The following is a 144,179-nucleotide window of genomic DNA, read 5'->3' on the forward strand; positions in this document are numbered from 1 at the left end:
CTAGCACAAGTTCTCTTCTCTCCCAAAGCACACCCCAGCACATATTCTCTTACGAGCCCCCCTACCCTAAATCGAAGAGATACCTCCTGCCACAGTGGGGGGCAATTACAGTGTCTGGGACCCCTGGCACCCGTATGTGATGTGGGGCAAGTGCCCCAGGTGCCCACTTTGGCATGGCCCTGTCAGGTAAGTTCCTCCTCCTCTAAACACAATTGAGTTGATGCCAAAGAGCTTGATTTTGGTCTCATCTGACCACAACACTTTCACCCAGTTCTTTTATTAATAGTTGAATGGAGCGCCCAAAAATATATAGTACAACAGAAAAGGTACCTTTGTCCTATCAATTTTGAGAGAAGTATTTTTAATGGTACTGTACAGACACTTGGGAAACAACTGATCGAATAAAATTCAACTTTTTTATTTGGTGTACTACAGCATGTTAAAACACATACACAATTTGTTTATACAAGACTCTGTATAATATCTCAACAATATCTCAATAATCTGTAACTACAGGGGCTGAGTGTACCGGTTCACCCAGTAGAGACTGTATTGGGCATACTTGACATGTTTCAAGGAACAATATACCGCTTCTTCAGGAGCTTATTTCATATATATGGAGTTTACAAAACAGAGTTGACAAATCATACTAGAAAATTGAAAAGAAAAAACACATATTACTCATAAACAAAAACATAAAATAAAAATATTTATGATATAACATGTGTTGTGTCACCCCATTATATAGATCACCTTACCCAGAGCGAAATCATGTGCAGAGGTCCATGAAGATGTGTCTGCCCCGGCAGGTGTGGGAGCCTCCACAGACAGAGGGGGGAAGGGAAAAGATGATAAACCTTGCAGGCTGGTAAAAGACTAGATATGGCCAACCAGGACAGAATTGGCTATAAATTCATCTTGGAAAAGGGGGGGAGGGGAAAGAGGGACAAGGGAAAAACTATTAACCCACCGTAACAATGGGTCTAAAGTAGATCTCTCACAGATAAGGCTCTATAAACATTTCACACGAAACTGTCATACACTGTAAGAAAAAAGGAAGAGAGAAAAGAAGGAAAGATAAAGAAAATCAGAAAAAAGAAAAGGGATCAGTTTGATCCACCAATAAAAGACTGTCAAGCTGAGACTAACATTGAACTTTTTACAGACCTTACATTAAAGAAAGGTGTAACGACACCCCGAGTATGAAAGGGGTTAAAGTCATTTAGGACATTTCAAACCCAAACACAAAAGCAGCTACCGAACACTCAAACACAAATAATCTACCCCAAAAACGAGGCACGGCTCTGTCTTCAGGTTTCAAGCAGGAATCAACTCCTTTATTATAACACATGGACACAACAGATAAAATAACTCAGAGACTCTTTCCCCCCACCCTTGGAAAAGAGGGCGGGTTAAACTGTCCAATGACAATGGACACACAGGTCAGGTGTGTTTAACGTCTCATCAGTACACAGTGTTAGCAGGGAGAGCTGTTGGAAGAATCCCCCCTCCCTCCAATGCAATACACATCCTTTGATCCAAGACAGACAAACACATTAGAACATTGGTTTGCAGGAGGCTGGCATTCTGTCCCCTCCAAAAGCCTCTTTTCCGGCTAGATTTGTCACATTTCTCCCCTTTCGGCAGGAGACTAACACAGGAGGAGACCCCAGATGGGTTGACTCTGAAGTTAGTCAGTAGTTCCAGTCCTCTAATGCTGGTATCCGCACCGTACCCCAAACAAAAATTGTTCCAAACAGATCATTACTTACCCAGCCGACCTCTGCCTCTCTCGGAGAACACGCCCGCCGCTGGGGAGAGGCCTGGACTGGCCCTTCTCCCTGTAGTCTTTTCAGCCACTGAAGAGAAGACAGGGTGACTGGGCTCACGCCATCATGCTGTTGGGGATCTGGGCACGGGTAGTCACTGGGTTGGCTTCAGTGGGGCCTATCGAGGCATAAGCAGAAATGAGGGGGGCCAAATCATTCCCCAGTATTACATCCGCTGGCAAATCCTTCATCACCCCCACATTCACGTGTCCCGAATCAACCCCCCAATCCAGGTGAACATGGGCAACGGGTAGCCGGAAAATGGTGCCTCCCACTACCCTTATGACTACATTGTCCCTGGTGTGTTGGCTCTCTGGGATGAGGTCCTTCCGTAGTAGGGTCATGGTGGCACCAGTATCACGTAGGCCATTGGCTACCTTTCCATTAACCCGGACGGTCTGCCTGTGTTGCTGCCGGTTGTCCTGGTTAGCTGCTTGTACTAGATCAGCCTCATGCAGGACGCCCCAACGTTCTTCCTCCTCAATGCAGTGAGCCGCAGGCATGGATGTGCGGGGATTCCCCCCTGCTGGCTTTCTCCACGAGTGGGACTGCCTGGCTGGCTGGACAGTCTGGCTTTTTGTGCCCTAGCTGTTTACACCCGAAACACCTGAGGGGTTGTGAGTAGTCCTGGGAGTTGAACCTGGGCTGCCGAGAATAAGTGGCCACTGGAGGTGGTGATGTAGGGCGGTACAACTGTGGTTTGTAGGCACCAGCTGGAGGGGGTGCCGCTGATCGATAATCCACCCGAGCTGTTGTCTTGACCACATGGTTATCCAGTTTGCGGGCGTCTGTGTATTCGTCCACCAGGCGAGCTGCTTCAGACAAGGTGCAAGGTTTTCGGTCCCAGACCCACTCTCTGACTTCTGGGAACAGCTTGTCAAAGAAGTGCTCCAGCAGGAACAGCTGCAGCACCTCCTCCCCAGATACTGCTTGGCATCCAGCGACCCAGTGGGATGCCGTGCGGTGTAGGCGGCATGCCCACTCGGTATATGAGTCTCCAGTTTGCTTGCTTGTCTCTCGAAACCGCCTCCGGTATGCCTCCGGTGTGACTGCATACCTGCCCAAAAGTGCTTCTTTTACCAGCCCATAGTTCATAATATCCTTGTCTGGGATGGCCCTGAACGCTTCACTGGCCCGGCCGGACAATTTCCCAGACAAAATGGTAACCCATTCCTCTGTGGGCACCCGGTGTAGGGCACATTGCCGTTCAAAATCGGCAAGGTACCCATCAATCTCCCCTTCTGTTTCAAGGAAATTTTTAAAAGCAGCAAAATGTACCTTTCTCCTTTCAGTAGGTGCTGTTGTGACTCCCGCTGCTGAAGCACCTCTTTGCTGTAGCCAATTTGCATCCACAGCCGCTATAACTCGGTCTATGATCTCCGCTGTAGGGTTAGGGCCATAATGTGCCAGTTTTATTTTAACAGCCCGATCAAAACTTGCCTCTTCGGGTGTCCTGTCTGTTATGCTGGGTCTTTCCACTCTATCCATTTCGACTAGTTCTTCGATAATGTCCCTCTTCTTACGGTTGTTGGCCGGTCTCCGGTTGTAGCTGTCCTTCTGGGCTGTGGGAATGATCCCGCTGCTTGCCACCAGTGTAAGGACACCCCGAGTATGAAAGGGGTTAAAGTCGTTTAGGACATTTCAAACCCAAACACAAAGGCAGCTACCGAACACTCCAATCAGCCAAACAAGGAACCCATACAAATAATCTACCCCAAAAACGAGGCACGGCTCTGTCTTCAGGTTTCAAGCAGGAATCAACTCCTTTATTATAACACATGGACACAACAGATAAAATAACTCAGAGACTCTTTCCCCCCCACCCTTGGAAAAGAGGGCGGGTTAAACTGTCCAATGACAATGGACACACAGGTCAGGTGTGTTTAACGTCTCATCAGTACACAGTGTTAACAGGGAGAGCTGTTGGAAGAATCCCCCCTCCCTCCAATGCAATACACATCCTGTGATCCAAGACAGACAAACACAATAGAACATTGGTTTGCAGGAGGCTGGCATTCTGTCCCCTCCAAAAGCCTCTTTTCCGGCTAGGTTTGTCACAAAAGGGTCTATATGAGTTGACGTCATTCAAACCCAGAGGGGTCACAGCATTGAGACGTTCGATCCATAAAGTCCCACATTGTAGTATGCGTTTGTCCCAGTTTCCTCCTCTAAGGTCTGGAGGCATAACTGCCAAAACAAAAAAGGAGACCATTTCTGTGTGGTATTTATGATGGAGATCAACATGCTGTGTAACAGACGTGATGATTTTCCCCCCACCAGAATAAGAAGTGTTGTCTCCAATCCTCTGACCAAACTAACATTTGGTTTTCCCAATGTAGAATGCTCCACACTGGCTGTTCATTAAATAAATGAGCCCTGCGCGGAGCAATTGGAAAAACTTGGATCTGTGCCATTGACCATTGGGCAAACAGATGCCCTTGCCTTCCCATACCCAGGGGCAACGAGAGCAACTGCCACATCAAAAGGTACCATGTGGCAATGAGCTGATATTCCTGTGGGGGGTATAGTGACTAGATGTTAGTTGGTCTTTAAGAGTAGTGGCACGCCTAAAGATCAGTTCTGGTGTCTGTTTGATATACTTGGAGATGGTATAATCTTCAGAAAGAAAATGACAATTCTTGGCGATCAATGATCGTAATTGCAATTAATTTGTGAAAAATCTTGTAACAAGACCTACAGTTGTTTCACACTGTTTCGGAGGAGGTCCATAAAGTAAGGAGGCCCTAGACCTAGCCTTGGCTCTACTGAAAGAATGTCTCAACAAGGTCCTGGTATAACCCCTTGCTAACAAAGCCCCTGAAGGACTCTCAGACCATGAGAAACAAAAATTCTTTGGTCTGATAAAACAAAGATTGAACTCTCTGGCCTGAATGGCAAGTGTCATGTCTGGAGGAAACCAGGCACCGCTCATCACCTGGCCAATACCATCCCTACAGTGAAGCATGGTGGTGGCAGCATCATGTTGTGGGGATGTTTTTCAGCGGCAGATACTGGAAGACTAGTCATGATTGAGGGAAAGATGAATGCAGCAATGTACAGAGACATCCTTGATGAAAACTTGCTCCAGAGCACTCTGGACCTCAGACTAGGATGAAGGTTTATCTTCCAACAGGACAACAACCCTAAGCACACAGCCAAGATAACAAAGGAGTGGCTACGGGACAACTCTGTGAATCTCCTTGAGTGGCCCAGTCAGAGCCCAGACTTGAACCTGATTGAACATCTCTGGAAAGATCTGAAAATGGCTGTGCACCGGCGCTCACCATCCAACCTGATCGAGCATGAGAGGTCCTGCAGAGGAGAATGGGAGAAACTGCCCAAAAATAGGTGTGTCAAGCTTGTAGCTTCATACTCAAAAAGACTTGAGGATGTAATTGGTACCAAAAGGATCTTCACCAAAGTATTGAACAATGGCTGTGATACTTATGTACATGGGATTTTTTTCATTTTTAATTTTTTATAAATTTGCAAATATTTCAAACAAACTTCTTTCACTTTGTCATTATGGAGGATTGTTTGTAAAATTTTGAGGAAAATAATAAATTTAATCTATTTTGGAATAAGGCTGTAACATAAAGAAATTTGGAAAAAGTGAAGCGCTGTGAATACTTTCCGGATACACGGTATATGGAAGCATTTACAACCACTTTATATTTTCTACAAAAAATGCTGATTTGAACATGTATGTTAGACATGTAAGAGGTAATGAACCTAAGTTGATTTAATATCAGCCCATTATTGTGATTTTAGTGAAAGGGTGGAATCGGTCACTTTATTATGTGCAGCTATTGGTGACATTGTATCTGCTGAAGCAGTGTGGGTGAGTGACATTCACCTTACTGGGTACGGTGGGAATGTTTTCAAAGGGATACTTTGTTGCTAAATATGTTACATAGTTACATAGTAGGTTACATAGTAGGTGAGGTTGAAAAAAGACACAAGTCCATCAAGTCCAACCTATGTGTGTGATTATGTGTCAGTATTACATTACATATCCCTGTATGTTGCGGTCATTCAGGTGATTATCTAATAGTTTCTTGAAGCTATCAATGCTCCCTGCTGAGACCACCACCTGTGGAAGGGAATTCCACATCCTTGCCGCTCTTACAGTAAAGAACCCTCTACGTAGTTTAAGGTTAAACCTCTTTTCTTCTAATTGTAATGAGTGGCCACGAGTCTTATTAAACTCTCTTCTGCGAAAAAGTTTTTATATCTATTGTGGGGTCACCAGTACAGTATTTGTAAATTGAAATCATATCCCCTCTCAAGCGTCTCTTCTCCAGAGAGAATAAGTTCAGTGCTCGCAACCTTTCCTCATAACTAAGATCCTCCAGACCCTTTATTAGCTTTGTTGCCCTTCTTTGTACTCGCTCCATTTCCAGTACATCCCTCCTGAGGACTGGTGCCCAGAACTGGACAGCGTACTCCAGGTGCGGCCGGACCAGAGTCTTATAGAGCGGGAGAATTATCGTTTTATCTCTGGAGTTGATCCCCCTTTTAATGCATGCCAATATTCTGTTTGCTTTATTAGCAGCAGCTTGGCATTGCATGCCATTGCTGAGCCTATCATCTACTAGGACCCCCAGGTCCTTTTCCATCCTAGATTCCCCCAGAGGTTCTCCCCCCAGTGTATAGATTGCATTCATATTTTTGCCACCCAAATGCATTATTTTACATTTTTCTACATTGAACCTCATTTGCCATGTAGTCGCCCACCCCATTAATTTGTTCAGGTCTTTTTGCAAGGTTTCCACAACCTGCGGAGAAGTTATTGCCCTGCTTAGCTTAGTATCGTCTGCAAATACAGAGATTGAACTGTTTATCCCATCCTCCAGGTCGTTTATAAACAAATTAAATAGGATTGGTCCCAGCACAGAACCCTGGGGAACCCCACTACCCACCCCTGACCTTTCTGAGTACTCCCCATTTATCACCACCCTCTGAACACGCCCTTGTAGCCAGTTTTCAATCCATGTACTCACCCTATGGTCCATGCCAACGGACCTTATTTTGTACACTAAACATTTATGGGGAACTGTGTCAAATGCTTTTGCAAAATCCAGATACACCACGTCTACGGGCCTTCCTTTATCTACATGGCAACTCACCTCCTCATAGAAGGTTGATAGATTGGTTTGGCAAGAACGATTCTTCATGAATCCATGCTGATTACTGCTAATGATATCGTTCTTATTACTAAAATCTTGTATATAGTCCCTTATCATCCCCTCCAAGAGTTTACATACTGTTGATGTTAGGCTAACTGGTCTGTAATTCCCAGGGATGTTTTTTGGGTCCTTTTTAAATATTGGTGCTACACTGGCTTTTCTCCAATCAGCTGGTACCATTCCAGTCAATAGACTGTCTGTAAAAATTAGGAACAACGGTCTGGCAATCACCTGACTGAGTTCCCAAAGTACCCTCGGATGCAAGCCATCTGGTCCCGGTGATTTATTAATGTTAAGTTTCTTAAGTCTAATTTTAATTCCGTCCTCTGTTAACCATGGAGGTGCTTCCTGTGTTGTGTCATGAGGATAAACACTGCAGTTTTGGTTACTGAAGCCCCCCGATTCACTCGTGAAGACTGAGGAGAAGAATACATTCAATACCTTTGCCATCTCCCCATCCTTTGTAACCAGATGTCCTTCCTCATTCTTTATGGGGCCAATATGGTCTGTCCTCCCTTTTTTACTGTTTACATACTTAAAGAATTTCTTGGGATTTTTTTTGCTCTCCTCCGCTATGTGTCTTTCATGTTCTATCTTAGCCGTCCTAATTGCACCCTTACATTTCTTATTGCATTCTTTATAAAGTCTGAATGCTGAGGATGATCCCTCAACCTAGTATTTTTTGAAGCCCTTCTCCTTTGCTTTTATATGCATTTTTACCTTGGAGTTAAGCCATCCAGGATTTTTGTTCGCTCTTTTAAATTTATAACCCAATGGGATACATTGGCTAATGCCCTTATTTAATATGCTCTTAAAGCAAACCCATCTCTCCTCCGTATTCTTTGTTCCTAATATTTTATCCCAATTTATGCCTTTTAGCAAGGTTTGTAGTTTAGGGAAGTTGGCTCTTTTGAAATTCAGTGTCTTTGTGTTCCCTTCATGTTTCCTATTTGTGTGATTTATACTGAAACTAATTGACCTGTGATCACTGTTACCTAAATTGCCCCGTATTTCCACATCTGTGATCAGGTCTGTATTGTTGGTAATCAGTAGATCCAGTAATGTTTTATTTCTAGTTGGTGCATCTACCATCTGACCCATAAAATTGTCCTGCAAGACATTAAGGAACTGGCGAGCCTTAAATGAATGTGCGGTTCCCTCTGCCCAGTCTATGTCTGGATAATTAAAATCCTCCATTATGATAACACTTCCCATCCTTGCTGCTAATCCAATTTGTGATAGGAGATCCGTCTCCACTTCCTCCCTCAGGTTAGGGGGCCTATAGCATACTCCCAGTATTATTTTCCCCTTAGCTTCATCCCTTTGGAGCTCTACCCATAAGGATTCCACCTCCTCTCTAGCTCCCTCAGTGATGTCATCTCTCACATTCGCTTGTACATTATTCTTGATATATAGGCATACCCCTCCCCCTTTTTTACCCTCTCTATCCTTGCGGTATAGGGTATACCCTTGAATGTTTGCCAGCCAATCATGAGAGCTGTTGAACCAGGTCTCTGAAATTCCCACAAAATCCAAATCCTCCTTGTACAACAGTATCTCTAGTTCACCCATCTTGTCCGCCATGCTCCTGCCATTGGTGAACATGCCACATAGTTTAGACCGGTCGCATATTGTCCTCGTATTGGGTGTTTCAAGATTGCAACTAGGACTTGCTACTATACTCACCTTGTGTTTTTGTGCTTTGGTTAACCTACCACTAATGCCCCCAATACTACCCTCTGGAATATCTTCCGCGCTGGCTATCAGTCTTTGGACCCTCCCCCCATCGCCTAGTTTAAAAACCCCTCTAACTTTTTGGCCATCTTCATTCCCAGCAGATCTGCACCTTCCTCATTTAGGTGCAGTCCGTCACTTCTATAGTACCGGTTACCAACTGAGAAGTCGGCCCAGTCCTCCAGGAACCCAAACCCCTCCTTACACCAGCTCTTCAGCCACTTGTTTACTTCCCTAATCTCCCTCTGCCTTTCTGGTGGGGCTCGATGTACCGGTAGTATTCCTGAGAACACTACCTTGGAGGTCCTTTTCCTCAATTTAGCACCTAAGTCCCTAAAATCGTTCTTTAGGACACTCCATCTGCCTCTGACTTTGTCATTTGTGCCAACATGCACTATGACAGCTGGGTCATCCCCAGCCACTCCCAGTAATCTGTCCACAAGATTCGTGATGTGCCAAACCCGAGCACCCTGTAGATAACATACTGTTCGGCGCTTCAGGTCTTGGTTACAGATTGCCCTCTCTGTCCTTCTAAGAATTGAGTCCCCTACCACCAGAATCTGTCTTTCCTTTCCCTTTGCTGCCCCCCCACTCTCACTGGAGGAGTTCTTCCCCTGGCAGCTAGGAGAGTCCCTCATCTCCAGCAGTGCTGGTCCCTGACTGGTTTCACCAATGTCACTCAATGGAGCGTACTTATTGGGATGCTCCAGTCCTGGATCGGCCTCTCTGGCACTTCCCCCTCTATCCCTCCTGACTGTCACCCATCTACTCTTTGCTAGTGCCTGCACCTCTTTGTCTCCACCCGCCTCTGTGCTGGCCCCTGCCGGCACCTGCCGTGTACGTTCCTGGCTCACCTTTAGTATGAAGGGACTTCTCAGTGCTGACAGTTGCTTCCCCAGATTCAGCACCTGGGCTTCCAGGGAAACAATGTGCTTACATTTTGCACAGCAGTATTTGCCCTCGATCGGATGATCAAGGAACGCATACATGCCACAAGATGTACAAATAGTCGCCTCTCCACACCCGCCGGGCATCGTACCTATTAAATTTATTGAGGATTTGGGGACTTTACCCTGTCCAAATTACCTAACAGCTAGCTTCCTGGCACTAATACTCAAGACAATACACAGGTACTCACAGACCTACGTGCAATCGCAGAACAGTCGCAGACCTACGTGCACTCGCAATACTCAAGTATACAGTACACAATACACAAGTACTAACGATCCACACACACTACTCAGACAACACTCAGATACTCACACTACACAGGCACTATGACCCCTGTTATAACCTCCTGTTTTAAACTCTGGTTTTTGACTCCCACTTAGGCTCGATTCACACCTATGCATGTTGCTTTTGAGCGTTTTTGGAGTTTTTTTTTTCATGCTTGCCACGTTTTTGAGCAGCGTTTTTGTAGCGTTTTTTGCGGCGTTTTGCGTTTTTTTTTTTTTTTTTTACCAGTTTTTTTATTACAGTCTAAAAAAAAAAATTTAAAAAAAATTCAAAAAAAAAAACAAAACGGCAAAAACGCATCAAAAACGCTGCAAAAACGCTGCAAAAACGGTGCACTTGCGTTTTTGATGCTTGTCCATTGACTTCCATTACATGCAAAACGCTGCATTTTGCATGAAAAAAAGTCCCTGACCCTTTCCAAAAATGCAGAGAAACAAAAAGGCATTGATGTGAACATGTTCCATAGGAACCCATATTAAAAAATTCCCGTGCATTTCTGCAAAATGCAAAATGCATCAAAAAACGCGCTAGTGTGAATGGAGCCTTATACCAGCTCCACTTACACAGAGTTCCACAGCCTCAGACTGAGCACGCTCAGACTGAGTCCTACACCCAGTTAAATAGGCACCTGTGAGCAATTAACCTCCCCCTTAATTGATAGACTGAAGGAACCAGAGAGAAAAAAAAAAAGCTATTTAAAAAGTGACAGAAAAAGGCAAATGAAAAACTAAAAGGAAAAGCCCCAAATATGCAACCCAGCAAACCCCAGCAAACAAAAAGCAAGACTTGTTCACTCTAACTCTGGTTTTTAACTCCCACTTATACCAGCTCCACTTACACCGAGTTCCACAGCCTCAGATGTGAGCTGTTTATTACAGATATTATCTAAGAAATCTACTAAGGCTTCCAATACTATGATGCAGAATTTGAACCATAAAATATATATTACATGCCAAAATATTTAGTCCAGTGGTCTCCAAACTGCGGCTCCAGGGCCAGATGTGGCCTTTTGCTTGCCTTTATCTGAGCTTGGGGTCCTATTTTTCCCACTTATACAAGAAACTATTCCTCCCACTGACACCAATAATGGGGCACTATTCCCCCCACTGACATCAATGATGGGGCACTATTGCTCCCACTGACACCAATGATGGGGCACTATTGCTCCCACTGACACCAATGATGGGGCACTATTGCTCCCACTGACACCAATGATGGGCACTATTCCTCCCAATGATACCAATGATGGGGCACTATTCCTCCCACCGACACCAATGATGGGGCACAATTCCTCCCACCGACACCAAAGATGGGGCACAATTCCTCCCACCGACACCAATGATGGGACACTATTTCTTCCACCGATACCAATGATAGGCTACTATTGCTCCCACCGACACCAATGATGAGATATAGTTTGCCCTCACACTAGGACATTTTCTACTCCCACTGGCCATTGTCTGCCTCCCCAATCCTGAAGGACAGTAAAATGGCCCTTTTTTTTAGAAAGTTTGGAGACCACTGATTTAGCCTATTAATAAAAACTGCAGCATGCCATCATTTCATAGAATTGTGTAATAGAGTAAAAGGACCAAAAGAGGGAGCCTGTGAGCCACCTACACCAGAAACATGCGCAATGTGATAGGTACATCTGTAATACAAACATCAGACACCAGAGGGAGCTCAGAGACCATATTTTCTGAGTCCTAACATACTGATATATTAGCTTAGTCCTTGTCTATCCTGGTCGGCCCAATATTTTGTGCACACAAAAACAGGGAGAACATACACACTATTACCAAAAGTATTGGAGCACCTGCCTTTACACGCACATGAACGTTGAACTTTAATAGCATCCCAGTCTTATAGGGCGTACACACGGTCGGACTTTGTTCGGACATTCCGACAACAAAATCCTAGGATTTTTTCCGACGGATGTTGGCTCAAACTTGTTTTGTCTACACACGGTCTCACAAAGTTGTCGGAAAATCCGATCGTTCTAAACACGGTGACGTAAAATACGTACGTCGGGACTATAAAATGGGGCAGTGGCCAATAGCTTTCATCTCTTTATTTATTCTGAGCATGCGTGGCACTTTGTCCGTCGGATTTGTGTACACACGGTCAGAATTTCCGACAACGGATTTTGTTGTCGGAAAATTTTATCTCCTGCTCTCCAACTTTGTGTGTCGGCAAATCCGATGGAAAATGTCCGATGGAGCCCACACACGGTCGGAATTTCTGACAACACGCTCCGATCGGACATTTTCCATCGGAAAATCCGACCGTGTGTACGGGGCATTAGTCTGTTGGGTTCATTATTGAGTTGGCCCACCCTTTGCAGCTATAAAAGCTTTAACTCTTCTGGGAAGGCTGTCCACAAGGTTTTGGAGTGTGTCTATGGGAACGTTTGACCATTTTTCCAGAAGCGCTTTTGTGAGGTCAGGCACTGATGTTGGACGAGAAGGCCTGGCTTGCAGTCTCTGCTCTAATTCATCCCAAAGGTGTTCTATTGGGTTGAGGTCAGGACTCTGTGCAGGTGAGTCATGTTCCTCCACCCCAAACTCGCTCATCCATGTCTTTATGGACCATGTAAAGGCAGGCGTCCTAATACTTTTGGTAATATAGTGTATCAACTCAATGAAGGGGTGTCTTCTGTGAAACTGAATCTGGGACCCCGGTGCTACAAGGCCAGAACACAAACAACTCAACCACTGTGATGAACAGTGCAGGGTACCAAATGAGGAAGAGCTGTCATGCTGTCATCTCAGAAATAGGCTGACTACTTCATCGGCTCAGTGTGTGGTGGATGACTCCAGCAGACATGGCAATAGTATATCAGCACTTAGGTTCAATTCACTGTACTTTCTGCATTTTTGTAACCGAGTTTTTAGCGTGATTTGTGTTTAGTTTTTTTTTACATTAACTGCATATAGCTGGTTGCTAAGGAGTGGGTCGGGAAGCAGGCCGCCACGTCTTTGGCAATGGATGAGTCATCAGCTGTCAGCGGGCTTCCCTGCTGACAGCTGAATGTAAAAAAAATAATTGCCGGCTAGAAAAAAACAATGTGGGGTCCCCCCATATATAGCAGATAGCAGGTCCTTCAGTCTGGTATGGATTTGGAGGGGACACCCCAACAGCTATTTTTTTTTAAATGGCGTGGGGTCCCCCCTAAAATCCATACCAGACCCTTATCCGAGCATGCAACCCGGCAGGTCAAGAAAGGGAGGGGACAAGTGAGCCATACCAGACCGCATGCCCTCAGCATGGGGGGATGGGTGCTTGATGGGGACAATGGCCTCTTCCCGACAACCCTAGCCGTTGGTTGTGGGGTTCTGCGGGCAGAGGGCTTCTCGGAATCTGGAAGCCCCCTTTAAAGTGGTGTTGCGGCCGAAATTATACTTTTTAAATAAAAATACTCCTATAATACACAAGCTTAATGTATTCTAGTAAAGTTAGTCTGTAAACTAAGGTCTGTTTTGTTAGTTTATAGCAGTAGTTTGTCATTTTATAAACTTACAGCAGGCCGTGGCCATCTTAAGTGTGGGCATCTGAAGCCAGACTGTATTTCTTCCTGGATCTCATCCTTGCAGATCTTGCACATGCTTAGTGCAGCACAAGCAGTGTAATAGGTTTCAGGTCAGGTTTCCATAGCAACAGCAGTGTCAGAGGAAGTTGCCGCCCCTTCCCAGAAGGCATTGCAAACAGGAAATGATGCGATGGGCCACGGCCAGGGAGGAGGAAGGGAAAAATGAATACAGCAGATATGCAGTAGGTGCTGAGAAATTTTTTTTTTAAATATCCAATTTGTTTACAGTGCACAGTTTAGTGAGGGATGCTGAAGAGTTGTCAAAGTGGGTGGAACTCCACTTTAACAAGGGGGCCCCCAGATCCCGGCCCCCCCTATGTGAATAGGTATCGGGTACATTGTACCTTCACATGGGGGACTGGGATCTGGGGGCTCCCTTGTTAAAGGTTGCTTCCAGATTCCGATAAGTCCCCCGCCGCAGACCCCAACAACCACAGGCCAGGGTTGTAGGGAAGAGGCCCTTGTCCCCATCAAGCACCCCCCATGTTGAGGGCATGCAGTCTGGTATGTCTCAGGAGGGGGTCAGGCGCTTGCTCGTCCCCTCCCTTTCCTGACCTGCCGGGCTGCATGCTCGGATAAGGGTCTGGTATGGATTTTGGGGGGGCCCAACGCCACTTTTTTTTTTCAATTTTGGCATGGAGGTGTCCCCTCGAAATCCATACCAGACCGAAGGGCCTGGTATGGACTGGGGGGAACCCCATGCTGTTTTTTAAATGAATTTTTTTAGCCAGCAATTGTTTTTTTCATTCAGCTATCAGCGGGGAAGCCCGCTGACATCTGATGACTCAGATTGCTAAGAACACAGCTTCCCAACCCGCTCCTTAGCAACCAGCTATATACAGTGAATGTAAAATAAAGACACAAATTGCAAAACTCAAATCCAGGCAAAATTGCGGTAAAAACGCAGTACTTGTGTTTTGGATGCGGGTCCATTGAAGTCTACTTAATGCAAAACGCTGCATTTTGCGGGGGAAAAAAGTCCCGACCCTTTCCAAAAACGCAGAGGCACAAAAATGCATTGATGTGAACGTGTTCCATAGGAACACATGTTAACCACTTGCCGACTGCCCGTTGTCACTGTACGGCTGCTGTTTGAAGAGGAATACTGTTGCTATGGCAGCAGCTAGCTGCCATAACCCCAGTGTCCTCTTCTTCAGCGGGCAGTTGACTTTCTGGTAAAAGTGGTCTTGGTAACGTATTCGCCACTAGATTACTTTTATCGGATGCGGGAGAGGGGCCCTGCCTCCTGCCGCGCTCCGGTCGTCTCCGTTGCTTACCAGAGCCCTCGGTAGCTGCGGAGATGATCGCGTCCTTTCCCCTCTGAGGCTGGAAGCCGAGTGATGGAAAGATGGCCCCCGCTCTGCTCTATAACATTAGATGGTGAAAGTGAGGTTAAAGGTCACTTCCGCCCAATGGTCTTAAAGGGGAATTTTTTTTTTTGAAAAAAAAAAAAAAAAAACATTTAAATTTTATTCATTTTATTGCATTTTACTGTAAATATGAGATCTGAGGTCTTTTTGACCCCAGATCTCACATTTAGGAGATTCTGTCATGCTTTTCTTCTATTACAAGGGATGTTTTTTCTTTAAAAAGACAGTGTAAAAATAAAAAATAAAAAGTAAATTAAATAAGAAATTTATTTTTTTTAAACAGCCCCATCCTGTCAAGATCGCGTGTAGATGTGAACGCATGCGTAAGTCGCACCCACATATGAAAACGGTGTTCAAACCACACATGTGCTGTATCGTCGCGATCCTTAGAGTGAGAGCAATACTTCTAAGTCCTCACCTGTAACTCAAAACTGGTAACCTGTAAAAATTTTCAAACGTATGGAGATTGTTAAGTATAAAAAAAATTGGGCTAACTTTACTGTTGTCTTATTTTTTAATTTAAAAAAGTGCATTTCCCCCCCAAAAAAAAGGTGTATTTTTTTATGCAAAAAGCAACAAAAAACACATTAGTGTGAATGGAGCCTTAGCACTAATCATTTGCTACAAACGAGTTTGAAGGACCGATAAGTGTTACTGAATAACAGCAGAGAAATCTCAGGTCCCCTCCCCCGCCAGACAGGCCTGTGCTCTGTGGCAAAGTGGTGTAAGCCCTGGTTCACATTGGTGCGATTTGGCATGCGATTTGACGCATGGCATCTGCGGCACCGCACCAATTTCCAAAAGTAGTTTCTGTACAACTTTTGTCAATTTCGTGGTGAGCTTTCCATTGACATCTGTGCAGGAACCCGCATAGATGTCTCTGAAATCACCCCCTGAAATCAGGACTGACATGCGGGAATGAAAGCTGAACTCACACGATTTCATTTCCGCAGTCATTGTGAACCTGGGCTGAATCTCAGGACTGGATGGATACAGAATCATGTTGGGACAGGTTACAGAACTGAAAGTGTTACTGACAGGGCTTTTTTTCAGGGGGAACTTGGTGGAACTCAGTTCCACCACCTCTGGCTCAGACCCTTGTGGGGGGGCTGTTCACCACAATTACTTGTAAACACAGAAGTCCGGTTCCTGTGTTTACAAGTGACAGCTCTGCACTCTGTGTGTAACCCCCCTGATCTCTGCACTCTGTATGTAATGCAATCTTGGTATTTAATGCCCCTTTAAGATCCTCCTAATGTTCATGAAATTTGACTGACCACACTATTTAATGTGATTCGGAGGGTGTGTGTGGACGGAGGGGTTTTGGGGGGGTCGTGGTTGAGTTCCAGCACCTATTGTTTGAGAAAAAAAGCCCTGGTTACTGACCTTTATGAACAGTTGGCTGCCGCTCAGCTTGCTCTTTGCAGAGTGATAAATACAGAAACTGAAAGCAAGTTCTTAGCGAAGGTGCATTAATACTAATAGACAATACAAAGCAGTAATATAGATCATAAGGCAGATCAATACAGATAAGCAGTCACAGACATTAAAGTCATTTCACATTCACAAACTCAGACAGTCACTGATCATATACACCTGTCCCCTACCAACCATCATAGAGAGAACTAGAGAGAAACCAATGTGGGGCCACCTTATCCATGACTATTCAGTATGGGGGCATCAGTGTATAGAAGATGGGGGTATATCACTATAGAAGATGGGGGTATATCACTATAAAAGATGGGGGTATATCACTATAAAAGATGGGGGTTTATCACTATAAAAGATGGGGATATTTCACTATAGAAGATGGGGATATTTCACTATAGAAGATGGGGATATTTCACTATAGAAGATGGGGATATTTCACTATAGAAGATGGGGGTATTTCACTATAGAAGATGGGGGTATTTCACTATAGAATATGGGGGCATATCACTATAGAAGATGGGGATATTTCACTATAGAAGATGGGGGTATTTAACTATAGAAGATGGGGGTATATCACTATAGAAGATGGGGATATTTCACTATAGAAGATGGGGGTATATCACTATAGAAGACGGGGGTATATCACTATAGAAGATGGGGGTATATCACTATAGAAGATGGGGGTATATCACTATAGAAGATGGGGGTATATCACTATAGATGATGGGGTATATCACTATAGAAGATGGGGGTATATCACTATATAAGATGGGGGTATATCACTATAGAAGATGGGGGTATTTCACTATAGAAGATGGGGGTATTTCACTATAGAAGATGGGGGTATTTCACTATAGAAGATGGGGGTATATCACTATAGAAGATGGGGGATATCACTATAGAAAATGGGGGTATTTCACTATAGAAGATGGGGGTATATCACTATAGAAGATGGGGCTATATCACTATAGAAGATGGGGCTATATCACTATAAAAGAAGGGGGTATGTCACTATACCCCCATCTTTTATATATGGGGGTTTTATCACTATAGAGAATGGGGGATGTCACTATAGGAGATGGGGTATATCACTAAAAAAGATGGGGTGATATCACTATAGAAGATGAGGGTGATATCATTATAGTAGATGGGGTATATCACTATAGAAGATGGAGATATATCACTATAGGAGATGGGGGTATATCACTATAGAAGATGGGGGTATATCACTATAGAACACAGGTGTCAAACACAAGGCCCGTGGGCTGAGTCCAGCCCTCCAGGCCATTTCATGTGGCCCTTGCACCTCTCCAGCAGCTGCAGGGTAGCTCCAGCCCTCCTCTGGTCCTCCTCCAGACCCCTACTTTCTGCTTCCAAGCAATGCATCCAGCTTCTTCCCAGCAGTAGATTAAGGAAAGGGGGTGTACTGTGATGTTAGGGAGAGTAGGGGACTCAACTTCTGATGGTGGGGTGGCTCCTGGCATCTAATGTAAGGGGAGGGGATGCGCTGGACATCTAATATTACAGATACAACCGGCCCTTTTGAGGACAGTCATAATGCTGATGCGGCCAACGATGAAATTGAGTTTGACACCCCTGCTATAGAAGATGGGGGTATTCCACTATAGAAGATGGGGGTATGTCACTATAAAAGATGGGTGTTTTATCACTATAGAAGATGGGGGGGATGTCACTTTAGGAGATGGGGTATATCACTAAAGAAGATGGGGGTATATCACTAAAGAAGATGGGGTGATATCACTATAGTAGATGGGGTATATCACTATAGAAGATGGAGATATATCACTATAGGAGATGGGGTATATCACTATAAGAGATGGGGTATATCACTATAGAAGATGGAGATATATCACTATAGGAGATGGGGTATATCACTATAAGAGATGGGGTATATCACTATAGAAGATGGAGATATATCACTATAGGAGATGGGGGTATATCACTATAGAAGATGGGGTATATCACTATAGAAGATGGGGGGATGTCACTATAGAAGATGGGGGGATGTCACTATAGAAGATGGGGGGATGTCACTATAGAAGATGGGGGTATATCACTATAGAAGATGGGGTGATATCAATAAAGAAGATGGGGTGATATCACTATAGAAGATGGGGTGATATCACTATAGTAGATGGGGTATATCACTATAGAAGATGGGGTGATATCACTATAGTAGATGGGGTATATCACTATAGAAGATGGGGTGATATCACTATAGTAGATGGGGTATATCACTATAGAAGATGGGGGTATATCACTATAGATGATGGGGTATATCACTATAGAAGATGGGGGTAAATTACTATAGAAGATGGGGTGATATCACTATAGAAGATGGGGCTATATCACTATAGAAGATGGGGGTATATCACTATAGATGATGGGGTATATCACTATAGAAGATGGGGGTATATCACTATAGAAGATGGGGGTATATCACTATAGATGATGGGGTATATCACTATAGAAGATGGGGGTATATCACTATAGAAGATGGGGTGATATCACTATAGTAGATGGGGTATATCACTATAGAAGATGGGGTGATATCACTATAGTAGATGGGGTATATCACTATAGAAGATGGGGGTATATCACTATAGATGATGGGGTATATCACTATAGAAGATGGGGGTAAATTACTATAGAAGATGGGGTATATCACTATATAAGATGGGGCTATATCACTATAGAAGATGGGGGTATATCACTATAGATGATGGGGTATATCACTATAGAAGATGGGGGTATATCACTATAGAAGATGGGGATATATCACTATAGGAGATGGGGATATATCACTATAGAAGATGGGGTTAGGGAATATTAGAGATTAGAGATACTAAGCTATTTGGGCTCCTGATATATATAATTCAGGATGAGCCAAACACCTCCGGTTCGGTTTACGGCAGAACACGCGAACAGACCAAAAATTTGTGCGAACGCGCAAACCCAGTTAAAGTCTGTGGGACTTGAACATGAAAAATCAAAAGTGCGAATTTTAAAGGCTTATATGCAAGTTATTTTCCTAAAAAGTGTTTGGGGACCTGGGTCCTGCCCCAGGGGACATGGATCAATGCAAAAAAAGTTTTAAAAACAGCCGTTTTTTCAGGAGCAGTGATTTTAATAATGCTTAAAATGAAAAAATAAAAGTGAAATATTCCTCTAAATATCGTACCTGGGGGGTGTCTATAGCAGGGATCCTCAAACTACGGCCCTCCAGCTGTTACGGAACTAGACATCCCATGAGGCATTGTAAAACTCTGACATTCACAGACATGACTAGGCATGATGGGAATTGTAGTTCCTGAACAACTGGTGGGCCGTAGTTTGAAGACCCCTGGTCTATAGTATGCCTGTAAAGTGGCGCGTGTTTCCCGTGTTTAGAAAAGTCCCTGCACAAAATTACATTTCTAAAGGAAAAAGTCATTTAACCTCCCTGATGGGATGATTATTTCAGATTTTTGATGCTGAAAGCGGTACAATTATTTTGCATGGAAATTTGGTGTTTTATATTGTAGGCCTGTAATTCTTAGGAATAACTCACTTAAATCTGTCCAAACAAGAGTCTAGTAGACATTCCGGGTATGATAGAGTTTGAAAAATGAAATCATGAAATTATAATATAATAAAAAAACTATAAATAATTATAACAAATAATAATATAATAAAAACTATTCAATAATGTAATCAAATCAAAAACACTGAAATTTGCTCAGTTACAGAATTGTCGCTGTCATTACTTTCAGTGTTTGATGACGGATTTCCCCACAAATCACTATCACTCAATTCTGCAAGTGATTCTAATTTAATATCGCTGTTTTCTAGCTGGTCTAAAACCACTTTTGATGTAAAGGAACGGTTTTGGTTGCTATGGACAATCTCCAGTTTCCAGGCAGAAAGAACAGTATATATAATATAAAACTGCATGCAGGGCATAGGACATACCACTAGGGACAAAAGGAAGTGAAATAAATTGATTCAGTGATGTAATCTGTAAGATTACAGTGTACTGTAAATGTATTGTGTGTTTTACTTTTTGAATTTGGCGCCGTTCTCCGTCCCCATGTGTCGCAGCGCTCGCAGGGAATGGAGCTAAGCTCTGTGATAGATCGAGCGCAGGACGGCTTGCTCACAGTGCAGGGAGACATCGCAGGATCCTGGGGACAAGGTAAGTAACATGTACATGGATCATGCGATGCTATCTCGAGTGTGGCTAGGGGTTACCGCTTTTGGTACTGAATATCCACCCCGAGCCACACTCAGGAATACCACCTGGGGGTTAAAGCTGCTTGCGGCTGTAATGTAATGTTGCCCCACCCCCAGCCCATTAATGGGCCCTTTGGGTCTGGTATGGATGTTAAGGGGAACCCTGCTCCCAAATAAAAAAAAAGACTTGGGGCCCCCAGGCTCTATATACTCTGAACAGCAGTATACAGGCAGTCCCCGGGTTACAAACAAGATAAGGACTGTAGGTTTGTTGTTAAGTTGAATCTGTTTGTAATTTGGAACAGATCCATTTTTTAAGTGTAGCTCCAGCCCCAAAATCTATGTTTAAGCTTTTTGGATAATATAGGGCAGGGTTATCACCCCTGTAACATTTTTTTTTGCTGTCTGTGCCCCTGTTTAGAAGATTTCACCTCACTTTCTGTCCCAATGCCAATTGGATTTTGAAAATTTGGGGTTATTAGGGAAAGAAGGATTGGTGATAAAGCATCAGTGGAGACACCTTTCCTCTCACTTCTTGTTGTCTCACTCCGTTTGCAAGTAGGAGTCGTTTGTAAGTCGGATGTTTGAAAATAGGGGACTACTATACGGCCTGCCCTATACACTCTGCATAAAATTGGGCCTTAGGTGTTGGTGGTACCAGAACACTGTAATTGTTGGGCGCAGGAACAGGCCCTGCTGTGAAATATTAGATCAAAAATTGTAATTACACGCCCCTGTTAAACAGGGGCAGAAAAATTGGGTCTTAGGCAGTGGTGGTGGCACAACACTGTAACCCCTCACAGATTCTCTTGTTGAGCGCAGGAACGAGCCCTACTGTAAAATATAAGATCAAAACTTGTAATTACAATACAGTGCAGCCATAATGCAGTTGCTACTACTTTTCTGGTGGTGTACACAGTACACAATACAGTGTAGTGTGGTGTTGCAAAACAAAATATACATCATGTCCAGAAGGCCACCAAGGAGAGGCAGATGCTCACAGCAGGCCACTAAAAGAGGGCAAGCAGGCTCTGTTTCTACAGTCAACAGTACTGGTCATGGACATGGTGCATCCTCTGCCGGTGGCCGTGGGGCACACTTGTCCTTTTTTTCTGCTGCTGGCCGTGTTATTGAGCCAGAACATGCAGAAAAGTTGGTGGAGTGGATAACAAAGCCATCCTCATCCTTCTCATCCTCTGTCACCCAGGTTCAGAGTAGTTTTCCTTCCTATGCAGCTGCCAAAGTGGCCTATTCCACCGGCTCCTTGTCCACAGTCACTCCTTCCATAGCCCAACCATCATGCATGGAGGAGTCCCCCGAACTATTCAACAGTGTCGGGGACATGCTGCTGCAGGATGCGCAGTGATTTGAAGGCTCCGATGTTGGTTCCCCGATTGAGGAAGGGAGTAACATGAGCCTAGAGAGAGGGGGTGCGCAAGAAGGCCAAGAAACTGGCAGTCATGTTCCCCCAGTCTGCAGCATAGTGCCAAGTTTGCTCCAGTGATGAGGAGGGAGGGGATGATGAGGTCACTGACTCTACTTGGGTGCCTGATAGAATAGAGGAGGAGGAGGAGGCACAACTCCAACGAGGCAGTATGTCCTCTAGGAGGCAGCTTACATAGTTACATAGTAGGTGAGGTTGAAAAAAGACACAAGTCCATCAAGTCCAACCTATGGGCGAGAATATATGTCAGTATTACATTGTATATATGTTGCAGTCGTTTAGGTGCTTATTTAATATTTTCTTGAAACTATCGATGCCCCCCGCTGAGAGTGACCACCGCCTGTGGAAGGGAAATCCACATCCTTGCCGCTATTACAGTAAAGAACCCTCTACGTAGTTTAAGGTTAAACCACTGCTTAGGGGACAGGAGCCACACTGGGGCAGAGATTCTGTCAGCTCTGCAGGGGCAGGCTCAGAGGTGGTTGTATGCGACAATGGCACCAACCTTCTCTCTGCCCTCCGACAGGGACACTTAACCCATGTTCCATGTTTGGCACACATCCTGAATTTGGTGGTGCAGCGGTTCTTGAGCAGGTACCCAGGCTTACAAGATCTCCTGAGGCAGGCCAGAAAAGTCTGTGGTCATTTCCAACGGTCATACAATGCCAGTGCTTGGCTGGCTGACATTGTATGACAGGCTGCAACCTACCCAGCAACCACCTCATTTGTGACATGTCCACCAGGTGGATGTCAATGTTGGCAATGCTGCAGCGGCTGTAGATGCAGCAGAGGGCCATCAATGAGTACCTGTGTGAGTATGACACCAGGACAGGGTCAGGGGAGCTTGGCTTCTTTTTGCCACGCCAGTGGATACTCATCAAGGATGCATACACTGTCCTGTCACCATTTGATGAGGCCACAAGGATGGTGAGCACACTGAGCAGCGACAATGCATGCATCAGTGATACTGTCCCTCTTGTCTTCCTGTTGGACACATGGACACGCTTCATGGAATAATGGACAGGGCACTTGAGGCAGAACAGCGGGAGGAAGAGAAGGACTTCCTTTCCTCTCAAGGCCCCCTTTATCCAGCTATTATTCCTGCAGGCACGCCAAACACACAGGAAGAAGAGGAGGAGGAAGAGGATTGTGTCAGCATGCACATGGAGGATAACACTCAGCAGCAGTCTTCAAGGGATGGTTTTCAGTCCCCAGAAACCCAAGGAGTTCTACGTGGCTGGGAGGAGGTTGTTAAGGATCATGTGATCCTTAGTGACCCAGAGGACTCAGAATCAAATGCCTCTAGAAACTTTTGCAGGCTTTGCAGAATCAGGGAGGCCATGCAGCGTAAGGACCCTAGGATTCGTGGTATCAAAGAGAAGCAATCATTACTGGCTGGCAACCCTTCTTGATCCATGTTCCATATAAGGGTAAGGTTGCAGAACTCATCCTGCCTTCACAGAGGGAGCAGAGGATGAAACATCTTCAGGAGGCCTTGAAGAAAAGTTTGTGCAATGCATTTCCAGACCCTGTGAGGTTACAATTTCTTGGTGCTGGACAACGTTGCTGAGGATTCTGTCAAGTCACCTGAGGCCAGGTGACAGATGCACACCGTTTGGGTCAGGAGTGTACCGCAAAGGTAGTGGACTCTATGGCTGACTGCTGTGGATGGGAGTCTAGGTGGTTAAGGAAGGCAGGTCCACTGGAACACCCACACGGATCCCACAGGGGCTAGAGAGTAAGATTCCCCAGGGCGTGGAGTCTAAGAGCCAGCAGGTGTTCACCAGAGCCTCTAGTGGTGAGGATGGACGGGGCTGCAACTGGCTCCAGGTTGCGACCCCCAGGGTCTCCCAGCTAACGCCCACAGACGTAAGCTGACAGACAAAGATTACTGCATAACCATGACAGCTTCGTTCAGTCAGAGAAAGAGCAATGGAGAAGGTGGCCGGCTGACCGATGCCTGTAGACAATTTTTCAGTCCTCTGCACAAGGTCTGATCAGTTTAAGCAACCATCGCCAGCGTCTGCATTAAATGGTTCAGGAATATCTAGGGGCAAGAGCAGACTTGGAGACCTTTCCAACAGAGCATCCACTGGGTTACTGGGTCTTGAGGATGGACCACTGGCCATAACTAGCTCAATATGCAATTGATCTACTGGCCTGTCCTGCATACAGTGTTCTTTCTGAATGCACATTCAGTGCTGCTGGAGAGTTTGTAATGGATCATAGAGTGTGCCAGTTCACAGACTCCCTTGATAGGCTCACATTCATAAAAATGAATCAGTCTTGGATCAGCAGCAGCTATCAAGCACCTGATGCTGATGTAACTGCCTGATTTTTCTATGGATGTGGGATCCCTTGAAGACTGCCTATGCTAAGTGACTATCCTATTCCTCCTCAATCTTGATGATGCTAGCTTCCAACAATATTTTTAAGTTTACATATGTTTTCTTTTTTGTACTTTGGTTTTTCCATCTCCTATGTGTTTCTGTAACAGCAGGCAGGTAAAATCACCTGGTTGCATCCAGAATGGAAAATATGTATGCCCTAGGTTCAGGCTTTATGCTGACCTATACCACTAGGGGGAGTGCTGGGAGTCCTGCAGGGGAAGAGTTAATGAGCCCAGCTGAAGTAAGTGGGCTCATTAAGACCTATACAAAAAAAATGCTTAGGGAGGTGCTCCGTCCTGGAATCAGTTCTGTGTTTGTGTAGACTCCTGTCCTGTCCTGTCCTGTCCTGTCCTGTCCTGTCCTGTCCTTTGATGCCTGTGTGGTAAACTTCTAAAACAGAGATAGGGACTGGGGCAGCACAAGGCTGCACCCAGTTGTTAGACAGGGAATCTATGTGTGTAGTAAGGGTTCAAACTGACCAGGATTTCTTTTCATGTTACTTTTTGTTTTGCTGTTATATTTTTCACTGCATATAACATAAATAAACCGCACCTTTGTTTTTTTTTCACCTACAACGCTCTCTGCTGTGCCTGATTTTGTGTGGTGAACCCATCTAGGGGGTCACACACACCTGCTGCCGAACTAACCCTCTCACAGTTTCCTTATGGCTGCATGTTCCATGGTTTCTTGGTTCCTTTTGTCCCAGGCTCTGCTTGGATATTTCACTGTCATCACGGCAGGATCACTTGTATTTTGGCTCCCCCACTCGGCGCACAGAGGCTGCTCGTGTCTTGCTAGCACGGGCGGCCTTTTGTTTACATGATGTCATGTGACCGGACTAGTTCCGGATCACGTGATGTTTGTGCGCTGCGGTAGAGTGACGCGCGGCGGCACAGCCTGCACACTGGCTCCAACTTTGCTGTCTGGGACTCTGGATGTGACATCAGTGCGCCTGCCCCTTGACGCAGGACGTCACTACCATCACCCACAGGTGTGTTGGGAGGCGCCGTCTGTGCACCGCTGTCTTGGGGGACACCCCGATAGGCCCTGCCCTTCTGAGTATGTATGCACTTTGATTGGTCCTCAGCCAATCATCCATGCACATTTAATCCCTCTGTCCTCCAGCTGATCTGTGTTGCTGTTGGGGTGCATCGAGCGAGTACCTGCCTTATTCCGTCCATACACACACCAGTTAGATACATCTATGCTATTATTCATTCGTTTTTACTGCATTTTGTTGGACTTTGGATGGCTCTGCACATGTAATTTACTTGTGCATTTCTATCTAATTAGCCACTAGGCTTGTTCAGTTTCACTCAATTTTACTTTGGTTTGATCTCTCCCTTTTCCTTTGTTTTTTGGCATCAGATTGCAGGCCGCTTTGTTTGACCTTTTTTTGGTCCCTGAAAACTGCCTGGTGTATCCTGTTGTTTGGATGGCCTTGGCAGGCCTCTGGTCCCAGATATCTTTTTCTCTCTCCGCCCTTACTTTGGCTCCTTCCTGACAAGCAGTGTTGCCAACCCCCTGAAGTGAAATTTACTGGCAGGATGACAAAATTTACAAACAGCACCACTTTTTTACTGGCAAAAATCATGAAAATTACTGGCAGATCTGCATTTTTTACTGGCACTGCAAAAAAGTACCTAAAATTACTATTTTCAGTGCTAAACAGTGCAAGGATACATATTTGAACTATAAACATATAGCTAGTGCTGTTAGCAATGTGTTTAAGCTAAACAAAAGTCAAAAAACATATTTCTCCATTGACATGAAGGTCAGGTTACTATAACCCAGCTAGCACTAGGTTCCCTCCTAACATCAGAGTCTGTAGGGATCCCCCTTACAGTGAAAGGGAACTCTTATGTAAAGGGGAACGCTGCAGATCATGATCTATGGGGGAACTCTGATGTAGAGGGGGGCTCTGGTGACCAGAGACCACCTTATATCAGAGTCCACTGTGTTCCCTTTACATCAGAGTTCCCAATTACATCAGGGTCCGCAGATTGAGTTCCCCTTTGCACTGTAAGGGGCAATCCTGCAGACTTTGATGTAAAGGGGAATGCCAGGAACTCTGATGTGGTGGGCACTCTGGTGACCAGAGACCACCTTCCGCAGAGTGAATACACTAAGGTAAGGGGAGTTACTAATTTAGGGGGAAACCTTTATATCAGTGCCCCTTACATTATTGTATTCACTCCCCCTTACATCAGCAACCCCCCTAGACTGACTTGCCAGTGCTGTCACTGACCTCCTCTCAGGTGCATCGTGCAGGGCTCAGTCAGATGGCTCCAGCTTGGTGGTTCTGGTTTTCCTATGGTCTCCTCTCCACAGTCCACACACGTCTGACTTCTCCCGTGACCCCATGATCCCGGCGGCGCTCCCACTCTTGACTCCTTTCCCGACTCTACCTCAGAGACTGCAGACATGATGTAGGAATAGGTCAGAGGCTGCGGGCAGGAGATGGTCAGAGGCTGCGGGCACTGGGCAGGAGATGGTCAGAGGCTGCGGACAGGAGATGGTCAGAGGCTGTGGGCACTGGGCAGGAGATGGTCAGAGGCTGCGGACAGGAGATGGTCAGAGGCTGCGGGCACTGGGCAGGAAATGGTCAGAGGCTGTGGGCACACGAGATGGTCAGAGGCTGCGGGCACACGAGATGGTCAGAGGCTGTGGGCACACGAGATGGTCAGAGGCTGTGGGCACATGAGATGGTCAGAGGCTGTGGGCACTGGGCAGGAGATGGTCAGAGGCTGCAGACAGGAGATGGTCAGAGGCTGCAGGCACTGGGCAGGAGATGGTCAGAGGCTGTGGGCACACGAGATGGTCAGAGGCTGCGGGCACACGAGATGGTCAGAGGCTGCGGGCACACGAGATGGTCAGAGGCTGCGGGCACACGAGATGGTCAGAGGCTGCGGGCACACGAGATGGTCAGAGGCTGCGGGCACACAAGATGGTCAGAGGCTGCGGGCACACAAGATGGTCAGAGGCTGAGGGCACACGAGATGGTCAGAGGCTGCGGGCACAGGAGATGGTCAGAGGCTGCGGGCACAGGAGATGGTCAGAGGCTGCGGGCACAGGAGATGGTCAGAGGCTGTCACTCACTGTGATATACACACAGACACATTATATATATACACACACACACACATCTCCATGCACAGTGACAGCCATGAGCACACACACAACGGATCCCGTTATCAGAGTAACTTCATCACAATGCACAGTGTGCTCTGCAGACATGAACACCGCACAGCCCCGGTCATCCCCGGCACACATCGGTCACCCCAGCCCCGGCCACCCAGTGGGGAACGCCGCACTGGTTCGGACTGCAGGCATGGCTGGCAGAACAAAAGGCAGCAGCAGACATGGGCAGTGCCAGGTGCCCACCTGATAGTGGGTAACCCCGCAGAGAGTGAGAGAGAGAGCGCCGGAGACAAAGCTGGCAGGCTGGGATGTACTCACCGGAGACGGAGAGTGGAATCCGGGTGATCGGGTGTATATGGAAGTTGGAACCAGCAGAAGAAGAGCTCCGGGCAGGGGGGAAGAAGGAGGGGAGAGCATCCAGGGAGAGGGGAGGAGAGAGTGACTGTTACCTGTCCTGCCGTGGCCGGGCCCGGTAACATGGCTCCTCCTGCTCCCCCCGCTGAACCGCCGAGAACTGAAGATCGAGCGGCGGCCGGCGGCTTCTGTTCAAAAATGGCGCCAGGCGGCGTCATTACATTACTGCGCATGCGCCGGCCTGCCGAGCTTGTACGATCTTTCCCGAGTCCTGCAGGCTTCGGAACGGCGCATGCGCAGTTGCATGGCCGGCCCGCAGCCATCTTTTTTACGGGCACCGGCTGCCCGTAACGGGCATTCACGGACGCCCTGAAAATGGGGTGATTTTTACGGGCTGCCCGTAAATTAACGGGCGGTTGGCAACACTGCTGACAAGGTAGATATACAGTGTTTATATTTAAATATATATTTTTCTACTGATATCCTTGCATATTTATGGATGCTTTTTTATAGGACAGTATCTATTTATATACATAGGGTCTATGGGTTAATTCATTTATTCCCCTTTTTGTGTATCCCCAGTAAGTTTTTCCCTCTTACCATCAAAAATGTGCATACTTTTTAAATATATATATCTATATCTCTCACACACACACACCTTCACATCTTCAGATAGGATTCTTTATATAATATATATGGTGTCCTTAGGTCTTTTGCTATCTAGCCATTTTAGTTTATATACCAGTTGGATAATTATCCTTCTTTTCTTTCTCTTTCTATGGGGTTGCATAGAGGGTATTTTCTCAGAGGGCCATACCGGGGTGTCCTTTTGTGAGGGACCATTCCCCCATCCTGCTTTGGGATCTGCCGTTTGTTTGGATGATGTGTGGATCTATCTCACTGAGCCGAGGGCCGATTGATCTAACAGCCACTGCACAAGTTAAATAATCTGGATACATGATAAATCAAACAGCTATACAGACCGTATGGTCAGTTTTTAAGCAATGTTATATAAGATAAGATGTAATGATATGCTTGATTTTTATTAAGCTGCATTCTCACTGTACACTCATCTATGTGTAGTGTATTTTTGTTTATTTTTTGTTTATTTATTTGCAGACGTATTCACGTTCTGCGATAAATCGCATATATACCCCTGATGAAGAGAAAGCAACCATTGCAAATCTTGAAACGCGTTGGGTACTTCTGTTGTACTCACCTTTAGTTCAACAGATCTTTTGTGTTTTTTTTGTACAATCTTATTGTATTGTCTGTTTACCAGCCTCCAGAGTATCATTGCAAGATTGTTTGTTTATATTTTGTATGTGCTCACTATTTTAAACAACCTTATTAAATAATTTATACTTTTTAATACTTGTTTCACACCTCATTAGCCAACTACCCTATTCAAAGTCTCATTCAGAGGAATCTTGCTTTTCTATTTTTAGTTTAGGGCACCACCACCACTGCCTTTGACCCAATTTTTCTGTCCCTGTTTAACAGGGGCATGTAATTACAATTTCTGATCTAATATTTCACAGCAGGGCCCGTTCCTGCGCCCACCAAGAATATCTGTGAGGGGTTAGTGTTGTGGCACCAGCACCACCAAAGGCCCAATTTTTCTGCCCCTGTCCCAGCAGCAGAAAAAAAGGACAAGCGTGCCCCACGGCCACCTGCAGAAGATGCACCATGTCCATGACCAGCACTGTGGACTGTAGACACAGAGCCTGCTTGCCCTCTTTTAGTGGCCTGTGAGTGTCTGCCTCTCCTTGGTGGCCTTCCGCACATTATGGGGATTTTATTTTGCAACACCACACTACATTGTAGAAAAGTAGTAGCAACTGCACTATGGGTGCACGGTATTTTGTACACCACCAGAAGTCTAATAGCAACTATGGGTGCACTGTATGTATTATGTACTGTGTACACCAGCAGAAAAGTAGTAGCAACTGCACTAGGAGTGCACGGTATTGTGTACGCCACCAGAAGTCTAATAGCAACTATGGGTGCACTGTATGTATTGTGTACACCAGCAGAAAAGTAGTAGCAACTGCACTAGGGGTGCACAGTACTGTGTACTGTGTACAACACCTGAAGTATATTAGAAACAGTACACCAGGAATGGCCTGCAGTGAGATATAGCTAAACTGTATGCAGTGGATATATATATATATTATATATATATATATTTATATATATTAGACCGACTGTATATATTGTGACAGTACAGTTGCCTGTCTTGGTAATTGTCACCCAGGGTTCTCAAATAGGCAGGTTGAGGGGCTCCAGGGGCATTTAATGTGGAGAAATATGCTTTATCAGTTTCCTCCAAAGTTTGTAAAATCCAGTTGGGGACCTGGAGCCCAGAGATTCCATAGCGTTATGGGTGGGACGGAATCTCCAATACTGGGACCGGGTTTTGGGAACAGCCAGGAGTGTGGCTGATTGATTGAGCAGGTGGACTTACAGCAGAGTCAGGACTAGGGTTCTGGGCTCCACCCTCCCGAGGAGTCCAGGCAAGCAAGGGAGAAGCATGCATGTCTGCATGGTATAGTCAGAGGGCCCAAAGCTGTGGGCTGAGCAGCAAGGAAGCAGAAAAGAGGTACAGTAGTTGTACAAGAACTCTGTTATATGGCCAAGAGGGCTGAAGAGTAAAGCCTAAGCGGCAGTACTGCTGAAGAGAGCCAGGTGGCTTGGTATTTTTCGTTTATTACTGCTGTGAAATTTGAAACCCCCTGCATGGGAATTCTCGATGGACATTTTCTTTCTTAAATAAAAGTGGGCCAACAAGCCCTTAAATGGCATGACTGGCGTGGACTCTGCTCACTGGTGTGCTCTACACAGAAGCTAAAGAACCCCCAATATCACAAGTGGTGCTCGGATGCAGGCATAACTGAAGATCCTTGCATATACCAGTGAGCTATTGACAAACTGCCTGTGCTCTGCAGCAGGTGGTATACCTGGAAGGGAGAGGCCCCTTAAAGAGACAGTGCTCCTGTTGCTCTGTGCAGTGGAGTGACTGCGAATATGGAGAGTCCACCAGTGTTTGAATCGGCTGTGGACCGATGCAAGTGGCACCTAGTAGTGCTGAACCAAGCTACAGAGGAAAGAAAACCAACCCTCAGTGCAAGGGAAGAGCGGCTGGATGTCCATAACTGGAAGAAGGGTGTTGTTGCCCCTGGCAACGCTGCTGCAGTTAAAACAGCTATTGTGAAAGATGTGAATGTGTCACAGCATGAGACAGGATCCAGCAGAGAGAAGTCCATGCTATATGCAAGGAGAGAGGCTGACCAAAAGCTAAGACTGGGAGTGGTTGCCCATAGCAACACAGAGGAAGCCAGTTGGGCTGTCGTTGTACCATGGGATATGTCTAACAAGAATTGTGGCAAGTTGCTTCGGGAGGAGCTGATACAGCATGTTGGAGAGCGCCAGCAAAGTTCTGCTGGGAGAATGTGGTCTCCCATTGAGATGAGAGTGAAAGTGGTGCCGGAAAGGAGGAGCTGCAGTGGGGATTTGGCTCAGCGTCCCTACAAAGAGGCCTGTGCATTCCAGCCAGCTGGGAATTACCAGGAGAGAAGCGCTTTGGGAAAAAGTCATCCAGTACCATACCTGGAATGTGACCAGCTGGGGCGTGGCATGTTTTCTTGTCCTAGATTCTGGAATTCAGCTGGAGATAATATTGCTGAGAAAAAGTCTTTATCTGCGGGCCCAGATTCCTGTGAATTTGTTTGCAGTCACCGTTAGCAACAAGGAGGAGTTTCCTGTTGTGTCGCAGAGGGTGCTAAACAGTGGGAGATACCTGCTGTAGTTTCATCCTGTGGCCACCAGGGGGAGTTGGCCAGTAAAAGTGCAGCAAAGGATTGGTTCATAAGACAACATACTCAAATGAAGATGGTGACCCCAACTACGGCAGTGGGTAAGACTGTCTTTAATGAAATGATGGCTGGAACTGCTGATTTCATGTATAAAAGGACTGGCTACGAGACTGTCCATGATGATGTGAGAGTGACCCAGTTAGTGGGGCCACTGAATGTGCGCTTGAGAATGACACTTCCCTACCCAGTGGGAATGCAGGGGTTAACGTTCAAACAGAACATGTGTTGATGACTAAAAGTGTTGTGTCTAATGTCTCAAGTTCGCAGTGGGCTAGGACAGCCTGCAAGAGCTAAAAATGCTATAAGTGTGACTGTTAATGAAAAGTCTGCTGCTATTGGAAAAACTCCAGGTTCTTTCAGAACAAAAGCTGTTATCACAAATGGGCCGTTGCCTGTAGCAACTGGTGGTAAGACAGTGCAGTTGTCCCCAGAAATCTCCAGGGAACTTCATGTATTTTGAGTCGGAGGTTGCCCTGGACAACTGCGATGTCACTCTGGTGGGACAGAGTGGAACTGTACCGTGGAACTGTACCGTGTAATGGTAATGGGTTAGTACAAGCTGCTAGTACTAAAAATGTGCAGGTAAATGGTGGGTTAACACAACCTGTGAAAAATGCAAAGGTGTGTGAGGCTTATGAAGCGCCGCCCGAGCAAGGTGGTGGTTTTGGTGTATTGCAACCTGTTGTGCTAAAACATGTGTTACCGAAGTCTGCCATGGTTCGTAATTTGGGTAATGAATCTGCAACTAAGCCTGTCTGTGTGTCTCCTTGGGTGGATGGATCAGTGCTGAGGAATGTCGGTGAAGGGAGCACGGCTACAATGGATTGGGATAGTTGGGGTAAAAATCTAATGTCCATGATAGATGAGGCTTTCATGCACAAAATTAAGGTGGGCAAAGTTTCTGCTGTGCCAGCAGGAGGGACGGCAGGACAGATTATTACCTGACAGCGCGGTGGCTGCTGCAGGGGTTAACCCTCATGAGAAATATGGACCATATAAGGGCGAGCACACAGCAGACACTTTGTCCGTAACCTACAAAAATGATGCTGACATGGCGTGTCAAAGTGGCGTTGTCACTGGTAATGTGAAGCAGTTAATTGGTGCTGAACCTGAGAAGTTGGGTATGAGTCAAGCACCTGGCAGCGCTCTGGTGGAGCACCAGGCTGTGGTTGTCTCCAGCCGAGAGAAGGGTCCACTATACCTTGCAACCTCTCATGTCTCAGCAGGTGAGTCTGTCTGCATTCCCAGTGTCAGGAGAGTCCCCAGGAAGGACTTGGGTCTGGAACCAAGGGTTTGGTTTCTAACAAAAGTTTTAAAGGAGATGCTTAAATTTTGGAATGTACAGCCAGTCTATACTGGGGTGTCTCCACCACAGTCAGACAGTCTGGTACTGTGGAGTACCACTAGGTGGATCATTGAGTTGCAGGTGGTACAGCACAAAGGAAATCAAGACAGAAATGGTTTATTTATGACTGTATTACTAGTGTTAAAAGTCTCCTCTAGGTATGCTGATGGGTTACTTCATGTACAAGAGGTATATGGAAAAGGCTTTGGCTAAAAAAAAAAAAGTGTCTGAGGTTTCACCACCTAACAGCCAGGTAGAAGGCATTTCTGCTGCTATGGTCCAAGGTACTGCTGGTCAGTTGTCGGTGAAGGGCATGTAAGCTGTACCAGTGGAAAAATCAAATGAGATGGAAGGGCCAAGTGTGGACCAGAAAGCAGCAGAGATCCTGACCGGGGCTCAAACGAAGGTGCTTAAAGAGACTTGGGTCACCAGTCCAATGTTTGGTTTAGGTGACAAGCCTATTAAGGTCCCTGAGACAGGGGAATGGATAAGAAGTGTGGTAAATATTGTATGTGGATCAGACAAGAGCTTGTCTGTTCAGGTGGATAAAAATACAGATGGCATCAAAACAGGTCAAGTGGTAGGACAGCTGCCTGCAGAGTGGGTGAACCCAGGGGAGGTGATGTCCTCTGCAGACTCTGCCCTAGCAAATGCTCGAAAAAAGGCATTGGTGACCTGGGCAACATTGAGAGGTGTAATGTTGGTTTGAATATGTCCGTCAATGATGAACCAAATAATTTGTCAAAGGTACATGACAGTGTGGTGTCCAAAGGAATTGGGAAACCTGGGAACCTGAAGCGTGGAGGCAGGAGGGTTGACAGAAAGACCAGGGGTACCCTGTTAAAATTTCAGGAGAGGAAGTCCTTATGGAAATGCACCTGGAAGAAGAGTTGGGAAGGTCTCAAAACCTATAGCAGATTGACAGGGGGTAAAAGAGAGAGACACCAATGGAAGTGGTGGGTTGAGTTCCCCTTTTAGGAGAAGTGAGGTTGGACAGGGTTTGACTTCCGTAAGCTGTAGTTGGCACATAGGTGCCAAAAGGAAACTGTGTTTCGCCCTCTGGTTCGCAACAAGGGGGGGATATGTGGCAGTACAACATATACATGTGAGCGCTAACATTCAACCAGTATGAAACAGCTGGAGCCCCCTAAAGATACATATATAGCTCTAATAGAAAGAAAATTAATGATTGAAGGGTGATTTCATAACTTAAAATAAATCATATAATAACAATAAAAATTATGAATTTGTGCTGATCAGCTGGGGACTGAAATGCTAAAGTCCAAAATGAAACTAAACTAAAATGAATTAGTCCATGATAAGCTACTGTAGAAGGCAGCCCTGTAGATCAGGATGAAGCAATCCTCTGGGTGCTGAAGAAGAGAAACAACAATGGCGCCACTCTAATGCCGCGTACACACGGTCGGACTTTTCGTCTACAAAAGTCCAACGGACGCTGACGGACTAAAGCTGGCTGGTAATCCGATCGTGTGTGGGCTTCTCCGGACTTTCAACGGACTTTTTTAGCCTCAAATCCGACGGACTTTAGATTTGAAGCATGCTTCAAATCTTTACGTCGTAACTACGACGGACCCCGAAGTCCGCTCGTCTGTGTGCTAGTCCGACGGACAAAAAAACGACGCATGCTCATAAGCAAAAACTAAACGGAAGCACTCGGTCTAGTAAAACTAGTGTTCGTATTGTAGGTAGCACATTCATCACGCTGCAAAATCTGTGATCGTTGAATGCAGCGCATTTTATTTCTTCTTTACGAAGGCTCTAAAGAACGAAGGTGTTTTGCTGTTCATAATCAGAGTTCTCCCAAACTGATTTCTGGATTCTTTTTCTCTTTTTGATCTCATGAATGATGTAGTATGCATTTTAAAAACAATGTTTCCATACTAATAATACTTTTTCCCCTTTTTTTTTTTTTTTTTTTTTTTTTAGGTTTGTAAAGTTACCACAAAGAACCCATTATTATTTTTTTTTTTTATAGTGATTATTTTTTAGTTTTTAGATAAAGTTAACCCAAAGCACCGTTTTTGGTTACGTAAATTTTTTGATTTTCAAGACTTACCACTTGAACATTATTAACATTAGTAATGTATTTTTGGTGTGTTTTTTTTCAAACTCAATGAGATTGTTGTCCCTTGTTAATTTAACATTGTGTGTAAAATCAATGATTTCAAAGAAAACACATAAAAAGTCTTTTGCTAAACTCAAAAAAGATCCATTTATTCATGGTCAAAATAAAATAAAGAGGAAGTCAACGCTGGAAAAAGTCGGTGTACCAGAAAATTGGGATCTTGCGGAGTCCATATAAGAGGGAGCACAATCTGGTCCAAGAATCCCAGAGATCAACAGCACCAGCAGATGATCTAGATGTCCCCAGACTGTGGTCCTACAACAGCCTGCGTCTTCTGTCAGACCAGACTGAACCCAGGTCATCATTTTCTTCTCTTCCCTGCAGCCTTTCCTCCACGCTGCCCTGCAGCCTTCCCTGTAGCCTTCTTTTGAGGCTGTGGCTCTGGTGTTTCAGTTGTGGCAGGAGGAGGAGGAGGAGGAGGAGGGGGGGCTGCCTCATGTAGTTGGGTGTTTTGTGTTAGCGTGCCCTGCAGCCCCTTATGGATTGTTTCCCCAAATAGGCGCTCACAAATGAGGCGCTGCTCCCAATCCATCTGAAGAAGCCTGCTGGCTAAGTAGCAGCCATAGGATTCTTCCGCTTCGGGGGGGCTCCTTAAAAAACGGGTGGCCTCTTGCATGAGGCGCAGGGATGCGTCCTGTGTGACCATCCCCTTCCTGGCCCTTTTTTTGGGAAGGTGGAGGGGAGGCACTTGGGATTCGGTCAGGCTCCTACTGGGCCCAGCCACCTCACTTGGCCCAGCCACCTCACTTGGCCCAGCCACCTCACTGGGAGCAGCCACCTCACTGGGAGCAGCCACCTCCTGCCTGACACTGGGCCCAGCCTCCTCCAGGATGATGGTGAATCCGGCCTCCTCCAGGCTGTCCATGGGCCTGGTCTCCTCCTGCCTGCCACTTTCCCCACATTCCTCCTGGATGGACTCATCCTGTGTATAAAAAAAGGACAATAGTTTGAGTATATTTTTTTGGGTTCATCAATGACACACAGTTTGCTTCTCATGAATAGCAAATTCAATGTGAATACTTCTCTTTAATAAAAGAGTCTAATCAGACACCCTAATTATTTCAAGCAGGTGCCAAACATATTTAGCCACTACTGTCAATTGATATGTATACACAATTTTGAGTGCCAAATTATTTTAGACAATTATAACATCCAGTTAACATCATTAATATTAGTACAGTAAATATTTGTTAAAATAATTTACCTGACTCCAGATGGTCATATCTGGTTCATCCAGGATGGAAGACCCAGCTTGCTCCTCATCAGCCTCTGCTGGGGTGGAGGGAAGGGTGGAGGGAAGGGTTGAAAGTGATGGCCTGGCTTCATTCTGGTCATCCAGAAAACGGAGTTGATTATAGTACCACAGCCTGGGTACATAAACATCATCTGCTGATGCTCCTGATCTCCTTGATTCCTGGATCTTCTTATGCTCCCTCTTATACATGTTCCTCAAGACCCCAATTTTCTTGAGCAATGTCTCCATTGTTGCTTCCGGGATGGTCGCCTGGACAAAGGCCAGAAGTCTCTCCAGCGTTGACTTCCTCACATGCTTAGCATAATACTGAGGATGTTTCACCTCCCACAAATTCCTCATCTCTCGATATTTGGAAATAAAAGATGTAAGGAACTCTGGATCCTTAAATAGGGGATTCATTATATCTGGAAAAGATGAAGTCACAAGACAAAAAACACTTTTATTATAGGTTTCGGCTAACCCCTCATCATCTTCTCCCTATGTAGGCCTCATCAATCTATCAAGCCATATAGGCCGCTTGCTACAAAGTCATGACCATAAAAACCAAAACAAAAAAATATATATCTAAAATTACCTTCGTTTTGTAACGTCCAGGTCCACTATCACCTACCACAGAACGTACGTACGACACGTGCGCAAGGCTCTTTATACACTACGCATGTGTGAAACTCCGCCTGCGTCGCCCGCCCCTGACGTTCGAAATTAACTCATGTTCTCCGCCCCCTAATTCGACGCACAGAACGTACGTACGACACGTGCGCAAGGCCCCTCTTTATACACTACGCATGTGTGAAACTCCGCCTGCGTCGCCCGCCCCTGACGTTCGATTTTAACTCATGTTCTCCGCCCATTTTTTGTTACGGCGCGTAGTGGAGTTAAAGAATGGCGGAGACACCTGAAATGTTGACGACCTCAGGTAGTGGAGACAGCCCGGAGGCTGGAACGTCAGCGAAATCTATGAGGCCTAGATTTAAGGCCTCTAATATGAGTTTTAAAGAGATGGTGGAGATGGTGGCCATTCTTCACAAAGACGACTATGATGGCAATTATGGGCCGTACGCACGGCCAAATTTGCGCAAGGCCAAAATAATGGCGAAGGTCGTGGAGACTTTGCAGGCATCTTTTGGGGTCCAGCGCTCCAAAGATCAACTGAGAAAAAGATGGTCTGACCTGAAACTCAGGGAGCCGGATCAATACCGACGTATCCGGAAAGTTCTTAAAAAAAGTAAGTACTTGTCGTGTTTTTCTCTTGTGTTTATTACCTTGTATACTGCTCCATGTGCTTTTCCTTCCTATCCGATTTTTTGTTCATCGTTTTAAACGATCTTTTAATAAACCTCGTTACATATCTATAGATAGATCGATATATATCTATCTATCTATCTATCTATCTATCTATCTATCTATCTATCTATCTATATATACACATACACACATACATATATACATATCTATATATCTATATATCTATATATCTATATATCTATATATATATATATATATATATATATATATATATATATATAACTATAGAGAGAGAGAGAGATATATATATATATATATATATATTGAGAGATATATATAGATATAGATATAGAGAGAGAGAGAGAGAGAAATATATAGAGAGAGAGAAATATAGAGATAGGTAGATAGATAGATATAGAAATGTAAAACATTCTTTTTGATAATTTGAAGTTATCTTAATTTTTTGGCTTTACATTTAGTTAGATATTTAGAGATTTTGTTCCAGATATAGAGAGAGATCAAAAGATTATTAACTATATTTTGAGATATTGATATCTATCTATCCGATATGTCTTTCTAATTTTAAATATTGAGGTAAAATAGGAACTCTACACAAACCACTTCATTACAAATGTAGGAAAATTACTATGTACTAAAATATCTGTGTGCTAATTAGATTAATAATTTTTTGTTTCACATAGAGGAAAAATCACTCAGCCAACAACCAGAAGACAGTCCACCCCAAGCAAAACATGATTGGGAAATAAGCCCAAGTCCCATTGAGGATGTGGAGGAAGGAGAGGTGGGCGACATGGGCACCCCACCAGGTGAGTGTCTGACACACCAGCTTACGTTAATCTATGCATGGCTGCCTTGTGTTTAATGTAATTTGTCTACTCTATTTTAGGGGATCTGGTTGTGCTTCATTCAAGCAATAGTGCCACCCCCGAGGATGTGGAGGAATTAGGCTACATGGGCACCCCACCAGGTCAGTGTCTGAGACAACAGCTTTATTTATGGTAAGGTAAACTATGTATGTGTGCATATTTCTAAAGACATTTTTTGGTTTCATTCCACTTTAGGTACAACAACAAGAAGTGACTATTTCACCTCTGAAAGTGCCCAACGGCTAATTGGTCAAATAATGGCCTGGAATAAGGACATCGATGAAATGCGGAATCGGCTGGATCGTATGCAGCAGGAAATGAAGGACATGATTGATGTTTTGGGTCGAATCTAAATGCCCTTTTTTAAACCCCAAAACATCAATCATGTCCTTCATTTCCTGTTTTGCTGACCCCATTCTGGGCCTTCTCTTTTTTTTTTTTTTGGCAGAACATAAATGGCTGTTTAACCTAATGTAAAAAAGGAGGGCTGTTTCTCGTAAATACCTCAAAAATCCACAAAAAAATAAAACTTGATTTTAAAAAACCAAAAAAAATTAAAAAACTTGATTTTAAAAAACCAAAAAAAAATAAAAAACTTGATTTTAAAAAAACCAAAAAAAAATAAAAAACTTGATTTTAAAAAACCAAAAAAAAAAAAAAAACTTGATTTTAAAAAACCAAAAAAAAAATATACAAACTTTATTAAAAAAAAATAATAAAAACAAAAATAACTTGATAAAAAAAAAAAAACATAAACAAAAAAATTGCTTTAAAAAAAAAAAAAAAAAAAACAAAACTTGATTTTCCCAAAACAAAAAAATAAGCCTGTTTGTGAAAATCAAAAAGCCAAAAATATTTTTTTGTGGATTAGGTATAAATATTTAGATATAATTATATTTTGCTACATTATTAAGATATCATTCTATTTTTGTCTATGAACATTTTATACTAAATGCAGAACTGAATGCATAACAACCATTAATAAAAACATCTCCTTATAGGAATTAAATAAATGTGTGGTTTGTTATTTCAAGGCTCAGTATCATTTTAGTTATAATTGTAAAAAAGTTGTTTACAGTGGCAATGGAGCTTATTTAGACATTTAAAATTACAATACAGTTGGCACTACAACTGCTCGACCATAACCTAGGAGACAGCCCAAAAGAAAGGCAAGCAATAAATATAATGCAAGATTTCATCAATAATTTTTTTATTGTCAAAAATTATATATCCTGGCCCATTGCAATGGCCCCCCTACCCATAAAATAATTAACATATTGCTGTCTAACTTGACGGGCACTTTGGGGGGCCAAGCCAGTACGGACAGTATCCAGGCCTGTAAGGTTGGCTTCTATTTGTCCCGCCTCAGGCCCAACTGTGCCTATATAATTTGGAGAATGCTTATTTAAAAAGTTGTGCAGAATGCAGCACGATAAAATGATAAAATTAAGTTTGTATTCCGCCAAATTAATGGCTGTTTGAAACAGGCGGAACCGGCTGGCCAGAATTCCAAACGCATTCTCAACCACTCTTCTAGCTCTGGCCAGCCGGTAATTAAAAACCCTCCTCTCCGGGGTGAGGGTTCTTTGGGGGAATGGCCTCATGAGGTGCTTGCTGAGAGCAAAGGCTTCATCGGCAATGAAGACAAAGGGGAGTCCTTCCACGTTATCCTCATCAGGTGGCAATCCCAGGCCACCACTCTGGAGACGCTGGCAGAACTCCGTCTGGGCAAATACTCCTCCATCTGACATCCGGCCATTCTTCCCCACGTCCACATATAAAAAATCATAGTGTGCCGACACCACCGCCATTAAAACAATACTGTGGAACCCCTTATAATTAAAATAATATGACCCCGAATGGGGTGGTGGCACAATGTGGACATGTTTCCCATCTATAGCCCCTCCACAATTGGGAAAGTCCCAACGGCTGGCAAAATGGGATGCCACAGTCTGCCATTCCTGTGGTGTTGAAGGAAACTGGGAAATCAAACAAGAAAACCAAAATCAATTAATTTGGAAGCTAACATTGCAAGAAAATTAGACAATTAAAAACATTATTCCCCAGCATCAGTATAACATTCAATAATTTATTTGTTCTGGAATAACTAATATGGAAAGGCACACTTATCAGATTGCTCACCCCCTCTGATGGAACATTGATTACATTTTAGGGGGTTGTGAAATCCCTAAAAAAAATTACTTTTAGGACACGCAGGAATTTAGGGACTAAAAAGGCTACAAGACTGCAGTTGTCGCACTCTGCAGGTGCAGTTGCTAACCAGCTTACAGTAAATGAGGTAATGTAAAAAGGCATTCATGTTGCAAGGAGTACACAATCACATGCAAGGGCAATTAATGAAAACACTTTGAGGCTTGCATATGATTTGATGATGGAAATCAGCAGAGCTTCTGCTCATTTACTAAAGCACTGGAACAAATGCACTTGTAGAGTGCACATGCATTTTGCAAAGTGCAACATATATTTGCTTTAGACAAATCTACACCACAGAACATTCCAGCAAATTTTAACGAGGGTGGGGGTGGGGGGGTTGTGAAATCTAGATAATTGCTCATTAGCAGCACACTATTTGGAGTGAGTTTAGGTGGGGGGGTGGGGGGGGGGTTGTGAAATCTAGATAATTGCTCATTAGCAGCACACTATTTGGAGTGAGTTTAGGTGGGGGGGGGGTGGGGGGGGTTGTGAAATCTAGATAATTGCTCATTAGCAGCACACTATTTGGAGTGAGTTTAGGTGGGGTGGGGGGGTTGTGAAATCTAGATAATTGCTCATTAGCAGCACACTAAATACACTCAAACAAAATACATTCCAAATGAGTAGACTAGGTGGATATGTTCCCATCACTTCATGCTGGGAAGGTTATTGAAGGAAAATATACATGCATGACAAAAAATAACAGGAAAAAATTCCAGCATGTGCGAGGATAAAAAGGGGACATTCACACTATATTGCAATGATGGTAAGTAGTGTTTGAAGCAAGAAATACATCACATTATCAAAGATTACATAAAAGAACATGTGATGCTAATAAAAGAAAAATATCTTACCTTAATATAGTCCTTCTGCAGGACCTGTATGATGGCAGAACAGGTCTCTGGGATAATGATCCCCAGAGCCTGGGGGGAGATGCCTGTCGAGAACTTAAGGTCCTGCAGGCTTCTCCCTGTGGCCAAATACCGCAAGGTAGCGACCAGCCTCTGCTCCGGAGTGATGGCTTGCCTCATGCAGGTATCCTGCCTGCTGATATAGGGGGTCAGCAAAGCCAACAAACGGTCAAAAACGGGGTCCGTCATCCGGAGAAAGTTCCTGAAATCCTCAGGATTATTCTCACGGATCTCACGGAGCAAAGGCATGTGACAGAACTGGTCACGCTGAAGCAACCAATTCTTGGTCCATGAACTCCTCCTCGCCCTGTTCATGGACTGGACTTGGGCTGAAGAATAAACTACAGCACCAAGCACATACAATGCACGAGCTCGACGACGAGTACGTACAGGTAACATGGCTTCAAAACGGTCGGCTGGTCAGAACGCACTAAACAGAACGCACTGAAGAACAGCAAGGCCTGTGAAGAACGACCTGAAAATCAGGAACGAGCGGCCAATAAAACAAAGATTTCTCAATGCCAACTGACCAAATGCACTGAAAAGCAGATACAAACCTCACAAGCACAGACTGAACAACAGTTAAAACGAACTGAAAAATACGAGTCTCACAAGCGCGAATCGTCTCTCACCAAACTTCTACTAACACGAGATAAACACGAGATTAGCAGAAGGAGCCCAAAGGGTGTCGTACGGGCTATTGAACTTCCGTTTTATAGTCTCGTCGGACTTGGTGTACGTCACCGCGTACTAGGCTGTCGTACTTTTGTGTGGTCGTGTGTGTGTAAGTCCGTTCGTAAGAAAGTCTGCCGCAAGTCCGCCGAAGGTACGTCGGAAGTATGTCGGACAGGCTGTCGGACTTTTGTAGACGAAAAGTCCGACCGTGTGTACGCGGCATAAGTGCAGTATTAAAAACAGATTTAATAAATCTTTAAAATCAAGTACTCACAAAGGTACAAGTAAAGCAGGCGTACAAAGGGTGAGAAAATCATGCCAGGTGTCCCAGTGGAGGTGTAGAGTCACATCATGCGGTGGCGTTCTATGCTGGCCTGAGGAAGGAGCGTAGCTCCGCAAACGCGTCGCCTATTCCAACACAGACCCGGAAGTGACTCTGGTTCCCGGATTACACACAGCGCGTTCCAGTGACAGGACACAGCGAGTATCCAACAGCGCATCCTGTCAGCAGCATAGAACGCCACCGCATGATGTGACTCTACACCTCCACTGGGACACCTGGCATGATTTTCTCACCCTTTGTACGCCTGCTTTACTTGTACCTTTGTGAGTACTTGATTTTAAAGATTTATTAAATCTGTTTTTAATACTGCACTTAGAGTGGCGCCATTGTTGTTTCTCTTCTATGTGGCAGTACAGTTCCCTGTCCTGGTAATTGCTGCCCAGGGTTCTCAAATAGGCATAAAAACAAGATAAACTGGCGCTCAGAGGCAGTGAAGCAATTAAAACAAAAAATATAATTACAAAGTCATAAAAAAGTCATATGCTGAATCAATACCGGTGTAGCATGAGAGATGTTAATCGACATTGACAGGTGCTGGGAAGCAGTCCATAGTTCAGGGAAAAAACCATAAGGAATAAACAGTATGTGGAAGACACCGGATATGAAATTTATCTTGTGGGACACTGTATCCAAAGTTCACGAAGGGCAGCTCTTCTCTGGAGTGAAGTCAGCTCAGATCCAAAGACAAAAAACAAAAAGGAGAGGAGCGCCGCTAAGTAGGTTGATTTATTAACAATTGACAAATAAAAGTATCCACTTACATGTAAATACGGTATGTGCAGCAAGAGGGTACATTCCAAAGTGGGAAGGTAAGAGGACAATCATCGATTCCCAGGGACGCCCCAAGCCTATGCCACAATCTGACGGGAAGCCAGGATGGAACACAGTCTGTCTGCGCAGAGGAGCGGAGCAGCAACCCAGGAAGCGGCTGGTGATGGATAGTGGTGGGGAAGAACACAACGCGTTTCTGAGCTTGCGCAAGGTCCGTACGGCACATGCGCGCTCCTTTTTCAAGTGTAAGGTAGGGGAGAAGCAAGGAGCTATTTATACCAGGCATTTGCCGACTGAGAAACACTCACAGCTGATGGATTAACCAGCGGTGGGTGTAACCTAGACCATAATGTGTAATCAGGAAACTCTAAGTATATAAAAGATATATGTATGTGACATACAAAAATTGTATTAAAATCTATATGTATGTGTGTATATATGTTCTCTAAAAATACGTGTTATATTAAAAATTCAGATAATTCTATGAAGGAAACCCTAAAGAGGCTACCAAAAACAAAAATGTAAATTATTTAAAATTAATGACTAAAAACATAAATTGTTACCATAAATTACACTATTATGATAGTATATTATAGAAAAGGGACGGTAAATGACCAACATAGCAAAATATAAGGATAATAATGATAATAATGAGATAGAATGACAAAATAACAAAAAAATTTAAAAAAATGCATATGCACGTAATTAAATAAAGGTCAAAAACGCTATACATAATGTGCACAATATACTAGATATCACGCACATAAATGGTATCGCTGGTAGTTAGTACGGGACGTATATGATATGTACTGATTCTGCAGAAAAGGCGACGTATGCATGCAACCATAATCGCATGCACACAAGTAGTATCACAAAGGTGCGTAAATAGGGATATTGATAAACATTACTAAATCACCAATTTTAACAGGCAACATAAACAAAGAATAAACACTGGAAAAATCATTCAGAGCATTTAGAGGATGGTATTAATTTCAAGTTCCTCGTTGAGTCCATTAGGGGCAAGCGTGTCAAGGGTATATATCTAGAATGTTTCGCGTTCGCATAATCACGAAAATCGCTCAGCTTCAGATAGACCCTCAGGTATGGATTCGATGACCCAAACTCGAAGGCCTATTGTGGAGTGAGCATGATACTTTAAAAAATGGCGTGGCACACTATGTTTATCGCAACCTAGTTCCACCAAACGGTGATGCTTGCCAAAATGCTGTCTTAATGGGCAGATGGTCCGGCCTACATATAAGAGCTTGCAGGGGCATATGAGGCAGTACAACACATAATCGCTAGAACAATTGTGGAATTTGTCAAAGGAGAAGAGTCTACCTTTATGGGTAAAACTCTTTTGTCCATGATTGACAAAACCACAAGTCAGGCACAGTGGTTTATTGCACCTGTACATTCCTACTAGAGGAATAAGACAGAGAGGATTATCTTTAGTTATCCACTTGACGACCGCCTCACGCCGATGTACGTCGGCAAGGCGGCACGGACAGGCAAAATCACGTACAGGGTACGTGATTTGCCTTCCGCGGGTGGGGGGTCCGATCGGACCCCCCCCCGCCGCCCGAGGCGGTCCCGTTCTGTCCCCCGGCGATCAGAGACGAGGGGGAGGCCATCCGTTCGTGGCCCCCCCCTCGCGATCGCCGCCGGCCAATGGGAACACTCCTTTGCTGCTGTATGCTAAACAGCAGCAAAGGAAGTGATGTAATCTCCCCTCGGGTCGGTATTTTCCGTTCCGGCCCGAGGAGAGACGGCATGTGAGTGACTGCACCAACACTACACACACAGTAGAACATGCCAGGCACACATTACACCCCGATCCCCCCCCGATCGCCCCCCGATCCCCCCCAATCACCCCCCCCCCCCCCTGTCACAAACTGACACCAGCAGTTTTTTTTTTTTTTTCTGATTACAGCTGTGTCAGTTTGTGACAGTTACTGTGTTAGCACAGTTACTGTTACCCCCCTGTAGGTCTAGGGTACCCCCCTAACCCCCCCTAATAAAGTTTTAACCCCTTGATCACCCCCTGTCACCAGTGTCGCTAAGCGATCATTTTTCTGATCGCTGTATTAGTGTCGCTGGTGACGCTAGTTAGTGAGGTAAATATTTAGGTTCGCCGTCAGCGTTTTATAGTGTCAGGGACCCCCATATACTATCTAATAAATGTTTTAACCCCTTGATTGCCCCCTAGTTAACCCTTTCACCACTGATCACTGTATAACCGTTACGGTTGACGCTGGTTAGTTTTTTTTTTTTTTTATAGTGTCAGGGCACCCGCCGTTTATTACCGAATAAAGGTTTAGCCCCCCGATCGCCCGGCGGTGATATGCGTCGCCCCAGGCAGCGTCAGATTAGCGCCAGTACCGCTAACACCCACGCACGCAGCATACACCTCCCTTAGTGGTATAGTATCTGAACGGATCAATATCTGATCCGATCAGATCTATACTAGCGTCCCCAGCAGTTTAGGGTTCCCAAAAACGCAGTGTTAGCGGGATCAGCCCAGATACCTGCTAGCACCTGCGTTTTGCCCCTCCGCCCAGCCCACCCAAGTGCAGTATCGATCGATCACTGTCACTTACAAGGCACTAAACGCATAACTGCAGCGTTCACAGAGTCAGGCCTGATCCCTGCGATCGCTAACAGTTTTTTTGGTAGCATTTTGGTGAACTGGCAAGCACCAGCCCCAGGCAGCGTCAGGTTAGCGCCAGTACCGCTAACACCCACGCACGCACCGTACACCTCCCTTAGTGGTATAGTATCTGAACGGATCAATATCTGATCCGATCAGATCTATACTAGCGTCACCAGCAGTTTAGGGTTCCCAAAAACGCAGTGTTAGCGGGATCAGCCCAGATACCTGCTAGCACCTGCGTTTTGCCCCTCCGCCCGGCCCAGCCCAGCGCACCCAAGTGCAGTATCGATCGATCACTGTCACTTACAGAACACTAAACGCATAACTGCAGCGTTTGCAGAGTCAGGCTTGATCCCTGCGATCGCTAACACTTTTTTTTGTAGCGTTTTGGTGAACTGGCAAGCACCAGCCCCAGGCAGCGTCAGGTTAGCGCCAGTACCGCTAACACCCACGCACGCACCGTACACCTCCCTTAGTGGTATAGTATCTGATCGCATCAATATCTGATCCGATCAGATCTATACTAGCGTCACCAGCAGTTTAGGGTTCCCAAAAACGCAGTGTTAGCGGGATCAGCCCAGATACCTGCTAGCACCTGCGTTTTGCCCCTCCGCCCGGCCCAGCCCACCCAAGTGCAGTATCGATCGATCACTGTCACTTACAAAACACTAAACGCATAACTGCAGCGTTCGCAGAGTCAGGCCTGATCCCTGCGATCGCTAACAGTTTTTTGGTAGCGTTTTGGTGAACTGGCAAGCGCCAGCGGCCTAGTACACCCCGGTCGTAGTCAAACCAGCACTGCAGTAACACTTGGTGACGTGGCGAGTCCCATAAGTGCAGTTCAAGCTGGTGAGGTGGCAAGCACAAGTAGTGTTCCGCTGCCACCAAAAAGACAAACACAGGCCCGTCGTGCCCATAATGCCCTTCCTGCTGCATTCGCCAATCCTAATTGGGAACCCACCGCTTCTGCAGCGCCCGTACTTCCCCCATTCACATCCCCAACCAAATGCAGTCGGCTGCATGAGAGGCATTTTCTTTATGTCCTCCCGAGTACCCCCACCCAACGAACCCCCCCAAAAAAGATGTTGTGTCTGCAGCAAGCGCGGATATAGGCGTGACACCCGCTATTATTGTTCCTCCTGTCCTGACAATCCTGGTCTTTGCATTGGTGAATGTTTTGAACGCTACCATTCACTAGTTGAGTATTAGCGTAGGGTACAGCATTCCACAGACTAGGACACACTTTCACAGGGTCTCCCAAGATGCCATCGCATTTTGAAAGACCCGAACCTGGAACCGGTTACCGTTATAAAAGTTAGTTACAAAAAAAGTGTAAAAAAAAAAAAAAATATGAAATTAAAAAAAAATAGTTGTCGTTTTATTGTTCTCTCTCTCTCTATTCTCTCTCTCTATTGTTCTGCTCTTTTTTACTGTATTCTATTCTGCAATGTTTTATTGTTATTGTTATTGTTATTATGTTTTATCATGTTTGTTTTTCAGGTGTGTAATTATTTATACTTTACTGTTTACTGTGCTTTATTGTTAACCATTGTTAACCATTTTTTTGTCTTCAGGTACGCCATTCACGACTTTGAGTGGTTATACCAGAATGATGCTTGCAGGTTTAGGTATCATCTTGGTATCATTCTTTTCAGCCAGCGGTCGGCTTTCATGTAAAAGCAATCCTAGCGGCTAATTAGCCTCTAGACTGCCTTTACAAGCCGTGGGAGGGAATGCCCCCCCCACCCCCACCGTCTTCCGTGTTTTTCTCTGGCTCTCCTGTCTCAACAGGAAACCTGAGAATGCAGCCGGTGATTCAGCCAGCTGACCATAGAGCTGATCAGAGACCAGAGTGGCTCCAAACATCTCTATGGCCTAAGAAACCGGAAGCTACGAGTATTTCATGACTTAGATTTCGCCGGATGTAAATAGCGCCATTGGTAAATTGGGGAAGCATTTTATCACACCGATCTTGGTGTGGTCAGATGCTTTGAGGGCAGAGGAGAGATCTAGGGTCTAATAGACCACAATTTTTTCAAAAAAGAGTACCTGTCACTACCTATTGCTATCATAGGGGATATTTACATTCCTCGAGATAACAATAAAAATGATTAAAAAAAAAAAAATATGAAAGGAACAGTTTAAAAGTAAGATTAAAAAAGCAAAAAAATAATAAAGAAAAAAAAAAAAAAAAAAAAGCACCCCTGTCGCCCCCTGCTCTCGCGCTAAGGCGAACGCAAGCGGCGGTCTGGCGTCATATGTAAACAGCAATTGCACCATGCATGTGAGGTATCACCGCGAAGGCCAGATCGAGTGCAGTAATTTTTCCAGTAGACCTCCTCTGTAAATCTAAAGTGGTAACCTGTAAAGGCTTTTGAAGGCTTTTAAACATGTATTTATTTTGTTGCCACTGCACGTTTGTGCGCAATTTTAAAGCATGTCATGTTTGGTATCCATGTACTCGGCCTAAGATCATCTTTTTTATTCCATCAAACATTTGGGCAATATAGTGTGTTTTAGTGCATTAAAATTTAAAAAAGTGTGTTTTTTCCCCAAAAAATGCGTTTGAAAAATCGCTGCGCAATTACTGTGTGAAAAAAAAAAATGAAACACCCACCATTTTAATCTGTAGGGCATTTGCTTTAAAAAAATATATAATGTTTGGGGGTTCAAAGTAATTTTTTTGCAAAAAAAAACAAACTTTTTCATGTAAACAATAAGTGTCAGAAAGGGCTTTGTCTTCAAGTGGTTAGAAGAGTGGGTGATGTGTGACATAAGCTTCTAAATGTTGTGCATAAAATGCCAGGACAGTTCAAAACCCCCCCAAATGACCCCATTTTGGAAAGTAGACACCCCAAGCTATTTGCTGAGAGGCATGTCGAGTCCATGGAATATTTTATATTGCGACACAAGTTGCGGGAAAGAGACAAATTTTTTTTTTTTTTTTTTTTTGCACAAAGTTGTCACTAAATGATATATTGCTCAAACATGCCATGGGAATATGTGAAATTACACCCCAAAATACATTCTGCTGCTTCTCCTGAGTACGGGGATACCACATGTGTGAGACTTTTTGGGAGCCTAGCCGCGTACGGGACCCCGAAAACCAAGCACCGCCTTCAGGCTTTCTAAGGGCGTGAATTTTTGATTTCACTCTTCACTGCCTATCACAGTTTCGGAGGCCATGGAATGCCCAGGTGGCACAAAACCCCCCCAAATGACCCCATTTTGGAAAGTAGACACCCCAAGCTATTTGCTGAGAGGTATAGTGAGTATTTTGCAGACCTCACTTTTTGTCACAAAGTTTTGAAAATTGAAAAAAGAAAAAAAAAAATGTTTTTTCTTGTCTTTCTTCATTTTCAAAAACAAATGAGAGCTGCAAAATACTCACCATGCCTCTCAGCAAATAGCTTGGGGTGTCTACTTTCCAAAATGGGGTCATTTGGGGGGGGTTTATGCCACCTGGGCATTCCATGGCCTCCGAAACTGTGATAGGCAGTAAAGAGTGAAATCAAAAATTTTCACCCTTAGAAATCCTGAAGGCAGTGATTGGTTTTCGGGGTCCCGTACGCGGCTAGGCTCCCAAAAAGTCCCACACATGTGGTATCCCCATACTCAGGAGAAGCAGCTAAATGTATTTTGGGGTGCAATTCCACATATGCCCATGGCCTGTGTGAGCAATATATCATTTAGTGACAACTTTATGAAAAAAAAAAAAAAAAAAAGTGTCACTTTCCCGCAACTTGTGTCAAAATATAAAATATTCCATGGACTCAATATGCCTCTCAGCAAATAGCTTGGGGTGTCTACTTTCCAAAATGGGGTCATTTTGGGGGGTTTTGTGCCACCTGGGCATTCCATGGCCTCCGAAACTGTGATAGGCAGTGAAGAGTGAAAGCAAAAATTTACACCCTTAGAAATCCTGAAGGCGGTGATTGGTTTTCGGGGCCCCGTACGCGGCTAGGCTCCCAAAAAGTCCCACACATGTGGTATCCCCATACTCAGGAGAAGCAGCTGAATGTATTTTGGGGTGCAATTCCACATAGGCCCATGGCCTGTGTGAGCAATATATCATTTAGTGACAACTTTTTGTAAATATTTTTTTTTTTTTTTTTTTTTGTCATTTTTCAATCACTTGGGACAAAAAAAATAAATATTCAATGGGTTCAACATGCCTCTCAGCAATTTCCTTGGGGTGTCTACTTTCCAAAATTGGGTCATTTGTGGGGGTTTTGTACTGCCCTGCCATTTTAGCACCTCAAGAAATGACATAGGCAGTCATAAACTAAAAGCTGTGTAAATTCCAGAAAATGTACCCTAGTTTGTAGACGCTATAACTTTTGCGCAAACCAATAAATATACGCTTATTGACATTTTTTTTACCAAAGACATGTGGCCGAATACATTTTGGCCTAAATGTATGACTAAAATTTAGTTTATTGGATTTTTTTTATAACAAAAAGTAGAAAATATCATTTTTTTTCAAAATTTTCGGTCTTTTTCCGTTTATAGCGCAAAAAATAAAAACCGCAGAGGTGATCAAATACCATCAAAAGAAAGCTCTATTTGTGGGAAGAAAAGGACGCAAATTTCGTTTGTGTACAGCATTGCATGACCGCGCAATTAGCAGTTAAAGCGACGCAGTGCCAAATTGGAAAAAGACCTCTGGTCCTTAGGCAGCATAATGGTCCGGGGCTCAAGTGGTTATGCGATTTAGCTTGCTGGGTGCTATTTTGTTTTTCAATGTAGGGCCCTTCTGTAGGTGACCTTAGGTCTTTGGCGCAAAGTAGTATTCAAATGGGGGTCTTGCTTTAAAATGTTCCAATGTTTATGGAGTATATGTTCCAACTTTCTGTATTGACTATGGAACCCTGTAATAATGCATACCTCTGACTTTTCCAGGGGTTTAATAGTCTTGGGTTTCTTGCCTGGAAGATACTGGTTGTATGCCTGTTCTATCAATGGTGGGGGATAACCTTTCTCTGTAAATTTATTTTTGAGATGTGTGCTCTGAGTAACATAATCGCAAACTCTTGTGCAGTTTTGCCTGAGTCTGCAGAACTGTCCTTTCGGAATATTGTTCTTCCACCATGGGTGGTGGCAGCTGTCATAGTGCAGGTAAGAATTTCCCGCAGTGGCCTTAGTGTAATTGCGAGAAAATATTCTATCGCCTTCATGGTTGAGTTCTAGATCAAGGAAGGCCAAGGTGTCCTTATTCCAGACTGCTGAAAAGGAGAGCCCCAGGTCATTGGTGTTACAATGGATGACAAAGTCATCAATCCGGGAGGGGGAACCATCCCAGATGATGACAATGTCATCGATATAACGACCGAAAAAGACTATGTGTTGGGCAAAGGGATTGTTATTCCAAATAAAAAAATTCTCCCAACGACCCATGGTCAAGTTGGCACCCATAGCAGTACCATGGGTCTGTAGGTAGAACTGGTCTTCAAAATGAAAGTAGTTATGAGTGAGGCAGAATGACGTCGCATCCAGAATGAAGGCAGCCTGTCTGGTATTGAGCATGGGGTCTGTTAATAAGAAATTCTGCACTGCCAATAGCCCCACATCATGTGGGATGGACATATATAATGAGTTTACGTCAAGGGATAACCAGAAATAGCTATCAGTCCAAGTATAGGGAGATAGAAGTTCCATCAAATGTGTGGAGTCACGTATATAAGACACTAGAGCCTGAGCCAAGGGTTGCAAAAAGGAGTCTACATATAGAGAAAACCTACTAGTGATGCTGTTCATGGAGGCCACAATGGGTCTACCAGGTGGATTTTGTGCGTCTTTATGCAATTTAGGTAAATGATAAAAATAGGGCGTGCTGTAGAATTCTTTACGTATAAAGGCGGCCTCTTTTTTATCAAGAACACGATCAGTAATAGCGTGTGTGATGAGGAGCTCAGCTTCTATGCGAAAGGAGGGTAGGGGGTCACAAGGCAATCTTTTGTAGGTTTTATTATCAGAGAGTAGCCTCACAGCTTCAGCTACATAGGCGGATTTATCTAGAATGACAATTCCTCCACCCTTGTCAGCTTGCTTGATTACAAGATCTGGGTTATCTAAAAATTGATTTAGGGAAGTTAATTCTCCAGAAGTTAAATTATGCTGACTATATTTTTTAACTGGTTTTTGACAAAGTTCTTGAAAATCCGCAAACACAACCCTATAAAAAGCTTCCAAGTAAGGTCCCTTTGATTTGGTGGGATAAAAGGAAGACTTTGGTTTCAGTGATGTGTGTACTACTGGGGGAGATGTTTGGAGATGCTGTGTGAATAGCTCATAATTAGAGTCAATACCATCATTATACACACTAAGGGGACTATCGATAAGCTCCTCCAAGTTGGTATCTGTTGACATAGGGGAAGGTAAAGTAGGAAGTTCAGTAATTTTATTGGATTGTATATGAAAGAACCTTTTTAGGGTAAGGTTTCTAATAAACTTATTCAAGTCCTTAAAAAGCTGGAATGAATTAGGTTGTATGGTTGGAGAAAAACTAAGAACCCTACTGAGCAGGGAGGTGTCCTCTTTGGTTAATATATAGGAAGATAAATTAAATAACTTTATCATTTCTGTAGTTTGGCACTGGTGCTTTTGTCTATAGCGTCCTCCCCTACATCCTCGTCGGTGTATTTTCTTTTTTGTCGAGATTTTAGGTGAGTGCCCCTGTCTAAAAAAGGAGAAAAGGAAAGGGAAGCAGAGTGGAGGGGTATTTCACCTTTCTAAAAATCACCTAACAAGAGATCAAGTGAGGAGGAGGGCGGGTTATTATTATCACTATTGTCGCTAATGGGATATCCAATGTCTACAATAATGGATGAGGAAGCTCCAGGACCAGGTAAAGTACAAGTGGTAAGGGAGGAGGTATTAGGACAAAATGAGATGGAACTTGGAGATTTTAGGGGTATAGTATTCGTGCATAATGTGACAGAGGATGTATCAGTACAAATGTTATTAGACTCCCACAGAGCTAGTGGTCACCTTGCTAGTAGGTGCATCATTTTTAGGGGGAGGAGCTAGAGATCTAGGTTTGTTTTTAAATCTCTGCTTGGTTAAAATTCTCTGAGGTAATGGACGGGCCCTATATAAGTTGGTATTATTGTTGGATGTATTCGAAGGGGGTACATGATCATTGTTGCCGATAGCAGCTGGAACGGAACCCTTGTATGGAGCAGTGGGCATTGTATTAGAGCTATGGGTGAGCACCCTTGAAAAAGGTGATATAGACATAAGTGCTGGTATTGATTTATGATTTTTCCAAGAGAAAACTTTTCCTCGAGAGTAGTCATCTAAATCTCTGTGGAATTTTTTTAGCTTGGTTTCAATAAGATAATTCTCCTTAGTTTTAGTATTCTTTTTGAGTGTATCTAACCAGGTCAGTGGAATTTTACATTGGTGAGCAATGATATCAGATGAAAGTATTTGCACTTGGTGGACCAGTTCATTATATTTGATATGTCTTTGGGTAGCAATTACCTCTAGCCACTTGGCGGTGCAGAATTCTGCTATACCTTCCCATTGGGAATTATGGGTGGTGTCTAGAAATGAACAAGTTTTTAACACCCTCAAGCCTCTAGGGGAAATCTTTTCTTGTATATATTTCTTTAGAAAGAACTCATCTCACCACTGGGTGTTAGCGGAATGGACGAGTCTCCCTAATCTTTTGAATTTCCCACGAAGTGTGTATCGATCGGACCGTGTGAGTGTAGAGGTGGTACAAAATAAATCGAAGGGTAAAATGGTGTAGAGGGTGTCTAATACCTCGAATTTATGAAATTCTATCTCATTGATTAATTCTATCATGGTGTAAAAAAAAAAAAAAAAAATTAAAAATATAATGTGGTGATAAATGTTAAATATGAACATAAAATATAGAAAGAAAAATTATATGTGTGGCAATGGCGATGTCTATATATGTATATGTGTGTATATACACACTAGAGGAATTAATAAACATATGCAGACATTCCTATGCAAGAAAACACAAACCAAAGAGTTAAACAAGCAGATGTTCAGTCAGCCAGCAAGATCAGAGATAAAAGGAAATACAAGGCTAGTGTTAATCACCTTCTAATACACAGTTGAAACAAAGTAAATATTGAAACAAATGCTTCAAACCATCTAGCTGCCAATAAGACTCCACAAATTGACATAAAAACAAGATAAACTGGCGCTCAGAGGCAGTGAAGCAATTAAAACAAAAAAATATAATTACAAAGTCATAAAAAAGTCATATGCTGAATCAATACCGGTGTAGCATGAGAGATGTTAATCGACATTGACAGGTGCTGGGAAGCAGTCCATAGTTCAGGGAAAAAACCATAAGGAATAAACAGTATGTGGAAGACACCGGATATGAAATTTATCTTGTGGGGCACTGTATCCAAAGTTCACGAAGGGCAGCTCTTCTCTGGAGTGAAGTCAGCTCAGATCCATCAAAGACAAAAAACAAAAGGAGAGGAGCGCCGCTAAGTAGGTTGATTTATTAACAATTGACAAATAAAAGTATCCACTTACATGTAAATATGGTATGTGCAGCAAGAGGGTACATTCCAAAGTGGGAAGGTAAGAGGACAATCATCGATTCCCAGGGACGCCCCAAGCCTATGCCGCAATCTGACGGGAAGCCAGGACGGAACACAGTCTGTCTGTGCAGAGGAGCGGAGCAGCAACCCAGGAAGTGGCTGGTGATGTATAGTGGTGGGGAAGAACACAACGCGTTTCCGAGCTTGCACAAGGTCCGTACGGCACATGCATGCTCCTTTTTCAAGTGTAAGGTAGGGGAGAAGCAAGGAGCAGAATGACGTCGCATCCAGAATGAAGGCAGCCTGTCTGGTATTGAGCATGGGGTCTGTTAATAAGAAATTCTGCACTGCCAATAGCCCCACATCATGTGGGATGGACGTATATAAAGGTTATCCCCCACCATTGATAGAACAGGAGTACAACCAGTATCTTCCAGGCAAGAAACCCAAGACTATTAAACCCCTGCAAAAGTCAGATGTACGCTTTATTACAGAGTTCCATAGTCAATACAGAAAGATGGAACATATACTCCATAAACATTGGAACATTTTAAAGCAAGACCCCCATTTGAATACTACCTTGCGCCAAAGACCTAAGGTCACCTACAGAAGGGCCCCTACATTGAAAAACAAAATAGCACCCAGCAAGCTAAAACGCATAACTAAAGATAATCCTCTCTGCCTTATTCCTCTAGTAGGAATGTACAGGTGCAATAAACCACTGTGCCTGACTTGTGGTTTTGTCAATCATGGACAAAAGAGTTTTACCCATAAAGGTAGACTCTTCTCCTTTGATAAATTCCACAATTGTTCTAGCTATTATGTGGTGTACTGCCTCATATGCCCCTGCAAGCTCTTATATGTAGGCCGGACCATCTGCCCATTAAGACAGCGTTTTGGCAAGCATCGCCGTTTGGTGGAACTAGGTTGCGATAAACATAGTGTGCCACGCCATTTTTTAAAGTATCATGCTCGCTCCACAATAGGCCTTCGAGTTTGGGTCATCGAATCCATACCTAAGGGTCTATCTGAAGCTGAGCGATTTTCGTGATTATGCAAACGCGATACATTCTGGATCTATACCCTTGACACGCTTGCCCCTAATGGACTCAACGAGGAACTTGAAATTAATACCATCCTCTAAATGCTCTGAATGATTTTTCCAGTGTTTATTCTTTGTTTATGTTGCCTGTTAAAATTGGTGATTTAGTAATGTTTATCAATATCCCTATTTACGCACCTTCGTGATACTACTTGTGTGCATGCGATTATGGTTGCATGCATACGTCGCCTTTTCTGCAGAATCAGTACATATCATATACGTCCCGTACTAACTACCAGCGATACCATTTATGTGCGTGATATCTAGTATATTGTGCACATTATGTATAGCGTTTTTGACCTTTATTTAACCACTTCCCGCCCGGTCAATAGCATATTGATGTCCAGGAAGTGGTTGCCTTATACTGACTGGGCGTCATATGACGTCCAGCAGGATAACATGCCGGCGCGTGCCCGTGGGAGCGCGCATCGTGGCGATCGGGGGCGGCGTGTGTCCCTCAGACACAGCGCTTCCCCGATCTAGTTAAACAGCCAATTTTATTGGCTGTTTACCCCGTGATCAGCTGTGTCAAAGTCACAGCCAATCACCTGTCACAACAAACTCAGTGGCGCGCTCCCTGCGCGCCGCTGAAGGCATCCAGACCAGTGATCGAGGAAGGCGAGTGTTCCTTGGACACAGCGCTTCCCCGATCGGTAAACAGCCAATGAAATTGGCTGTTTACCAGGTGACCGGCTGTGTCCAATCACAGCCGGTCACAAATGTAAACAAGTCAGTAGCTGTTACTATCTGATCCCTGCTCTCTCCTCACACACCGATCATGAGAGGAGAGAGCAGGGATCAGTGAGTGAAATCAGTGTCTGTCTGACATTACTGTTTTGTACTGTACACAACATGCCCCCCCAATAAAGAGGACCTGTCACACAGCCCAGCCAATCAGCCCATCTGTCAATCAGCCCATCTGTCACAGGCCCACCGCCATCGGTACCGCCACACAGGCTACCAGTACCGTCATCGGTACCACCACCAGTAATGCCACTAGTACCTCCATCAGGCCCACCATCTATACTGCCACACAGGCCGCTACCAGTATCGCCACTAGTGCCACCATCGGTACCACCACCACCTGTACCACCGTCAGTACCACCATTGGTACCACCACCACCCATACCGCCACCTGTACCGCCATCACCACCTGTACCACCACCACCTGTACCACCATCGGTACCACCACCACCCATACCGGTACCGCAATCACCACCTGTACCGCCACCACCACCTGTACCACCACCGGTACCGCAATCACCACCTGTACCACCACCACCACCTGTACCGCCATCGGTACCACCACCACCCGTACCGCCACCGGTACCGCCACCACCACCCGTACCGCCATCGGTACCACCACCCATACCGCCATCTGTACCACCACACAGGCCCGCCAATAAGCATTGCCATAATGTCCCAAAGGGTTTATACACCTAAGGAGGCATATGAGATTCTTGCCATGTCGGATGATGAGAGCAGCGGGGAGCTCACATCATCTGGTTTGGAATACGAGCCAGTGGAGGATAGTGGATCAGAGTCCGAGTCCGCGGAGGAAACCGTCCCTCCCAAAAGAATGAGATCAGGACCAAGATCAGGACCAAGATCAGGAGATCTGCCCACCACCAGCAGCGCCAGACCCCAGGAAGAGGAGCCCAGTACAAGCATTGGAATTACCACCAGCAGCGCCAGACCCCAGGAAGAGGAAGAGGAGCCCAGTACAAGCACTGGAATTACCCACCCAACCCGAAGAACCCAGCCCCAGTCCTACCTTCCCGATGCCCTGGCAAACCCCTTATGGTTGCCTGCCAACTCAGGATCCACTATCATCCCCCCTTTCACCGCACAGCCAGGTGTGCAGCCCGACACTACAAATTTTTCTGAATTCGATTATTTTTCTCACAAGATTTTCTGCAGAATATGGTGGATCAAACTAATTTGTATGCATCCCAATTTATTGCTGCCAACCCCAATTCTTCCTACGCCCGCATGTTCCAGTGGCGATGTGTCACACTGGATGAATTTAAATTGTTTTTGGGCCTAACTTTTAATATGGAGCTTACAAAAAAGAACGAAGTCCATGCATATTGGTCCACCCACCCCATCCAACACATGCCCATATATTCCGCTGTCATGTCCAGGACAAGATACAACATGATTATGCGTTTTCTCCACTTCAATGACAATTCCCAGTGCCCTCCCCGAGATCATCCCAACCATGAAAAATTGTACAAGATATGCCCCCTAATCAATTCCTTTTCCCAGCGATTTAGAGAAGTTTTCATCCCAGACCAAAAAATTTGTGTGGACGAGTCCCTCATACATTTCACTGGCCGACTGCACTTCAAGCAGTATATACCAAGCAAGAGATCCAGGTATGGGGTGAAGTTAAATAAATTATGCGATCGAGCCACTGGATATGTCTTCACATTCTGGATCTACGAAGGAAAAGACTCCCAACTCCAGCCCCATGATTGCCCCACATATATTGGAACCAGTGGGAAAATTGTCTTGGAGCTCGCATACCCCCTATTCGACAAAGGACACCATTTATATGTCGACAACTATTATACCAGCCTGCCCCTTTTTCGTCACCTTTATAGTAAAAAAACCCGGGCCCGTGGTACCTTCAAAAAAAAAGTAAAGGATTCCCACAAAATCTGTTGGCAAAAAAATTACAAAAGGGAGAATCGGCATTCATGAGGAACGAGGAGGTGTTGGCCATGAAGTGGAGGGACAAGAAAGATGTCCACATGCTCTGTACCATCAACAATGACACCGTGGTGGAGATCCAAAGAAGACGCGGCCCCATTGTAAATCCCGAATGTGTCCACGACTACAATATGTATATGGGGGGTGGATTTAAACGATCAGATGCTACAGCCCTACTTATCAAACAGAAAGTCCCGTTACTGGTACAAGAAAGTTGCCTTTCACCTTTTTCACATGGCCCTTTTTAATTAGTTTGTCTGCTACCAAAAAGCAACTCAAAACCAACAAGTCACCTACCTCAAGTATTTTGAATCGATCGTCACTGCCCTCATTTACCAACAAGGTCCCGCCCCAGGAAGCATTCGCTCGGATAGTGTGAGTCGACTTCACGAGCAACACCTTCCCTATAGAATTCCCCAACAGAATCTGGAAGAAGACGCCAAAAGAAATGCCGTGTATGCAGCAGAGGAGGAGTAAGAAGAGATTCCAGCTATTATTGTCCCCAATGTCCCTCCCAACCTGGCCTGTGCATTGGAGATTGCTTCAAAAATTATCATACATTCATCCAATATTAGTTCCCTGTATTATTACCAGACTGCCATTTCCCCATTTGCCTGCTACCATGTTAATTAACTGACCCTGGCCTGTTTACCGACGATGTCTTTGCTTGCCGCTTTAAACCACGTTTCTGACTTGCACATGTACCAACCTCAGCCTGTTTACTGACGATGCCTCTGCCTGCCAATTTAAACCACGTTTCTGACTTCCACGTGTACCGATCTTGGCTTGTTAATCGACCATGTTTTTGCCTGCCACTTGGACTGATCTTTTGGCCATCTACTTTAGTACACAGGGGTCTCACATATGCGAGGGGCTTCAGAATAGCGTTCTGAGTAGAGAAAACCAGTTTTTCGTTTTCTGTGCTCCCAGAACAGGGTCTGGTTGCCCGGAGGCTTCAAAGCGATTTGGGTGGGAGAAGCCTCTACCACTGTCCCCCTGGCCCTAAGCTTGATGGTCCTTCCTGCTGCCTGGACCAATACTTTGTCTGTGGCTGTGTTGACCATATATCTGCCTGCTGCCTCTACTGACTTTGGACAGTATTTCTGCCGGGACACCTCTGCCTGCTACCTGGACCTGTGCTTTGGCTGTGCTCTGGCTGTGCTTTGGCTGTGCTCTGGCTGTGCTGACAGTATCTCTGCCTGTATGAACTATGAACAGTATTCCTGCTTGCTGCCTGGATGATTGCTTTTGCTGTCGCTGACCTCATTCCTGCCTGCTGCCTGGACCGATGCTCTCCTCTGTGGACCACTGCACTTCTAAAACCACAGGTAATCTTTTGTTATTTGGTATGTACCTGCTATGTGTTAGAAATATGAAGGGCCTTCAAAAATGTGATCGGTAGTCAGAAAATGATATGTGTAATTAATGCTGCTAGAATGCCTGGAAGTGCTACTTGGATTTTGGGCCTCTATATGTGGCCAGGCTGTGTAAAAGTCTCAAATCTGGTGTCGCCATACTCAGGAGGAGTAGCAGAATGTATTTTGGGGTGTCATTTTTGCTATGTACATGCTATGCATTATAAATATCTTATAAAGGGACAACTTTGTGTAAAAAAAAATGCATTTTCATTTTTTTTCCACTTTTTTTTCAAAACCTTCTGGAAAAAAATGAAACGTTCAAAAGACTCATTATGCCTCACAGATTATACTTTGGGGTGTGTGCTTTCCAAAATGGGTTCATTTTGTGGATAATTCCATTGTTCTGGTGCTCCAGGGCCTTAAAAACTGTAATAGGTGGTTGAGAAAGGATATGTGCAATTTATGCTTGTAAAGTGCATGAAAGTGCTACTTCAATGTTGGGCCTTTGTATGTGGCCAGACTGTGTAAAAGCCTCACACATGTGGTATCGCCATACTCAGGAGGAGTAGAGGAATGCATTTTGGGGTGTCATTTTTGCTATGTACATGCTATGTGTTAGAAATATCTTATAAATGGACAACTTTGTGTAAAAAAAAAATGCATTTTCATTTTTTTCCACATTTTCCAAAAACTTCTGGAAAAAAATGAACCGTTCAAAAGACTCATTATGCCTCATAGATTATACGTTGGGGTGTGTGCTTTCCAAAATGGGGTCATTTTGTGGACAATTCAATTGTCCTGGTGCTCCAGCGCCTTCAGAAGTGTAATAGGTGGTTGAGAAAGGATATGTGCAGATTATGCTTGTAGAACGCCTGAAAGTGCTACTTCAGTGTTGGCCCTTTGTATGTGGCCAGGCTGTGTAAAAGTCTCACACATGTGGTATCGCCATACTCAGGAGGAGTAGAGGAATGCATTTTGGGGTGTAGTTGCAATTATGCATATGCTGTGTGAGAGAAATAACCTGTTAATATGACCAGTTTGTGTAAAAAAAAAAAAAAAAAATCTTAATTTTTCCAAGAATTGTGGGAAAAAATTACAGCTTCAAAATACTCACCATGCCTCTTAGTAAATACATTGGACTGTCTACTTTCCAAAACGGGGTCATTTGGGGGGTATTTGTACTTTCCAGGCTTATTAGTGTCTCAAGAAATTAGATAGGCCTTCAGGTGAGATAGTACATCAGTTGTGATCAATTTTGAGTGATTGGCACCATAGTTATTTTTACAAAAGATATGTAGCAGTATAAATTTTGGCACAAATTTATGAAGAAAAATGACTTGTTTGCAAAATTTTACAATAAAAACTAAAAAAAAGTACGTTTTTTTTCAAAATTTTTGCTGTTTTTTTGCTTATATCGCAAAAAATGAAAAACCCAGTGGTGATTAAATACCACCAAAAGAAAGCTCTATTTGTGAGAAGAAAATGATAAACATTTTGTTTGCATACAGTGTAGCATGACTGAGTAATTGTCATTCAAAGTGTGAGAGCGCTGAAAGCTGAAAATTGGTCTGGGCGGGAAGGTGCATAAGTGCCTGGTATTGAAGTGGTTAATTACGTGCATATGCATTTTTTTTTTTTGTTATTTTGTCATTCTATCTCATTATTATCATTATTATCCTTATATTTTGCTATGTTGGTCATTTACCGTCCCTTTTCTATAATATACTATCATAATAGTGTAATTTATGGTAACAATTATGTTTTTAGTCATTAATTTTAAATAATTTAAATTTTTGTTTTTGGTAGCCTCTTTAGGGTTTCCTTCATAGAATTATCTGAATTTTTAATATAACACGTATTTTTAGAGAACATATATACACATACATATAGATTTTGATACAATTTTTGTATGTCACATACATATATCTTTTATATACTTAGAGTTTCCTGATTACACATTATGGTCTAGGTTACACCCACCGCTGGTTAATCCATCAGCTGTGAGTGTTTCTCAGTCGGCAAATGCCTGGTATAAATAGCTCCTTGCTTCTCCCCTACCTTACACTTGAAAAAGGAGCGCGCATGTGCCGTACGGACCTTGCGCAAGCTCGGAAACGCATTGTGTTCTTCCCCACCACTATCCATCACCAGCCGCTTCCTGGGTTGCTGCTCCGCTCCTCTGCGCAGACAGACTGTGTTCCGTCCTGGCTTCCCGTCAGATTGCGGCATAGGCTTGGGGCGTCCCTGGGAATCGATGATTGTCCTCTTACCTTCCCACTTTGGAATGTACCCTCTTGCTGCACATACCGTATTTACATGTAAGTGGATACTTTTATTTGTCAATTGTTAATAAATCAACCTACTTAGCGGCGCTCCTCTCCTTTTTGTTTTTTTTCTCAAATAGGCAGGTTGAGGGGCTCCAGGGGTATTTAATGTGGAGGAATCTGTTTTATCAGTTTCCTCCAAAGTTTGTAAAATCCAGTTGGGGACCTGGAGCCTGGAGATTCCATAGCGTTATGGGTGGGACGGAATCTCCAATCCTGGGACTGGGTTTTGGGAACAGCCAGGAGTCTGGCTGGTTGATTGAGCAGGTGGGTCCTGGGCTTATAGCAAAGTCAGGACTAGGGTTCTGGGCTCCACCCTCTCAAGGAGTCCAGGCAAGCAAGGGAGAAGCATGCATGTCTGAATGGTATAGTCAGAGGGCCCAAAGCTGTGGGCTGAGCAGCAAGGAAGCTGAAAAGAGGTACAGTAGTTGTACGGGAACTCTGTTATATGGCCAAGAGGGCTGAAGCGTTAAGCCTAAGTGGCAGTACGGCTAAAGAGAGCCAGGTGGCTTAGTATTTTTTTCGTTTATTACTGCTGTGAAATTTGAAACCCCCTGCGTGGGAATTCTCGATGGACATTTTCTTTCTTTAATAAAAGTGGCCCAACAAGCCCTTAAATGGCATGACTGGCGTGGACTCTGCTCACTGGTGTGCTCTACACAGAAGCTAAAGAACCCCCAATATCACAATATATATGAAATACACTGCAGCTAACTGAATAATCTGCCTGCCTGCTCAATCTAAATGACACTCTCTCTCTGTCCGCGCCGGCAACGACACACTACACGAGGCCGACGTGCAGTCAGCCTTATATAGTGTGGGCTGGAATTTGTCCCCCTGAGCCAAAATTGGCGAAAGGCACCCTGCCTTTCGCCAATTATTGCTCTCTTAGCTGAGGGCGCTGTGATTGGCCAAAGCATGGAGGTCATGGGATACAAGGAGAAATATTTGTTGGGACTTTAAATGAGGCTTTATGGGGGCGTTCAACTCCTCTCCTCCGTCCCGATTTTTTTATTTTTTATTTTTACCAAGAAGAAAAAGAACATAGGGCGGGACTATGAATGAGGCACACGAAAGCAGATAAAAATTGGGCAAAGAACAAATGGATGTATCCATAGGTGACCCTTGAGGTCTTGCTCCTGACGAGTGGCTTAAAGGTCCCGAAACGCATAGAGCTTACAACTACCGATAGGTGTACTTAACCAATAAATGTGTATGGACGTTCCATTTCAATCTGTACTTTTTTGTTTTCTCTCTCATACCCTGTTAATTGGTACCTTTGTATGTCATATATTGTATATCATTGTGCTTTCTCAGATATTTAACCTATTATATTATATATTTGTTAACAAGTCCATGTTGGAATGTTTATTGTGATGCAATACTAAGTATTTATATTGACTTTGTGCAATAACTATGTGTAAATGCATTACCTTTTTATAATTAAATTTGTTCTTTGCCAAATTTTTATCTGCTTCCGTGTGCCTCATTCAAAGTCCCGCCCTATGTTCTTTTTCTTCTTGCAGGTCCTGGTGCATGCTCTGGCCAATCATCATACAGCAATGCACTGCGCTCCCGCAATGCATTATGGGCTGTTACGCGCCACTCGAATTTGGCGCGAACGGCCCATAATGTTCGGTTTTCGACAAACGGGCGAACAGCCAATGTTCGATTTGAACTCATGTTCGACCCGAAGAGAAAGCTCATCCCTATATATAATCACAGCCTTATCAGAAATACACCATTGGATTCTCTCCACCATTTCCGCTTTATTCCCCTCTGAATATTCGATAAGTTATCACCTGACACTGTGAGGTACTCACAGAAACTGATTGCAAGCCCAGAACTTCATCAGCTTCTCGTAAATGCATCATATATTTCAACAACTGATGGGAGGGGCAAGGCTACCTGTCTGGAAAGTGATAATGAGTGGAATGAATGGGGATACACTAGGGAATTTTCTCTATTAGGAATGGTGGTACACTAGGAAATCTTCTCCATTAGGAATGGGGGTACACTAGGAAAGCTTTGGGGGTTTGCGTAATCTTCAGGTCTAAAAGGATTTTTTTTAAATACGCGCAAAAAGGGTCTAATTTTTTAATTTAAAAACGTGTATTTTTTTCCAAAAAAAGTGCGCTTGTAGGACCGCTGTGGAAATACAATGTGACAAAGTATTGCAACAACCGCCCTTTTATTCTCTAGGGTGTCTCAATATAAATATATATATATATATATATATATATACACACACATATACACACACACACACACACACACACACACACTCGGATTCCCCCCCCATCCGGTGCCTCAATTGGCACCTTTCAGGGGGGAGGGGGGTGCAGATACCTGTATAATACAGGTATCTGCACCCACTTCCGGGAATAGCTAGCCGCAAATGCCCCCCCCGTTGTGTTGTGGGAAACACACGGTTCCCACAACACAACGGGGACCAGTGTAGATGCGCAGCGCGACTCTCGCATGCTCAGTAGGGAACCGGGCAGTGAAGCCGCAACGCTTCACTTCCTGATTCCCTGACCGTGGATGGCAGTGGGGGCAGCCAAGAGACAAGCGATCGATCAGCTTTGGCTGCCGACATCGCTGGACCCTGGGACAGGTAAGTGTCCATTTATTAAAAGTCAGCAGCTGCAGTATTTGTAGCTGCTGGCTTTTAATATTTTTTGTTTAAGGTGGACTCCCTCTTTAAGTGGTAAATAAAATTCCCTGCATTTCTGCATGATGCAAAAAGCAACAAAAAACACATTAGTGTGAATGGAGCCTTAGCACTAATCATGTGCTACAAATGAGTCCCAAAGACCGGTAAGTGTTACTGGATAACAGCAGAGAAATCTCAGGTCCCCTCCCAGGCCTGTGCTCTGTGGCAAAGTGGTGTAAGCCCTGGTTCACATTGGTGTGATTTGGCATGCGATTTGATGCATGGTATCTGCGGCTCCGCACCGATTTCCAAAAGTAGTTTCTGTACAACTTTTGGCGATTTTGGGCTGCGATTTCCATTGACATCTGTGCAGGAACCCGCACAGATGTCTCTGAAATCGGGACAGACACGTGGGAATGAAAGCATGCAAATTTCATTCCTGCAGTCATTGTGAACCTGGGCTGAATCTCAGGACTCGATGGATACAGAATCATGTTGGGACAGATTACAGAACTGAAAGTGTTACTGACCTTAATGAACAGTCAGCTCCTGCCCAGCTGGCTCTTTGCTGAGTGATAAATACAGAAACTGAAAACAAGTTCTTAGCAAAGGTGCATTAATACTAATAGACAATAGAAAGCATTAATATAGATCATAAGGCAGATCAATACAGATGAGCAGTCACAGACATTCCAGTCATTCCACATTCACAAACTCAGACAGTCACTGATCATATACACCTGTCCCCTACCAACCATCATAGAGAGAACTAGAGACAAACTGCACCACACACCAATGTGGGGCCACCTTATCCATGACTATTCAGTATGGGGGCATCAGTGTAGAGGACGGGTGGGTCAATAATGGGGATGGAGGGGAGAAGCACTACAGGAATCTGTGGAGGTTATCATTAAAGATAAATGGGGGTATATCACTATAGAAGATGGGGGGTGATATCACTATAGAAGATGGGGGTATATCACTATAGAAGATGGGGTATATCACTATAGAAGATGGGGGTATATCACTATAGAAGATGGGGGTATATCACTATAGAAGATAGGTGGTATGTCACTATAGATGATGGGGGGATATCACTATAGAAGATGGGGGGATATCACTATAAAAGATGGGGGGGATATCACTATAAAAGATGGGGGGGATATCACTATAAAAGATGGGGGGATATCACTATAAAAGATGGGGGGATATCACTATAGAAGATGGGGTATATCACTATAGGAGATGGGGGTATGTCACTATAGAAGATGGGGGGTATATCACTTTAGGGAATATTATTATTATTGCTATACTAAGCTATGTGGGATCCTGGTATATATAATCAAAGCCTTACCGTAAATACACCATTGGATTTTCTCTGCCATCTCTGCTTTATTCCCCTCTGAATATTCTATAAGTTATCACCTGACACTGTGAGGAACAAAGAGAAACTGATTGCAAGTCCAGAACTTCATCAGCTTCCTGTAAATGCATTGTACATTGTCAACAACTGATGGGAGGGACAAGGCTACCTGTGTGGAACGTGATAAGGAGTGGAATGGAATGGGGATACACTAGGAAATCTGCATTAGGAATGGGGATACACTAGGAAATCTTTGGGGGTTTATGTAATCTTCAGGTAAAAAAGGATTTTTTTAAATATGCGCAAAAAAGGGTCTGTAAGCGAAAGGGTTAAAAAAAGATGCTAGCAGACTTCAATATTACTTGAACTAACAGCTTGATTACAATGACAGTCACTTATCTTCAAAACACATCCTCCATTGCACTACGAATTCAGCGTTGTCCCATGACAATCCACTGCCACATTGATTGCTTGGGTCCCACTCTAACATCTTTCTTCTCTTCCGCTGGCTGTCTCTTTAGGGAGGATGCAGGACCAGGGACACGTCTTTCTGGCCTAGGTCTAAATGGTGGTGGGGGGTCAGGGCTGGCATAAAAAAAAAAAAACCTAAATATGGCAAGGAAAAAAAATGGCATTTGTGATTGTAGAGGATCCCTTGAAATGTTTTTTCTTTCACTAGAAAACAAGTATTTTGAGCCCATGATAACTCCCTTGTAATATGGCACGTGCCAGGAATGCCAACTGTCACATATACATGTGCTCTTAACCAAACTATCAAACCATCAAACGGCTGGTGTCATAACTGATCACATGTACAGCATTATGGCAGTTGAAGATCAAACAGGGGCCAAGAAGGCATCTTCCTTGGCTGAAAACGATAGAGCGGTTTTGTTCTGCTTTAAAGCGGAACTTTACCCATAATAAATTACTTCTTGCTGGAGGCTGCCATTTTGATGAAGCCCAGAGCCCCAAACAGCAGTAAATCATAAAGTGGAGCTAAACCCATTGATTTAATGGTTTAAAAAAATTGATGTACTTCAAAGAAAAAGATCCCGTGATGTACTTCAAAGAAAAAGATTTTACAGGTAAGCTGTTATAAAAATCCTATTTTCTTATCGTACATCACGGGACACAGAGCCATAGTAGTTACTATGTGGGATGTCCCATAGCAATGCCAACTGAGGGGAGGGAGACACAACAGAATTAGGGCAACATCAGACTAGAGGAGTTATACTGCTGCCTGCTGCACACTACGCCCAAAGGCGATATCCTCATGTCTTTTTACATTCACCTGATAAAGTCTGGTAATTGTATGGACTGAAGACCAAGTTGAGGCCTTGCAGATTTGAACCATGAAAGCTTGGTGATGCACCCCCACGAAGCACTAACAGTCCTAGTGGGGTGTGCTTTAATATGAAAAGGTGGAACTTTCCTCCTTTAAACCATAAGCTTGAACAATCACCTGTCGAATCCATTTAGAAATAGTAGATTTTGGTGCGGTCTGTTCTCTTTTGGGACCTTAAGGCAACACAAACAAAACATCAGTTTTTCGAATCTGATCAGTCATTCTTAAATAGATTTTGACTGCTCTCACCACATTAACAGAATGTAGTGAATTTTCTTCCGCAGAACAGGGTTCTGGGAAAAAATGAAGGTAGAACAATATCCTGGTTTAAATGAAAACCTGAGACTACCCTAGGTAGAAAATTAGGATGAGGACACAATACAACCTTATCCTTGTGAATAATTAAATATGGCTCCTTACAAGAAAGAGCAGCCAACTCTGATACCATTCTTGCAGAAGATATGGCTACCAGCAAAATTAGTTTCCTTGTCAAAAAGGATCAATGTAATCTGTCGTATTGGCTCAAAAGGCTGTTTCTGTAATGCCGACAGGACTAAATTCAAGTCCCAAGGGTTCAGGGGTGACTTAACCGGAGGTTTTAAGCCACGTTACCCCCTGAATAAAGCTACAAACCAAAGAGTGTGAAGCAAGAAAAAATACAGATAAGGCCGAAACCTGGTCCTTGATAGTACTCAAGACCAGCTTTATTTCTAATCCCATCTGTAGAAAGTTAAGGATTCTACCTATGATATATTTCCTGGTGTGCCAACCCCTGGATTCACACCAGGAGACATGCCTTCCAGACTCTATAATATATGACTCTGGAGGCCGGCTTCCTAGCATTAACCAAAGTAGACTCCACTGAACCTGACAGCCCACGCTTCTCCAGAATGTGTGTCTCAATAGCCAAACCGTTAAATTTAGCGTTTGTAAAGTAGGATGGAATACCTGACCTTGCGAGAGAAGGCCTGACCATGGCGGTAGGGTCCATGGGTCACCTACCGCCATCTTTATGATCTCTGCATACCAAGATTTCCTGGGCCACACTGGGGGCCACAAGAATCACCGACTTCCCTTCCTGCTTGATCCTGCGAAGAAGTCATGGACGCAGGCAGAATAGGAGGGAATGCATAAATCAGTGAGAACCGATTCCACGGGAATAGCAAGGCATCTATTCCGTATGCTAGCGGATCCTTTATTCTTGACACAGAGTTGTCGATTTCTTTGTTGAATCCTGGACGCAAACAGATCTACATCTGGGATCCCCCATCTTTGACATATTGACATGAAGATATCAGGGTGAAGGAACCATTCTCCCGGGAACAACTGCTGGCGACTCAAGTAGTCCACCTGCCAATTTTCTATTCCTAGAATGAAGACTGCCGATAGGATATGATTCACCTTTCTATGTATCGATTGATCAGACCCAAGTATTTTAGCCTTCTTCATGGTTTTAAAGAAGATTTCTTCTAGGTTGAGAATCTGACCTAGATATTCTAGGTAGTTGAATATGGTGACCCTACTTTGGTCTAAGCGGGCTACCGACTGGTCTATCAAGAACAGATCGTCTAGGTAAACCATAATCATTATACCTTGGGCCCCTAATCTGGCTAGAAGAGGGCCAGAACATTTGTAAACACTCAAGGTGCAGTAGCTAGACCGAAAAGCAGAGCTACACACTGAAAATGAAGATTTTCCACCTTGAAAAGTAGATATTACTAGTGAGCGAGGAAATAAGCACATGGATGTATGCATGTTTGATGTCGACTGACGCCAGAAGTTCTCCTCATTGTAGGATTGAGATAACTGATTGGATTGACTCCATGCAAAAAAAGAGTGGTTATATTCAGGAATTGAATTTAGATTTTTGAGATCCAGAATGTCCATTCCGTTTTGGAAAAAAAAAGGTTTAAATCAAACCCCAACCTCTGCTCTTACATGGGGACCACCATGATCATTTTTTGCCAAAAGATGGTCCAATGCTTGAGAGAAAGACCTGTTTTTCTCTGGATCCTTAGGAACGTTTGATCTGGGAAAACGAGGAGACGGGAACTCTCAGAACTCCAGTTTGTACCTTGGAGCTATTGAGGAATTCCCCCATCTGTCTCGACACCCTTCCTTCAGTATTTTGTAGGTTTCCTCTCCCAAGACCTCTTTTGTCCCTGGGGTTGACTCTGAGGGTTACCTTTTGAACTTGATGGCCAGGGGAGGGCTGGCAGCCTTAAGCCTGAGGGGCAAGTCCAGTCGAGTGGCCCATTGTACCACCGAATCAGCCCAACATCCATGCCCACCGGGTTTTATAACAGAAATTGATGCTATGAAGCAAGACAAATATGACACAGCAATGACAGCATGACCCCGATCTTGGTAAAGAGCGGACTACGCGGCTCTTTACTCATGTGACTGGCTGTGTCCAATAACAGCCAAACACATGTAAATGACAGCATGTGAGGAGAGCCGATCAGCGGCATCTCCTCGCAGGGGAGACTGTACAGATAGTTAGGGCACTGATTACAGGGCAGCCCTACCAGTGCCCAGCAAGTGACGCCAGTCTGTGCCCATCAGTGACACCAATCAGTGCTGCCTTTCAGTGCCACCCATTAATACCCATCATTGCTACCCATCAGTGCCCAACAGTACCGCCCATAAGTTCCTCCTATCGGTGCCACCTATCAGTGCCCCCTCAGTGAACTTCAGTGAATGAGAAAAATCACTTACAGTGCCTTGAAAAAGTATTCATACCCCTTGACATTTTCCACATTTTGTCATGTTACAGCCAAAACTGTAAATGTATTTTATGTGATAGACCAACACAAAGTGGCACATAATTGTGAAGTGGAAGGAAAATGATAAATGATATAAATAAATATGTGAAAAGTGTGGGGGGTACATTTGTATGGCGCCCCCCTGAGTCAATACTTTGTAGAACTACCTTTCACTACAATTACAGCTGTAAGTCTTTTTGGGGATGTCTCTACCAGCTTTGCACATCTAGAGAGGGACATTTTTGCCCATTCTACTTTACAAAATATCTCAAGCTCTGTCAGATTGGATGGAGAGCGTCTGTGAACAGCAATTTTCAAGTCTTGCCACAGATTCTCAATGTGATTTAGGCCTGGACTGTGACTGGGCCATTCTAACACATAAATATGCTTTGATCTAAACCATTCCATTGTAGCTCTGGCTGTATGTTTGGGGTTGTTGTCCTGCTGGAAGGTGAACCTCTGCCCCAGTCTCGTTTTTTATGAGGCTCGTCGTGTATGAGGCTCTAAAGCCTCATACACACAATTGGACTTCTATCGGACAAATCTGTGGATTTTTGCCCGAAGGGTGTTGTCCATGAACATGTTCTGCATACACACGGCAGAACATTTTCAGCCAACATTCACAAAACCACGTGGTCTTTCAGCTCCTTAGCGCCACCCTTTGGGCAATTTCTGCTATTGTTGTCTGATGTTTAGCATTGGTTCGGAGCATGCGTGTTTGTACTTTGGATTTTAGTCTGACGGATTTGTGTACACATGATCAGATAATCCGATGGAACACATTTGTTGTCAGACAATTTGAGAGCATGCACAACAAACATTTGTTGTCGGAAATTCCGACAACAATTGTCCGATGGAACATACAGACAGTCGGATTGTCTGTCAAAACACATCCGTCGGACAATTGCTGTTGGAATATCCGATCGTGTGTACAAGGCTATAATCTTTTCATTTTCAGATGAAGGATTGAACAGAGCTCCGTGAGATGTTCAAAGCTTGGGATACTGTTTTATAACCTAACCCTGCTTTATACTTCTCCACAACTTTATCCCTGACCTGCCTGGTGTGTTCCTTGGCCTTCATGATGTTGTTTGTTCACTAAGGTAATCTAACAAACCTCTGAGGGCTTCACAGAACAGCTGTATCTATACTGAGATTAAATGACACACAGGTGGACTCTATTTACTAATAAGGTGACTTTTGAAAGAAATTGGTTCCACTAGATTTTAGTTAGGGGTATCAAAGTAAAGGGGGCTGAATACAAATGCCCGTCACACTTTTCACATATTTATTTTAAAAAAAAAAGTGTTGAAAATCATTTATTATTTTCCTTTCACTTCACAATTATGTGCCACTTTGTGTTGGTCTATCACATAAAATACATTTACATTTTTGGTTGTAACATGACAGAATGTGGAAAATTTCAAGGGGTATGAATACTTTTTCAAGTCACTGTATTTACAAAAAAAATGTGGTCTTTTTCTTGTGTGAAAAAAAAGACAACAATGTAATATGTAGTGTTGCTTGACCGCGCAATTGTCATTCAGAGCCGAGGTTCACACTGACATCAGGAATTAAATCGAGCGAGTTCAGCTGAACTATTGAACGATTTCATACTCCCATGTCAGTCCCGACTTTGGGGTACAATGTCAGAGACATCTGTGCGGGTTCCTGTACAAATGTCTATTGAAATTGCACCCCAAAGTTGCCAAAAGTAGTACAGAAACTACTTTTGGGAATCGGTGTGACACCACAAGTGGAATCGATGCGACGCTTCACCGATTCGGATGGTGCCATCGCCGGCAATGGCCACTGATTTGGCATGCAATTTAACATGTCAAATCGCATGCCAAATCGCTCCAAGGTGAACATGGGTTTAATATGAGAACACTGAAAGCTGTAAATTGTCCTGGGCAGGAAGGGGGTGAAAGTTCCTGGCAGGCAAGAGGTTAAATGATAAGGCTGAGGGAGGAGGGGAGAGTCTGGTCACAGCTCACTCACTTGCACAATGCTCAGTCCCAGCAGGAGGCTCCGTGGCTCAGTCAGCTCAGCTCTTCATGTTTAGGATGTGACATCGTGGCTGCCGACTTTAAAGTTTCCTGCCCACATATCCCCTTCACACAGCACATGGGCTGCATGGAGTGTGGGCGGGCACAGGGAGAGAGGGGCGGGCACAGGGAGAGAGGGGCGGGAAGAGGCAGAGCTGATTGTTCTCCCATTGGTGTAGACTAGAGGAGGGCTGTACTGTGTACTCTGCAAGACGGAATACACACACACACTCGTGGCCCAGGCTGTGACAGGTGCAGCCAACATCCCTGCCACAGGACACATCGCAGCTGCAGCTGAGCACGGGATGGAGGGATCACTGTTCTTTCACTACAATTCGCCCATTAAATTCAGCATCCAGCCCTGTTAACCCCGCCAGAGCTGCCCGAGCAAAAGCACTCGGCTGGGTCCGGAAACTGCACATGCGCAGTACTGAGCTGGCTGCACTGCGGCCCTTTTAACAGGGAATCAGAGCAGCCTGGGGGGAAATTGCCACTCTGCCCCCCGGCCCAGCCCGCTCCTGTTGACGGCGGAGGCCGTCGTGACTACCTGGAGTTTTTTTAAATGAAAATACATTTACTCCTTTTCTTAAATGGAAAAGGGGTACTTTTTCCACTAGAATTTCTTTGGATGTATTAACCATATCATCCCCAAATAGCTACCTCCAAAAGGAAGACTAGCCAGGAGCTTCTTGCATGTGCTTAGCGAAGGGCACAAGGCCTGAAGGATAGAATCTCTCATATCAAACTATTGCAAACATAAAGCTGCTAGTAGCTTGCCAGACCCTGAGCCTGTTTAAACTGGTCTCCTGTTTAAACTGGTCTCTCAACGATTAACCAATTACTATCAGTGCAGGCTGAGACACTCAATCTGCCAGAGAAACAAGTGTTGTTGTTTTTTTTTTTTAATAGGAATTCCAACTTTTTATCCATTGGATCCCTATGCATTTGAGCATTGTCTGCCGGACAGGTCAAACTCTTATTCCCAAAGGATATAGCAGCGTTAATTGCTGGTATACCCCACTTTTAGTGAATTTTCTCCACCATAGGATAAAGTGTGAAAAAACTTTTTAGGAGGGGAAAAAAATGCTTATCTGGGTGATCCACTAAGATACAAAAAACTTTTTCAGCAATGAATGGACAGGAAAGGTATGCACAGCTTGAGGAGGCATTAGTGTACCCAAACACTCAGTTAAGGGTACATAAATGTGGAGCGGACCATTCAGCAAGAAATTGCATCATCAATCTTACAGATTGTGAAAGCTGATGCACCCGCATTTGACACCTCAGTAGAAGAGTCATTAGCCTCACAACGGTCCCCTGAGGGAATTCATCTTCTCCTGCCCCTAGTTCCTCAGTTTGAGGTTCCTGGGTAATGGAAGAAAACCTGTCGCATTTTGTCCCACACTGGGATGCAGTTAAGCCGCTAACATTTTTTTTCAATCCTAATCATGGCTGAAGAAAAAAGACCCTTTTAATAACATAAACAGGGGCTGCAGTGTTGAAAACAGTTGCAAACATTTCATGGCCCCGATGTTCACTCTGACCAGCTACCCCCTCTCAGGGGAGGATGCCATTGAAGAGATGAGTAGGCTTTCCAGAGCTTGAGGGAGACCCCTTTTAGCCCTTTTTTGGGGGTGTTTCAACCCCCCTTCTGACCTTAGCCCGATGCACAAAAGCAGAGGTACTATCAGAAGAAATCGCATCCACTGCTTGAGCAATAGTCCAGCCACTGCCGCTGCTATTAATGCTCAGCCTGATGCAAATAGTAAATGTGTCAAATAGGAAATGCCTGTGTCACCAACAACTACCAACAACTTGCAACCAGCACAAATGGAGTTTTTACAACACACTCCCGCGCCGGTGTTGGAGGATGCCAATGCTGCGCTAAGCCCCGCCCCCTACATCGCATTGTGCCCCCTTCCTTCTCTTTTCAAAAAAGAGTTTTCCCGCATGAGTGCGGGCCTCCGATCTGCCGGGATCGACTTGTGTGGGAGGGAGGGATGGCGAGGAGGAGACCTGAAAGTCGCTGCCGTGCTAGGGGCAGTGAAAAAAATGGCATTGCCAATCGTTCTTAGCTCTCTCCTAATGTTCAGCCTCGTGAAGATGGGGAGAGTTCAGCCCAGGTGAGGGGTGTCTGACGAAGCGAAATCCTCCCCCAAACTTACCGGAGGTCTGCCTGCTAGCCGGAGGAAAAAAGCCTGCTGCTTCTGATCTCTGAGCAAAGCATGAGAAGGAACGTGCACCATACAGCCCCCAGTGGTGACACTTAGGCATGACAACATTTTAATTTTGTAAAGGAGACATTTCATAAGAAAATTTTAAAAATTCTTAGAAAAACTCCACATACCTTTCCCACTGCAAGGTTTTCTGTGGTAAAAACCAACAGACCCAATTTTCATCTCTCACGGTGGGTTCTGTTAACAAACCTTCAGGAACCGGGGACCCTCGGGGAACCCACACTCCTGGCCCTGTAATGGTATCCCGCCAGTAAAACTTTATGGCTCTAAAATACCAAAGTACTGGAACCCGGGGTCCAGCTCTCTAAAAAGAGAAGCGTTACAGATAAAACCTTGTTTCTTTGGACAGGAGGCCCGGGTACCATCCAATTTGGCCTAAAAGACACTTTGAATGGATCCGGCTGCATAGCTAGCCCCAGCAAGGATTGCTCCAGTGGAGCTCAGCACAGCACATCTTTACTTGTGACCGACACTGGTGAAAAAACTGAGGTACTCCCAGTAGTGGGAGGGGTTATATAGGGAGTAGACTTCCTGTCACCTGGGGTGTGCCAGTGTCCATCACCTTAAGGTGGCCTATAACCCACACAGTAACTACTATGGCTCTTTGTCCCGTGATGTACATTTCTTGAATGCCGGGATTGCTAACTGTCACATTTGTTTGTGTCCTCAACCAAACTGTCAAACCATCAAATGTCTGGTGTCATAACTGATCACATGTGCAGCACCATGGCAGTTGCAGTTTAACCACTTGCCGCCCGCCCTATTACCAAATGACGGCGGAAAAGTGGTTTGATATTCCTGACCGGACGTCATATGACGTGATCAGGAATATCGAGCCGCTGCGTACCTCTGGGGGTACGCATCGTGGCGATCGTTGTTGCGGGGTGTCAGTCTGACACCCTGCAACACCGATCTAGGTAAAGAGTCTCTGACGGAGACTCTTTACCACATCAGCTGTGTCCAATCAAGGCTGATCACGATGTAAATAGAAAGAGCCAGTGATCGGCTTTTCCTCACTCGCGTCTGACAGAGAGTCAGGAGAGTAGAGGAGAGCCGATCGGCTGCTCTCCTGACAGGATCCCGCCCAGGACCACTAGGGAAGCCGCCCAGGACCACCAGGGAAGCCATCCACACTGGACCACCAGGTATGCCCCTAGACCCCCAGGGAAATGCCACTATGTGCCCAGGCAGCTGCCAATCAGTGCCCGCTCCAATGCCTACCACTGCCAGTGCCACCAGGGATGCCCATCAGTGGCTCATATTAGTGCCGCGTATCAGTGCCCATCAGTGCCACGTATTAGTGCCCAGCAGTGCCGCCTATCAGTGCCACCCTAGCAGTGCCCAGCAGTGCTGCCTTTCAGTGCCCATTAGTGCCAACCAGTGCCCCCCGTAAGTGCCCATCAGTGCTGCATATCAGTGCCACCCATCAGTGCTGCCTACCAGTGCCCATCAGTGTTGCATATCAGTGCCCATCGTCAGTGTCCGCTCATTGGTGCCACCTCATCGGTGCCACCGTATCAGTGCCTGTCAGTGCCGCCTTATCAGTGCCCATCAGTGAAAGAGAAAACGTACTTATTTACAATTTTTTTTTAACAGAAACAAAAGCAAAACTAATTTTTTTCAAAATTTTTGTTTTTTTATTTGTTTAGCAAAAAATAAAAACCCCAGAGGTGATCAAATACCACCAAAAGAAAGCTCTATTTGTGGGAACAAAATGATAAAAATTTAGTTTGGGTACAGTGATGGATGACCGCGCAATTGTCATTCAAAGTGCGACAGCGCTGAAAGCTGAAAATTGGTCTGAGCAGGAAGGTGTCTAAGTGCCCTGTATTGAAGTGGTTAACCACTACAATACATGACATTTTCACCGCTTTCCTTCCCAAGCCAATTTTCAGCTTTCAGCACTCTTGGACTTTCAATAAGAATTTCGCGGTCATGCAAAACTGTACCCAAATGAAATTTTTATCATTTTTTTCACACAAATGGAGCTTTCTTTTGGTGGTATTTATTCACAAATCAATTTTTTACTTTTTGCGATATAAGCGAAAAAGAGCGGAAATTTTTTTTAAAAATACATTTTTTTTCTACTTTATGTTTTAAAGCGGAGGTTCACACAAAAATGGAACCCCCACTTTTTGGAACACTCCCCCCCGGTGTCACATTTTGGCACCTTTCAGGGGGAGGGCGGTGCAGATACCTGTATAACACAGGTATTTGCACCCACTTCTGGGAATAGCCTCCCACGGGAGTCACGCCCCTTCCCGCCCCCCCCGCTGTCTCCTGGGAAACACACAGTTCCCAGGAGATAGCGGGGACCAGTTAGGATGCGCAGCGCGACTCACGCATGCGCAGTAGGGAACCGGGAAGTGAAGCTGCTCACTTCCTGAATCCCTCAGAGAGAATGGCGGCGGTAGCAGCAGAGAGCCGAGCGATTGATCAGCTTTGGCTGCCGACATCGTTGGACTCCAGGACAGGTAAGTGTCCATTTATTAAAAGTCAGCAGCTGCAGTATTTGTAGCTGCTGGCTTTTAATATTTTTTTTTTCAGGTGGACTCCCTCTTTAAAATAAATCCAATAAAATCTAATTTTGTCATAAATTTAGTGATAACTTCTCGAATATTCAGAGGGGAATAAAGCGGAGATGGCGGAGAGAATCCAATGGTGTATTTACGGTAAGACTGTGATTATATATACCAGGATCCCACATAGCTTAGTAAAGCAATCTCTAATATTCCCGAAAGTGATATACCCCCATCTCCTATAGTGATATACCCCATCTTCTATAGTGACATCCCCTCAATCCTCTATAGTGACATCCCCCCATCTTCTATAGTGATATACCCCCATCTTCTATAGTGATATACCCCCATCTTCTATAGTGATAAAATACCCCATTTTCTAAATTGACATCCCCCCATCTTCTATAGTGATATACCCCCATTTTCTATAGTCACATCCCCATTTATCTTTAATGATAACCTCCACAGATCCCTGTAGTGCTTCTCCCCTCCATCCCCATTATTGACCCACCCACTGATGCCCCCATACTGAATAGTCATGGATAAGGCGGCCCCACCTCTGGCTTCTATGAGGAGGTGAGTTGCCATCTAGATAAAGGAAGGCCCGTAGACATGGTGTGTCTGGATTTTGCAAAAGCATTTGACACAGTTCCCCATAAACGTTTACTGTATAAAATAAGGTCCGTTGGCATAGGGTGAGTACATGGATTGAAAACTGGCTACAAGAGCGAGTTCTGAGGGTGGTGATAAATGGGGAGTACTCGGAATGGTCAGGGGTGGGTAATGGGGTTCCCCAGGATTCTGTGCTGGGACCAATCCTATTTAATTTGTTCATTAACGACCTGGAGGATGGGATAAACAGTTCAATCTCTGTATTTGTGGACGATACTAAGCTAAGCAGGGCAATAACTTCTCTGCAGGATGTGGAAATCTTGCAAAAAGATCTAAACAAATTAATGGGGTTGGCAACTACATGGCAAATGAGGTTCAATGTAGAAAAATTTAAAATAATGCATTTGGGTGGCAAAAATATGAATGCAATCTATAGACTGGGGGGAGAACCTCTGGGGGAATCTAGGATGGAAAAGGACCTGGGGGTCCTAGTAGATGATAGGCTCAGCAATGGCATGCAATTCCAAGCTGCTGCTAACAGCAAATGGAGCGAGTACAAAGAAGGGCAACAAAGCTAATAAAGGGTCTGGAGGATCTTAGTTATGAGGAAAGGTTGCGAGCACTGAACTTATTTTCTCTGGAGAAGAGACGCTTGATAGGGGATAGGATTTCAATATACAAATACCGTACTGGTGACCCCACAATAGGAATTAAACTTTTTTGCAGAAGTGAGTTTAACAAGACTTGTGGCCACTCATTAAAATTAGAAGAAAAGAGGTTTAACCTTAAACTACGTAGAGGGTTCTTTTACTGTAAGAGCATCAAGGATGTGGAATTCCCTTCCACAGGTGGTGGTCTCAGGGGGGGCATCGATAGCTTCAAGAAACTATTAGATAAGCACCTGAATGACAGCAACATACAGGGATATACAATGTAAAACTGACATATAATCACACACATAGGTTGGACTTGATGTGTCTTTTTTCAACCTCACCTACTATGTAACTATGTATGTGGTGCATTTTTCCCATGTTTAGAACAATACCACAGCAAAATGACATTTCTAAAGGAAAAAATGTCATTTAAAACTGATCGCGGCTGTAATGAATTGTCGGGTCCCAGCAATATAGATAAAAATCATTGAAAAAAACGGCATGGGTCCCTCCCAGTCCCTTACCAGGCCCTTCGGGTCTGGTATGGATATTAAGGGGAACCTTGCACCAAAATGTTAAAAATAAATGTTGTAGGACCCCCCAAAACTCATACCAGACCCTTATCTGAGCACGCAACCTGGCAGGCTGCAAGAAAAGGGGGGATGAGAGAGTGCCCCTCCCTCCTGAACAGTACTGCCCTCAACATGGGGAGGGTGCTTTGGGGTCCCCCCAAAACACCTTGTCCCCATGTTATTGGGGACAAGGGCCTCATCCCTACAGCCCTTGTTGGGAACTCTAAAGTAAGTGGGAGCTTTGGTGAGCAGAAACACCCTTGAACCAGAGTCCACAGCATTCGCCCTTAAAAAAAAAAAAAAATCGCCATGCACCGCTAAAGTGTTCAGGTTTGGCTTGAAGAAAAGGTGGTAACCCTAGGTTTAGCACTGGGAAATACTTTTTGAAAGATAAAAAGTACATTTTATATACAACTATATAGATCAGACAAAAATGAGGGACAAATGAGGAGGAATGAGGGACAAGGGAAAGTTGCTACAAATCAGGGACAGTGCCTTGAAATCAGGGACAGTTGGGAGCAGGTACCCGCACAGATGTCTCTGAAATCGCCCCCGAAATCGGGACTGATATGCGGGAATGAAAGCTGAACTCACACAATTTCATTCCTGCAGTCATTGTGAACCAGGGCTGAATCTCAGGACTAGATGGATACAGAATCATGTTGGGATAGATTACAGAACTGAAAGTGTTACTGACCTTTATGAACAGTTGGCTGCCGCCCAGCTGGCTCTTTGCAGAGCGATTAATACAGAAACTTAAAGCAAGTTCTTTTGTCTAATGCAAAGGTGCATTAATACTAATAAATAAAACCAAACAATAATTGCGCTATTACAAAAAATGTGTGAATGGTAGCTGCCGGCATGTAACAATGTGGTAGACAGTGTACAGATGAATAGAATAAAACACATGCAGCGCTAAAGATGTGCATTTACATTTGCAACATATATCTGTGGAAAAGTGTTGAAGAGATAATCTATACCTGTTGGGTAATAAGTGTAATAAGTGAACATTTAATATGTAAACACATTAAGAAAAAGTACATAAATGTATGGTGGATCATCTGTTAATCCAAAGGCACATAGGGGTTCATGGGCATAGATGGTGTCGCAGCTCCACGTAGAATGGAGGCTGGAAAGGACTCTGTATGAGGAGGCACTCTGCACATGAATCTTCTAAGTTCCAAATGGAGACTGCAAATAGTAGAAATGAATATCCTTACCAGAAGAGGTGGACACAGTCACCATACGGTGGAGTGTCATACAGGCTTTAGGGATTCAGCGATCCCAAGGGTATCCGGCTGGAGGGGTCCTGACGGGGAGTCACATCCAGGGCGACAATCATCGTTCGATGGTATGGAAGTTCCCGGTCAATCGGAGTCTCTCTCTCAGATGGAAGGAGTATGCAAACAGAAATGGCTGGGGCTCAGCAAGATCCCATTCATGAGGGGAGATGAGAGCAAAAAATTCTCCACATAGGGCATGAATCAGTTAAAAAAGGGAGCTTTATTTAAAAGCTGAAAAAAGTGCTAGACAATGCATTTCAATACATAAAACGTGATCACAAAGAATAGAATAAAATTGCGTGATAACAGGGCATCTATAAGCATTAGAAACCCAACATGTTTCGGACCATCGTCCTTCTACTGGGGCATAAGCCTGAATGCCTGTACCACGCTCACATATATGCACAAATAATTATGCCAAATAATAATCAGCTGTATAGAACCTGGATGATCACATGCTGTATAGGACCTGGATGATCACATGGGTAATTATATGGAAATCCTTGGCAGCTGCATCAAACAGCTACCCTTTACACAACTCAGTAACCATCAAAGTCTTATGCCCCGTACACACGGTCGGATTTTCCGATGGAAAATGTCCGATCGGAGCATGTTGTCGGAAATTCCGACCATGTGTGGGCTCCATCGGACATTTTCCATCGGATTTTCCGACACACAAAGTTGGAGAGCAGGAGATAAAATTTTCTGACAACAAAATCCGTTGTCGGAAATTCCGATCGTGTGTAAACAAATCCGACGGACAAAGTGCCACGCATGCTCAGAATAAATAAAGAGATGAAAGCTATTGGCCACTGCCCCGTTTATAGTCCCGATGTACGTGTTTTACGTCACCGCGTTCAGAACGATCGGATTTTCCGACAACTTTGTGTGACCGTGTGTATGCAAGACAAGTTTGAGCCAACATCCGTCGGAAAAAATCCTAGGATTTTGTTGTCGGAATGTCCGAACAAAGTCCGACCGTGTGTACGGGGCATTACACTGCTGACACTTCAAACTCCATTTAGAATGGACATCCAATCCGAGCGCTCTATACGGAGTAACGTGACAGCATCACTGCGCGTGACGTCATCGCGCACCGGACGTCGCGCTCCAAGCCTCCTTTTCACTCCAGGAAGTGAGAGGCCAAACAATGGAGTAATTACACTCACAGCGGCCCTAAGGGACTATTATAGCACGTCAGTCCGGTGCGCTCTAGTGCACTTGACATCCGGTGTCCCCAATAAGGGGAATTGAGCATTCTGTATTGCAGGAAGGAGATAAAAAGTATATGCAGATGTAATCAGAAAAAAACAACAGAGACGGAGTTCAGATGTTATACATGCATCCAACTGTATGGTTTTGGATCTGTATGATGGAAAACATATGTACAAAAAATTTTATATAAAAAGTTTTTTTATCTTTAAAACTAAGATGCCTGTTAAGTGCTATAAAGCCCTACTTAGTGGTCCTGTGGCAGGGTCCCACAAAAACTGGCATGGAGATGTATGTATATATCAAGGACTCAAAGCACGACTTACGTTTACGTCCCATTCCATGTTCAACCCATGGGGGGGGGAGTAGCTTTTTAGTTGGTAAATCCAGAAAACCTCAAGCTGTGATACCCCCCTGGTACGTGGACCCCCTCTCCAAGATGGAACAAATTTATCTATTACCTGAAATTTAGAGCCCCTCTGGTTTTTACTATGAAACTCTAAAAAGTGACGTGGGACGCTATGGTTAGTGCGACCTTTTTTAATGGCAGTAATGTGTTTGTTAACTCGAATGTTAAATGATCTGATGGTATGACCGACATACTGCATATTACAGGGACATGTAATAAGGTACACGATGCACCGCGTGGTATATGTGACAAAATGTTTAATCTGGTAGATAGTGGAAGTAACAGTAGATTCAGAGCACACAGATCTATGGTTACCGCAAAGATTGTGCGTGCACACATTACATTTCTTACAGGGATAGTATCCTTTAGTCTCTGGGAAAAAGGACGGTCTAATGGGTGCTTCTATAACATTACGGGAAATGCGATTCCGCAATGATGGGGCACCCCTAAAAGTAACACCTGCCCTCATGGGGAGCACAGGACCCAGGACCGGGTCACTTCTCAGGATGTTCCAGTGATGGAACTTCTACGGTTTGCAACACAAACAAACTATTTTTGGTATAATAACCAATTTTTCTTGCAAAAGAAAGGCGTCGCTATGGGGGCTAAATTTGCCCCCAGCCTCGCGAACCTTTTCATGGCCCTTTGGGAGGAGGATGTCGTCTATCCCGCACAGCGACCTGAGCTGTGTTTATGGGCTAGGTATATAGACGACATCCTCCTCCTATGGAAAGGTGATGAGGAAACCCTCCATGACTTCATGGCCACTTTGAACCATAATGATAGGGGTATCATCCTCACGTACGAACTGAGCACTTTTTCGATATATTTCTTGGACTTGGAGATTGCCGTTTCTGACCGTCAGATGGTAACCACCACCTTCTTCAAGCAGACGGACAGAAACGGTTATATCTCCACAAGTAGCTGCCACTATGGCCCCTGGCTTGACTCTGTCCCCCGCAGTCAATTATTACGCATTCGTAGGAACTGCACTAACATCACTGATTTCTTACATCGAGCACAGTTTTTGAAAGAACGTTTTTTGAAAAAAGGGCTACCAATCTGCCCAGATAGACCATGAGATCACAAAGGTCTCCCTCATTGACCGCAATGTGTTAACATCTGTGCGACCGAAACCAACCCCTAATGATAAATTCAAGTGGTCTCTCTTCACCCAATTTTCTGTCCAGCACAGACAGATTAAACAAATTTTAAATCGTCATTGGAACATCCTGAGAAGTGACCCGGTCCTCGTTTCGTGCTCCCCATGAGGGAAGGTGTTACTTTTAGGGGTGCCCCATCATTGCGGAATCGCATTTCCCATAATGTTATAGAAGCACCCATTAGACCATCCTTTTTCCCAGAGACTAAAGGATACTATCCCTGTAAGAAATGTAATGTGTGCACGCACAATCTTTGCGGTAACCATAGATCTGTGTGCTTTGAGTCTACCGTTACTTCCACTATATACCAGATTAAAAAATGTTGTCGCATGTACCACGCGGTACATCGTGTACCTTATTACATGTCCCTGTAATATGCAGTATGTCAGTCGTACCATCAGATCATTTAACATTCGAGTTAACGAACACATTACTGCCATTAAAAAAGGTCGCACTAACCATAGCGTCCCTCGTCACTTTTTAGAGTTCCATAATAAAAACCCGAGGGGCTCTAAATTTCAGGTAATAGATAAATTTGTTCCATCTTGGAGAGGGGTTCCACGTACCAGGGGGGTATCACAGTTTGAGGTTTTCTGGATTTACCAACTAAAAAGCTACTCCCCCATGGGTTGAATGTGGAATGGGACGTAAACGCTTTTATAAACAAGTCCTAAGTCGTGCTTTGAGTCCTTGATATATACATACATCTCCATGCCAGTTTTTGTGGGACCCTGCCACAGGACCACTAAGTAGGGCTTTATAGCACTTAACAGGCATCTTAGTTTTAAAGTTAAAAAAACTTTTTATATAAAATTTTTTGTACATATGTTTTTCATCATACGGATTCAAAACCATACAGTTGGACTCGGTCTCTGTTGGTTTTTTCTGATTACATCTGCGTATACTTTTTATCTCCTTCCTGCAATACAGAATGCTCAATTCCCCTTATTGGGGACACCGGATGTCAAGCGCACTGGAGAGCACTGGACTGACGTGCTATAATAGTCCCTTAGGGCCGCTGTGAGTGTAATTACTCCATTGTTTGGCCTCTCACTTCCTGGAGTGAAAAGGAGGCTTGGAGCACGACGTCCGGTGTGCGATGACGTCACGCGCAGTGACACTGTCACGTGACTCCGTATAGAGCGCTCGGATTGGATGTCCATTCTAAATGGAGTTTGAAGTGTCAGCAGTGTAAGACTTTGATGGTTACTGAGTTGTGTAAAGGGTAGCTGTTCGATGCAGCTGCCAAGGATTTCCATATAATTACCCATGTGATCATCCAGGTCCTATACAGCATATGATCATCCAGGTTCTATACAGCTGATTATTATTTGGCATAATTATTTGTGCATATATGTGAGCGTGGTACAGGCATTCAGGCTTATGCCCCAGTAGAAGGACGATGGTCCGAAACATGTCGGGTTGCTAATGCTTATAGATGCCCTGTTATCACGCGATTTTATTCTATTCTTTGTGATCACGTTTTATGTATTGAAGTGCATTGTCTAGCACTTTTTTCAGCTTTTAAATAAAGCTCCCTTTTTTAACTGATTCATGCCCTATGTGGAGAATTTTTTGTCTTATCTCCCTTCATGAATGGGATCTTGCTGAGCCCCAGCCATTTCTGTTTGCATACTCCTTCCATCTGAGAGAGAGACTCCGATTGACCGGGAACTTCCATACCATCGAACGGTGATTGTCGCCCTGGATGTGACTCCCCGTCAGGACCCCTCCAGCCGGATACCCTTGGGATCGCTGAATCCACCAAGCCTGTATGACACTCCACCGTATGGTGACTGTGTCCACCTCTTCTGGTAAGGATATTCATTTCTACTATTTGCAGTCTCCATTTGGAACTTAGAAGATTCATGTGCAGAGTGCCTCCTCATACAGAGTCCTTTCCAGCCTCCATTCTACATGGAACTGCGACACCATCTATGCCCATGAACCCCTATGTGCCTTTGGATTAACAGATGATCCACCATACATTTATGGACTTTTTCTTAATGTGTTTACATATTAAATGTTCACTTATTACACTTATTACCCGACAGGTATAGATTATCTCTTCAACACTTTCCCACAGATATATGTTGCAAATGTAAATGCACATCTTTAGCGCTGCATGTGTTTTATTCTATTCATTAATACTAATAGAAAATACAAAGCAGTAAAATAGATCATAAGCAGTGACGTAGCGTGGGGGGTGCAGGGGGTGCCGTGGCCCCGGGCGCAACATTTAGGGGCGCCAGTATGTGTCACTAGTGGCTGCCTGCTCCTAATTTCAAGTTCCTGTGTCGCCCGCGCTCCGGCCGCCATGTTAAGTGTCCGGCACCCTGTGATTGGGCGTATGGGGGTCATGTGAGGCGTAGGGCTGGCCTGTCCGCGATCGCTCCTGAAGTCCCGCCTCCGCACATGACCCCCATACGCCCAATCACAGTGCACTGGACACTGAATATGACAGCAGGCAGAGCGCAGGGGAGAGAAGCAAAAATGTGAGCCGCAGCTGTCTTCTCCTCCTCCTCCAGACCGATGCAGGCCAGGACAAGAAAGTGAGTGAGAGTCTTGTTACTGGCCCCGGAGGAAGGGGGGGAGAGAGAGAGAGAAAGAGAGACTGTAGGCAGGACAGTATAGTGTAGGCTGTGTAGTATAGTGGTCAGTGTAGTGTAGTGTAGTATGGTGGTCAGTGTAGTGGACAGTATAGTGATCAATGTAGTATGGTGGTCAGTGTAGTATGGTGGTCAGTGTAGTATAGTGGTCAGTAGGGATGAGCTTCGTGTTCGAGTCGAACCCATGTTCGACTCGAACATCGGCTGTTCGATCGTTCGCCGAATTGCGAACGTTATGGGCCGTTCGCGCTAAATTCGTGTGGTGCGTCACGGCCCATAATTCACTGCGGCATCGCAGTGCATTGCTGGCTGATGATTGGCCAAGCATGCACTATGACCCGCATGCTTGGCCAATCACAGCGCCGTCAGTAGAGAGAGCTGTAATTGGCCAAAGCCAGGGTGGCATTGGCCAATTATGGCTCAGGGGATTTAGTACACACCCCACACTATATAAGGCCGCCTGCACGGCGGCCCTGTGTAGTGTGTGTTCCGGTGTGCTGAGAGATAGAGAGAGAGAGAGAGACAGTGTCATTTGATTTGAGTTAGATAGATCAGGCAGAACAGTCAGTCAGTTAGCTGCACTTACAGTGTATTGTGTATATATATGCATCCCAGGTGTTGCATATATATATATACACTGTATTCAGTTTAGCTAGATCCGTTCCTGTTATCTTCTATCTAGACTATTTACATTTAATGCAGTGCGTCCTGCTCACAGTGTTCAGCTAGATCCGTTCCTGCTATTTACATTTAGTGCAGTGCGTCCTGCTCACAGTGTTCAGCTAGATCCGTTCCTGTTATCTTCTAGACTATTTACATTTAGTGCAGTGCGTCCTGCTCACAGTGTTCAGCTAGATCCGTTCCTGTTATCTTCTAGACTATTTACATTTAGTGCAGTGCGTCCTGCTCACAGTGTTCAGCTAGATCCGTTCCTGCAATTTACATTTAGTGCAGTGCGTCCTGCTCACAGTGTTCAGCTAGATCCGTTCCTGCTATTTACATTTAGTGCAGTGCGTCCTGCTCACAGTGTTCAGCTAGATCCGTTCCTGCTATTTACATTTAGTGCAGTGCGTCCTGCTCACAGTGTTCAGCTAGATCCGTTCCTGCTATTTACATTTAGTGCAGTGCGTCCTGCTCACGGTGTTCAGCTAGATCCGTTCCTGTTATCTTCTAGACTATTTACATTTAGTGCAGTGCGTCCTGCTCACAGTGTTCAGCTAGATCCGTTCCTGCTATTTACATTTAGTGCAGTGCGTCCTGCTCACAGTGTTCAGCTAGAGCCGTTCCTGCTATTTACATTTAGTGCAGTGCGTCCTGCTCACAGTGTTCAGCTAGATCCGTTCCTGTTATCTTCTAGACTATTTACATTTAGTGCAGTGCGTCCTGCTCACAGTGTTCAGCTAGATCCGTTCCTGCTATTTACATTTAGTGCAGTGCGTCCTGCTCACAGTGTTCAGCTAGATCCGTTCCTGTTATCTTCTAGACTATTTACATTTAGTGCAGTGCGTCCTGCTCACAGTGTTCAGCTAGATCCGTTCCTGTTATCTTCTAGACTATTTACATTTAGTGCAGTGCGTCCTGCTCACAGTGTTCAGCTAGATCCGTTCCTGTTATCTTCTAGACTATTTACATTTAGTGCAGTGCGTCCTGCTCACAGTGTTCAGCTAGATCCGTTCCTGCAATTTACATTTAGTGCAGTGCGTCCTGCTCACAGTGTTCAGCTAGATCCGTTCCTGCTATTTACATTTAGTGCAGTGCGTCCTGCTCACAGTGTTCAGCTAGATCCGTTCCTGCTATTTACATTTAGTGCAGTGCGTCCTGCTCACAGTGTTCAGCTAGATCCGTTCCTGCTATTTACATTTAGTGCAGTGCGTCCTGCTCACGGTGTTCAGCTAGATCCGTTCCTGTTATCTTCTAGACTATTTACATTTAGTGCAGTGCGTCCTGCTCACAGTGTTCAGCTAGATCCGTTCCTGCTATTTACATTTAGTGCAGTGCGTCCTGCTCACAGTGTTCAGCTAGAGCCGTTCCTGCTATTTACATTTAGTGCAGTGCGTCCTGCTCACAGTGTTCAGCTAGATCCGTTCCTGTTATCTTCTAGACTATTTACATTTAGTGCAGTGCGTCCTGCTCACAGTGTTCAGCTAGATCCGTTCCTGCTATTTACATTTAGTGCAGTGCGTCCTGCTCACAGTGTTCAGCTAGATCCGTTCCTGTTATCTTCTAGACTATTTACATTTAGTGCAGTGCGTCCTGCTCACAGTGTTCAGCTAGATCCGTTCCTGTTATCTTCTAGACTATTTACATTTAGTGCAGTGCGTCCTGCTCACAGTGTTCAGCTAGATCCGTTCCTGTTATCTTCTAGACTATTTACATTTAGTGCAGTGCGTCCTGCTCACAGTGTTCAGCTAGATCCGTTCCTGTTAAATTCCTACTGACAGGCAGGCTTGTCTGGTTACAGTATATAAAGCTACCTGAAGAAAATTACAGGTGTTCTATTTGATCCTATTAGTACCACGGTCAGGCAGCTAGACTATTTACATTTAGTACAGTGCGTCCTGCTCACAGTGTTCAGCTAGATTCGTTCCTGTTATCTTCCTACTGACAGGCAGGCTTGTCTGGTTACAGTATATAAAGCTACCTGAAGAAAATTACAGGTGTTCTATTAGATCCTATTAGTACCACGGTCAGGCAGCTAGACTATTTACATTTAGTACAGTGCGTCCTGCTCACAGTGTACAGCTAGATCCGTTCCTGTTATCTTCCTACTGACAGGCAGGCTTGTCTGGTTACAGTATATAAAGCTACCTGAAGAAAATTACAGGTGTTCTATTTGATCCTATTAGTACCACGGTCAGACAGCTAGACTATTTACATTTAGTACAGTGCGTCCTGCTCACAGTGTTCAGCTAGATCCGTTCCTGTTATCTTCCTACTGACAGGCAGGCTTGTCTGGTTACAGTATATAAAGCTACCTGAAGAAAATTACAGGTGTTCTATTTGATCCTATTAGTACCACGGTCAGGCAGCTAGACTATTTACATTTAGTACAGTGCGTCCTGCTCACAGTGTTCAGCTAGATCCGTTCCTGTTATCTTCCTACTGACAGGCAGGCTTGTCTGGTTACAGTATATAAAGCTACTTGAAGAAAATTACAGGTGTTCTATCCCAGCTTAGTGCAGCTACAGGCCATTAGTATGTCTGGAAGGCCAAGAAGGAGAGGCAGACAGTCACAAGCCAATAAGAGAGGGCAAGCAGGCTCTGTGTCTAGTGCTGGTCGTGGAGACGGTGCATCCTCATCAGCACGTGGCCATGGGACACGCTTGGCCTTTTTTTCGGCAGCTGGCCGTGTTGAGCCGCAACATGCGGAAGACTTGGTCGAGTGGATGACCAAGCCGTCCTCATCCTCCTCATCCTCTCTCACCCATGCCCAGGGTGCTTTGTCTGGCAAAGCAGCGGCCTCTTCCCTCAGCTCAATGTCATCAGTGACTCCTTCCCTAGCTCCACCATGTCCTCATGAGGATTCCCTCGAACTGTTTGACCACAGTGTTGGGTACATGCTCCAGGAGGATGCCCAGCGTTTGGAAGGCTCTGATGACGATACTGAGCTCGATGAAGGCAGTAACATGAGCACAGACAGAGGGGGTGCCCAAGAAGGACAGCAATCTGGCAGTCATGCTCCCCCTGCTGCAGCATACTGCCAGGTTTGCTCCAGTGATGAGGAGGGAGGGGATGATGAGGTCACTGACTCAACGTGGGTGCCTGATAGGAGAGAGGAGGAGGAGGAGGAGGAGGAGGAGGAGGCGGCGGCACATCACCAACGAGGCAGGATGCCCTCCAGGGGCCAGCCTAAGGGCAGCACATTGACTGCATCACACCCCAAAGCTCCACATGTGCAGGGCGCTGCAGTCTCTGCGTGTTATTCAAAAAGTTCTTTGGTGTGGGCCTTTTTTGAGACGAGTGCATCAGATCGCACCGCTGCTATTTGCAACATATGTCTCAAGCGTATCTCGCGTGGCCAAAACATCTCCCGCTTGGGTACCACATGCTTGACCAGACATATGTTGACCTGCCATGCAGTTCGTTGGCAAGCGTATCTAAAAGACCCACACCAAAGAACAAAGAGGATCTCTCCTTGCTCCTCATCAGCTGAGATTTCCAACCCCACTAGACCTTCAGTCCTCTCTGAGACCTGCAGTGAGAGGAATGAAGGTGTAGAATTAGGTGTGTCACAGCCAAGTACTTGTGGGCAATCTGCTTTTGGTACACCGACGTCAGATTGTACCAGGCAAATTTCCCTGCCCCAGCTGCTGCACCGCCGAAAGAAGTTTGCTCCCAGCCATCCACATGCCCAGCGGTTGAATGCTAGCTTGGCAAAATTGCTAGCACTTCAACTGCTGCCTTTTCAGTTGGTAGACTCTGCCCCCTTCCGTGAGTTTGTGGAATGTGCGGTTCCTCAGTGGCAGGTACCCAAACGCCACTTTTTCTCACGGAAGGCGATTCCGGCTCTCTACCGGCATGTGGAAGGCAATGTCCATGCCTCGCTGGACAGGGCGGTCAGCGGTAAGGTGCATATTACCGCTGACTCATGGTCCAGCAGGCATGGACAGGGACGTTACCTAAGTTTCACGGCGCATTGGGTGACTCTGCTGGCAGCTGGGAAGGATGCAGGACAAGGTGCAGTAGTGTTGGAGGTTGTTCCGCCACCACGCCTCCAAAATGCTGATTGTGACACACCTCTCTCCTCCACCCCCTCCTCTTCTTCTTCCTCCATGGCCTCTTCCTCGGAACCAGCGGTGCTCCGTAGGCGTTCAAGGGGCTACGCAAGTACGCAGGCCAAAAGATGCCATGCGGTGCTTGAGCTGGTGTGCTTGGGGGACAGGAGCCACACTGGGGCAGAGGTTCTGTCAGCTCTGCAGGGGCAGGTTCAGAGGTGGTTGACGCCACGCCAACTTAAGGCAGGAATGGTGGTTTGCGACAATGGCACCAACCTCCTCTCTGCCCTCCGACAGGGACAAATGACCCATGTGCCCTGTTTGGCTCACGTCCTTAACTTGGTGGTGCAGCGGTTCTTGGGCAGGTACCCGGGCTTACAGGATGTCCTGAGGCAGGCCAGGAAAGTCTGTGTGCATTTCCGCCGGTCATATAATGCCAGTGCTCGGCTGACGGACCTCCAAAAGGAGTTTAACCTGCCCAAGAACCGCCTAATCTGTGACATGCCCACCAGGTGGAACTCAACGTTGGCCATGCTGCAGCGGCTGCACACGCAGCAGAGGGCCATCAATGAGTACCTGTGCGACTATGGCACCAGGACAGGGTCAGGGGAGCTTGGTTTTTTTTCCCCACGCCAGTGGGCCATGATCAGGGATGCATGCACTGTCCTGTCACCATTCGAGGAGGCCACGAGGATGGTGAGCACTGACAGTGCATGCATCAGTGACACTGTCCCCCTTGTCCACCTGTTGGAGCACACGCTGCGTGGAATAATGGACAGGGCACTTGAGGCAGAACAGAGGCAGGAAGAGGAGGACTTCCTTAGCTCTCAAGGCCCCCTTTATCCAGACAGTGTTCCTGCGTGCCCGCCGATCACACAGGAAGAGGACGAGGAGGAAGAGGAGGAGGAGGAAGATTGTGTCAGTATGGAGGTGGAGCCTGGCACTCAGCATCAGCAGCAGTCTTTAAGGGATCAGTCCCAAGAAACACATGGACTTGTACGTGGCTGGGAGGAGGTGGCTGCGGACCATGTCGTTCTTAGTGACCCAGAGGACTCCGGACCGAATGCCTCAGCAAACCTACGCTGCATGGCCTCCCTGATCCTGCAAAGCCTGCGTAAGGATCCTCGTATTCATGGTATCAAGGAGAAGGACCAATACTGGCTGGCAACCCTCCTTGATCCACGTTACAAGGGTAAGGTTGCGGACCTTATCTTGCCATCGCAGAGGGAGCAGAGGATGAAACATCTTCGGGAGGCCTTGCAGAAAGGTCTGTGCAACGCGTTCCCAGAGACTGGGAGGTTACAAACTCCTGTTTCTGGACAACGTGTTGCTGAGGCTTCAGTCAGTCAAAGAAGGAGCGGTGGAGAAGGTGGCCGTCTGACCGATGCGTTCAGACAATTTTTTGGTCCGCAGCCCCAAGGTATGATCGGTTCCAGCAACCATCGCCAGCGTCTGTTTTACATGGTGCAGGAATACCTAGGGGCAAGATCAGACTTGGACACCTTTCCCACCGAAAATCCTCTGGGTTACTGGATCTTGAGGATGGATCACTGGCCAGAGCTTGCACAGTATGCAATTGAGCTACTGGCCTGTCCTGCATCCAGCGTTCTTTCGGAACGCACATTCAGTGCTGCTGGAGGCGTGGTAACCGATCACAGGGTGTGTCTGTCCACCGACTCGGTCGATCGGCTGACCTTCATAAAAATGAATGAGTCTTGGATCACCACCAGCTACCAAGCACCTGATGTTGATGTAACCGAATAATTTTTTTTGAAATCTCAGATCCCTTCAAAGACTGCCTATGCTGATGCTGAGTGACTATCCCTGAGTAATTATCCTCTTCCTCCTCAATCATCACGCTGATAGCTTGTAAGAACATTTTTGGTTCTGGGCGCCACCACCAGTGCCTAAGGCACAATTTTTCAGCCCCTGTTTAACAGGGGCGTGTAATTACAATTTTTGATGTAATACTTTGCAGCAGGGCTCGTTCCTGCATTCCAACTAGAGTGTCTGTGAGGGGTTGCAGTGTTGTGGCACCAGCACCAGTGCCTAAGGCCCAATTTTTCTGCCCCTGTCTAACAGGGGCGTGTAATTACAATTTTTGATGCAATACTTTGCAGCAGGGCTCGTTCCTGCGTTCCAACTAGAGTGTCTGTGAGGGGTTGCAGTGTTGTGGCACCAGCACCAGTGCCTAAGGCCCAATTTTTCTGCCCCTGTCTAACAGGGGCGTGTAATTACAATTTTTGAAGCAATACTTTGCAGCAGGGCTCGTTCCTGCGTTCCAACTAGAGTGTCTGTGAGGGGTTGCAGTGTTGTGGCACCAGCACCAGTGCCTAAGGCCTAATTTTTCAGCTCCTGTTCAACAGGGGCATGTAATTACAATTCTTGATCTAATATTTCACAGCAGGGCCCTGTGAGGGCTTACAGTGTTGTGGCCACAGCAACACCTAAGGCCCAAATTTCTGCTGAGTATATAGGGCAGGACCCTACTTTCAAACATCTAACTTACAAACGACTCCTACTTGCAAACGGAAGGAGACAACAGGAAGTGAGATGAAATCTACCCCTAGGAAGGGAAATTCTCTCCTGTAAGAGTTAATATGGGAAAACAATTTCTCCTTTCCACTGATGCTTTCCAATCCTTGTTCCACAAAAAAACCCAAATTTTCAAAAAACATTTTTCATTGGGACAAAAAAGTGAGGTGAAATCTTCTGAAGAGGAGGAAAGACAGCAAAACAAATGTCACAGGGGTGATAACCCTTCCCTATGTTTTCCAAAAAGCTTAGAAAAGATTTTTTGGCTGGAGCTAAACACGTTAAAAATGTTCAAAATTACAAACAGATTCTACTTAACAACAAACCTACAGTCCCTGTCTTGTTTGCACCGCCTGTATACTGCTGTTCAGAGTATATAGGGCCTGGTGGCCCCACACCTTTCCTTATTTTAATTTGGGTGCGGGGTTCCCCTTAATATCCATACAAGACCCAAAGGGCCTGGTAATGGACTGGGGGGTACCCATGCCGTTTGTCTCACTGATTTTCATCCATATTGCCATGACCCGACATGACATTAAACCCGCAAGCAGTTTTAAATGAGATTTTTTCCTTTAAAAATGACATTTGGTGCAGGGACTGCTCTAAACATGGGAAACACGCGTCACTTTACAGGCATACTATAGACACCCCCCAGGTACGATATTTAACCACTTGACGACCGCCTCACGCCGATGTACGTCGGCAAAGTGGCACGGATAGGCAAAATCACGTACAGGGTACGTGATTTGCCTTCCGCGGGTGGGGGGTCCGATCGGACCCCCCCTCGGTGCCCGAGGCGGTCGTCTTTTGTCCAGCGGCGATCGGTGATGAGGGGGAGACCATCCGTTCGTGGCCCCCCCCTCGCGATCGCCGCCGGCCAATGAGAACACTCCTTTGCTGCTGTATGCTAAACAGCAGCAAAGGAAGTGATGTCATCTCCCCTCGGGTCGGTATTTTCCGTTCCGGCCCGAGGAGAGAAGACATCTATGTGAGTGCACCAACACACACACACACAGTAGAACATGCCAGGCACACAAAACACCCCGATCCCCCCCCCGATCGCCCCCCCGATCCCCCCCCCCCCCTGTCACAAACTGACACCAGCAGTTTTTTTTTTTTTTTTTTCTGATTACTGCATAGTGTCAGTTTGTGACAGTTACAGTGTTGGGACAGTTAGTATTACCCCCCTGTAGGTCTAGGATACCCCCCTAACCCCCCTAATAAAGTTTTAACCCCTTGATCACCCCCTGTCACCAGTGTCACTAAGCAATCATTTTCCTGATAGCTGTATTAGTGTCGCTGGTGACGCTAGTTAGTGAGGTAAATATTTAGGTTCGCCGTCAGCGTTTTATAGCGTCAGGGACCCCCATATACTACCGAATAAATGTTTTAACCCCTTGATTGCCCCCTAGTTAACCCTTTCACCACTGATCACCGTATAACCGTTACGGATGACGCTGGTTAGTTCATTTATTTTTTATAGTGTCAGGGCACCCGCCGTTTATTACCGAATAAAGGTTTAGCCCCCTGATCGCCCGGCGGTGATATGCGTCGCCCCAGGCAGCGTCAGATTAGCGCCAGTACCGCTAACACCCACGCATGCAGCATACGCCTCCCTTAGTGGTATAGTATCTGATCGGATCAATATCTGATCCGATCAGATCTATACTAGCGTCCCCAGCAGTTTAGGGTTCCCAAAAACGCAGTGTTAGCGGGATCAGCCCAGATACCTGCTAGCACCTGCGTTTTGCTCCTCCGACCGGCCCAGCCCAGCCCACCCAAGTGCAGTATCGATCGATCACTGACACTTACAAAACACTAAACGCATAACTGCAGCGTTCGCAGAGTCAGGCCTGATCCCTGCGATCGCTAACAGTTTTTTTTGTAGCGTTTTGGTGAACTGGCAAGCACCAGCCCCAGGCAGCGTCAGATTAGCGCCAGTACCGCTAACACCCACGCACGCACCGTACACCTCCCTTAGTGGTATAGTATCTGATCGCATCAATATCTGATCCGATCAGATCTATACTAGCGTCACCAGCAGTTTAGGGTTCCCAAAAACGCAGTGTTAGCGGGATCAGCCCAGATACCTGCTAGCACCTGCGTTTTGCCCCTCCGCCCGGCCCGGCCCAGCCCACCCAAGTGCAGTATCGATCGATCACTGACACTTACAAAACACTAAACGCATAACTGCAGCGTTCGCAGAGTCAGGCCTGATCCCTGCGATCGCTAACGTTTTTTGGTAGCGTTTTGGTGAACTGGCAAGCGCCAGCGGCCTAGTACACCCCGGTCGTAGTCAAACCAGCACTGCAGTAACACGTGGTGACTTGGCGAGTCCCATAAGTGCAGTTCAAGCTGGTGAGGTGGCAAGCACAAGTAGTGTCCCGCTGCCACCAAAAAGACAAACACAGGCCCATCGTGCCCATAGTGCCCTTCCTGCTGCATTCGCCAATCCTAATTGGGAACCCACCGCTTCTGCAGCACCCGTACTTCCCCCATTCACATCCCCAACCAAATGCAGTCGGCTGCATGAGAGGCATTTTTATGTCCTCCCGAGTACCCCTACCCAACGAACCCCCAAAAAAGATGTTGTGTCTGCAGTAAGAGCGCGGATATAGGCGTGACACCCGCTATTATTGTCCCTCCTGTCCTGACAATCCTGGTCTTGCATTGGTGAATGTTTTGAACGCTACCATTCACTAGTTGAGTATTAGCGTAGGGTACAGCATTGCACAGACTAGGCACACTTTCACAGGGTCTCCCAAGATGCCATCGCATTTTGAGAGACCCGAACCTGGAACCGGTTACCGTTATAAAAGTTAGTTACAAAAAAAGTGTAAAAAAAAAAAAAAATATGAAATAAAAAAAAAAGTTGTTGTTTTATTGTTCTCTCTCTCTCTATTCTCTCTCTCTATTGTTCTGCTCTTTTTTACTGTATTCTATTCTGCAATGTTTTATTGTTATTGTTATTGTTATTATGTTTTATCATGTTTGTTTTTCAGGTGTGTAATTATTTACACTTTACTGTGCTTTATTGTTAACCATTAACCATTTTTTTGTCTTCAGGTACGCCATTCACGACTTTGAGTGGTTATACCAGAATGATGCCTGCAGGTTTAGGTATCATCTTGGTATCATTCTTTTCAGCCAGCGGTCGGCTTTCATGTAAAAGCAATCCTAGCGGCTAATTAGCCTCTAGACTGCTTTTACAAGCCGTGGGAGGGAATGCCCCCCCCCCCCCACCGTCTTCCGTGTTTTTCTCTGGCTCTCCTGTCTCAACAGGGAACCTGAGAATGCAGCCGGTGATTCAGCCAGCTGACCATAGAGCTGATCAGAGACCAGAGTGGCTCCAAACATCTCTATGGCCTAAGAAACCGGAAGCTACGAGTATTTCATGACTTAGATTTCGCCGGATGTAAATAGCGCCATTGGGAAATTGGGGAAGCATTTTATCACACCGATCTTGGTGTGGTCAGATGCTTTGAGGGCAGAGGAGAGATCTAGGGTCTAATAGACCACAATTTTTTCAAAAAAGAGTACCTGTCACTACCTATTGCTATCATAGGGGATATTTACATTCCCCGAGATAACAATAAAAATGATTAAAAAAAAAAATATGAAAGGAACAGTTTAAAAGTAAGATTAAAAAAGCAAAAAAATAATAAAGAAAAAAAAAAAAAAACAAAAAAAAACCCCTGTCGCCCCCTGCTCTCGCTCTAAGGCGAATGCAAGCGGCGGTCTGTCGTCAAACATAAACAGCAATTGCACCATGCATGTGAGGTATCACCGCGAAGGCCAGATCGAGTGCAGTAATTTTTCCAGTAGACCTCCTCTGTAAATCTAAAGTGGTAACCTGTAAAGGCTTTTGAAGGCTTTTAAACATGTATTTATTTTGTTGCCACTGCACGTTTGTGCGCAATTTTAAAGCATGTCATGTTTGGTATCCATGTACTCGGCCTAAGATCATCTTTTTTATTTCATCAAACATTTGGGCAATATAGCGTGTTTTAGTGCATTAAAATTAAAAAAAGTGTGTTTTTTCCCCAAAAAATGCGTTTGAAAAATCGCTGCGCAATTACTGTGTGAAAAAAAAAATGAAACACCCACCATTTTAATCTGTAGGGCATTTGCTTTAAAAAAATATATAATGTTTGGGGGTTCAAAGTAATTTTTTTGCAAAAAAAAAAAACTTTTTCATGTAAACAATAAGTGTCAGAAAGGGCTTTGTCTTCAAGTGGTTAGAAGAGTGGGTGATGTGTGACATAAGCTTCTAAATGTTGTGCATAAAATGCCAGGACAGTTCAAAACCCCCCCAAATGACCCCATTTTGGAAAGTAGACACCCCAAGCTATTTGCTGAGAGGCATGTCGAGTCCATGGAATATTTTATATTGCGACACAAGTTGCGGGAAAGAGACAAATTTTTTTTTTTTTTTTTTTTTTTTGCACAAAGTTGTCACTAAATGATATATTGCTCAAACCTGCCATGGAAATATGTGAAATTACACCCCAAAATACATTCTGCTGCTTCTCCTGAGTACGGGGATACCACATGTGTGAGACTTTTTGGGAGCCTAGCCGCGTACGGGACCCCGAAAACCAAGCACCGCCTTCAGGCTTTCTAAGGGCGTGAATTTTTGATTTCACTCTTCACTGCCTATCACAGTTTCGGAGGCCATGGAATGCCCAGGTGGCACAAAACCCCCCCAAATGACCCCATTTTGGAAAGTAGACACCCCAAGCTATTTGCTGAGAGGTATAGTGAGTATTTTGCAGACATCACTTTTTGTCACAAAGTTTTGAAAATTGAAAAAAGAAAAAAAAAAATGTTTTTTCTTGTCTTTCTTCATTTTCAAAAACAAATGAGAGCTGCAAAATACTCACCATGCCTTTCAGCAAATAGCTTGGGGTGTCTACTTTCCAAAATGGGGTCATTTGGGGGGGTTTTGTGCCACCTGGGCATTCCATGGCCTCCGAAACTGTGATAGGCAGTAAAGAGTGAAATCAAAAATTTTCACCCTTAGAAATCCTGAAGGCAGTGATTGGTTTTCGGGGTCCAGTACGCGGCTAGGCTCCCAAAAAGTCCCACACATGTGGTATCCCCGTACTCAGGAGAAGCAGCTAAATGTATTTTGGGGTGCAATTCCACATATGCCCATGGCCTGTGTGAGCAATATATCATTTAGTGACAACTTTATGAAAAAAAAAAAAAAAAAAAAAGTGTCACTTTCCCGCAACTTGTGTCAAAATATAAAATATTCCATGGACTCAATATGCCTCTCAGCAAATAGCTTGGGGTGTCTACTTTCCAAAATGGGGTCATTTTGGGGGGTTTTGTGCCACCTGGGCATTCCATGGCCTCCGAAACTGTGATAGGCAGTGAAGAGTGAAAGCAAAAATTTACACCCTTAGAAATCCTGAAGGCGGTGATTGGTTTTCGGGGCCCCGTACGCGGCTAGGCTCCCAAAAAGTCCCACACATGTGGTATCCCCATACTCAGGAGAAGCAGCTAAATGTATTTTGGGGTGCAATTCCACATAGGCCCATGGCCTGTGTGAGCAATATATCATTTAGTGACGACTTTTTGTAAATATTTTTTTTTTTTTTTTTTATGTCATTTTTCAATCACTTGGGACAAAAAAAATAAATATTCAATGGGTTCAACATGCCTCTCAGCAATTTCCTTGGGGTGTCTACTTTCCAAAATGGGGTCATTTGGGGGGGTTTTGTACTGCCCTGCCATTTTAGCACCTCAAGAAATGACATAGGCAGTCATAAACTAAAAGCTGTGTAAATTCCAGAAAATGTACCCTAGTTTGTAGACGCTATAACTTTTGCGCAAACCAATAAATATACGCTTATTGACATTTTTTTTACCAAAGACATGTGGCCGAATACATTTTGGCCTAAATGTATGACTAAAATTTAGTTTATTGGATTTTTTTTATAACAAAAAGTAGAAAATATCATTTTTTTTCAAAATTTTCGGTCTTTTTCCGTTTATAGCGCAAAAAATAAAAACCGCAGAGGTGATCAAATACCATCAAAAGAAAGCTCTATTTGTGGGAAGAAAAGGACGCAAATTTCGTTTGGGTACAGCATTGCATGACCGCGCAATTAGCAGTTAAAGCGACGCAGTGCCAAATTGGAAAAAGACCTCTGGTCCTTAGGCAGCATAATGGTCCGGGGCTCAAGTGGTTAAAGGAATATTTCACTTTTTTTTTTTTACTTTAAGCATCATTAAAATCACTGCTCCCGAAAAAACGGCCGTTTTTAAAAGTTTTTTTTGCATTGATACATGTCCCCTGGGGTAGGACCCGGGTCCCCAAACCCTTTTTAGGACAATACCATGCAAATTAGCCTTTAAAATGAGCACTTTTGATTTCGAACGTTCGAGTCCCATAGACGTCAATGGGGTTCTAACGTTCGTGCGAACTTTCGGTCCGTTCGCGGGTTCTGGTGCGAACCGAACCGGGGGGTGTTCGGCTCATCCCTAGTGGTCAGTATAGTGTAGTATAGTGGTCAGTGTAGTATAGTGGTCAGTATAGTGTAGTATAGTTGTCAGTGTAGTGTAGTGGTCAGTGTAGTGTAGTGGTCAGTGTAGTATAGTATGGTGGTCAGTATAGTGTAGTATAGTATAGTGGTCAGTGTAGTATAGTATAGTGGTCAGTGTAGTATAGAATAGTGGTCAGTATAGTGTAGTATGGTGGTCAGTGTAGTGTAGTATAGTGGTCAGTGTAGTATAATATGGTGGTCAGTAGGGATGAGCTTCGTGTTCGACTCGAACCCATGTTTGACTCAAACATCGTGTGTTCGGTCGTTCACCGAATTACGAATGATATGGGCCGTTCACGCCAAATTCGAGTGGCGCGTTGCGGCCCATAATTCACTGCGGCATCGCAGTGCATTGCTGGCTGATGATTGGCCAAGCATGCACTATGACCCGCATGCTTGGCCAATCACAGTGCCATCTGAACTGAGAGCCGTAATTGGCCAAAGCCAAGGAGGCTTTGGCCAATTATGGCTCAGGGTTTAGTACACACCCCACGCTATATAAGGCTGCCTGCACGGCGGCCCTGTGTAGTGTGTTCTGGCGTTCAGAAAGAGATAGAGAGAGAGAGAGAGAGAGACAGACAGTGGCTCATTGGCTCATTGGCTCATTGAAGTATTTCCAGCTACTGTACTGCGTACCCTGCACAGTCTCACCTACAGTATAGCTACCTGCAGCCAGGTGCTTGTGTAGGCTCATTGAAGTATTTCCAGCTACTGTACTGTGTACCCTGCACAGTCTCACCTACAGCATAGCTACCTGCAGCCAGGTGCTTGTGTAGGCTCTTTGAAGTATTTCTAGTTACTGTACTGTGTACCCTGCACAGTCTCACCTACAGTATAGCTATCTGCAGCCAGGTGCTTGTGTAGGCTCATTGAAGTATTTACAGTTACTGTACTGTGTACCCTGCACAGTTGCACCTAGAGTATAGCTACCTGAAGTGCAGGTGTTGTCATACTAATAATACTACAGGCAGGCAGTTGATTCTGCTAGCTGCAGTATAATCGGTATATATATATATATATATATATATCACAGTTTTGTGCAACTCACTGCAGGCCAATAGTATGTCTGGAAGGCCAACAAGGAGAGGCAGACAGTCACAAGCCAAAAAGAGGGCAAGCAGGCTCTGTGTCTAGAGGCAACAGTGCTGGTCGTGGAGATGGTGCATCCTCATCAGCACATGGCCGTGGGACACACTTGGCCTTTTTTTCGGCAGCTGGCCGTGTTGAGCCGCAACATGCAGAAGACTTGGTTGAGTGGATGACCAAGCCGTCCTCATCCTCCTCATCCTCTCTCACTCAGGCTCAGGGTACTTTGTCTGTCAAAGCAGCTGCCAACGTGGCCTCTTCCCTCGGCTCAATGGCATCAGTGACTCCTTCCCTAGCCCCACCATGTCCTTCTGAGGAGTCCCTTGACCACAGTGTTGGGTACATGCTCCAGGAGGATGCCCAGCGTTTTGAAGGCTCCGATGATGGTACTCAGCTAGAGGAAGGCAGTAACATGAGCCCAGACAGAGGGGGTGCCCAAGAAGGACAGCAATCTGGCAGTCATGTTCCCCCTGCTGCAGCATACTGCCAGGTTAGCTCCAGTGATGAGGAGGGAGGGGATGATGAGGTCACTGACTCCACGTGGGTGCCTGATAGGAGAGAGGAGGATGCACATCACCAACGAGGCAGGATGCCTTCCAGGGGCCAGCCTAAGGGCAGCACACTGACTGCATCACACCACAGAGCTCTGCATGTGCAGGGCACTGCTGTCTCTGTGCATTATTCCAAAAGTTCTTTGGTGTGGGCCTTTTTTGAGACGAGTGCATCAGATTACACCGCTGCTATTTGCAACATATGTCTCAAGCGTATCTCACGTGGCCAAAACATCTCCCGCTTGGGCACCACATGCTTGACCAGACATATGTTGACCTGCCATCTAGTTCGTTGGCAAGCGTACCTAAAAGACCCACACCAAAGAACAAAGAGGACCTCTTCCTTGCTCCTCATCAGGTGGGATCTCCAACCCCACTATACCTTCAGTCCTCTCTGAGACTTGCACTGAGAGGAATGAAGGTGTAGATTTAGGTGTGTCACAGCCAAGTACTTGCGGGCAATCTGCTATCAGGACACCGATGTCAGATTATACCAGGCAAATTTCCCTGCCCCAGCTGCTGCACCGCAGAAAGAAGTTCGCTCCCAGCCATCCACATGCCCAGCGGTTGAATGCTAGCTTGGTAAAATTGCTAGCACTTCAACTGCTACCTTTTCAGTTGGTAGACTCTGCCCCCTTCCGATTCCGGCTCTCTACCGGCATGTGGAAGGTAATGTCTTGGCCTCGCTAGACAGGGAGGTCAGTGGTAAGGTCCATATTACCGCTGACACGTGGTCCAGCAGGCATGGACAGGGACGTTACCTAAGTTTCACAGCGCATTAGGTGACTCTGCTGGCAGCTGGGAAGGATGCAGGACAAGGTGCAGTAGTGTTGGAGGTTGTTCCACCACCACGCCTCCAAAATGCCACTACTGGTGATTCTGACACACCTCTCTCCCCCACCCCCTCTTCTTCTTTCTCCATGGCCCCTTCCTGTGCTTTGTCCTCAGAACCAGCAGTGCTCCGTAGGCATTCAAGGGGCTACGCAAGTACACAGGCCAAAAGATGCCATGCGGTTCTTTGAGCTGGTGTGCTTGGGGGACAGGAGCCACACTGGGGCAGAGATTATGTCAGCTCTGCAGGGGCAGGTTCAGAGGTGGTTGATGCCACGCCAACTTAAGGCAGGAATGGTGGTTTGCAACAATGGCCCCAACCTCCTCTCCACCCTCCGACAGGGACAACTGACCCATGTGCCCTGTTTGGCTCACATCCTTAACTTGGTGGTGCAGCGGTTCTTGGGCAGGTACCCGGGCTTACAGGATGTCCTGAGGCAGGCCAGGAAAGTCTGTATGCATTTCCGCTGGTCATATATGCCAGTGCTCAGCTGGCAGACCTCCAAAAGGAATTTAACCTGCCCAAGAACCGCCTAATCTGTGACATGCCCACCAGGTGGAACTCAACATTGGCCATGCTGCAGCAGCTGCACACGCAGCAGAGGTGCATCAATGAGTACCTGTGCGACTATGGGACAGGGTCAGGGGAGCTTGTTTTTTTTTCCCCACGCCAGTGGGCAATGATCAGGGATGCATGCACTATCCTGCCGCCATTTGAGAAGGCCACGAGGATGGTGAGCAGTGACAGTGCATGCATCAGTGACACTGTCCCCCTTGTCCACCTGTTAGAGCACACGCTGCATGGAATAATGGACAGGGCACTTGAGGCAGAACAGAGGCAGGAAGAGGAGGACTTCCTTAGCTCTCAAGGCCTCCTTTATCCAGACAATGTTCCTGCGTGCCTGCTGATCACACAGGAAGAGGATGAGGAGGAGGAGGAAGGAGGATTGTGTCAGCATGGAGGTGGAGTCTGGCACTCAGCATCAGCAGCAGTCTTTAAGGGATCATTTACAGTCCCAAGAAACCCATGGGCTTGTACGTGGCTGGGAGGAGGTGGCTGCGGATCATGTCGTCCTTAGTGACCCAGAGGTCTCCGGACCGAATGCCTCAGCAAACCTACACTGCATGGCCTCCCTGATCCTGCAAAGCCTGTGGAAGAATCCTCCTATTTGTGGTGTCAAGGAGAGGGATCAATACTGGCTGGCAACCCTCCTTGATCCACGTTACAAGGGTAAGATTGCGGACCTTATCTTGCCTTCGCAGAGGGAGCAGAGGATGAAACATCCTCGGGAGGCCTTGCAGAAAGGTCTGTGCAATGCGTTCCCAGAGACTGGGAGGTTACAAACTCCTGTTCCTGGACAACATGTTGCTGAGGCTTCGGTCAGTCAAAGAAGGAGTGGTGGAGAAGGTGGCCATCTGACCGATGCGTTCAGACAATTTTTTAGTCCGTAGCCCCAAGGTATGATCGGTTACAGTAACCATCGCCAGCGTCAGTTTTAAATGATGCAGGAATACCTAGGGGCAAGATCTGACTTGGACACCTTTCCCACTGCAAATCCTCTGGGTTACTGGGTCTTGAGGATGGATCACTGGCCAGAGTTTGCACAGTATGCAATTGAGCTACTGGCCTGTCCTGCATCCAGCGTTCTTTTGGAACGCACATTCAGTGCTGCTGGAGGCTTTGTAACCGATCACAGGGTGCGTCTGTCCACCGACTCGGTCGATCGACTGACCTTCATAAAAATGAATCAGTCTTTGATCACCCCCAGCTACCAAGCACCTGATGCTGGTGTAACCGAATAATTTTTTTTGAAATGTCAGATCCCTTCAAGACTGCCTATGCTGATGCTGAGTGACTATCCTGTTATGCTGAGTAATTATCCTCTTCCTCCTCAATGATCATGCTGATAGCTTGTAAGAACATTTTTGGTTCTGGGCGCCGCCACCAGTGGCTAAGGCCCAATTTTTCAGCCCCAAAAGGAGCGTGTAATTACAATTTTTGATGCAATACTTTGCAGCAGGGCTCATTCCTGCGATCCAACTAGAGTATCTGTGAGGGGTTGTAGTGTTGTGGCACCAGCACCAGTGCCTAAGGCCCAATTTTTCTGCCTCTGTTCAACAGGGACATGTAATTAGAATTCTTGATCTAATATTTCACAGCAGGGCCCGTTTCTGCGCCCACCAAGAGTAACTGTGAGGACTTACAGTGTTGTGGCACCAGCACTACCACCACCAAAGGCCCAATTTTTCTGCCCCTGTTCAACAGGTGCACGTAATTCCAATTCTTGATCTAATATTTCACAGCAGGGCCCTGTGAGGGCTTACAGTGTTGTGGCAACACCAACACCTAAGGCCCAAATTTCTGCAGAGTATATAGGGCAGGCCCCTACTTTCAAACATCCAACTTACAAACGACTCCTACTTGCAAACGGAAGGAGACAACAGGAAGTAAGATTAAATCTACCCCTAGGAAGGGAAATTCTCTCCTGTAAGAGTTAATATGGGAAAAACATTTCTCCTTTCCACTGATGCTTTATCACCAATCCTTGTTTCACTAAAAACCCCAAATTTTCAAAAAACATTTTGTCATTGGGACAGAAAGTGAGGTGAAATCTTCTGAAGAGGAGCACAGACAGCAAAACAAATGTCACAGGGGTGATAACCCTTCCCTATGTTTTCCAAAAAGCTTAAAGATTTTTTGGCTGGAGCTAAACACGTAAAAATGTACCAGTTCAAAATTACAAACAGATTCTACCTAACAGTAGAACAGTCCCTGTCTTGTTTGCACCGCCTGTATACTGCTGTTCAGAGTATATAGAGCCTGGTGGCCCCACACCTTTCCTTTTTTTAATTTGGGTGCGGGGTTCCTCTTAATATCCATACAAGACCCAAAGGGCCTGGTAATGGACTGGGGGGTACCCATGCCGTTTGTCTCACTGACTTTCATCCATATTGCCAGGACCCGACATTAAAGCCGCAAGCAGTTTTAAATGACTTTTATTCCTTTAAAAATTTCATTTTGTGCAGGGACTGTTCTAAGCACGGGAAACACGCGCCACTTAACAGACATACTATAGACACCCCCCCAGGTACGATATATAAAGGAATATTTCACTTTTTTTTTTTTTACTTTAAGCATGATTAAAATTACTGCTCCCGAAAAAACGCCTGTTTTTAAAACTTTTTTTGCATTGATATATGTCCCCTGGTGCAGGACCTGGGTCCCCAAACCCTTTTTAGGAAAATACCATGCAAATGAGCCTTTAAAATTAGCACTTTTGATTTCGAACATTCGAGTCCTATAGACGTCAATGGGGTTCTAACGTTCGTGCAAATTTTTGGTCCGTTCGCAGGTTCTGATGCAAACCGAACGGGGGGTGTTTGGCTCATCCCTAGTGGTCAGTATAGTGGTCAGTATAGTGTAGTGTAGTATAGTATAGTGGTCAGTATAGTGTAGTATAGTGTAGTGGTCAGTGTATTATAGTATAGTGGTGATAGGGAAAGCCTAGAACCTAAGGACTTTCAATAACGTTGACTGCTGAAGCCAAATCCAAGATGATGTATTTAATATACAAGCATGTAGCTAACCACATGGAGAACAAACTGTGCACATGGCATACATTCAATATGATTGTTCTGAAATGGCTGAGAGCCTCAGTACAATTTATACATTCTACAGGGGTGGCATCTTGAATAGGACTCTTTTGAAGTACCATTCAACTCTTTGGTGATATTCATTGATATGCAAATGGTCATTTCACATATACAGGTCACTTCCCAAGTTCTATGAGAAAGCCAGAGATAGAACTTTTCACAGCTGAAGGTGTGAATGGCATTTGATGACCAAAATAGCAGTTAACTCATATGACTTCTAAACATTTGTAAAAAGTACCTCTGCTTAATCAGAATACATGTTTTGATAATCATAACTAAATGTTTGATAAATAAATAGTTATTCCATTTACCCTATCAATCCCATCTCTTGGTCAAATTAAAAATTGACCACATAACTAACAAAACATAACATAACAGCACTATAACAAACAATTCATACACTGGTTGTGGACAGTTAGGTGCTTGACTATTCAGTGTAGAAACTTGTTTGGTGACAGTTAAAGCTGTGTGGGGCCTAACTAGATGTGAATATTACAGGCAATGATATTGGGCAAATGGAACAAACTAGGTCTCATAACACATGCACAACTTAAAGAACGGCAGATAAAATTACAATTCCTATAAATTGCTTTTAAATTCCAACATCTCCCTCCAACTGCCTAATCTTAATTTAAATATTTATTTTTCTCGTTCATATTCCTCCTAATTTATCTACCCAATTTACTTCTGCAGAAAAATCTCATTTTGCTTTGTCAAGGCTAAACAAAAATGTCTAAAAAAACAAAAATTACACGCTGGTCTAACAATGTATGAACACCAAGTCTTTAGTTGATCGCTCTGCTCGTCCTCCATAAGACTCCATTGCAACACCTTAAGAAGGCATACAGTTTTCATACATAATCTTGTTTTCTTCAGGACTATCACAGTCCACATGACAAGCAACTTCCAGTAGGTGTGCAGATCTTTTTGCAATTATAGCAAACTGAGCTGTGATTTTTTTTTTAGACAGCTGACACGATAAGTATCAAAAGTTCTTCAGACATCTCAAAAGCTTCTGAAAGCACGCTTTTCCATCAATGCTGTTTGTGGCTGATGTCATAAAGCCAAGGAATGAGGGAGGATATTTGTGAGGATGGCGTCACTCAGATTGTTAGTCCAACATTTGATCATTAACAAAAATGCCCATAAAGCCATTTGAGTTTTTTTTACTGCTGAAGTAAATCTATGTTCTAGCGGTAAGACCTAGGAGAAAAGAAAAATGTCTTAATACAAGGAGAAACCATTCTCATTTAGTATAAAATGTTATTCAACTGTCATTTAAACTAAACTGTCTAGACTATATAAACATTTATCATGAACAATAGGCTTCTCAGAAGGGGGGCTATCACGTATGGCCTGGACCATTGATCCTACAGGAACATAGACAAGGATTTACAAGAATGACAGGAGTATAGTGCAGTACTGGGGTTCAGGGTTCACTGGAAGTCAGATACACAAGATTCAGTTAGAATGTACAAGGATTCTAAGGCAGGAAGGATACCTAATGGTACTATCTGGGGAGAACACAGCATGTCTGCACATGCAACAATGGTGAGGGCCCTTGAAAGGGCCGAGGCGCAGAGTCTAAGGAACTGCCTTGTCTTCTCCAGAGCTCTTGATGGTAGAGATGGTTTTGTGCTGCAGACAGATCCCCGGTTGCAGCCCTCTTACTCACCCAAGTAGGCAGATACCTAGAACTAAGGTGCAATGGACGAATGAGAATCTCTTGCAGCACTGAGGTGCTGGGATCATTAAACAGTAGGGAGTAAAATTCAAGCTAACAGGTGTGTGCCTGGACACAAACAGACATTGGGGACAGATACACAAAGACACATTAACAGCTAGAAATGAGTAGCCATGCAAACAGTCACACAGGAATCTATAAGAGCAGTGAAGTTGCATGGTGTCACCGAACAGGAAACTAGTTTACAAAAATACACTTGGAGCCACAAAGGCAGACTTGCTTGGGACATTATTATTCAAAGCCTATGGCAATCTGCTTCAGTTTGAAAAGGCAGTTCTGGCTGGGCATGTAGTTAATTCAATTAACAACAGGAGGTTTAATCTAGTCTTAAAAACAAATTTTGTGGGACAAGATACAACCACAGACCTTATATGTTAAAGCATTGGAACTAAATGCCAATACTAATACAATAATCGCATACCTGCTGATCTTTGGGAATAGAGGAGACAGATCTGTGAAAAAGCTGACGATCTGTGATAGGTCTAATTTAAAATCTTAATAATACCCAAGTAATTCTTAACACTCCATGTAGTATCACTGACATACATGTAGTAATACATTCATTTTTTTTTTCAATCATAGGTGTTTAAACTAGAGCAGCAATGTTTCAATTCAATGTTAATAACTTTTTCATCTTAAAATAATATACAGAAACTATATAAGGCTCAGTTCCCACTATTTCGACTTAAAGTTGCAGCGACTTTGAAAAGGTTCTTGCACTACCTTGATGAGACATTCAATGCAACTCTGATCTGGAGGATGTGAAGATGGATCAAAGTCACACTCCAGAGTCTCTGAATCACATGACTTGGTAGTCATTATAGTGAAAACGTAGACAAGAAACGCTTAATTATCTAGGGCAGGGGTGTCAAACTCAACTTCATCGTGAGCTGCATCAGCATTATGATTGTCCTCAAAAGAGCTGGTTGTATCTGTAAGATTAGATGTCCAGCGCATCCCCTCCCCTTACATTAGATGTCAAGAGCCACCCCACCATCAGAAGTTGAGTCCCCTACTTTCCCTTACATCACAGTGCACCCCCTTTCCTTATGCTGCTGCTAGGAAGAAGCTGGATGAATTGCTTGAAAGCAGAAAGTAAGGGTCTGGAGGAGGACCAGAGGAGGGCTGGAGCTCTCCTGCAGCTGCAGGAGAGGTGAGAGGGCCACATGAAATGGCCTGGAGGGCTGGATTCGGCGACAGACCTTGTGTTTGACACCTGCGATCTAGGGCATTGAAACTCGTTAAATTTCAAAGCTCATACATGTCAGATCATAACACAACATCAAATTTAGCACCTAATATTGTAAATAGGAACAAGAAACTGGGCAGTACAGACTCAAATAACTGCATCAATATTTAGCTAGTGTAGGGGGGGAGTGAAACCCATAAATGTTGACATATGAAAATAGAAAAACTTTAGAGCAATACTTCCATTGGTGAATAGTCTTTGAAGGCCGTGGTCTCCTTCTGTTTGGAAAACCTTAAATCAATCAACTCAGGGCATAGAACTAATCTGAGGAATAAGTATCAACATTTTAGTAAAAACACATTATATTTTCCTCCTAAAAATAAATCAAAGGTTAGAGATATTTAGCATACAGTAAGCATTTTGAACATTTTCTTTTTTAGAGGTTTTACCTGGGCACTTTTTCTAATACCAAAAATTGTTTGACGTCAAACTAAATGTTACCACGTGGATTTTATGTATGGTATACCATTACTATAAAAAAAATATTATTCACCATGGTTAAAAATGAGCAGCTCAAAAAAACTATTTTTTTATAAGTTCCACTTTGTCTTGCAAGACAGTTATACTTCACCATACTGAGCACATTGGAAAACTTCTTCCAAAACTGTTTCTTCTATGGAAACAAAGATTACTGTTAATATACACACACATATAAATATACATTATTAGGAGGTATTACTTTCTCCTTTTTTTTTACAGTTTACTCAGCCCACTCAATTTGCATGACAATACAGCTGTTCTCACACACACACAAGCCATGCAATTTAACCTGTTTCAAAGAAAAAGGTGGGGGCTTGTTGCTCCTTTAAGCTATAAAACACCATTCCTTATTTTTAAACTTTAATCATTAGTGAAAAAGTTTTTTTCTGACTAATTTAATTTTATTAAATGTATTGGGTGTGGCTCCAATGACCACATGATCAGCCACCCCAGCAAGTATTTAATTTTCAGCTCACAGTTTTTAGATTAACCTTTCTTTTAGAATAAGCAAATATAATAATTTGTTTTTCTTTTTCATATTAAATTGACCACAGTGCAAAATGACTACACATTGCACACGAAATGTATAATTTTAAGTAAAACATTTTTATACCCAAATTTATATAGATCAAATTGTTCTTTTAAGTCAGAAATACAATTTTTTAGTCTTTTTTTTTTAAAGTCACACTTTACAGACAAAATATTTTTCTTGCTTCTAAAAGTTGCAATGACCAACATTCCACTGACTTGTTACCTGTAATTGTCCATGTGGCAATGTCCCATCATTTTAAAACATACATAACAAACACAATCATAATGCCACCCATATTCATACTGTGTTACTATTATTTCACATTCATCAGTCCCTACCCTCAAGGAGCTTACAATCCTAAGGTCCCTAACTCACATTCATACATACACTAGGGACAGTTTAGACAGGATCCAATTAACCTACCAGCATTTCTCCAGAGTGTAGGAAGAAACTGGAGTACCTGGAGGAAACCCCATGCAGGCACAGGGAGAACACACAAACTCCATGTAGGTAAAGTCGTGGTTTGGATCAACTGTTTTGCTGATACAGCACTTTGGGCATATTAATATAACTAACATGACATAATAATCCATGGATCTCACACACATGTACACAACAAACATAATTCTCACACTTAGCCAACTACACCCTGTAGACAAAAATATTTCTCCAATAAAACTGCACTTTCCCTTCCTTTTTTTTTTATATATAAGTTCAATCATCTATAATGGGCTCTAATCCATATGTCGACTTAGGTCATTATAAGTGCGCTGGGTGGTAGAGTATGATGTGCTTGCAGTTATTTTAGCAATGTTATTATTAGGTTCAAATTCATATACAGGACAATAAGTTTTAGCCTTCTAGTGGTACAAAAGCATCTTGATTGGTATCATTACCTTTGAGAGAAACATCAGCATACATATTATTCTCAAAGGCTTTATTGGACACTGGTATCAGTACTAGGATCCCTTTAGGACCCAGCACAACTCACCTGACACAGCCTTTACCTGGGAAACAACAATGATTGGCCAGCTCACCTTTAAATAACTTGCATCAGCATTCAATCATTGCTTGTGTTAGAGTTTACCTTGTGTTTGATCCATATGATATCTGCTCTGTGTATTTCGTGTATGACCCGGCTCGTTTGACCCTGTTTGCTTGCTTCTGATTCGGTACCGTTTGGACTCTGATCTTCCTGTGTATGACCCAGCCTGCCTAGACTACGTTTTTGCCTGATACCACTAGTACCTTCATCTGCAGCGGTGAACTACAAGCACCAGACATCTATCCTACATCTACAGCAGTGAACTACAAGTCCCAGCTGACCTGCTCTGCTCAGACCTGCTCATGGTATGTGCTCTTGTTCTTTGAACTCTTTGCATAATCAGAACACCTGAACTGTTACCTGTTATATGCTCTAGCCTGACATTAACACGAGCCATACATAATAAAGGAAACCTATCATGGATCCTGAGCAAGCTCAGTTGTTTGCACAGGAACTTTGCCGCTTATCCCATCGAGTTCAGGAAATGGCCACAGAGCTCACCAAGGTGCAATCTCCTTCTATTAGCACTGCTACAAAAACACCATCTGAACCAAAAATTCCTTTGCCTGACCGGTTTTCTGGTGACCGTAAAGGGTTTTGCAACTTTAAAAACAGCTGCAAATTATATTTCAAGTTAAGGCCATCCTCGTCTGGCCCTGAAACTCAGAGGGTTCAAATCATTATCTCTCTACTACAGGGTGACCCCCAGGCTTGGGCCTTTAACCTGGAACCAAACCATCCAGCCTTGCTAACAGTAGATGCCTTCTTTGAAGCTCTAGGGTTGCTTTATGATGATCCAGATCGTGCTACTACTGCAGAATCAACCCTGCGTAACTTAAAGCAAGGAACTACCACAGCTGAAATGTATTGCTCAGAGTTTCGCAGGTGGGCCCCGGAATCTGGCTGGAATGATGCAGCCAGGGCCGGACTGGCCTACCGGGATACCGGGAAATCCCCCGGTGGGCCAGCTGTCTGGGTGCCGCTGTGAGGGCAGCGGCGCCTGAAAGAAATATGGCTGCGGGGCCGCCAGGCTGACATGCAACTGCGCATGCGCTAGCGCTATTCTCGGAAGTGTGTACGGGCTTTCCCGAGCTAGCCGTGCTCGGCAAAGTCCGTACACACTCGGCAATTATCGGAAATGCGGGCTCATGCGCAGCGACACGATGGCGCCGAGCGGCGCCATTTTTAAAAGTACCGCAGTGAGTACTTGTCTGGTGGCCTCTTCCTCCTACCCCCTGTAGGAATCGATATAATTATTACTATTATATCTGCGTATTAATTTGTCTAGTCCCTATCATTAATTGGCCTTTTAAACTCTGAGCACATGCTATTGTTAATATCACAATAATACCAGGTTAGCTATGAAACCAAACACACGGTGCTGCTAGTAAAACAAGTTACATTTATTTCCCAATAAAAATAGGAATGTATTAAAACAGCATAATTAGGAAAACTAACATAAAGCTACTACCAGAAATTGCAATATTACAAGGCCTACACTCATAACACAATACAAGAGTGATACTTAGCACATCCTCCTCGGCTGGTCCTCTGGTCTTAAAGAGACTGTTTCTTTAGCAAACATTACTTTTAACAAACATACCTCATCCAGACCCCCCCCTTTTGCCTGCCCAACTTTGCCTTTGGACGAATCACAGTGTCTCTGGGGCGTTCCCTCAACAGCCCATCATATGGACCGTTTTGTCCTCTGGGGGGCAGTGTTGGTCCATGCATTGCCATCGTCCGACAGATGTCAGGTTTCACACACACCTGGGCCCTTAATCTCCTGTATCTAACCTCATCCATCATCCCTGTCAGTTTATCTGCCTTTGAAGCCTGGGTGGATAGTAGTTAATCAGGAAATTCCCATAGACATATTGGAGCCAGCATTGTCATGCGCAATGGGAGCTACAGAACACATTCCAACCTGGGAGGTCACATCCTGTCCTTTCCGGAAGTTTGACATTTTTCAGCCTTTTCAAAAAACCATGTGTGTTTTTCTTCTCTTAGGTATCGTAATGAAATATATGTACAAATACGATATTCATGTTGAATTCCAACACCCCCCCTGCAGCCTCTGACCTCCTGCCCCCCCTGCAGCCTCTGACCTCCTGCCCCCACTGCAGCCTCTGACCTCCTGCCCCCCCTGCAGCCTCTGACCTCCTGCCCCCCCCTGCAGCCTCTGACCTCCTGCCCCCCCCTGCAGCCTCTGACCTCCTGCCCCCCCTGCAGCCTCTGACCTCCTGCCCCCCCCTGCAGCCTCTGACCTCCTGCCCCCCCTGCAGCCTCTGACCTCCTGCCCCCCCTGCAGCCTCTGACCTCCTGCCCCCCCTGCAGCCTCTGACCTCCTGCCCCCCCCTGCAGCCTCTGACCTCCTGCCCCCCCTGCAGCCTCTGACCTCCTGCCCCCCCTGCAGCCTCTGACCTCCTGCCCCCCCCTGCAGCCTCTGACCTCCGCCCCCCCCTGCAGCCTCTGACCTCCGCCCCCCCTGCAGCCTCTGACCTCCTGCCCCCCCTGCAGCCTCTGACCTCCTGCCCCCCCTGCAGCCTCTGACCTCCTGCCCCCCCTGCAGCCTCTGACCTCCTGTCATTCCCCTGCAGCCTCTGACCTCCTGTCATTCCCCTGCAGCCTCTGACCTCCTGTCCGCCCCCCTCCCCTCCGCAGCCTCTGACCTCTCCTGTCGTCCCCTCCGCAGCCTCTGACCTCTCCTGTCGTCCCCTCCGCAGCCTCTGACCTCTCCTGTCGTCCCCTCCGCAGCCTCTGACCTCTCCTGTCGTCCCCTCCGCAGCCTCTGACCTCTCCTGTCGTCCCCTCCGCAGCCTCTGACCTCTCCTGTCGTCCCCTCCGCAGCCTCTGACCTCTCCTGTCGTCCCCTCCGCAGCCTCTGACCTCTCCTGTCGTCCCCTCCGCAGCCTCTGACCTCTCCTGTCGTCCCCTCCGCAGCCTCTGACCTCTCCTGTCGTCCCCTCCGCAGCCTCTGACCTCTCCTGTCGTCCCCTCCGCAGCCTCTGACCTCTCCTGTCGTCCCCTCCGCAGCCTCTGACCTCTCCTGTCGTCCCCTCCGCAGCCTCTGACCTCCCCTGTACCATCGGCAGCCTCTGACCTCCCCTGTACCATCGGCAGCCTCTGACCCTCTCTTGTCTTATATCACGTCTGCAGTGGAGTGGAGTCAAGAGTGGGAGTGCCTCAGGGATGGGGGTCATGGGAGAAGTCAGACATGTATGGACTGTGGAGAGGAAACTACGGGATAAAACCAGAGCCACCGAGCTGGAGCCGACTGACTGAGCCCTGTAAGGTGCACCTGAGAGGAGGTCAGTGACAGTGCTGCCAGGCCTACCTGAGGGGGGGGTCAATACAATATTGTAAGGGGGCACTGATATAAAGGTTCCCCCTTATATCAGTAAACCCCCATACCTTAGTGTTTTCTTTCTGCGGAAGGTACTCTCTGGTCACCAGAGTCCTCCCCACATTCCCAGAGTTCCCCTTTACATCATAGTCTGCAGGATTCCACCTTACAGTGCAAGGGGGAACTCTGATGTAAAGAGGAATGAGGTGGACTCTGATATAAGTGGGGTCTCTGGTCACCAGTGCCCCCCTTTTTATATCAGAGTTCCAGCTTAGATCATAATCTGCAATGTTCCCCTTTATGTCAGAGTTCCCTTGCACTGTAAAGGGGAATCCTCCTGATATATGGGGGGAATTCTGTGTTGGGTTATATTAATCTGACTTTCATGTAAATGGAGAAATATGGTTTTTGACTTTTTTGTTTAACTTAACACATTGCTAATAGCAGTTTATAGCTTAAATATTGATATTTGCACTGAAAACTGCCATTTACGGCACCTTTTTTTGCAGTGTCAATAAAAAATGTGCCAGTAAATGGCATGATTTTTGCCTTGAAAAAAAATTGCTGCTGTTTGTAAATTCCTTGTCTCTCTTATCTATATATAATACACTTCAAATGTGCTTTAAAATGCATGGTTTTCCCTTTTGTGAACAAGAAAATAATGACGTTATGCGGTTGGGCTGGTATAAAAATACTATGGGGCTGGTATGAAATTATTTCCAGGGCTGGTTTTTATTCCCAGTCCAGCCCTGGATGCAGCACTCCACAGCTAGTTTAGAATGGGCCTTTCAGATGCAATTAAGGATGCTCTGGTCAACTTCTCCTACCCAGCCTTACTGGAGGAGGCTATGAGTCTAGCCATTAGAATTGACCGCCGCCAGCGAGAGAGGAGACGAGAACAAACTACAGCTGTGGCAAACTATATACCTCCCTTGCCGCCTGACTATTCCACCTCCAGTGCCAAATCTGAGGAAGAACCCATGCAGTTAGGCCCACATGGTTATATGTCCAGGAACACACGCGCTGGCGTAACATGGGACTCTGCTTGTATTGTGGCCTCAAGGGTCATATGCTCCATTCGTGCCCTACACGTCCGGGAAACTCCAGGACCTAGGTAATTGCGGGGAGGTTACCTTAGGTCTGCTCTCATCTCCCCAGGGGGACAATCGTATTCTTTTACCCACTGTCATTCACTTTGGGACAGGGGCTCATGAACTGCTGGCCTTGGTAGATTCTGGAGCCGCTGAGAATTTTATTGATAAGACTCTGATTACCTCTTTGTCCTTGGAAACTCATGCTCTAGATTGCCCAGTCCGCCTGATTTCCATGGATAATCGTCCTCTCTCACAAGATCTAGTGCTCCAAGCCACCAAGCCTTTCCAGTTACAATTGGGGGCTTTGCATTGGGAGAAGACTTCATGTCTTTTCATTGACTCTCCATCCACTCCTTTGATCCTAGGCCTTCCTTGGCTTCAGAAGCACAATCCTGTAATTGACTGGCGAACAGGAAATATTCTGGCTTGGTCCAATCAGTGTAAAAAGAACTGCATCCAGCACCCTGTTCGACTGGCTACCTGTCAAGTGGGAATGGAACAGATTCCACTTTGTTATAAGGACTTTTGGGATGTGTTTTCTAAAGGGATTGCTGACACTTTACCACCTCATCGCAGTTATGATTGTCCCATTGACCTCTTGCCTGACACTACATCTCCTCGAGGGAGAGTCTTTCCACTGTCTGAGCCAGAGAATCTTGCCTTGCAAGAATACATCCAGGAAAACCTAGCTAAGGGTTTCATCCATCCCTCCACTTCTCCCGCAGGAGCAGGATGCTTCTTTGTCCCAAAGAAGGATGGGGGACTGAGACTTTGTGTTGATTACAGAGGTCTAAATAAAATAACTGTTCCCAATCGGTATCCTCTTCCTCTCATCACAGAATTGTTCTCTCAAATCCAGGGAGCAAAAATGTTCTCCAAACTGGACTTAAGGGGAGCCTATAATCTGGTGCGCATACGTGCAGGCAACGAGGGGAAGACAGCCTTTAACACCAAGGATCGTCATTATGAATGTCTTGTCATGCCTTTCGGTCTCAGAAATGCACCAGCTGTCTTTCAGAACTTTATGAATGACATTTTCCGTGACATGTTGGGTCGCTTCATGCTTGTATATTTAGATGACATTTTGATATATTCTCCCAATCTTGAAACACATCAGAAACATGTCTGCTCAGTATTGGCCCGATTAAAGACTCACTCCCTTTTTGTAAAGCCTGAGAAATGTTAATTCCATGTTAAACAAGTAACTTTCCTAGGCTACCTAATTTCTGACACAGGCCTCACCATGGATCCAGCCAAGATTCAAGCCATTTTAGACTGGGCACCACCTTCAGACCTGAAGGCAGTTCAGCGCTTCCTGGGCTTTGCAAATTTCTATCAAATTCATTAAGAACTTTGCCACCATTGCACATCCCATCACCTCTCTCACCAGGAAGACTCTGACTACCTTTTAAATGGACTACTACAGCCTTCACTCAGTTAAAGAAAGCCTTTACCTCTGCACCAATCCTACGCCATCCTGTTCCTGAGCTACCTTTTTATTGTGGAGGTAGATGCATCTGAAGTAGGGGTGGGGGCGCTTTTGTCACAAAAGGATCCTGTAAATGCCGCCATCCACCCCTGTGCCTTCTTGTCTCGGAAATATTCCCCAGCAGAGCGCAATTATGATATAGGCAACAGAGAACTTCTAGCCATAAAGCTCGCTTTGAAAGAATGGAGACATTGGCTGGAGGGAGCTCTCTATCCATTCATAGTTCTGACTGACCACAAAAACCTTGAATACATCCGTTCTGCTAAAAGACTGAACTCACGTCAAGCCAGGTGGTCATTGTTCTTCTCCAGATTTGACTTCACAATTTCATATTTACCAGGACCAAGAAACATTAAGGCTGACGCCTTGTCTCGCAGCTTTCTTTCAGAGTCTCCTCCTCCGCTTCCTCCACAACCCATTATCTCTGAGGATAGGATTTTGGCTTTCACCCAGACTGACATCTCTGAGGCCTTGTTACCTGCACAGGCTGAAGCCCCTCCCTCCACTCCCTCCGGTATGCTTTTTGTGCCCCTGGCTCTTCGTTTGCAGGTATTGCAGCAGGTACATGCATCAAAACCTGCAGCACATCCGGGGTTTAGACAAACTTTTGAGATTATCTCTCGCAACCTCTGTTGGCCATCGATTAGGCAGGATGTGTTAGCCTTCGTCCAGGCCTGTGAAGTTTGTGCCAGAAGCAAGAGCAGTACCTCTAAGCCGCCTGGTCTCCTACGTCCTCTACCAATACCTACCTGTCCCTGGACTCATTTATCTATGGACTTTATCACTGACTTGCCTCCGTCCCAGGGATGTTCCACGATCTGGGTGGTGGTAGACAGGTTCAGTAAAATGGCCCACTTTGTTCCGCTTCTGAAACTTTCATCTGCTAAAGAACTGGCATCTTTATTCATTAAACATGTTTTCAGGCTCCACGGGGCACCAATCAACATTGTCTCAGACCGTGGCTCTCAGTTTATAGCCCAGTTTTGGAAGGCCCTTTGCTCTCAGCTGGGGATTAAGTTATCATATTCTTCAGCATATCATCCTGAGACAAACGGCCAAACAGAAAGGACTAATCAGACTCTAGAGAAGATGGTACGTTGTCTGATGGCCAATGATGAGGTGGAGTGGGTCAACGCCCTGCCATGGGCAGAGTTTGCCTTTAATAACTGTGCCAGCACATCTACAGGGACCTCTCCTTTCTTCTGTGTTTACGGGTTGCATCCTCATGTGTGCTCCTTTGATCTTCCACCCTCTGATGTGCCAGATTCCAACACCACAATAGAAAATTTCTCCAAAATCTGGTCCGATGTTAATCATGCTATTTCTCGCTCTGTGCTGGCTTTTAAGAAAATGGCGGACAAGAGGCGCTCAAAGGCACTAGGATATAAAGTTGGTGACAAAGTGTGGCTATCATCCAGGAATCTGTCCTTGCATGTTCCATCTAAAAAACTTGGCCCAAAATTCATCGGGCCCTATGAAATTTCTGAGATTGTTAGTCCTGTATCCTATAGATTAAAACTCCCCCCATCCATGCGCATTCCAAATGTCTTTCATGTTTCATTGTTGAAACCTGTTCATTCCAGCCTCCAAGTAAATGAACCTGTGGATGTGTTGGACAGTCAGGAATATGAAGTGGCATTTATTCTTTATTCCAGACGAGTGCGCAATTCCTTACAATATCTCGTTCATTGGAAAGGTTTCGGCCCAGAGGATCGATCTTGGGTCCCAGCTCGTGATCTTCATGCTGACCGACTTAAGAAGAAGTTTCATCTTCGTTATCCAAGTAAGCCTGGGGGTGCAGGAGCAACCCCTCGAGAAAGGGGGGGTACTGTCAGTACTAGGATCCCTTTAGGACCCAGCACAACTCACCTGACACAGCCTTTACCTGGGAAACAACAATGATTGGCCAGCTCACCTTTAAATAACTTGCATCAGCATTCAGTCATTGCTCGTGTTAGTTTACCTTGTGTTTGATCCAGTTGATATCTGCTCTGTGTATTTTGTGTATGACCCGGCTCGTTTGACCCTGTTTGCTTGCTTCTGATTCGGTACCGTTTGGACTCTGATCTTCCTGTGTATGACCCATCCTGCCTAGACTACGTTTTTGCCTGATACCACTAGTACCTTCATCTGCAACGGTAAACTACAAGCACCAGACATCTATCCTACATCTACAGCGGTGAACTACAAGTCCCAGCTGACCTGCTCTGCTCAGACCTGCTCATGGTATGTGCTCTTGTTCTTTGAACTCTTTGCATAATCAGAACACCTGAACTGTTACCTGTTATATGCTCTAGCATGACAACTGGTTGGCCTTCTTGTCAATATCTATCCAGGTTAGAGGACTCCCTTTGTTCTAATTCAAGTTCATTTTGAGGTTTAGCTTGATCATTTTTGCAAAATTTGGCATAATGGCCCCTTTTGCGACATCTGTAACATGTCACATTAGAGGGATCATGTTTTCCTGACTTAAAATGTTTTTTATTTGTTTTATGCCTACTATTTTCAGGTACAAATTTACCATTAGGACCTACATACATTACTTTTTGTGGTCTGGCTTTCTCTTTTTCCTCTATCTCGTATTATAGAAAAGGACCCCATTGTCCTCCATTCTGGTCTTATCATTTTTATGGGACAGCAGGCCACACCTTGCCCCTAACCTTTAGTTCCCCAGGTACCACCATAAAACTTATTGATAAGAAAAAACACTCAAACATCATATATGGCAAAAAATGGCCGCGGTAATATTATTGGTTACAAAAATTCATATAAATAAACATAATAATTCCAATTTTCAAAAGGAGATTAAATATTTAACAGCAAAGCCTTTGCCCAGTTTTCAGAACACGGGCTACTCAACCTTATTTACAAAGAAATACGTCCCCACCAGCCGGACTTGTGCAACTAGGCCGGCCTACCCCAAATACGCGGCCCTCTCAATGCTGCTTTGCAAGCCGAGATTAAAGATATCTGCACCTACATCTGAAAGGTGGACCCCATCCTGCCTATAAAGACCTGGGATGCCCCCTTCCAGATCCACGTGCCTATAAGAAAATCCCCCCAAAAGTGGCATAAACTTTGCCAACGCCCGATTGACCCTCTTCCTCATCTTCTCCATTACTTTGGAAAACGGGGAAGACAGCCAAGCGAGACGTGGAACAATTTCTGAAAATACAATGATCGTCCCCGGGGAAGTTAAATGGAACCTATACAGATCCTGTTTAATCATAAATAAAAGGTCTAAAGTACAAACTGAACCCAAATCATTGCCTCCTAGATGGACTATCAAAATTGAAGGCGGTGGCCAAACCTGAAGTAACTGAGACAAATGAAAAAATAAATGTTGCCACCGCAAACCTCTTATTCCTTTCCAATACAGATTGAAGGATTTCGGCAGTAACGATAGGTTGACAGAATACCTGCGTTGGGCCGCACGTTTCCGAGCCCAATATATGTATGAGTGGCCCAGAATCCAAACACAATGCTGAAAACCTGGAAAATTAAAGTGACAAGTTAGGTCTGATATATCTCTTAAAACAGTTTTAACCTCCACCTTCCCAAACCCATTATGGTTTTGGCTGGCAACCCCTTTTCAGCAGCATCAGACGCTGCCCCTATTCTGAATGAATGTGAGGAAAACTTGAAATCTTGTAAACCCAATTTCCCAAGACAGCGTTTCAAAACATAAGCAAATTGGTACCTTGTTAAAGGAGACTGGTCCCAATGACTGAGAAAATGAGTCGCCCCCGCTGGACGTGCGGCGAGGAAACCTGTGACTAACGCCACCGGACAAACTGAGGCGTCACTCCATGCCGCCACTGACACCCATTCCCCCCGCCCCAGCTGATCAGTTTTCGACCGTTTTAGAAAAACCTGTACGCGACCGTGGTCAACTAGCACATGGTCCGACCACAAACCCAAGGAGCTTAGCTTGGATCCAGGAAGCAGGTCAGAAACCCGAAAGGCACCAAAATAAAACAACACAAAAGTTACTTTAAACAGCAAAGCCTCATAGCCGCTAAAACATACCCCCATCGTGGCATCGCACAAGCGTCTAAGCAGAGATAAACCAATAGGATGCCTGTCATCCGGGACAAAAGTTGATCTTCGATAGCCTTTCAAGGCCTGCTTTACCAGGAAAAAACTCGAGCAGGACGGGAGACCCCTCATCCTGAAGAAAAATGATACTCCCGCCAAGGTCTTAGCCAGAGAACCATAAGAGGGCTGGCCTTCCATTAGAAAAGCCAAAAAGGCCAAAACAGCCTGCTCCTCGGGTGACTCCCAATCAAAACCCGCATTTCCAGCGAATAGCATCCACTTCCTCCAAGCCGTGAAGTAGTCTGCCCACGTACGGGAAGAAACTGAGCATTTAACGGCATCCATCACTCTCGCTAAATTAGCTCCCACAAGTACTCCGGGCATTGCGTTCCTTCCGCGTCTGCCCCTGGGAGCAGCTCCCGAAAACGCTGCATCTGGAAACGGGAAAGAGCCAGATTATTCAAAACCCCCGGCGTGTACTTTGCCTTGATCCAAATGTTAAATTTTAAACATAAGAAGACCAAATGCTGCAAAATCTTGACCACCCAGAGAGAGCTGGAAGAAAGACAGTTGACAGCGAAGAGAACCCCCTTATTGTCTGTTTCTACCAGAATCCGCCGGTTGGCAAAAAACTCTCCCCAAAGCGCCACAGCCACTAAAACTGGAAAAACCTCTAACAGCACGACGTTCCTAGTAGCCTTCATTCGAATCCATGCCTCCGGCCAAGCCCCACAGTTCCAATGCGATCCCCAAATTGCCGCAAAACCCTTGGAGCCTGCCGCGTCCGTGAACAGACGAAAATCAGGAGCAAAGATAAAATCTGATTGAAAAAAGGAACGGCCGTTAAATGTCGACAAAAAATCAGCCCACACTACCAAATCATCTTTGAGGGAAGCCGTTAAACGGATGTGAGCAAAAGGAGATTTTAAACCTGCAGTTGCCATGTACAACCTCCTAGAAAAAATCCTCCCCACCGGCATGATTTTTCCAGCAAAAGCCAGGACACCCAATAAGGACTGCATCTCCTTCAATAACACCTTACGTCTTCTCAAATACTGCAATAAGGTTCCTCATCTTGTCTACCTTAGCCTGCGGCAAACTAAATTCTTCCACCTCAGTATTGATCAAAATACCTAAAAACTCCATGGAAGTCGCAGGATAACAAGTTTTCTCGGCAGCTAGAGAAACCCCAAAATGTTTCGTAACAACTACAAATAACTGCAGAAGACGAGAACAGATGTCCGAATTTGCCGAGCCGATAAACAAAAAATCATCTAGGTAGTGTGCAATTGAATCCTGACCAGACTCAAAACACATAACCCGATGAATGAAAGTTTCAAAAAAGTTTCAAAATATGTACAAGACAAAGAACATCCCATAGGAAGACATTTGTCAAAAAAATAAAACCCGTCAAAATAAAAACCCAAAGAACTGAAAGCTGTCGGGGCAATGGGTAAGAGCCTGAAAGCCAACTTCACATCAGCTTTTGCCAACAATGCCCCCTGGCCGCATGCTTTAATTTTGCCCACTGCTTCATCAAAAGTCGCATAAGCGACTGAACACAGCGAATCGTCAATTTCGTCATTCAACGAGCCCCCTTTCGGAAAAGAAAGATGCTGTATTAAACAAAATGAATTTGGTTCCCTCTTGGGGACCACACCTAGCGGTGAAATGTGAAAATCACTAAAAGGGGGAAATTTAAACGGGCCAGCCATGCGACTTTCTGCAATTTCTTTAGAAACTTTTTCCCTCACTACTTCAGGAAACTGCCTAACTGACTTCAGATTATCCACAATAATACAACCAGAGCCAGTAAAAGAAGGAAGAGGAAAACCAAAAGAAAATCCTTCAATTAGTAAAAGCGCTTTCGCCCTGCTTGGGTATAGATCCAGCCAAGGGCGCATGTTTTCCAGCCTCACTGGCGTGCAGGCTCTTGGGAAAAATATCGCGCTGAGACGGGACCCCCACCGCTGTTTTCTTAAAACATTTCACCACAGGATGGGGCCCCGCGCAAAAAGAGCACTCATGTCTATACTTACAAGAAGTATTAAAACGACACTGACTCTCGTTGAATGAAAAACACCAACCCCTGCGATACCCTGGCGAAACCTGAGTACCCGGATTGGAAGGGGACTGCCGCATACTAGGCGCTCGCTGAGGCAAGATAAAATTAAGCCATAGGCCCAAGTCTTTCATTCCCCATCTTAAAGATGGGTGGACCGCTAGCTTCTGGCGAAAAGACTCGTCAAAAGCGTACCAGCCCAGACCTCAAATTCTTGTAAGCCTCCAAGACGTAGTCCAAGTGCTGGAACAAACCCCCGCTCAATTCCGGGTGCTTCTCGACCAGAACACTCACAAAAACAAAAAATGCCTGTAACCAATTATTAAACGATCGTGGCACCGTTCTGCGCCTATCTTCCTCCTGCTCCCCTTTTTTATCTAATTTCAAATTAAATTCTTTTGCAGTGGGAAGAAGAGAAAACTTCCACAAAATCTCCCCACCAGATTTTTTCTTTCACAGCCGAAGGGAGATGGTACCCCAAAGGAGAAATTTCACAAGGCATAACACGCTTCAGGGACTGACAAGATATCCCTAACAGGAGTGTGCATGTGTGCATCCCCAATGTGTGTACTGCCTGACTGACTAAATGACACAGGAGCAGGGACATTTACAGGTGCAGAAATAAAGCTAGCAGAGGCAGACCCAGAGGGGGAGACAGCCAGAGAAGGAGGAAGAATAGGAGAGGCAATACCAGCAGTGGAGAGAGCATGAGAGATAGCTGACAGGTAACCCAAGATATCATTTACAGTGGATTTCTGTAACTCACCCTGCCCAGCTGATGACACCTCCCCCGCTGGGACACTCATGCTTGGCTGTAGGCTGTGAAACAGTGCACCTGGGACTAGGTCACTCTGAGGAGCCGACCGCTGAGGAGTAGCTGTTGCTTGTGAGCCTGCAGCAGACACAGGCAGCTCCGTCCTCTCCTGTCGTTCTTCTTGTGGTGCAGAGTGTCCTCTTCCCCTCCTCCTGGCTGGCGACTGAGTGCAGGTCCGCCTCTTCTGTCCCGACCGTCTCCCGGGCACCGCCGTCATGCTTCCCCTCTCTTCTGCACGCGCCCGCCCGGCGGCTTGTTCTTCTCCTCCTCCTCCGGCCACCAGATGCTCCGGAGGGACGCTCCGCCTTGCTCTTCTCTGAGGAGAGGGCTGGACTGGCTGAGCCTCTCTCACCTCTGCGTTCTGCTGAGCATCTTCTGTGACAGACAGCGCCAGGCAGCGGCGCACCCATTCCTCTCCGCCCTGGCTCTCTGCTCTCTCTACAAAAGCCCTCACAAGGTCTTCCATCCGCACTTCTCACAAATGACAAGAAAGAGAACTGCTGAAAAGGAAAGTCAGTAAGTCCTTGCTCTCCAGGTCAGGCTGCAGTTTCTTCTCTTCCAGGTCCAGCTGCTGCAAGAGGAAGTACAGACCCTCAGCAGCCCCTTTTATCACTTCTCCCAGGAATACCAGAACCTTCCCTGGGATCTGATTGGGCCACCTGCAACTCAGGTATGCATTTAAAGGCACAGCACACTAAAAATACCTGCTAACCTAAACTATCACCAGGGCTGGGTGACCGCCGTCCCAAAAAAGGGGGCTCTAATGGTGCGCCCCCTTTTAAGTACTCTGTCACTCACTTTTTTGTTAAACCCACTCATCAAAGCACTCGTAAGGATTCCATCAATCACTTCCTCATTTGCATTCTGACAACATGCAGAAACATGCTCACTCATTCTTTGAAAGAACATATCACATGTCTCATTCACCCCCTGGGTTGTCTGCAATAGACCAGCCCAATCACCCCCCTTGTATTGTTTTTGTACCTGTGTACAGAAGGTGTTAATCCATTCCTCACCCTCTTTCACATCAGTATTTGGTATAGGTTCTTTCAGACTGCCACTGGTATTAATAATTTGATTAGTAATTTGGACACCCAGGCATGCACAACAGACTGTACATATCATATGCTGAACACTGGTAAGCAATTTGTAATGCTTTAATCTTTTTAGTGAAAGCATGTGGATTTCTTTCAGGGTCAGGCATGGTTTCTATAATTATCTGTACATCAGAGTTAGTGATGGGGACAAGCCAGGTGACAGTAGTCCTTGCCCCATCATTTGCTGTTATCGAGTTCTCACAGGCCCCCAAAAATTTGATTGGGTGAAATAGGGGACATGGGAGGCTGATGTGTTATCACAGGTCTCCCCGAGGGGGAGGAAGTTAGGATACCCTCTGCTAGTGGTATTGTAGAATCTGCACCTATTGTTGTTTCTGGCTGGGGGGTAGGGGTGGGGGTGCAGATAAATTATGCACGGTGGAACTGTTTGCTGCCCTTTGATCATTATAAGTAGGTGGAGGTGGTAATGTAGGGTATAATCTGCTTACAGTCATTTCAGCAATATTGTCATCAGGCTCTTCAGTACTGTATTCATATAACTTTCTCACAGGGCAATAGGTTTCTTTCAATCTCGTTTTCAACATATTTTGACACTGCTCACTTGCATGCATCCATTTATCTAATGCCTGCTTGTCTTTTCTAGTTTTAAAAGTACTTGGATAGTATTTTTTACATTCATTCCAGAACTTAAGGTCAAGTTTCCCTTCTAGAGGTATAAACCCTTGTGTGCCTCTGTTCCATTTCTTCAGGGGACGAACCGTCCCTGCTCCAAAGTTATATATCATATAATCTTTGGCAGACCAGGTAGGGTTCACAATAGGATCACACAGATCCTCCTCTGAGGCGTACGCGGTGGCGCAATTTCCCATCTCACACGGTGATGAGACTTCCTGAAAAATTAATCTATTACTAGATCCCCATGTCACACAGACACAGTGAATCCTAAATAGCAGGAACGGTATATCTGGCCCCAAACCTGGCCAAGGTTCTATACCAGACTATACACTGCACAAATCAGCCACAAAGACTGACCGGCACACAACTTAAAAAAGTTCGGTTAAACAAACTGAACGGGGTTACACAGACAGATTTAAACAGTTTACGAATGTAAAGATACTCCCTTAGACAAGGCACTCATGTAGGACACACACAGCATCACATATTCCAACAAATTGTGCAGTACAGTAACAAAAATCTCAATAGGAGAAAATTCTAGAGTATAGAATCTGACAGTTCTGCTTCCCTAAAGTCTTCCACATCAGTTTATAGGCACTGTGCAGAATAGGAGAGATAGTACATCTGCTTATTGTGTAGTTTTATGGAGAACTACGCAGATGCGAAAAGTAAATGAGAATTTCATTGGAAACTGGTACTAAGGATTCAAGCGGCGCTGTTTTTTAAGCAGGCCGTCACCCTCGGCAATAAACCAGGGCCTCACCACACATAGTACCTTATCAGCCACAGCCTATGAATGATCCCTTGAGTCCGAAGACCCGATTCCTGACCTGCGCGGTCCCCTGACACAGGAAATGCAGAAATCCTAACTACGCACACATTGCACCTGAAATAGGGCAAACCATTCACGCAGAACACACGCTTGCAAGGACAGTAATAAGTACAGATAATATGGAAAGTAAAAAAAAAAGAAACGTAAAAAAAAAAAACAAAATTCAACAGTCAAGGTTCTTGGAAACAGTACTTCTACATGACACCAACTTACGCAAATCAGTACAGCACAAGGGGAAATCACAGTAAGCAGAAAGTTAGCTTACCTTAGCCAGTTTCCAGCTTGTGTTGTCCTGTTCTGTGTCTCAGCGGCATCTGCAAAGTATCAATTTCCGGCTTTCAAAGGCCCAATTGATAGGGAAAGCCCAGAACTTAAGGACTTTCAATAACGTTGACTGCTGAAGCCAAATTATAGATGATGTATTTAATATACAAGCCCATAGTTTTAGCTATAGGCAGGGAGAACACCACAGTAAGTACATGATGACATTCAATATGATTGTTCTGACTGAAGCTGGGACCTAACTAGCTTTTATACTGTATACATAGCTGCGGGCTACCTTGTAAGTCTCTTTGAAGTCTTGATTAACTTGTTGGTTATTTACATTGTTAAACAGATGGTCAATTACATAGTTACATAGCTACACAGCTAGTAAGGTTGAACAAAAACACCAGTCTATCCCGTATATCTGGTTAATCAGAATACATGGTTTTGGCTACTCATAACTAAATGTATTGATACATAAATAGCTATTCCATTTACCCTATCACCCAGGATACCAGATTAACACTGAGATCTCAAACACAGATCATGTAAAAAAAAAAAAGGGGACTATATATGTCTTTTCTAATGGAATCCATTTTCCCTTACAGGACTAAGATGTCCATGAGCCGGTCAACAGAACCGAGAGCCCAAAGTGTGTGAAACATCCAGAGAAGGAACCGTATGGGGGATTCAGGAACACCACTGATGGCCAGTCTACACGGACAAACCTATCAGGACGGCCAAGATCCAAAGGTGCCCGAAGTGATCCATTTCCCACCAACCAACGGATGACGGCCCTGAGATGCACACATCAATCACCAACCCATTTTGTGTTTTCCCTTCAAAGAATTACACCCACATGAAGGGGTCTACACCCTTTTAAACATAGATCCACAATACGGATCCATCTCTACAGCTAGATTTACAAGGCCCGAATGAAGCCATATTTCTTCAACATTTTGCATTGGTGAACGACTTCCGGCATTTGAACACTTCACAAGGGGGGATTTGTTGTGAATTCATGAAGAAATATATTTTATATTTACTGGCAGAAACATGAGAGATGCTTGGGCCTCAAAAAGTAGATGAACTGTGATGTTACAATAATTGAAATGTTACCCTTTTGGAGACCTTTAGGACAAATTAGACGCTCTCATGTTTTTCCAAGTTTCTCTACTACTTCAAATATCGAAGACTTTTACAAGCATGTATTGTAAGGAAAACTGTTGGAACAATAACTACTCTCGTCACAAAACAAGAAGATATTTACATGGTATTAGTGAATAAACGAAAGCTACCCTTATAGCCATAGGATACAAGGTTATACAGACTATTCTCACATAGAAATAGCCTCACCTGGCCTAAACCTATTGTGTTCAAGTGAGGGACTGTTTAAATAGCTAACACCTTGGCTAACAAAACTCATTGTATGAACTTTTAGGATGGTTTAGACAAACAAGTCATTTCTAAACACCCAGTGGGAATGTTCAAGGTCCATCTCAACACGTTAGAGAGAGTTGAATCTTGTGCCAGTCAAAAATATTTTAAAAGTATCTATAAGGTTATTATGTCATTTCAAACTATCTATGACATTGTAGGTCACAGAGACATATTATAATTTTGGCATCTGCGGACCCAACAACTTTGCTATGAAGAAAATGTATATGAAAGTGTGATTTTATAAGTAGAAGTGTTTTAAGAAACTAATTAGTATTAGGAAAAACATATAATTATAATTATATAAGATTGTAGCCTATGCTTAGATAAACAAATATGCAGTGGAGATACCAGAAGTTATACAGGTATCCATATAGATAATCATTTTTATGTAGTATTGAGGAAATATATAACAACGTGTGTATTTCCTAGATAGACCAGTCTTTTATAGACATACATTTATAGAGACACATATATATGTAACCAGTTTATGTAATAGTGATTAATCAAGATTATACTGAGTGTATTTTATATTAGACCGATTACCAGAATATTTAAAGGTATATACTATCCTTACCATTATACACATTATGAAAATAGAACGTATTAACTTTAAAGGATAGACTCAAAACACATGTGAGACACCTGGTGGTTGAAGGTGGTATTATTTGAACTCACTAAATTTCCAGAGAAGGTTAATAATTAAGTCTCCTAACCCAATGGAAAGTGAGCCACGTCCTTTTGGGCAGAGCCATTATAATTTTTATGGTCTTATTATCTGAAATGGTATTTAGAGGCAAGTAAGATGGCAGAAGAGGAGGTAAAGGAGAGGAGGAGAGCTCAGGGGGAGAGCTCAGGGATCCACCCTGAAGGGGGGAGACACACACACTCCCAGACTGACACTCATGCACCATGCATGAATACATATCTTTACATTCATGAAGATTCCTCAACACCTAATACTTAGAACTCGGAGGTCACAAGGAGTAAATCCTCTTTTAAGAGTTTCCATTTTGAAACTACGGCAGCCATCTTAACTCTGGTAACCAGCCAATAGGAACTGTAGCCATCCTGGAATGGGTAATTATGTCATGTTGATTTTATCTTGTATGTTCTCTCAAATATTGATATGTTCTCTCAAATATTGATGTATTGAATATTATACAGTTGATAATCATTCTCCCGAATCAATAGCCGCCTTGTAGATTTTTCTCTAAAGAGTCAAGTTTTTCATCATATTTTTCTTTTTGCATAGTTGCCACATTTATTGACAATACAAACGTCTAATTTATTTCACATTTTTAACCACTTAATTACCTGCAGTATAGTAACGGTTGTACGTGTGAAATACAGATGTTCTGTTTAATTGTCAAGTTCACAAGGTTATTGATTCTACCGAGAAGTTATCATGGTGGTATTATGTCAAAGGGGACAGTACGCCCATTTTTGCAAGTTTTTTTTTTTTTTTTTTTTTTTATTTTCAAGACATTCATGTAACGCAATCGGTATCTTGATTTCTTGTGATTATTTGTTTTTGTCAACCAATAAATAACTGTTTCGTATGATCACACGTCTCCGTGAATAAGTTTCATATGCATAGACTGTGTCATATAGATTGATTTTGTATCTTAAAAATATCCTCGTTAAAAATTACTCAATAATAATTATTGTGCGGGAAACCTGTCCTTAAAAAGGCACAACTTATTCTGACTGAATATTCACGACAAGTGAAACTTACGTCGGGAGGTTGACGCTCTGACGTCATCGCCATTTTCAGTTTGGACGGGTGCTCGCTATGCCGGCCGGCTGTTTGCTGTATTTTTACATACTCATGTGAGTTTTCTACCTTTATCTATTAAATCGTTTTTATCAGTATTACACTATGGCCAATTCCTTTTTATTTACATGCCTGTGAGATGTCATTTTGGAGTCTCTGCTGTATCCCCTGGTTCCTGCCGCAAGTAGTCCAGAACACCAATGGATCTCTCATACTGCTATTGAACATAAGCTGTGGTTGGCTTGCCTTGCAGTAAGCGCATTATTTGCCTGGTGGTGGATCACGTAGTGTGGTGTGGTTAACCAATACTGAACACAAGCTGTTGTTGGCTTGCCTTGCAGTAAGCGCATTATTAGCCTGGTGGTGGATCACGTAGTGTGGTGTAGTAAACTGATACTGAACACAAGCTGTTGTTGGCTTGCCTTGTGGTAAGCGCAATATTTGCACGGAGTGTGGGGTCTCATCTTCACCACGGAGTTTGCTAGTGTTCACTCTGAGTTCCCTTTTTTTTTCCTGCTGTATCTTTTATGCACTAGTGTAAGTTTTCTACCTTTTCTAAACTTTGATTAGTTTGACAGTATTACACTATGGCCAGTTTCTTTTTATTTACATGTCTATGAGATGGAAGTTTGGTGTCCTCATTACATCCTTTCAGCTACGATGTATACAATCTAAGTGTAACATCTGGATTCTCCACACCAGGACGTGATACAGGCTGGTGTTCGCTTGCCTTGCGGTAAGTGCAATTATTGTGTATTTGCGGATACTGTATGGGTTGTCACTCATATTGTTTACACCATTGACTCTGGTTGGATTCCCCCAAGGGGTCTTTCTTGGACTGATTTCAGATCATTACTTCACATTTTTATTTTCTGTTACTATATATGGACACTTATTTTTATTCGCAAATATTACATACGGACACTCATGTTTGATTCATACATACATATGTTGACCCATGTACTTTTCAGAATTTAATTTTCAATATTTTTCAACATTTTTGTATTTATATATGTACTTCCTCACGGAGGTCTTTGAGATTGCTTAACGTGTTTCACTTATATTTAGCGTGGTTATTTCTTTTTTATTAGTTATATTAGTGCACATCTCACTGTTTAACTGCTGCTTTTTGGGGGGATAGTTTCTATAGGTAGCGCAGTATTTTTTTGTTTTTCAAAGCTACAACTATGTTGGTGTCCCTTGTCAATTTTACATTGTATTTTATAAAATGTAACTACCGACTCCCAAACTGTCATTTGAAGTAAAACACAAAGCCAAGTATTATTCTACCCAATTTTTTATTGTGCATTAAAAAAAGAAGACAAATAAAATTAGACATGCTATCTGCCAATAGAACTTCACCAAAAAGTGCATTCTATGCATCCAAAAATATAGAAAAAATACCAAATCAAATCATTATTATTCACCCAAAAAAAGAATGTCAAAGCAATAACTGCACGACCAATAATAAATAACAAGTTATCTCTTCCGATTCCGCAACATGTCTGGTTGAGGAACGGCCGCTCAGAAACAAACGGAAAAGCATGAAATGAAAAGTGCGAATCAACACTCACCAAACTTCTACTAACGCAAAATTAGCAGAAGGAGCCCAAAGGGTGGCACTAAAGAGCTGAAAAACCACGTAGTATCACTACGTTCGTATATGTTGGCCGACAATTCCTTGCCGCTTGTATGCAAGACAAGTTTGGGCCAACGCCCTTCGGACAAAAGTCCACAGTTTTGTTGGCCAACAATTCGATCGTGTGTACGAGGCTTTAGTTCTTCTCAATAAAAAATGTCCTGATTAAAAAAAATAGTCCCATGTAATTCCCTGCACCTCCAAATTTTGACAGGAAAAGGTTTGAGCAGCAATATGAACCAGTCCGGTATTTACTGCATTGCATATTGCTGTCAATGTAGTACTGGGAACATAGGAGTGCAGAGAGGACCTCACAAAGAATCGTGTAGCTGAAACAGATACCTTTTCAGTGCGATTTAATACAAAACTGAATGGGCTTAAACCACACTACAACAAGTCACATGCAATTTCAGCAGTAATGCAGTGTAATTCATGTCCATATCGCATGCGGCTTTCCGCTCCACTAGGCCTGGGTTCATACAGGAGCCCGCGGGAAACCACATGCAATTCGGACATGAATTGCACCGCATTCCTGTTCAAAACGCATACATTTTGTATAGGTTCACATCACACCACAAATGTATTGGTACTTGGCATTGGCGAGTACTAAAAGTATCAGTACTTGTACTCGCTGCTAAAAAAAAAATAAAATATAAATAAATAAAACAGTATCGGTGCAACCCTAATTAAGTGTTCTTGCATAGCAAGACCACTTACTGTTATCTCACATATATATATTATTAGTGGGAATGCTTCAGCAGTCCCACTATTGTTGTTCGATTTTATTTATTTTTCATTTTATTCCGTACGTTTTTTGGCTCTGCGTAACTTCTGCATACTTTCAGCTATTAAAACCATTCAACTATTAAAATGTTCGTCTCTTTCAGCTGATGATGGGACTTTTTCAACTTTTTTTTTCTACTATTTATACTTTTTAAAATATTAAGCTTTTTAAGACTTTTTTTTAACATTGAAGTCAATGGGAGCATGCTTGAAATTCATACAATCTTCTTCCGCTCCCAAAAGTTTCAGCTCCTTCATACTTTCACCTACAGACGCCAAACAAACTTTAAAATGTTCACAAAATATTCAGCTATCTGGCTATATCTTTTTAGTTTGATATCTTTTACAGTTTTTGTGAAAAAAAAGCTTTTTGTTTAGAGGTCATTTCAGGAAATTTTAGCCATTAATCAGAGTGTACTGTGTTTTGTTTTGTTGCCATGGTTACCAAAGCTTCTGTTATACACAAGGGGGAGGTGGCTGGAGCATATCAGCTCTGATTACAGAGCCCGGGGGAGGGGACAGACACACCATGTACTGATTTATAATAGAGGAATATGATGGGGCAGTTTTGATGGGACAATTCTGATGGGGCAGTTTTGACGGTGGCAATATGATGGGGCAGTTTTGGTGGGGCAATTCTGATGGGGCAGTTTTGATGGTGGCAATATGATGGGGCAGTTTTGATGGTGGCAATATGATGGGGCAGTTTTGATAGGGCAGTTTTGATGGTGGCAATATGATGGGGCAGTTTTGATGGGGACAATTTTAATGGAGCAGTTTTAAAGGTGGCAATATGATGGGGGCAGTTTTGATGGGGCAATTATGATGGGGCAGTTTTATTGGTGGCAATTATGATGGGTCAGTTTTGATGGTGGCAATATGATGGGGCAGTTTTGATGGGACAATTCTGATGGGGCAGTTTTGACGGTGGCAATATGATGGGGCAGTTTTGGTGGGGCAATTCTGATGGGGCAGTTTTGATGGTGGCAATATGATGGGGCAGTTTTGATGGTGGCAATATGATGGGGCAGTTTTGATAGGGCAGTTTTGATGGTGGCAATATGATGGGGCAGTTTTGATGGGGACAATTTTAATGGAGCAGTTTTAAAGGTGGCAATATGATGGGGGCAATTCTGATGGGGCAATTATGATGGGGCAGTTTTATTGGTGGCAATTATGATGGGTCAGTTTTGATGGTGGCAATATGATGGGGCAGTTTTGATGGGACAATTCTGATGGGGCAGTTTTGATGGTGGCAATATGATGGGGCAGTTTTGATGGTGGCAATATGATGGGGCAGTTTTGATAGGGCAATTCTGATGGGGCAGTTTTGATGGTGGCAATATGATGGGGCAGTTTTGATGGGGACAATTTTAATGGAGCAGTTTTAAAGGTGGCAATATGATGGGGGCAGTTTTGATGGGGGCAATATGATGGGGCAGTTTTAATGGGGGCAATTTTGATGGGGCAGTTTTGATGGGGCAGTTTTGATGGCAGTATGATGGGGCAGTTTTGATGGCGGCCATTTTAGCAATTTAGCTATTCAGCATTCCCATGCATTTTCCCTAGGAAATGCATTTTCTAGTTCCGTACGTTTTTTGGTTCTGCGTAACTTCTGCATACTTTCAGCTATTAAAACCATTCAACTATTAAAATGTTCATCTCCTTTAGCTGATGTGTGCTCTTTTTCAACTTTTTTTCTACCATTTATACTTTTTAAAATATTAAGCTTTTTAACACTTTTTTTTAACATTGAAGTCAATGGGAGCATGCCTGAAATCCTTAAATTCTTCTACCGCTCCCAAAGGTTTCAGCTCCTTCATACTTTCACCTAGAGACACCAAACAAACTTTAAAATGTTTACAAAATATTCAGCTATCTGGCTATATCTTTTCAGTTTGATATCTTTTACAGTTTTTGAGAAAAAGCTTTTTGTTTAGAGGTCATTTCAGGAAATTTTAGCCATTAATCAGAGTGTACTGTGTTTGTTTTGTTGCCATGGTTACCAAAGCTTCTGTTATACACAGGTGGGGTGGCTGGAGCATCTCCGCTCTGATTACAGAGCCCGGGGGAGGGGACAGACACACCATGTACTGATTTATAATAGAGGAATATGATGGGGCAATTCTGATGGGGCAGTTTTGATGGGGACAATTTTTATGGAGCAGTTTTAAAGGTGGCAATATGACGGGGCAGTTTTGATGGTGGCAATATGACGGGGCAGTTTTGATGGAGCAATTCTGATGGGGCAGTTTTGATGGAGCAATTCTGATGGGGCAGTTTTGATGGGGACAGTTTTGATGGTGGCAATATGATGGGGCAGTTTTGATGGTGGCAATATGATGGGGCAGTTTTGATGGGGCAATTCTGATGGGGCAGTTTTGATGGGGCAGTTTTGATGGGGGCAATTCTGATGGGGCAGTTTTGATGGGGCAGTTTTGATGGGGACAATTTTGATGGGGCAATTCTAATGGGGCAGTTTTGATGGTGGCAATATGATGGGGCAATTCTGATGGGGCAGTTTTGATGGTGGCAATATGATGGGGCAGTTTTAATGGTGGCAATATGATGGGGCAGTTTTAATGGTGGCAATTCTGATGGGGCAGTTTTGATGGGGACAACTTTGATGGGGCAATTCTGATGGGGCAGTTTTGATGGCGGCCATTTTAGCAATTTAGCTATTCAGCATTCCCACGCATTTTCCCCAGGAAATGCATTTTTTAGTTTTTAATAATTTTAATAATTTTATTCCGTATGTTTTTTGGTTCTGCATAACTTCTGCATACTTTCAGCTATTAAAACCATTCAACTATTAAAATGTTTGTCTCTTTTAGCTGAGGTGTGCTCTTTTTCAACTTTTTTTCTACTATTTATACTTTTTAAAATATTAAGCTTTTTATCACTTTTTTTTAACATTGAAGTCAATGGGAGCATGCTTGAAATCCTTAAATTTTTCTTCCGCTCCCAAAAGTTTCAGCTCCTTCATACTTTCACCTAGAGACACCAAACAAACTTTAAAATGTTCACAAAATATTCAGCTATCTGGCTATATCTTTTCAGTTTGATATCTTTTACAGTTTTTGAGAAAAAGCTTTTTGTTTAGAGGTCATTTCAAGAAATTTTAGCCATTAATCAGAGTGTACTGTGTGTGTTTTGTTGCCATGGTTACCAAAGCTTCTGTTATACACAGGGGGGGAGGTGGCTGGAGCATCTCAGCTCTGATTACAGAGCCCGGGGGAGGGGACAGACACACCATGTACTGATTTATAATAGAGGAATATGATGGGGCAGTTTTGATGGGGCAATTCTGATGGGGCAGTTTTGATAGTGGCAATATGATGGGGCAGTTTTGATGGGGACAATTTTTATGGAGCAGTTTTAAAGGTGGCAATATGATGGGGCAGTTTTGATGGGGGCAGTTTTGATGGTGGCAATATGATGGGGCAGTTTTAATGGGGACAATTTTGATGGGGCAGTTTTGATGGCAGTATGATGGGGCAGTTTTGATGGCGGTCGTTTTAGCAATTTAGCTATTCAGCAATTATTTTTGAAAAAAAAAAAATATTTTTGAAAAAAAAAAAATCATTTTTGAAAACAAAAATTACTTTTGGTTTTGATGGGGCAATTCTGATGGGGCAGTTTTGATGGGGACAATTTTGATGGGGCAATTCTAATGGGGCAGTTTTGATGGCAATATGATGGGGGCAGTTTTGATGGTGGCAATATGATGGGGCGGTTTTGATGGTGGTAATATGATGGGGCAATTCTGATGGGGCAGTTTTGATGGTGGCAATATGATGGGGCAGTTTTGATGGGGCAATTCTGATGGTGGCAATATGATGGGACAATTTTGATGGAGCAATTCTGATGGGGCAGTTTTGATGGTGGCAATATGATGGGGCAGTTTTAATGGGGACAATTTTGATGGGGCAATTCTGATGGGGCAGTTTTGATGGCGGCCGTTTTAGCAATTTAGCTATTCAGCATTCCCACGCATTTTCCCCAGGAAATGCATTTTCTAGTTCGTTTTTTTATTAGTGGGAATGCTTTAGCAGTCCCACTATTGTTGTTCGATTTTATTTATTATTAGTGGGAATGCTTTAGCAGTCCCACTATTGTTATTCGATTTTATTTATTTTTAATATTAATTTTATTCCGTACGTTTTTCGGTAATGCGTAACTTCTGCATACTTTCAGCTATTAAAACCATTCAACTATCAAAATGTTCGTCTCTTTTAGCTGAGGTGTGCTCTTTTTCAACTTTTTTTCTACCATTTATACTTTTTAAAATATTAAGCTTTTTATCACTTTTTTTTAACATTGAAGTCAATGGGAGCATGCTTGAAGTCCTTAAATTTTTCTTCCGCTCCCAAAAGTTTCAGCTCCTTCATACTTTCACCTAGAGACACCAAACCAACTTTAAAATGTTCACAAAATATTCAGCTATCTGGCTATATCTTTTCAGTTTGATATCTTTTACAGTTTTTGAGAAAAAGCTTTTTGTTTAGAGGTCATTTCAAGAAATTTTAGCCATTAATCAGAGTGTACTGTGTGTTTTGTTGCCATGGTTACCAAAGCTTCTGTTATACACAGGGAGGAGTTGGCTGGAGCATCTCAGCTCTGATTACAGAGCCCAGGGGGAGAGGACAAAAGCTGAAAAATCAGAACATGATTTCTAAACTGCCGCCACTCCCTCATTTTCAAGCCCACCTACACAAATCTTATATCAAAACGTTCAGCTATCCCTGCTGCCACTAAACATGTCCACGGCTAAGCCATAGTCCTGATAGTTTTCACAATATGACCATTTGTTTGCAACTCACACCGTCCATTGACATTCATTGAAACTACACTCTAGCCCCTTCAAATTTGAAGGGCAATTTCTAAACTGTGACCGTGCCTTCAATTTTAATATTTCAGAGACATACTATGTATCAAAATCTAGGTCTGGGTCTTGTGATTCTCACAATATAAAGATCTTCGCTGTAGGATGTATAGTTTTTAAAATACGGCCATTTGTTTAGAGGTCATTTCAGGAAATTTTAGCCATTAATCAGAGTGTACTGTTAGTGTTTGTTTTGTTGCCATGGTTACCAAAGCTTCTGTTATACACGGGGGGGAGGTGGCTGGAGCATCTCAGCTTTGATTACAAAGCCCGGGGGAGGGGACAGACACACCATGTACTGATTTATAATAGAGGAATATGATGGGGCAGTTTTCATGGGGTAATTCTGATGGGGCAGTTTTGATGGTGGCAATATGATGGGGTAGTTTTGATGGTGGCAATATGATGGGGCTGTTTTGATAGGGCAATTCTGATGGGGCAGTTTTGATGGTGGCAATATGATGGGACAGCTTTGATGGCAATATGATGGGGGCAATTTTGCTGGGGGCCGTTTTAGCAATTCAGCATTCCCACGCATTTTCCCCAGGAAATGCATTTTCTAGTTATTATTATTATAGCCAAATTTACCACCCTAACTCCTCCCACAGTTTTTACACTACATAGACAAGTAATATACCGAAACGTGCGGATTGTTCCCGGATGGTGTGCCATTATTTTGTGGAACGTTTCGACGAATGGTTCACGAAATATCGTCGTTTTTGTGGCGAAATTGGTCCCATAGGAATGAATGGGGAAACTAGAGTGGGAGGTGACAAAAGCTGAAAAATCAGAACATGATTTCTAAACTGCCACCACTCCCTCATTTTCAAGCCCACCTACACAAATCTTATATCAAAACGTTCAGCTATCCCTGCTGCCACTAAACATGTCCACGGCTAAGCCATAGTCCTGATAGTTTTCACAATTTGACCATTTGTTTGCAACTCACGCTGTCCATTGACATTCATTGAAACTACACTCTAGCCCCTTCAAATTTGAAGAGCAATTTCTAAACTGCGACTGTGCCTCCATTTTTAATATTTCAGAGACATACTATACATCAAAATCTAGGTCTGGGTAAAAGATCTTCGCTGTAGGATTTATAGTTTTTGGGAAAAAGCTTTTTGTTTAGAGGTCATTTCAGGAAATTTTAGCCATTAATCAGAGTGTACTGTGTTTGTTTTGTTGCCATGGTTACCAAAGCTTCTGTTATACACAGGGGGGAGGTGGCTGGAGCATCTCAGCTCTGATTACAGAGCCCGGGGGAGGGGACAGACACACCATGTACTGCTTTATAATAGAGGAATATGATGGGGCAGTTTTGATAGGGCAATTCTGATGGGGCAATTATGATGGGGCAGTTTTGATGGTGGCAATATGATGGGGCAGTTTTGGTGGGGCAATTATGATGGGGCAGTTTTGATGGTGGCAATATGATGAGGCAGTTTTGATAGGGCAATTCTGATGGGGCAGTTTTGATGGTGGCAATATGATGGGGCTGTTTTGATAGGGCAATTCTGATGGGGCAGTTTTGATGGTGGCAAAAAAAAATATTTTTGAGAAAAAATTCATTTTTGAAAAAAAAATTCATTTTTGAAAAAAAAAAAAAACTTTTGAAAAAAATGTTCAGCTCTTTCAGCTAATGATGGGACTTTTTTTACTACTATTTATACTTTTTAAAATATTAAGCTTTTTAACACTTTTCACAGTTACTCCAGCCACTCCAACCACACAACAGTTACTCAAGCCCATCCACCCAGTTACTCGGCCCACTCCAGTTGTAGAGGCAAGAACATTTTTCACAATTTCCATAGAAATTGTAGCTTTTCTAGTTAGTGGGAATGCTTTAGCAGTCCCACTATTGTTATTCGATTTTATTTATTTTTAATCTTAATTTTAATTTTAATTTTATTCCGTACGTTTTTTGGTTCTGCGTAACTTCTGCATACTTTCAGCTATTAAAACCATTCAACTATTAAAATGTTCGTCTCTTTTAGCTGATGTGTGCTCCTTTTCAACTTTTTTTCTAGCATTTATACTTTTTAAAATATTAAGCTTTTTATCACTTTTTTTAACATTGAAGTCAATGGGAGCAGGCTTGAAATCCTTAAATTCTTCTTCCGTTCCCAAAAGTTTCAGCTGCTTCATACTTTCACCTAGAGACACCAAACAAACTTTAAAATGTTCACAAAATATTCAGCTATCTGGCTATATCTTTTCAGTTTGATATCTTTTACAGTTTTTGAGAAAAAGCTTTTTGTTTAGAGGTCATTTCAGGAAATTTTAGCCATTAATCAGAGTGTACTGTTTGTTTTGTTGCCATGGTTACCAAAGCTTCTGTTATACACAGGGGGGAGATGGCTGGAGCATCTCAGCTCTGATTACAGAGCTCGGGGGGAGGGGACAGACACACCATGTACTGATTTATAATAGAGGAATATGATGGGGCAGTTTTGATGGGGTAATTCTGATGGGGCAGTTTTGATGGTGGCAATATGATGGGGGCAGCTTTGATGGGGCAATTCTGATGGGGCAATTCTGATGGGGCAATTCTGATGGGGCAGTTTTGATGGTGGCAATATGATGGGGCAGTTTTGATAGGGCAATTCTGATGGGGCAGTTTTGATGGGGGCAGTTTTGAAGGTGGCAATATGATGGGGCAGTTTTGATGGGGCAATTCTGATGGGGCAGTTTTGATGGGGAAAATTTTGATGGGGCAATTCTAATGGGGCAGTTTTGATGGCAATATGATGGGGGCAGTTTTGATGGTGGCAATATGATGGGGCAGTTTTGATGGTGGCAATATGATGGGGCAGTTTTGATGATGGTAATATGATGGGGCAATTCTGATGGGGCAGTTTTGATGGTGGCAATATGATGGGGCAGTTTTGATGGGGCAATTCTGATGGTGGCAATATGATGGGACAATTTTGATGGAGCAATTCTGATGGGGTAGTTTTGGTGGTGGCAATATGATAGGGCAGTTTTAATGGGGACAATTTTGATGGGGCAATTCTGATGGGGCAGTTTTGATGGCAGTATGATGGGGCAGTTTTGATGGCGGCTGTTTTAGCAATTTAGCTATTCAGCATTCCCACGCATTTTTCCCAGGAAATGCATTTTCTAGTTTTTCTTATTATTCCGTACGTTTTTTGGCTCTGCGTAACTTCTGCATACTTTCAGCTATTAAAACCATTCAACTATTAAAATGTTCGTCTCTTTTTTTTTTTTTTATCATTCCATCTTTTATTGAAAATTTTAAATTTACATAACAAAAAAAAAAAACAAAAAAGGAAGAAAAAAAGAAAAGACAAGCATTAATCTCATCCAATGAGTGCCAAAACAAAAAAATACATATACATATATATATATATATATATATATATATATACACATACACACATATATACACATATATACATATATATATATATATATATATATAAATACCACATTACAATAATATATATAAAACATAAAACAAAGATATACCAACACACTGAAGGAGTCTGAAAAGAGAAGCAAAAAAAAAAAAAAAAAAAATCATAAACAAACAAGGGAGAGAGATGACCCCTGATCATACTCCAGACCCGTGATGGCGGACCCCAGGACCCCAGACACTCCCCTACCCTCCCCACACTCAAGGGAGGCATGGTCCCAAAACATCCCCTGCACCAAGTTCCGCCACCACCGCCCAAGACCATATATCCCTAAACCCTAATAGGGATATCCCTGTCTTATTTTCTTTCATCCATTTAGAAAAATAAGATATATATTTTCCTACTCCCTTTCTTCAATTCCCACAGTAATATTAGCTCTAATCACACAAAACACACACATAGACACAACACAAAAAAAAAAAAAAGTAAATGGAGAAAGAAAAAAAAAAAAAAAAAAAAAAAAGGGACCGTAATGTTCTAATTAAATACACTACCTGAAGTAGTTACTCAAACCAGGATCGCCTCACTCAAACCATCTCTCCACCAGTTTCATATCCTACCTCCAAACCACATACAGATTCCGTAGTTCAGGGGACTCCCTTAGCACTTTCCAAGGAAGCCAAGTTTGACGACATTGTTCGTACGTGTCCAATTCCTGTGATAGAAGAGTCTCCATCCTCTCAATATGGTCCATCTCTAGAATCCAATCGGTCAACGGTGGAGCATGTGCTGACCGCCAATGGCGCGGTATTACTGCCCTTGCAGCTGTCAACCAGTGTCTTAAAAGGCCTTTTTTAATGCTTTTGTACGAGCCAGGTAAGATGGATAACAAAGTAATTTGAGGTATGTTGGGAATAGTCACCCCAGTTGCACGGGTATGAAGCTGCAGTATCGTGTCCCAAAAATTATGTACCAAAGGACATTCCCACCAAATATGTAATAAAGAACCTTTGGCAGAATGACAGCGCCAACACAGGTCTGAAACATTTGGATATATCCGGTGAAGCAACACCGGACATCTATACCACCGAGAGAGAAGCTTAAAATTTGTCTCGTGGGCCTTGATTGCTAACGACATACTATGTGTAAGAATAAATGCTTTTTCCCATTCCTCTGGCTTAATTTCAACATTCAAGTCCATTTTCCACTTATTTGTGAACTCCGGGAGACATGTATGGAGTCTAAGAATAAGAACCCCATACACGGCAGACAGAATATGTTCTGGTGTATTTTGTTGCAACAGAAGAGACTCAAAGGTATCTGGCTCTCTATTAAACACATCTATAGAAGGAAAAGAAGAAAGAAAGGATGTTATTTGCCGATATTCCAACCAATGTTTAATTGATTGTTGCTGAGTAGGGATCAAATCTGAAAGCAATGGGAGATCTCCCTGATAAATAATTTGGGATATACAACGATTTGACTCCTTACTCCATACCAGAAAATGTCTCCGTGCCATTGCTGGTAAGAACCCTGGGTTACCAAACAGGGGTGTCATTAATCCCACTTTAGGCGAAAGTCCTAATTGGGTTTGTAGTTTATCCCAAGTACGCCATAAATGTGCTGTAAGAAAGGATACCGAGGAAGGTGGGCCTCGGGCAGAGATATCTAGCCAGGGAAGCGCATGGAGATCCAAGGGAGCAATTGACTGTTCTATGTGTACCCATTGTTTAAGATGGGAGTGATGGAACCAATTTACTAGTCTAGTTAACACTGCTGCAGCGTGGTAGTAATATAGGTCGGGTGCCCCTGCGCCCCCCTTAGTTTTGGGGAGAGATAAAATTCTCCTTTGCAATCTAGGTCTATTACATCCCCAGATAAACCTTGTAAAGGTAGATTGTAGAATGGTAAAAAAGGAACGGGGGACCGCTATAGGTATGGTTTGGAAAAGGTAGAGAAAGCGTGGTATTATATCCATTTTTAATATATTGATCCTCCCAAACCATGAGTAATGGGCTCGCTCGTATTTCTTAATGTCCTGTATTGTACGCTGCATGAGAGGATAATAATTTTCTATATATAGCTTAGTAAGATCTTGTGGAATTTTTATGCCCAAGTATTGAAGTGTCGAAGTACAGATCTTAAATGGGAAATTATTCCCTAGAGCTTGAACTTGACGTGGTGATAGAGAGATATTAAGAATTTCTGATTTGGACAGATTTACTTTAAAATTGCTCAGAGCTCCAAAACGCTGAAATTCATACAGAATAGATGGCATGGAGACATGTGGGTTGGTAATATAGAGTAGCAGATCGTCAGCAAATACTGCCAGCTTCACCTCCTGTCCGTCTAATGGTATGCCTGCGATACAAGGATTTTGTCTAAGAGCAGTTACCAAATGTTCCATTACTAAAACAAACAAGAGGGGAGATAGCGGACATCCCTGACGTGTACCATTTTGAATAGGAAAGTTAGGGGATAATGATTGATTAATCCGTATTCTTGCTCTTGGCTTGGTATAGAGTGCCATAATTTTTCTTAACAGAATTGGTCCTAATCCTATTTGAATCAAAGTTTGTTCCAAAAATGGCCACCCAACACGGTCAAATGCCTTCTCAGCATCCACAGAGAGAAGGCAAGCTGGTATCTTTGCCGATTGGGTATATTCGATGAGTAAAAGGGATTTAAGCGTGTTATCGCGCGCTTCTCTCCCCTGTACAAACCCAACTTGGTCTGTATGTACCAAATTGGGAATATGGGATTGAAGACGTGAGGCAATCAATTTGGCATATATCTTGATATCTACCCCAATTAAGGATATAGGACGATAACTAGAACACAAGTTTAAATCCTTATCAGGTTTAGGAAGTAGTGAAATGTGCGCTTCTAATGTCTGGGGTACAAACCCATTAATATCAGATATGCTATTAAACACTCGAAGCATAAATGGTGTAATAGAATCCTTGTAGGTCTTATAAAATTTCGATGTAAAACCATCGGGGCCGGGACTTTTACCTGATGGTGTATTCTTAATCACTTCCAGTAATTCCTCAAGTAAAAACGGGGAGTCCAAAGAATTCCCACTATTTTCATCTAATATTGGTATAGCGGTTTCGGACACATATTCCTGTATACGACGACCAAGAGAGTCTGGGTCGCAGGATAATGGGGGAGTTAGATTGTACAACGCTGTGAAATAATCACAGAATGCCTTTTGAAGAAGGATTGGATCTGTAGTAATTTCTCCAGATGGTAACGCAATGCTAGGTATAAAAGTTACTGGGGGTCGGGGATGCAAAGACCTTGAAAGTGATCTCCCAGCCTTGTCTCCATACAGGTACTTTCCCAGGGCATACCTATATTGACTTTTACAGTGGGAAACCTCCAAAGACTGCAGCAAAGATGATCGTACCAAAGATATATCAGCCAATAGCTCCGGAGTTGGGGTCTTTTTGTGCGAGATCTCCAACACCCGAAGTTTTGACAGGTCGTCCTGTATAGTTGCTGATCTTTCTTTTTTTAAGCGAGCTCCATGTTGGATAAATAGTCCTCTTACTACTGCTTTCAAGGCCTCCCACTGTATAGGTAATGGGGTCTCATCATGTTCATGGTCAGCGATAAAATTCTTAATCGCTGCCAAAACTGCCTGATGACATAATGGGTCTTGCATAAGGGTTTCGTTTAAACGCCATGACCAATCAGACCGTGGGATCTGGGGAGGTTGTACTGTCAAAAAAAGAGGTGAGTGATCAGACCAGATGAAAGACCCAATGTCCATTATTGGGTTCCATTCCAATAGTTGTGTTCCCGTGAAAAAATAATCTAGCCTACAATAGGATTGGTGGACTGGGGAATAGTATGTATAGTCCCGCTTTTTAGGATTTAAAATAC

Source organism: Aquarana catesbeiana, linkage group LG02 (genome assembly GCF_042186555.1).
Source record: "Aquarana catesbeiana isolate 2022-GZ linkage group LG02, ASM4218655v1, whole genome shotgun sequence".
Classification (NCBI taxonomy): Eukaryota; Metazoa; Chordata; class Amphibia; order Anura; family Ranidae; genus Aquarana; species Aquarana catesbeiana.